Here is a 144,179-nt window from a genome sequence, read left to right as displayed (position 1 = left end):
AGTTGAATCGAGAATCGAAATCGAATCGATTTGGGAGCTTGCAAATCGAAATCGAATTGAATTGGAACACCTGAATCGATACCCAGCCCTAATTTGAATGTTCCGTTTAATTAAGTATTTGAAAATATATAATATTAAATATATAATATTAGTCAAAGTCCATGAACAGTGTAGTCTGCCTTTACACTTAATGCACACATCTATTTTAACATTGAATTTTTTGTCCAGTCCATTGCTATGGTTATTATCGCTATGTCAATGAACACAATTTTGGATTCAATTCCGCATTTAAATGTTACTCATTCCTAAAACTTTGCAGTGTGTTAATAAAACTTTTATTCAGATTGTAAATGTGTTATATACAGATAGCAAACAAAGAGCGCTCCCTTTATAAACAGTGAAGCTGTCAATCATTGAAGCTGTCAATCACTTCAGCGCAAGCTCAGTGAGTGTTGCAATGTTTACATGAGACACGATACATTTCAGTAAGTTGTACTGTTTCTTTCAACATAGCATTTGATGTTCATGCATGTTTTTTCCTGTTATAACTTATAGTATTAAACTGGAAGAAAAGACGCTCTGTGCTGCATGACGCTTAAACTGTTGTCTGAATTTTGTGATGAAATTGACAGAATTTGTAAGCTGAGATTTTGTTTCTTATCAGAAGTAACGGCTCTTTGCTATTATTGGATGGAAGGCACCCTACAAATAATGTTTAGTGTAAGGAAAAACCACAGACCTGGCAACCCTGGCTTAAACAAAGGGTGATTCATAGGGTCAAATAGAGCAGTGATGTAAAGTATCTGAGTAAATGTAATTAGTTACTGTACTTAAGTATCTTTACATTTGCCCCCCAATTCATTTGCAATTGCAATACAATTACACATTGCATTTTGCATGGCACCTAATTTGTTCTGCAGCAGTTTGTTTCAGCTATAAAGAAGCGATATCACCATCTAAGGGCATTGAAGGTACTATATCTTGTGCGTTTTGGCTTTACTCAACCAAACTAGCAGGTTGTTGCTGAATCACAAGTGTTTGATTTAGGAAATTAAGTCATGACTGTAGCCGGTGATGAGGCCGAAACGGCACAGCCAGTGCAAGTAGATTTTGACTATTTAAATAGTCTATAAATGTTTTATTTAACATTTATTTTATTTATCCGCTATATTGACAAGAGCTTTTTGAAGTAAATTGGTTTACTTATTGCCTTTGTGTGCACTTGAGCTTAACTGAGACACGAGTGTTTGTAGATATTTAAGAGGCTGTTGTGTTGTGTCAAATGATGATTTAGATTTAGAAAATAAACATGCGATTCCTCTCCTCACAAATCAACTGTTTCTTGTTGTTTACTAGCATGTCTCTAAGGTGTTGAGGACTAATACATCTTTGAGCCTACATTCAGTTTGATTAAAATACTTAAGTACTGTTAAAATCAGATGCTCAGATAAAAGACTTTTACTGTAGTCGTATTGGAATTGGTAACTTATAACGGAATAATTTTTTACAGTAAGGTATCTGTACTTTTACTCAAGTATGGTTTTCAAGTACTCTTTACACCTCTGAAATAGAGCTTTTTTTAACTGTTAATGTATTGTTGTCGCATTAACTCAATTTCAGTCGCATGTGATTAAGCTAGAGGCAAAAAATAAGGTTATTATATAGTTTCATTGTCTGCTTAGCTTTACGCACCGTTGTTTGGCTGTGAGCGCCCTCGTTGTTTTCTCTCACACATTTAACGTGAGCGAAAAAGAGTATAGTTTTCTAAATTAGAATTAGTGTCCCACAGCGTAGTATGTTTAAATTAACATTCCAACGATACCCAGATGGTCTGGATGCAGGTCTGTGCACATTCTAATGGCTAATCTTGCCCACAATCCAACTACAACCACAAGTAAAACATGAAAGAAAAAAAAAAAAACTACAAACATGGCAGATGTGCGAGACCGATGGTTAAGTAGAAAGGTTTAGATAAAGGGGTTTGAGTGATTAATAATCAGTATCTAACCTCACAAAAATACATTTATTCAATGTTATCACGCCAGTGTTATCATTATATTTCCTCTGCAACAGCATTGCAAACTTTTATAAAAGATACGTTTGGTCAATAACCTTTAAATGCATCTTTCTGCAAACACATGAGGAGAGTTTCCGCATGAAAGACCCATGACTTGCAGATCAACGTGCTACCACATTTCTCTCCGATACGGTAGGATATTAAATTAAATTGAATGTGGAGGATTTTAACTGTGACAAGATGATTGACAGGGCAGTTCATACGGTGACAGGATGCACGTAACTAAGCGACAGAGCTGTCTGTTAAAGACTTAATTATGAGAAAGTAGTATGTCACAAAGCTGTATAACCTTCTGCTACACATTCAAAAGTATGTACTTTTTCCTTCACAAAAACAGTACATACTTTTAGGGCATGGTATAAATAGGCAAATTGGGACATGCAGGAAGGCTTTTTAAACATGCCACATAAAGAAAATTGAAGCGCTAGATCTGGGCTCGCTCAACAGGACTGCCCGATAGGGCTGTGTATCACCAACAATGTCACGATACGATACGCATCACGATACTGAAGTCACGATACAATACGTATCACGATATGGATCAATTTGGAATTAAATTTCTTTTGAGCATTGTTTAGTAACAGTAATATCTGTTTATTGAATAACCAGTGTTAGAACAGTTGTGACAACTGACAAACTATTTTGTTGTTGTCATTAAAAAAAACAATGAATTAAATGAAATAAATAAATTGTCACAAAAAAACTTTGGAAAGGCTTGGTTCAATATTGATTATTTTGGATATACTGTATATAGGTACAATACATGGCAAAATTTGTAATGTAAAACAAATCTCGCGATAAATCTAAAATCTAAAACAAATTTGGGAAAACAACTCTCTTAACTAATGCTGTAAACTATGGGAGTCAGTTGTACTATAATATTAAAGGTAAAAATGAACGGATTTGAACAAACACTTAAATTACACTAAATTAATTTTTTTTCATAATAATAAAGTTATAATATTAACTTGACAAAATGACAATCATATACATATGTTTTTAAATGTAACATTTTAAATGGTGGCTGTCATAAAAAACTTGCCAGATTAATTCAAACATGCATTAAATATTGAAGAACATTACAAATTATAATGAATATAGAATATGGTGCATATATTTAGCAAAATGCTCAACTCTAGAGTCAATTTTTCTAGCTGACTAACGAGTTTATGGACACTGGATATGTTTTTTTCTGAGGTGAATGTTACGTTACATGTCATTGTTTACAAGCTGTTTTACTGACGCCTTTCCGCGTTTGAAACACTGATCGAGTGATTCCATGTGACATGATACGGATTTCAGTAAGTTGTACTCTATCTTTTAACACACGTTCAGATGTTCATTCATGTTTATTTTGCGCTGTAATTGGTATTAAGGCGGAAGAGAAGATCCGTTCACGTGGGCTGCGTGCGGCCGCTTCTCTAGAGCTGAGCTGCGCCAAAGCGATCTCATGCCACAACGCCAAAATAGTATTTATGTTTTTGAATTTCGTAATAAAATGGATGTAATTTGAAATCCGAGACTTTGTTTTAAATCAATAGCAACAAAGCACAAAGAGTATTGCTATTTAATGGATGTGAGGCGCGCTGAAATGTTCCGTTCATTCATTAACTGAAAACCTCTTCTCCATATTGAATGTCTTGCACTGCTGCTCGCGTCGCTTTGATTACATTCAAAAGCACACAGTATCGATACGGCAGCTGCTGTATCGATACACGCATCGTCATGAGTTCATGACGATGTATCGTTGTATCGATATTCTGAGCACAGCCCTACTGCCCGATGCCCAAGAGTTGACAGAACAGAACGGTGTTGCATCGTCATGAAAGTTTATCATTTGCATGTTTTTTTAGCCTTTCCAATTTAAACATCCTGTCATGTCTTCTTGCACTTGAACAGACAATTTCACACAAAACTATTTCAAAATGCCCATCTTGGCGAGCATCCTAGTAAACATATTACAAAAACAATTACATAATATATAAACATTAAATATTTTAATATTTATTATGTGAAAATAATTGATTTATTAAAAAATACAGCTTTCCCACAGTTATGGCATAATTTCTACCAAAAAAAGTTAGTGTACTTGGTTACCATAAACAACCATGTCAGTAAAGAGTAGGGCTTGAGACTAAACAAGAGACATATGATATATGAAGCACAAAAAAAATTTAATCAAATACATTTCTTTTGTAAAAAGAATTTTCCAATTGAGCTGCAATTTTGTTAGATTAAGCAAAGCACATTATTAAAAATAATTGCACTGTGTGTGTATTTATGATTCATAAAGTTCTAGCCATGAAATTAGCCTTTGTAAAAGAAAGGAGTATTTTTTTTTTTAACCTCTTAACAAGCGCCCCATTTTTTAGGAATTCTTTGAAAACGATATACCCAAATGAAAATGTCTGCAGCTCTTAAACCCTATGGTCTATATTCATAAACCTGGTCTTATTTTAAACTAGACACTTGAAATATTGCTACCCAAGAGTCATAATAACTCAAAGTAATATGGGAACAGAGTAATATACATGTAAATATACATGTAAGTGACTCACGTTTTTTGTTTTTTGTTTTCACTTAGGGAAAAAAATATTATAATTTAATGTTAAGAGCCTGAAAATAACTTAAATATAAAACTGAATGTCTAATCATGTCATGATTCAAATATGAGGATGATTCTCTCAGTAATGTAGCTTCTGTGAGCTTTTATGTCAAGAAAAGTCTAGGCGTCATTTCAAAAAGGCCATTTATTTCAGAACATTTGCTATTGTAAAGAGTAGTTTTTCATTCAAATAAATCTGCAATAAACTGCAATATACTACTAATTATAATGGATAAACAGTTACTGAAAAACTAAAGCAACTATTTACAGAGATTACAAAGTGTAAAAAACTAATTTAGCTGATGGGAAGCGTCAGTGAGAGGCTGCGCGCTCTCCATGGCGCAACTGCAGTGGAGCGCGCAGTCTCTCACTGAATACAGCGCACAAACAGTATTCACCAAAGCCTACTTACGCAAACTGCGCAAGATAATGCCTTTTGATTGGTTACTAAGTCCATCAATCAAACCTTTGTTGGAAAGGCATTGGCTGGGCACCGAGTGCCTTTATCCAACGAAAACCATGGGCGCAATGATTGACAGCTCACCAAGCCTGTAAGGCACTTCCTCTATATGATGCATCCCAGAAGAGTCTCTGATTGAAGGAGAGAGACGGGGGAGGGTTTAAAATACGTGGGAGAAGCTATTCTAGCAGGGGGAGTTTGCCAGACACGGAATAGAATCGATATTTCATTGAAAATGGACATGATTGATCACGCTAACTCAAAACTCTCTTGCAAACAACGGAGGATTTTTAGTTTTTTCCCTATTTTTCCGTTGTTTTGGATTAAAAAGTGGGATGCATTTTGAAGAGTGGACTCTTACACAGAGATGTATGCGGGTGTTTATTGGATTCGTCCGATCTGATCTGAACAGGAGATGAAAGATGAGTAACGCTGATATTATGCTAATGTTTACATGGACGGTCCTTTAGCGTTTCATTTAACCCTTTCCTCTCTGGTGTATTTATTGCAAAAACAAGTTCAGAACATGAATCTTGAGTGTTTTAGCTTTCAAATGATGCATAGTTTGTGATAGTTGATTGAATATTTTGTATAAAACAAAAGTAAATAAAAGTACACACCCCCCCACTTCCGTCAACCCCCCCGTCCACGATCCGATGCGGGTTAAGAAGTTAACAAAATATTTAAAATGTCGTTTCCAGAGTCCACTACAAAATACTATTAAACACAAAACATGATTTGATGTGGTGGAAATAATGTCAATAATGTCAATGCCAGACAGAGTAAACCTTTCATCGTTAGTAGACAAATACAATAAAAAAGAGTGCGTTTTAAGAGCCTATGGGGCCAGAAGTTAACAGACGATTCAATAGGCTAAAAACTCAATCTATGCACTACCACTGCTTGTTCCACAAAACCACCACCATTTGGTTTTCAATATGAGTAGGCAAGGCAAGAGAACATCTCTGAAAACTGTTAGCTTTTCAAAAATAAACACAAAAATGGCATTGAGTCCTTGAGGCTGCATTTAGTCCCTTTATTCAGGTTTACAAGATGCTAACCTTGCCTGGAGCATGCTCTGAGGTATCAAACACAAGGATATCTAAAGTACCCACTTTCTTGTGAAAAAAATCTGAGATTTTCACCCTGTCAAGATAAAGGGCAGAGGTAACAAGTCAGTAATCGGAAAGACAAAGGACACCAAGATACAGACGCCTACTAGTCAAACTACAATTAAACTTTGCTTTTAAACACTATAGTTATTTTTTGAAGACTGAATGTAACTATTAACTGGCATTATGCTACCACTACAACAAGGTCAATGAATTGAGTGCATCTAGCAACTACAGTTACCAAAGATAGAAATCATGTTCCCCAGACCTTGACGATGATGGGTTTTTTTTAACTTCACATTTAACGGTCACATTTTTTATGCGTAACCTCACCATAAAATCCATCTTAAGCTGCTAGATGTGTCTTGGACCAGGACGAATCCTAGATACTAGCTGATTTTACCAGCTTAAGGTGGGCAAGCTGGATTTTAGAACATGGACACTCCTCAACCACACAATGACATGCTTGCACCAGTTAAAACAGATTGGACCAACTAATTGGAAACCAGCTCCTAAGCTCAACTTTACAACAACAACAAACTTTTTCTCAGAAAAATAATAAAATCATTGCACCTTTTGACAACTCTTGTACCTGAACCTAAATAAAAATGTTCTCCAAAAATGGAAATTGAAATCTCATCTAATCAGGGTTTGATTAAAATCATAACTAGTCTTAACTCCCCCATACAGAAGTAGGTTCCTAGCCAGCGACTGGCATAGGCCCACTGTCACACCTAGAGACATAGTAAGAAAAAGGAGGGAGAGAGAGAGAGAGAGAGAGATAGGGAGGGAGGAAAGTCTTTTATTGTCTCCCCTGTAGCTCATTAGGCTTCTAGCTGTCCTGGAGGAGCAGCCACCGTTGACAGCGAAAATAAAGAGCGGTTTACAGGGCGCACTGAGAGAAAGGGGAAAAAACAGGCCAACCTTGCCGCTCATTATCTGCAATTCACCTTCAGCCTCAACATTTTTTCTTAATTAAAGACGAATTGAAGTGCAGGGGGAAAACAGTCGACAATAAGCTGCAAAGAATCCAAATTACTTTACAATTGCGAATAATTTGATGAATAAAAGGCAAAGAGAAGGAGAAAAATAATCCTTCTCACTTGCTTGAGATAAGGAGTCACTCCCCTTATTCTATTAAATTTCAAACCTAATAAACATTCATGTCACTACAGCAAAAATACATTATTGAATTTTACTTTTTTTATTTTTTTTTAAGAAAGAAAAAAAAAATCTGAGACACAAAGCAAAGCAACTTTGGCGCTGCTACCACAAGCCGTAAGCTGCAAAAATTTGCCATGGATTTTATTCCGTACTACTGAGCACAGCAGAGCCACCGCCCCAGCGGTTGCGACTCAGTCGGTGTTGTCAGGTAAGCGGGCGAGTGCCCAGCAGATCTAATGCTCTGTAAACGGCGCACAAGAACCACATACTCCCCCTCATCAGACCGACAGGCCGCGAGAGCTTCGAGCCGTGACCTGCAATTGTCCACACAGGAAACCTTCACAAAGCGCACAGCTCTTTCCACGCTTAGGTGGCCGTTAATGCCATGGTGTGGAGTGTCAAAGTCGGCGGATGATGACTACTCCGTATCAGCCGTCATGCAGAAGTGTGTCGCTATCAAAGTCTGCAAAAGTTTGGAAACTTTGAAAAGGGGACTCAACTTTCCAATTAATCTGGCAGTTTGGGGTAGGAAAATGTGAAGAAAAATAAATAATAAATAATGTGACAGGATGATGGGTGTAATTGGTCACACTTAAATGAGCAACCAATAGCTGTGCCAATCAGAACAATTCAAGAACATTCCATTATTACGGAAGCAATCACAACTCATTGGCATGGAATTCCTTTCATTCCAATAAATGGCTATTCAGGTAGCTTCTGTACTTCGCCAGTGGGAGCTGATGGCATATATTTTTGCCATTAATGCCTTGGACGTCCACAGCCGCCCTGGCTACAATCAAGAATTTCTGGAGAGAGGTGATGACACGCTGTAATTTAGTGCTCTTTGTTTCAAACAAGAGACCCCTCGGCCCTTTATAGACAGACAAAATGAGAGCTCCGTCAAAGCTGCCAGCTCGTGTTTCCTTGTCTCCAGTGAAATGAGTTTCAGAGAGGCTTTCATAGAAGTCAGAAAGACGAATGTAATTAGGACGACAGAGCGCGGCAGAAGTTGCATGTCTGCCGATGTTATTAAACATGCCCTGATGTGAATGTACAGCCACCTGTGTATGTGAGAGAGAAAGGGGGAGAGAGAAAGAGACATGTGCTCACCTAATTCAAAGTTATACGTGCAATAAATTTATTGCTCCAAATAAGTTAACATATTAGTCCGCCTCGACCCCAGAGGTCCTTTTCTTTGCAGCAGCGGTTCACAAATCTCATAGGACTAGTGAGAAACAAAATTGTCTTTAGCATCTTCACAGCCTGCAGACAATCTTATAACAAACGCAGGATGTGTCAAGTATATTGCTAATGGTGAGGAGGGCCATTAAAAAAAGGGGGGCAAATCATGATAAAATAGACACTTTAAAAAAAAAAAGAGCAAAGAAAGAGAGACACGCAAAGAACAAAGGAAAGAGAGACACGGTGAATGTCTTATAAAGGGCATTTATGATGGATGAGGCTGTATTTTAAAAGGGCACGCTCATTTCATTGATAATCTTTCATTCTGATCAATATTGTAAAAAAGACCAAATAGGCAAAAATAGACCAAACACGTTTTCCATAAACACACGTTTGCCCTTGTGAGCGTTCTTCAAAAACTTCATTGCAATTAACTTTTGCGGTGTCGTTTTTAAGCGCAGAGGAACTTGTGAATAAAATATGATGTAAAATTGTATTTGTGAGATGAATAATGAAACAGGAGAACTAACATCAGCCCTGACTTGCGGAGGTGTCCAAGGTGTAACAGCTTCTCTTTGTAATCATATATTTCCATACATCTTGTTGATCTAATATTTGCCTCACTTTGACCATCTGATCCGGATGGGAAACGAGGGAAGAGACAATGACATTCTTGTTCTCCGATACTGCTGATTACAAGCAATACCCTGTTACGGAACATCCAATAAATAATTTTTGGCCTGGTTTTCACCAACTCTGCCTCCTAAACGAGAAGTGCTTATTTAAAGAAACGCACGGACGGACAGGTAAAAAATAGAAATATTCTTCAGATTTTTTCCCTTATGATTCAGTGGCTGACAAGATGAGCTATCTCTGCTCTGCTGACATTAGCTTCTGTGTTGGGAAAGGATGCGTGACCAATCATATATCTCTTTCTGTATTGATGGACACTCTCGCTCATATTTGTTGTTTGACATACGGTAAAAAAGGCTGACTTTGACAGAGATAGAATTTTAAGATTACAAAGTAACTCGAAGACATCTTTATGCAATTTTACTCTAAATAAACGTATCTTTTTAAGGATGTTAAGACTTTAAGGATGTTTATCTTATTCGAAAGACAAAAACAAGGATTAAAAAACATTATACAGATTATTTTTTATTTCATTTCAAGTTATACAATTATTAGGTAAAGCAACACCACACAAATACAAAACTATTAAAACTGCTTTTAAAATCCAAACAAAGGGTGTGCATGGAATTGAAATGCGAGGCTCATTTTTGATTCCTTGAATCCGCTGATGCTTATCAGACTTTTGAATGTCCTCTCGTGCCCTCTCCTGGAGCCTGGAGGAACAGACTCTCATCTAATCTGCAAACCAAAGTTCAAACCATGGATGATGTGATCTTATTGCAGAAAAGGTTGTGGGTATTACAACAGATAAAGAGTGTGTACGTCTCTCTGGATGGGTAAAGTTTGCTCTTGTCACCACGATGACTGGAGAAAGGATTTTCAGCACTAGAGACTCAGACACATGACCAGATAGAGGAATGTTACATACACCTCAGCATGTTAACTGCTTTTGTGATAAACTGCGATTGTGGAATTATAACGTGGGAGTTTGTCTACTGTGCACCCACATACAATCAAATGCATACTCAGTGTTGGGAAGGTTACTTTGGAAGTTACCCTACGTAAAATGTAATAAGTAGTGTGACTATTTCATTTACTTTAATTTTCTAACGAATGTTTTCAACTGTTAATCGTTTTCAAACATTTAAACCAGGCAGGGTTAACCTCAACACAGATTACTAAGACTTTCAAAATCCTTCATCACTTGAATTAAGATTATAATTATAAACCACAGCCACCACAAACTCAGACTTTAGCACCTCTTTTTACAAATACAGATTCCTGGATTGTGAAATTTCCAGCACTGCAATTCATTTTTATCACTCCCTATGGTGGCAACTCTCAGACAGGTTGTAGCCTAAAGCTTTCATCGGCAATGTGGATTGATGTAATTGGCAGACACGGTGTGCAGCAAATTCAAACAAGAGAACCAATCAAAGGCATCAGAATAGCATCGCTTTACTAAATGGCCTTTAAATGGCAGGAGGCATTGCGCACATCAAAAACAGGTAAGGCAACAAATTAATAATATTCAACATATCCTATCTTTTTACAGAAAATATTCAGATGCAACTTTGTAATGTGAAATGTTAGCCATTACCTTTGTAAGTAACTGTAATTATTATTTTTTTTAATTCTCAGTAACTGTAACTAAAATGAACACTCACTAATCCTGGCTTTATGACTAGGCCATATGAAAGGAACGGCTCACTGCAGGCATGATTCAAACTCTGCACCTTGAATTAAATTGTGATTTAGGAGTATAATTCCAAAAAGAGGTTCAAAAGAATCCACACCTTAAAATTAAACATTTACATTTAATTTAAAACTTGAAATAAAGTAATTTTAGGATTAGAAAATATGTAAAACAAAATAAACATTATGACAAAGTGAGTGAAAAATAAATATTTAAGACTCTGCCCTATATTTCATGGTCACTTAAGAAATAAATAAATGTGAAATTGGCCATGTTACCTTTTTTTTATTTTTTTTTAACTTTTACTGAAGTACAGGATGCTCTTTGGAACATTCTGAATAACATATCAGGTTTTATACAAACTTGTGGAGTTACTAAGAAATTGCATATTCTGAAATTCATGTTCACGTGTTTAACTCTACCACATTTCATTAGGCTAAAAATCACATTCATTTGTACTGGCCTATTGCTGCACTTCTTATAAGTCAGAATAAAAAAACATGATTCAACAGACACATATTTGCAGTTACACAACAGCTGCCTGTGTACACCAAGAGAACAAATCACTAAAAAGAATTTATTCACCATAAGCCAACCTAATCTGTTTTTTTTTTACAGGCATGAAAATGCCCACTTTAGTTATTTGATAAACAGGCAACTCAATAAATTGGATGACCTGCATGCAAATAGCTGTCAATGACACATCACGGTCTCACAATCAGAGTCGCTTTCGTCTCGGCCTGTTGACCCGCAACACAATCAGCGGCTCGCACACAAGAGGGATGATGTTGTGCTTGTTTACCTCCCTGGTGACAAGTCACTTATTTCCGACATGAAGAGCAAGACGCACCTGTCTGACACCTTATGGGACTGAAGCTGCCCAGGGCCTTCTTGATAAAAAAGGACAAGCAAGTCATTTATAGAAACATCGTTTCATCTCGTCTTCAGTCTCGCACTCCCATTTCTTTTTTTTTTTTAAATGAGCTGTCACATGAACCGCCACTGCATGTGCTCTAACTTTCCCATGCAGCGAAACATCCACAACAAAGAACAAGAAAAAAAACATAATACTAAAACAAAAATAAAACAATGCACCCGAGATACATTTCAACTTCATCGGTGTCACTCGTGGTCGACGGTGATTTCCAACATACCCAATTAGTCTTACTAAATATAGCCCACAGGCTGTGTGTGCGCGCGCGTGTGTGTGTAGAAGCACTTGAGAGTGTGCCATGATGATGGTTACCATTGGGGGAGGTAGTTAGGGAGCGTGTTTGGGAATACACATCTCCTGGACTGCCAACATACTAGAGATTTAGAGCTGGGATAACAAGACAGAGAAGACATGGTCCACGGGCTACAGTCTTCAGCCACTTATTACTACCTACCACAGGCGTCAAAAGGAAGAGTCAAGCAAAAAAATGTCTCTTCGTTCTCACTTATCATAATTATCTGCACTTAAATGTACATTTACAAAGTAACCGTTTTTATTTAACAAGGTCTTGATTCTCCCATGATTATTTGAGCAAATACAGTGAAAGATATGAAAAAGAAAGCAGAAATAAAGCAACAGCAGGATGTAAACTGCATTGATTGAATATTCTGAAATGCTTTAATATTTGTGGCATCCGAATACATGCTGATAGCATGAACATTTAATCTGCATACTTCGTCACCTTCACCTGGGGTGTGTCTGCCTATACGTATTTTATTTTATTACACTCAAATCTGTCTGTACAATAAACATGCAATAAAGCACAGGACTACCGCTCCCCTCTGAACACAATGAGCTGTCTTTAGAGGCGCCACTCATGCATAATGCATATTACACGAGGCCTTTCCCCTGTAGACGGGAGCATGTGGTGGATTTTATGAGAAGTCTGTAAAAACTAGTAAAATACTCTATGGTCATCTTTTGTCAACAGCCCAATTCTGTTTATTTGGCTTGTTTCACACCCGGTGACCTTTGCTGTAATGGGATGATGTTTAATGTTTGTGTCAGCAAAGTTCTTATACAGTGACTTGATGCTTTTAAATTCACCTGAAAAAGCCCTATGGGCTTGATCTGTGGGTCATATCATTTCTGAGGATGCCAGCACAGGCTTTGCAGGCACTCTATTGCAGTTATTTGACCCGTTTCACACAGCAAGCCTATAGGGCATTTTGTCCAAGAAGGCAAGGTAGGCAATGGTGCCTCAAAATTCAGAGGGTGTAAAGAAATCTACAGCACAATAATAAAACAAAACATTATTTGCTTTTCTAATGTAATACTGTTTAACTGTGAGCGCTCAGTAAATTACAAAAAAAATAAATAATAATACTTAGATGCTTAGTGTATTATAGTAGTCATTTTCTAAGCAATTAAATTCCTTAAATTGAATGCATACTAAAATTCATCTTAAGAAACTAATTATTAAAACCAACTAACATCAAAAGTTATATTCCAAAAAACATGTAAACTAATTGAATCCCTTTATCCCAAAAACCATGCAAACATTAAATGTAAATGCAGCATAAATTTATGAGAGTATTTTTTTCTTTCCCAATTTAGTTCCCTTTTCCAAAAACATTTAAACATTAAAGGAGCTGTATGTAGGACTGTGGCCAAAACTGGTACTGCAATCACTTTCAAATTACTGTAGAGCGGTGTATCCCCTCTCCCCCTCCCCTGACTCGAGGTTGCCAGATAGGCTGCAGGATGCAGCAGGAACAGGCTGCTACACGGAGCTTTCAATGGCAAGTGACGAGTCGTACACAGTTAGTTTTTTTTCTTTCTGTTAATTATGTTTATGCTTCAAGAGCGATGTTTTATGAAGTAATTATGAATGGCAAACATTTACTAATGGCGATTAGCCAAATATAATCGTAAATATGAACGCTCGTATGTGACAGTACATTCCCACATGAAAAAATACTATAGTATATTATAGTAAAATTACAGCAAAGCTAAATAACATTAGCAATGGTCATACAGGTCAACTTGCAGCATGTTTTGTCCACTATATATGCGAAGAACGAATGAGGAATAATTTTTACTGAGGTAACGTTAGGCTACTGTCTCAAATACGTTTACACAGTGCTAATAGGCGTGCTAATGTTGTTTTCCTCAGCGTCCCAGCATAATGACAGAGAAAAGGGCTCTGATAATGCATTACTAATGTTAGCAATGACGACTCGCCGTTTTTATTTACCAAACAATTCCTTAACGTTACCTTTTCATTAACGTTACTTTGCACGAACATGCATAACTTTGTTCGACTGTCATGAATATTTGAAATGTCCATTTACATTAAGTACAAGTTAGCCAAACATATGAACCTTACCTGTCCAGGAGAAAATTAGCAACGTTGGCATCAGTCTTCAAATTATTCTCCGTTTTCAGCCGTCTCCATCTTTCAAAGGCATCTCTTATACAAATCCTTGTTTTATTTCGGACACTGTCACAGCGTTTTTCTTATTCATAACGAGGTCGTTTAGGTTTCGTAAAGTTAGACATTGTTTATCCAAAAAGTTTATAGCTGCAGCTGTGTTAACTAGAGCAGAGCTGGCAACCCGAATGCAGAAACACTACTGACTTCGTGATTGGTAGATAGGTGGAGGGTGGCGCTTCAGGCCAAAACACAACATGTCAACATCAACATCAGTTGAGGGCTGCAACTTCACTTTTAAAATGACAATATCTTGGCCGGACAACTGTTGTCAGTGATATAAGTATTTGAAATTAACATGATTTCTTAATGTCTAGTGACATATCAGGGCCATTTTATGATTAAATGAAATACATTTCTTACATACAGTTCCTTTAAATGTAAATAGAGCATTCATTTATATTAGTGTATTTTTAAATTAAATGATTATTGGAAGTGTGATTTTTAAAAGCGAGTACTACAACAAACTTGATTGTCAAGAAATATAACAGTGATTTAATCTTCATCGAAAGGAATCTGGACTCAAAACTCCAGACATATTTAAGCATCGGGCTTTTGAGCATTTATGACTTTATGGAAGTCTTTATTGGGTTACTTCATTTTAAGTTGATGTACTTACTATATTAATAACATTAAATCATGCATAATTAAAAGTAACTAACCCTAAACCAAACCCTAACTTTAATTAATTAATATTATTCAGTACTTATTTGAGTAAGCACAACGTAACTACATCACCTTAAAAAAATTTTTTAACCCTATATTGTAACACAGAGCATTGATAAATAGGTCTATATTTCATTGTAATCTGTTTTCTGCACTACACACAGGGGAAAAAAATAGGCAGAGCACTGACATTCTACTATGCCACTGTAAGCAGTACCCAAGCAGTAAAAAATGTACTCAAAAATAAATTATACCTGTCTTAATACCTTCATGCAGTGAGCTGTTTTTACTTCTGAGAACAATTCAACGGACTTCTTCAAAAACTTAAAGCAAGTCTCTTTCCAGAGGTGAAACACTTTCAAAAGCAGAGCTATGATGCAAGTCTCTGGAGCCTGTTTGTTAAATGCCTGAACAGTGGAGAAAAGATGGCTCTCTCCAGCATCGGTCCATCCTGACGGGCGCTGTGGGAGCAGAGAATGGTGCTGCGGTGCGGATCCGCCAGCACTGCCATAAGACTTGTAAAACAGGTCTGATCAGGCCCCACTCTCCATCTCAACTCTCACGGCTTGACTGGCATGACACGGGAGAAGGCTGCTCAAAGGGTAGAACGTGTGTTCTTGTCAGGCCGTTCCGGTTTTCATGCGAGTATTTCCTAGCAATAAGAGGAAGAGCCGTTGATGTCATGCCCATCGAGTGAATATTCAATCTGCCTTCATCTTCAGTGAAAGGTTTCATGATTTTGCTAAGCTGCCAACTGACAGGCGTGACCGGATTGATCCGTCACGCATGTAGAAACTCAAGATGCAGAGAGCGCACAAGATCAATTGCAGTGAGGGCAAAAAAATTAAGAGAGCAAACGTTGAAGCAGCTCAACACATACATTCCTTTATACAGAAGACTGCAGGTGTGTTTGTAGATGTATGTTTGAAATAACTATATGCTCTGGTTTTAAAACAATTATGAAAAGAAAACGGGACACACAACAATATTGCAATTACAATGCAGAATGAAATGCTACTTTTAAACAGCTACTTGTCTGATATCCATTCTGCCACTGGATAACAAGTGAAATAAATGTGAGCTGCACAAAAGCTCCTGATAATGTCCACCACGGTCAAATCTGACAAATGAACTAATACTAAATGACAGACAAATTACTGCACAATAGGGACATTTAGCAACTCCCATCACAGCTTGTGCGAGTGCAAATTAGCAGGTAAACAAGTGCTATTGGACTCTGCAAATAAGTATTTTTCGATCAACCTCATCATTTTTTTCATGAACAATCAGTTAAAATGGCAATGGCAATCTGCAAATGCCCTTCATGGATGAAACAAGGTGCTATTTTTTTCTCTCAGTCTGTTATTTTGAATTAATTATTGTGAGCTGTATATGACAATAAATGCATAATGGCAATAACTTTAGCAAGGTAACAATATGAACAATTGAATTGTAAAAAGGCAATAAGCATTTACTGGTGCGTGTGGCCGCTATCGAATTTGCTGAATAAAGTGTTCCAACTACAAGCCTTGTTTCAAACTACAGCTTATTCTTCCAACACAAATAGATTTCTGATTGCTGGCCCACTTTCATAATAACTAGATGACATACAGTACAAAAGCTCTAATGCTTATGATGATATAATGCAGTGGAACAAAATAATCCTGAATATGACTGGGCACAGACTATTGATGATTAAACACCACGCAGCATGTGCCAATGAGTTAGTGGACAAATCCTTAACCCCTCGGAAAAACAGGGTGGTAAGCCAACGGTAGCTTTGTGCTGGTGCCGCACCAAAGCCCGGTCCTAAGAGTGAGCAGCAGGGCGCTGAGCTCTCCTCCTGCTCTACTGGCATCAGGGCACACTGGTACATCACGATTCCTGGGTTACGGCCCATCCGAGATGAGCATTTATCTTTGGACAACATTATTGCCTAATTCAAACAACTGCTGCTATGACAGCACCACCGGTAAGATACATTTGGGGTGAGGAAACCTAATAAAAAATTATGAAAGAAAGAATAAATGTATTTATTCAGAGTCATCTCCACATTAGCTGTAGAGGCATCACACGTAGGAATCGGAATTTAACATTGTCATGAGGAATAAATCAGACCTGGTCTGTTCTGTTTAATGGGCATGTCAAGCATTAGCTTACATTACGAATCTGTTTGTAATTGATTTTTGGAATAGAACATGGAACATGCGTAGCAAGTGCAACAATGACAGTATTAAATTCAGACCAATTTGAAGTAGTGAATTATTTTCATGTTATGGTCAATAAGCAATAAATGTAATTCTTTAATATTTTGACTAAAAACTAAAAAGACTTTATATGTACAATATTTTGATGGCTAAATCACCATAACCAACAGTAATTCATGTACAGTCCTGAAAATACATTTTTAGATAAAGATTACTTGAAGTGCGTGTAAGATCACAGTACTTAGTTTAAATGTAAAAATAGGTGAGATGACCATCCACAATTTAAAAAACAACAACACACATGAAATCGTTTGTCAACATATGTTGTCACGTATGCCTTTTTAAAATGTACAAAAGACTGAGTTGAATGACTTTCTGTGTCCTTTTTGCACGTGCCCAAAAATGTGGAATCTTGAAGCAAATTGAATTAACCAAGCACTGTGTATGCCCTTCTGTGTTTCCCGCTGTGAAAATTAACTGCAGAATCAAATGGAAAGTTTCCACGTTCAATTAAAATCAATGTCCCTTTCCTGAAGTTGCGGCTTGCTGGCAAAGTGTCTTTGTGTCCATTAGGGTCTGATTAGTGGAGGCGTCTAATAAGCAATCCCTTCCACTTGCTGCAGAAATTATGAAGCAAATGGTGCAGAAGCGGAGGAAAATGACAAAGCCATACGCATGCATAAGCATGTACATGCACTATACTAACCCTCAAGACACAAAGCAGTAGCACTCTATTCAGAGTAGAGATGACTGCAAATAAAGACGATGGAAACGGAAGCATTTTGTTACACTTATATCAGTAATACAGTTATAGTTATACCGGAGCATTATATCAGCCAGGTAATAAAAACTACAGAAATTTGTAGAGTGACATGTACAAGGGTGAAAGTAAAATAAAACTGCGAAATTAGGCCATGTTAAATTAGTTGTGAAACATCCCTATTTTAGCAGAAGTCCATCACAACTCAATTTTGAAAAATATTCAAGTGCAAAAAGCTGTGAAAAAGGTGGGAGGGCAGAGAATGGGAAGAGGGAAGGAGACCAAAAACTCACTCACTTCCTGAGCAACAACACATTCAGAGGAGGACACTACAGCGTGAATGGAGACTTTGCTCTATATCAGTCATAGCACATGTGTGAACGTGTTTTTGTATTTTTTTTTCCTCAACAAAATGTCTGCTTAATCATAGGAGGCATAATACTAATAACTAAAATAATAGACAAAATTAAGATAAATGATACAAATATCAACAAATTAGCATTTTAAAGTTTTAGAGCTATTGGTCTCTAAGGAAGGAAAACTGATGAAAAGGATTTAAAAGGTCTTCTACACTACAGAATGGATGATGCATTGGTTAAACTACTTGTATCATGAAAGTTTTAGATTACCGTTGTCTTCTGTAAATGACTAAACCATTGTGTCTATGATCAGACATGCCACTGTAACAAAGCAGTTATTTCTATAAATATATTTAATCAATTTATTTAGTTTATTTATCATATATTTATTTATTTAGTGACTGAATATGTGCACCAAAACTGCTGTTTCAAGCTTGCAGCGCTAGAAAAAAAAAAAAAAAAAGACTGTGATTCAGACAGTGAGTATGCTGAACATACAAACATATTAAATGTGTGTAAAAGATATATTTACAAAATTAATTCACATAAGTTCAAGAAGTGCTTATGCATGATTGTATCATATCTGCAAGGCATTAAACATCATCTTTAAAATGTACGTAAATGGACAGTATCATTGAAGAATCGGGCTGCAAACTATTATTGACTTACCACTGATCAATCTACTTTAAATGCAAATTATTCATGATGTGCATTTAACCATATAAAAGGAGAAAACAATCATTAATTATTAAACAGCAGCAACATTACGTGTGTGCTCTTTTTTCTTTTTCAAAAACGGTGGATTCAGTGGAAGTTTTTTTAAGTGATGTAAGTGATTTAAAATTGCCCAAATTTTCCCTGTCACCTTCTAACTTCTGCATTTAACTTAACATAAATGGAACTATAATGGCAAATATAAAGGTAATGTTTCAGCCATATACCTGTACGCAATTGCATCAACAAAATGACAACCTACGTACACCAGGAGATGGCAGCATTGTTTACATTTTTTGAGCCTATGAACAAACAGAACTCCCAGACCAATGCTGACCACCACTGCCTTCACTGGACATAATCTTGTAATGAACACATCTGATCTATGCAATCATACATCCTATCCTGTCTTTTCTCCAGACCACATTTGGATGCTTCACACCATGTAACTGACTACAACAACCACTAATCTTTTCCTGGTTTATTCAAGAAATTGAATCTCTTAACCACCTTTAAATCCACACTGGCCACTTCGCTCAATCTGGATTCTAGATTATTACCATTCGTAGACTTTAATGAGATAATGACAGATGGTTTCCTTCAGGAGCTGAGAACAACTTTGGATTGTTTCTATGTGGGCAAAGGTTTCCTTTTTTTCCTTTTTTTTTCCCTTTTTTTTTAAGTCTCTGTTGCCCTAAGTTAGGTTGATTGTAACAATAACATGATTTACTATGATACTATTCCTAACAGATTGAAACAATGTAAACAGAATTGAAGTGGCTGTTACAGCAGACAGTAAAACAACTTAAGTTAATAGGGTTTTCCCTTTTTAGCCTAATGTTTTTGTGTCATGACATCGGTCTTCTCATGTCAGTTATTTCCTAATGTTTCATCAAATTAAAAGTCCTTTATCATTTATCTTTTACATTTCCAAATGGCAGAGCACATTTGGTGCTCTAAAAGAGCTCAAACATCAGCTGCTTAGGAAAATGTTGTCCACTTGTCACAACTCGGCTTCAATGGAAGAGGCAAGCAAACCGTAAAATGGGCACAAACCTGTCAAACTGCCACGAGTTACAGAGAAATGTGCATCTAGCCGGTTACATAAACCGTTAAGACTAGTCTTACAAGATAGTCAATTTTTATGTCTTTCTTTGTCTTTTTTTAGGTCAGTAACATAAAAATGTAGACTGAAAAGTAAGACTGACCGACTGCCCCTTGACTGACTGCTAGTGGGTCAAACTAGATCTTAAGACACTGTCAACATAGATTGCACAGCATGTCTTAATGCACAGATCCAATCTCTTGACCATATATGATTTTTTTGGCCCACCTGTTTACATTCACTTTAGACATGACTGGTATCGATATCTGTGTTTACATTAATTCCCACCCAAAATGATTGTTGTGATCACTTTACTACATGATAGACCCTCTGGTTTTGAATGGCCGTGATAAAAAATTATTATTTATATAATTCATGTGGCCATGATTATTCGCCAGCATTGACAAGATAACAGATGTTTTGCAGCACAAAATCTGACCGAACAGATTTATAAAGGAAAATAATGGTTATTCAGTAGTGAAGCGGTTTTATTTATAAAACTCACAGGGCAGAGGTTGAAAACCAGCTCCTGAATGTTTCCGTGTGCACGCAATTTCTTTCCTTTATAAAGTTTCCATCTCAATAAAAAAAATCTACGAATGAGTGCATACAGGCACATCTGCTTCATAATACAACATTAAAAAGCTATCTTTGTGGGCAAACGTGTCACCCTCGCCTTGTGGTGGCTTGGAATTCAAGGGGGAATCAGATAACCGCGTATAGATATAGGTCGGATGTCCAGATACCGGAAATGTATCTGATTTAAAACCACATTTGGAAGTGGCTACGCTCAGATGCGGAAAAATCAGATCTCGCACGGATTTTTGTGTTTACATGTGTGCAACAAATTCCAATCTGTGCCAGTGTAAACGCAGCTATAATGGCAATGTTTATGTAACTGGCCCTTGATGCCACCCTAGAAACCCCTGTCACCATAGGAGATCATGAAAAAACTAAATTATGACTGTTTTGGAATAAACAAAAACTAATAATCACCAACATGACATCATGACTTTGCGTAAACATACACGCCACTTTCTAAAGCCAAATGGCGTGTTATCTGTATGCATTTTGAGCTATCCGCGTGTATGTCTACGCCGTGTGATTCCGCGTGTGTACGCCGAAACGAACCATCATCTCCGCGTGTATCTCTACGCCGTGTGATTCCGTGTGAATGCCTACACCGAAACAAACCATTATGTGTGTGTGTGTGTGTCCACAATGTAAATGGATTTATAAACATACTAAATTATGTTTTTTTGAAAATGTAAAAATGCAGAATGTTTCTTGTGATGGGTAGGTTTAGGGGCAGTGTGTGTGTGTGTTTGATGGGTAGGTTAAGGGGTAGGGGCAGTGTAGGGGGATAGAATGAAACAGCGTTGATAAAAACGCTAAAAAACGATTATGTGTCTGATAGCACGCCAAAATGGTATACGAATTGGCGTGTCATACATACGCCATTTCATGAGATCAGTCTGCAATCACAAGTGGATCTCAAGCTAAAAATAAAAACACAATGTTAAATGTTACAGCTTAAAGTTGTAGTTAAATGTGGCTTAACAATTTAAAAAAAACACTAAACACACTGACAGCAGCTCATTTAAAAAATCCTGGTTACTTCACAGCTCTGACAAAAGACATCAAAATATTCTTGTGAGCTCAATAGCTTGCACTTTTAAATTTTTGCATACGAAACTCTGATTTTTCCACTTCAGCTGTCATTGCCCTGAGGTGGATGTCAAGTTTTGCTTACATTATTTGACAGATATGAAAAGCTGCCAAAAGCTGTGTGCGCAACCATAGTTACTTTAAGCATAACAAAATAATTCAAACCACATTCATTGAGTGATAGTTCAAGAAGATCAAATAGCTAGCATCTTATTTACTAGTTGAAGACTTCAATGAAGCTGTATACCTTGATAAGCCTTTCCTTCTATTCTCACAAAGGTCTGGAAAGTATCTCTAAGTGACAGCATCTGATTAATGCTATGCAGTACAGCTGTATTAACCTCTCTGCCTGTATTCAGGATTTACAGACGAATCATTCATCACCTGGCAAATTAGTACCTAGCGGCTGTTATCTTTCAGGGAGGTCTCCAGCATGCCACTGCTTTCCATCGCCTTCAATTTGACTAAAGCCGGATTCACACTATACGATTTTGGCCACAATTTGGCCATCTGAGACAAATGTTGAGAATCCTAAAAGATTGCTCTGAAGGCTAGGCCAAAATCTGAAGTCTATGATCTTTAGTGTTTACCGACAGCCAATTAATGACCATTGCGTTCAAATTCTGGCAGTATCAGAAGATTTGACGTGCAGTCCTGTAGTGTGAATTCTCCTACGACAACGTTAAATCAAAAACCAATAGAAGCGGCGAACCTGATGATGCAATAAGTGAGATAACAATGAACCACCACTTGCTCCACACACATCTTTTTTTTTAAAAGAGAAATCATGATCAAAATTTACGCTAGAGACTGTTATTGTTTGCTAGCCACCATTTCTATCCCATTTAAAATGCACCTCACATCACTGATCGTGTCACAGATAGATGACGTAAAACTCGTCCAGTCTGACATTAATGACAACTGAGATCCTACAGTGTGACATAGCTTACAGAGGGGATCATGTTCTGACAGTCTGACAAACAGTTGTAAAGGACTATTATAAATTGTACAGTGTGAAACCGGCTTAAAGGGTTAGTTCACCAAAAAATAAAAATTAGCCCATTATTTACTCTCCCTTAAGTCATCTTAGGTGTATATGACATTCTTCTTTCAGACGAATAAAATCGGAGTTTTAATAAAAAAGTCCTGGCTAATCCAAGAATTGTAAATGGCAGTGAATTGTTGCCTTGTTTATGAAGTCCATTAAAGTGCATCTATCCATCATATAACTGCTCCACATGGCTCTGGTGGGTTCAGAAGCGAAGTGGCACATTTGTGTAAGAAAAACATCCATATTTAAAACCTTATAGACTAAAATAACTATCTTCGGCCGGAATTCCATAAGCAATTCGACTTACAGCGAAAGAGTAACCCTTGACCCTTGAACCATTGATGTATGCGCATTGACGAACACAGAAGCGCAGAGGATAGAGCAAAACAAAACACCGGTCATGAATTAGTCTAAAACGAGAATTTTTTTAAGAGAAATGGCGGAGGACTTCGAAAAATGAGAAGAGGGGCTTGAGTTTGTTGCCCTATCCGCAAGAGGCGTCAAAGCTTGCGATGCTTCTATCTATCGCGTCAGGGGTTACTCTTTTGCCGTAAGTCAAATTGCGTACAGCTTTCCGCCGGAAGTTAGTTATTTTAGTCTATAAAGTTTTAAATATGGATATATTTTATGGACTTCATAAATGAAGCAACAATTCACTGCCATTATAATGCTTGGATGAGCCACAACATATATAACCATTCACAGAACACTGTTGCATGTCCTAACAAGGCCACATATTAAGGTCTGGGTAGATCAGATGGCAAGCCAACAATCAGTTCTCATTGTACTGGAGAAACGGGCAGGAATCTGAGCGACTTTGACAAGGGCCAAATTGTTATGGCAAGGTGACTGGGTCAGAGTTTCTCTGAAACGAAAAGGCTTGTGGGTTGCTCCCGGTCAGCAGTGGTGAGATTTACCAACAGTGGTCCGAGGAGAGACAAACCTCAAACCAGTGACAGGGTGTTGGGCGCCCACGGCTTATCGATGCAAAAGGGCAACGAAGGTTATCCCATCTGGTCTGAGCCTACATAAGGTCTACTATGAAAAAAGTAACAACATTTTAATGATGGTTAACTTATGGGAGGAATATGTCACAACACACAGTGCAATCCACTCTTCTGTGTATGGGGCTGCATAGACACAGACCAATCAGGAGTGCCTACCCCTGTCCACCATCGAAAGCAACTACAATGGGCACGGAAACATCTGAACTGGACCTTGGAGTAGTGGAAGAAAGTGGTTTGGTCCGATCGATGAGTCCCATTCACTTTTACATCACGTAGACTGCCGTGTATGCGCGTGCCATTTACCTGGAGAAGTGATGGCACCAGGGTGCACTGTGGGATGCCAACTAGCCGGTAGGAAGTATGATACCAGATACCACAGAACACCGTAAGGCATCTTGTAGAGTCCATGCCTCAGCGGATCGGCGATTCAGAAACTGAAAATGTGATTTTCTAATGATAATGTGGGTCCTTTAAATAAATGCCATTTGATATGGCTTGACAAATCCTGCCCACACACTCTAGATCAGTCAGACAAGCAAAAACTGTCTTTAAAACATTGAGCATAATTTTTTTTAACTGTTCTCTCTTGATACTGTCCAGGAAGTGCTTCTGATGATTTGAAAAATTCATGAAGGAGGTTTCCCGGAGGAACTCAATGTGCACTCCAGGGCTCAGTGGCATGGCCACACAAAAAATAAATAAATAAATAAAACCTCACCACAGACCAATGGCCAGTGCCTAGATCTGAGTGCCATTTAGCTCTAAAAAAGTACAATTTCCACTGTTATGTGCTGTCTACACAAGATAGGATAAGTTTTTGTTGGCACTGTTGAACAGGATTGAATGTATGGGAAATGTCATGGTGGTAGCCTAGCTTAAGTAGACTAGACAGCAGTTCATTTGTCAAAATGTGGAGTGAATACCAGTCTCTAATAGTGCTTTAGGGGACCCTGCTGATCTGAGCTCTAATTATGAACAATTCCTTAATGATTATGGGATCGTTCACAGTTTACTTGTTTTTAGTTTTTACAGTTTTTTTTCTATCAAAGAACATGTGAAACGCAATTAATATCATGTAAGAAAAACAATCCATTAAAAAAACCTCAGAGAGGACATAATAGCCCTGGATAAAAAAAACACATCAATCCAGAGAGATTCCATTCTCAGTTCTCAGCGGGTCAGAGCGTTGTCCCCAGAAACAGCAGTGACAGAGACCAGGGCTTTTGAGGCTGCTATCAGTGAGATATCCTCTAATGTGGACCTCACAACCCCATATTGAGACATGTCAACAGCAGAGCACTTATTTAACTTCTGTGGGAAGTGGGAGTCAAGGATGTCTTTTCAGAGATCATTAAGCAGTGGATTGCCATTTATCATTAACCCTCATGTTCTGCTTTTATGTTTCGGTACCGGTAAATTTTACCCAAAACAAAAAACTAAAATTAATAAAATAAAATAAAATGTATAAGTGATCCATGATCCAGAGAATACCATATAGCCTGTAATAATTACAAAAAAATTGTCATGCTTCATATTCATGATACTTCAAACATAAGACATGTAATAAATAATAAATAAATAAAATACAATTTGGAAGATCACTGAAGCATATAACCCAGTGGTTTTCAAACCCTGGGTCACGACGTGACTAGAGTGAGAATTTACTGTGTCATATAATGAACACAGACACTCAAATGTGTTCACGGCAACCCGTCAAAATAAAAGTTCGGTTTAACGTGAAGACATTTTCAGAATGTATTAGGCTACTGTAGTAGCCTATAGTAGATTTAGCTACGTCTCTATGTAATAATAATACATCTCTACTAATAATAATAATAATTATGCCTTGATGGTTGTAAAGAGATTATTTTCTGATTCATATATAATTTTTTATATACCTACATTTATTTGTTGCACTGTAGTTATATTGTAAAACTAAAATACCTTTTTCATTTTGCAGTGTTAGATTTGTGGCTCCATTTGAAGTTATTTTTCGCTTAAGAAAAATAAATAATATTGCTGTCAAATGCATGTCAGATAAGAAAAATACTGCGTAGTTCACTGTATGTATTTGTTCATGTTTTATTAAGGGATAAGTCTGAAGCACACCATAAAATAATTCTAACAATTCATACAGGGCTAGTAGTATAGCTGTACAGATACACACCCAGGTATCGGATCAGTACTCGGTATTGGCTGATACCCTGAGCCCATGTATCGGAATCGGTATCGGGAAGGGAAAAAGGGTATCAGAACATCTCTAGTGTTTGTTATAGCCCCAGGGCCCAACATGTTCTTAATCTGGGCTTCTTAATTGTGGATATATATCAGATACAGTACATGGCAAATTTTCTTGAGGAATTTTTTTTTTAACTAATGCTGTAAATTATACATGGTAGTCAGTTGGTGCATTACTAATATTGAAGGTTAACATTAACTGATTTAAATACAAACATAAAAAAATACACTAATAATAAAGTTATAAAACTAACAATTACATAATCATATTTCTACTCTAATTAGTTTTTTGAAATATAAACATTTAAATGGTGGCAATCATAAAAACTAGACAGATTTATTCAAACGTATTAAATACTAAAGAACATTAAAAATTATAATGAATAGCCTATTTAATGGTGTGTATGTTTATCAAAATGCTCATCTCTAGAGTTCATTTTTTCTAGCTGACTAACAAGTTGGACACTGAATGGTTTTTCTGAGGTAAATGTGACATTACGTGACATTGTTCACAAGCTGTTTTATTGGCGTCTTTCCGGTTGAAACACTGATTGGCTGATGATTAGCAACATGTGACGTGATAAAGATTTCAGTGCATTGTACTAATCTTTTAAAGGTCCTGTTCTTCGTGATCCCATGTTTCAAACTTTAGTTAGTGTGTAATTTTGCTGTTAGAGCATATATAATACCTGTAAAATTATAAAGCTCAAAGTTCAATGCCAAGCGAGATATTTTATTTAACAGAAGTTCCCTTTCAAAGCCTACAGCGAACGGCTGGTTAGGACTACATCCTGGTATTTCCTGCTTTAATTACGTCAGTAGAGCAGTATGTCGACTAACCTCCGCCCACAAGAGTACGCGAAAAAGGGGGCGTGGTCTTGTTGCTCCCGCGTGGAGAATAGGAAGTGTTGCGTTCGGTTGCGTTCGTATAGTTTGTTTGTCGCCATGTTGTCGAGACGCTGTTATTTTCATCCCGGAGTCAAGTCACCTTTGTTTGGCTTTCCCAGGGACGCTGTACTTAGAGATCATTGAGCGCATGCATCCCCGTTATGGTAAGAGGCGTGACCTTTCCGGTAACGTGCGCTCTGCGTGCCCTAAGCTGCAGTCGAATCACAACACGGGAACCGCTGGCACAATCAGAACTCGTTACGTGTTTCTGAAGGAGGGACTTCATAGAACAGGGAAATCTTTCAAGCCGTTTTGAGGACAGTGAAAACAGCAGTATACAGATAAGTAAATTGTATGAAAAATACTGTGTTTTTTTACACGCGAAACATGAACACATGTTATATTGCACACTGTAAACACAATCAAAGCTTCAAAAAAACACGAAAAACGGGACCTTTAACATAGCTTTAGACGTTCATTCATGTTTATTTCATGCTTTAACTGGTATTAACTGGCTTTAAGCGGAGGAGATGATCAGTTCACGTGAGCTGCGCACTGCTGCTTCTTTTGAGCTGAGCTGCGCTGTGATCTGTCACACCACATTAAACAGCGCCAAAACCAAAAGTATTTATTTATTTATTAATTTCGTAATAAAATGGACGTAATTTGAAATCTGAGACTTTGTATCTTATCAAAAGTAACAAAGCACAAAGATTATTGCGATTTATTCGATGGGAGGGGCTCTACATCTGCTGCATAACCTATATAGGTACAATTTTAATCAGCTCAGTCTACATCTATCGTTAAAGGTCAGTTAAGAATTTTCAGCGTACATTAGTCTTTATGATTGAGAAAAAAAATAAACAGCAGCTTATCGGGGGAGCAGGATACTGTAGCCAAACAACTGAAATTTTTCTTGAGAAACAATCAGGTCCAAAGAAAGTAAGAACAGTCATGGTAGGTCATGAGAGTGGTATGACTCCCCAAAGGGTCCTCGAGGAAGCCTCTCCAAATGACTTGTGAGAAATGGCATTCCTGCCCTTTTCCTACCAGACTGTACCCCAGTGCAAAAAAAAGGGGGAAGAAAAGTTGAATTTCACAATAGAGCAAGAAGTCTACAGTTCTGTGTGGGCCAGATCACAACTAAAAAGCTTGACCAATATATACAGAGACTTATCATTACAGCTTAAAGCAGGGGTGTCCAGACTTGATCCTGAAGAGCCACTGCCATGCAGAGTTTACCTCCAACTTGCCTCAACATACCTGCCTGGAAGTGCCTAGTGAGACCTGGTTCAGTTGTGTTTAATTGGGGTTGGAGCTAAACTCTGCAGGACAGTGGCCTTCCAGGAGCAGGTTTGGACACCCCTGGTTTTTTTACCATGTTTAAGTACTTTTTCTTATCTCATCTTAATATGTAGGATGTTTTTGCATAGCAAAACTGACTCAACAACTAGCGTGAAACTATTGGTTTGTTCAAATAATAGAAGACAGTGGAGACTTCAAGAAATTAAAGACATTTTTGCATGTTAGTGTCACATAAATGACACAATTCAGTGACAGCATAGTAAAACAGCCTACTTGAAAATGGTCAATATCTTCGTCATTATAGTCCCACTGAGATTTAAAACCTCAAAGCAGGCTAAGATCAGCACTGAAGAATGTTTCAAAAACAACAAAACACACAAATTCTGAATATGGGGCCGGAAATCCGGTCATCATTTAAAAATCCTAGGCATTTAGGGGTGGAAACTACTTTAGTTTGTTGACCTTGAGTAGCAACAATGCTTTCATTAAACCCTGATTTGAGTTAGAGGGGAAACATTTTGTTTGTTCTGTATTCGAAACAAGTTTTGGATGACTAAGCAGACCTTGCACTCAATCGATAAAGCTTTTTGTAAATAACTATCTCACGTTTTTTTTTATGTCCTGTTATAAACTGCACTCTGTAAGAGATGTGTTTTGTGGACGGTTTATAATGCGAGACAGGACTCTCTCTCTCTCCCTGGCCCATGTCCACAGAGCTGATTTATTTGGACTTCATGCAAAAACGTAAGGATAGGAGTGCAAGTTCTCTACTGGGGGTCTGGCTTGTGTTAGAATAAAGAGGTGAAAGGGGTCCATCGAGGCTGCTGTTGCCATGGAGAGCACTACCGCAGTTTGTCAGATCTGAAAAGGAATCGATGATAGAAATGCTGAAGGATGGGCTGCTAGTCAGTATTCTGCTTTGATCCATGAGAACAGACAAAATTTGACAAAATTGATATTATAATATTCCAACTTGTGGTTGATTTTCAAAGAATTTCTAATGTCAGAAACTATAAAGGTAAAAACATATTTTTTATATTACCTCATTTTTTTTATTACTTCTCTATCACGGAAAACAATCACAGAATCATTTCAAATGTCATTAAAAGTACTACATTTATATAATGTGAGTAGACAATGCCAAATAATTATTAATGGCAAATTCAATGCCAAATTTTTTTTCCCATAGCACCATCTGGTGGGACCCGAACCCAACAGCACTGAGTGCAGAGAAGCCACTGAAAAACAAAAAATGCTACTCCAAGAAAACTACTAAGTTGATTCCCCCCAGGCCCCAGCGAAGAAAAAAAAACTAAAGTGTGTTGCATACAGCACCAAAGAGGTATACAGAAGGACATGACATGGAGTATGTCCTTGCCACAAATAATTATTTTATTCAATTCACAGATCACTCAAACAAAAGGAAATCAATAAAAGTGAGCAATATAACTATCAAGAGGCATAATTTTGCTTGTAAATAGAAAGAACATATTACAGCTGTGGAACATGCCGTGCCTCAGAGGAAAAATAAAACAATCGTCCTGAAACATATGTTCATCAGTTTGTTTACAAACAGCTGTGTCTCATGAACTGTGCCCATGCACAATGACACTAAAGACCAAACAGAACAAAGGCAGTGTTTCAGTAGGCAGTGAACTGTTTCTAGGCACTGACTTATAAAACTTTGTGAATTAAGGACGTTTAATAACCTGTGCTACATGTTTTTGTTTCAATTAATTCAATATGCTTCAGCAAGTTTCAGCCCATGACCTAGTTCACGGTCATTACATGAATATACAACAAAACCATTAACTACGAGGTTATGGGAAAATTAAATAATCTGAACAGGAATTCATTATGTAAAGAATGGTTCACACAAAATGAAAATTGTGTAACTGTTAGGCCTACTCACCCTGTCGCTTCAAACCGATATGATGTTTTCATCAGTGATGTGGGACGAAGGTTAAAGTCAAGCTCCAAAAAATAATCCATACAAGTAAAAAAAACAAAAAACAAAAAAAAAAAAAAACTGTAAAAAAAACACAAAAAAACTGGCTGAAATGTAACTTAATCGTTATTGACTCCACGCGGAGTTTGGCGCGCGCGCGAGCACGCTGTTTGTTTACATAAGCAGTGAGGTCGCGACTGAGGGTGACACACGCAGCAATGCTATTTTGAGGTAGCAAATTAAAGGTAGTGTAACAGAAGCTTTAAAAATGTTATATTTTATATAAAAATATAATTAATTCTAATAATATTCGTGGTGTTCAATTGCATGACATTGGAGGTTAATCTGCATCAAATTGTGTTTTAATGCCCCCTTAGTGGTACTGCAGCAGACGTTTGTTATTTTGTCCATGGTTGCCATAGGTCAGCAGAAAATGTGGTGTAAAAAAGTTTAGTTTAATGAGTTCTTCTAAATTTAAACGTTTGTAGTGATTATTAGTGTGGTGGCGAGATGAAGCCTCGTGAAGCACTGAAGCTTTTCAGCAATGTGGTTCACAAAAAGGTTCATTTCTCGAGGCTTAAGCCCCGTTTCCACCGAAATTACCCAGAACAATTTGTACCAGGAACTTTTTATACAGGAACGTTTTTCCCCCGGACCGTTTCCACCGCGGTCTAAAGTACCGTGAAGATTAGGCAAATTAGTCCGGTGATGTAGGACTGTGCACGGCTGCTCCTCCCAGTCAGCGACGGACAGGAATAATTTGTGTGCTGTCTACAACAATAACAAGTATGGTGGAGATGCAAGCAGCGCTGCTTTTGCTGGTTATGTATTGGTTTACTAAAGCCGCGTTTCCACCGAAATTACCTGGAACTATTTGTACCAGGAACTTTTTCCCCGGAACTTTTTCTCCCCCAGACCTGCTACAATCTGCGTTTCCACCGCGGTCTAAAGTACCGGGGAGATTAGGCAAATTAGTCCGGTGACGTGGGAATGCGCGCGACTGCTCCTTCCAGTCACCGACGGACATGAATCACTTTTGCGCGATACTGTCTGCAACAATAACAAGTGGAGGAGATGCAAGCAGCGCTGCTTTTGCTGGTATACACATTACCAACACTGCTTATTTAAACGTGCACTTTCACCTGGTTTGACCATTTTAATGCAAAATGGGATGATGGGCAATCCAAAATCTGAATTTTGGAATAGCTCAATTCCAAAACAAAATATTTTCTATAAAAGGATAATGAGGTTTCAGTCATTCATGACAGATGTGTGAAAAGTTAATTGAATGAAAACAATAGACTGAATCAAGCAGTTGAAAGATTAGGTACTAGACTGCAAGTATTTAATTTTTTTATCATAATAACATCTCTTAACATTCACAAAAAAAAAAAAAATCACATGACTAGTATTACAATATGCTTCATTAAATGCATAATTTTAGAGACTTCTTCCTCAAATTTGAAATGAAGCAGGACCACACTTATGGCTTCACTTATGTTGTGGTTAAGTTATTATACTACATTCACATAGTTATACATTTAAAAATATAATATTTGGGTTTTCTAGATATGTTTATGTGCATATTCAGAAAGACTTGCGAGCAGCAGCCCTTTTATTTGCTTCCTACACTATATGAATACAATTAGAATGTGGTTTTATAGTTAGAATGTGGAAATTAAAGACACAGTGACATTTTACACATTTGACTTTATTTTAGACAGATTAGTTCTTACAAAATTAAAATAAAAGTGTGCAAAGACAAATAAATTACTAGAACAATAAAATGAAAATATAAAATGTGAAAACAACAATATAAAAAAAAGTGTATTTTTCAGTAACCTGTCCAAGAGCTGTGCCAACACGTACAATATATAAAGTACAAATGTGGTAGTGCAAATGCTTCATTCAAACGGCTGGTCATTGTGGCTACTTCTTGAACGACTGGACAAACTGTCCAAGAACAGACAGAAACCCGCTCTGAAAGTCCCTCTGCTGCTGTCTGCTTTCTTCCGCTTCTGACTGGTGGAATGCCAACTCTCCTCAGCCTGGCTCTCAAGTAACAGCTGAATATATTGGTCACGCTGTTCTTGTCCATGCTGCAGGACGGCCCGGTTAGCATCCTCCATGTCCCTCAGTGCATCAAGAAAGTCACAGTCCCTTTTCCTTTTCTCTAAGTAGAAAAATTGCACAGAAACACATGGAAATTAATACACAAGGCAACCACGAAACAATAGAAACCATCAATTAATTATTTAAAGTGTTTTCACTACAAATAATGAACAATTGTTTGCCCAGCTTGAACAATGCCCAGTGTGCAATTTTTATCATGGGCAATTTAAGTTTACAATTAAAAACAACAAAACTACTCAAAACCATTAAAGATAAACACATCAGTTTTTAAATATATACACATTTTTGTCAGCTTTATACCTCGGCGTGTGTGTGTTTCGGCAGGAGACACGGGACGAGGGCTAACGTACTGGTGACCGCGGGGGAAAACACGCTGGTCTCCGTTGCCTGCAATTCATTGGGGCCACTCGTTACGTCTGGAAAAGCACGTTGAAAAAAGTTACTGCAACGTGTTTAAACACTGCAATGAGTTTAATAGATGATACCAAGATGAGATATTTACCTTCAACCCACTCGGATTCTTGGATGGTTTCCAACAACGCACTAGCCGAGTCTTTCGTTACCGCTGCACCAGAAAAGGACGGTCTGTGTCCCAACAACGCGCCCAGGCGGTCATGCCACTTGTTGATACGCCGGTCGGAACCGCTCCGGTTGTTATGATCCTTTAATTTCTTGTAATCTTGTCTTAATTTCTTCAACTTCCCTCTGCACTGTTTTCCAGTGTGACTGGAACCGAGTCGATATCTTCAGGTATAACTTTTAATTGCGGGTCGCCGTTTCCAGTTCCCGCTGGATGTCCTCCTCCGCATATATGCTCAATAAAGCCTGAACCTCGTCGTTGGTCCATCGGTCAAATTTTTTGTTGAACTCCATTGTTGCAAAGAAAATATTTACTGAACGCAGAACCCACGGAACCCACCTCGCAAAAAAAAAAATGCTGTGAGAGCTCAACCAATCAGCATGTTCAGCGCCCAAGTCCCACCCCCGAAAGTTCGCGAACTTTTAAAAAGTACCACCTCGCAAGCAGGGCCGTTTGGAGGGGGAAATATTTACCCGGAACTTCATTTAGACCCTGGTTCCTGCGGTCGAAACACACGAGTTCCCCCCCAAAGTTCCTAGTTCCAGGGGAAAGTTCCTGCGTTGGAAACGCGGCTTAAAGAGGTCATTAACAAAACAGCGATAAAGAGACGAGCACTGATACTAAAGCGTATTCTGTAAGCTCGTAAAGCTAGATTTAAAATAAGACAACATCAGCTATTACGGACATTGACCGTGTGATGGCTGAGACGAATGCGCGCCATCAGACAGAAAGAGCAAGACTGATATTTACTGAACGCAGAACGAACCTCGCAAAAGACTTTTAAAAATGCCGGTTGAAATAAAATGCTGCGTGAGCTCAACCAATCTGCATGTTCAGCGCCCAAGTCCCACCCCCGAAAGTTCCTGACCTTTGACAAAGTACTACCTCGGGAGCATAGACAGTAAAAGAAATGGACAGAGCGACTCCATAGACTTCAACGGAGATAATTGAAGTCAGATAGAAGCACTCACTTCCTGATGGCTGATGTACTGCACAGCCGCGGACTGAGCTTGACGACGTAGATGTGACGTGAGCAACCTGTCCGACAGTGGCAAGTCTTCTAGTAGTTGTGCAAAGTGAAATCTGAATCACCGAATCTTGCAGAGACAGAGAGGGTGAGCAGGAGCAGCTTTTGATGAATGAAGCAGGATCTGCAAAATCTCTATCTGCGTTTATGCCTCCACATCCCCCCGATTGCCTCATAGACAGTAAAAGATTGCCTACGAGCTTCTCCTCGGGTCTATATGGTAATTTGCTCAACAGCGCGACACCGTCGCGTGGTTATGACGTAATCGTTTGCCTATATTTTACAAAAACAGCTTCAACGGGGCGATAGTGTAGATACAAGGTAATGGAGCCTTTTATACATTGTCGTGTTTGTTTAGAAATAAACAATGGACGAATGGAGTCTTTAAACGCCTCAGATGTAAAGATATTCACTGTCAAAGTGAGGCCAAAATGAATGGGAGTCAATGGGATGCTAACAGCAGGTGATGGCTTGGTTAGCAATGGCTGTGCCTATGGGAGGAATGCTTTCCGGGGGCTGGATTACCCCCTTGCTCGGGAGCATGCCGTTCAAAGGGGGAAATATTTACCCGGAACTTCATTTAGACCCTGGTTCCTGCAGTCGAAACACACAGAGTACCACCCCAAAGTTCCTAGTTCCTGGGGAAAGTTCCTGCGGTGGAAACACGGCTTTATATGCTGCCTTCACGTGCTAATGGAATTATTGTAAATACGAGTTTCCTAGGTAAAAATTGCATATGAACGCCCTCTGATGTTGTGTTTACCACTGGGAAGTTCGGAACTAAATTCCCGAGATGGGCGTGTCGTAAACTTTAAACATGGCGGTGGGGAGAACTACTGCTGTGGCAGGTGTGGTTTTATTAGTTTTTTTCCCCAAAACAGCTAACGTTATATCTTGTCTTGACATTAATGTAGTGCATATTTGCGAGTAAAATCAAAATCATTTGAAGCGTATTGTATGTTTGATACACAGCGAAAATAGCCTGCATTTGACTGCAATTACAGAATCGGCAGAAAGCGGACTATCTGGAATGTGGTTGTTAGTGCATCTGACACTAGATACAATTTTGGTTTTAATAAGATTTTCCCAATAAAGCAAGAATAAACCTGGTGTCCTCCATGATTCCTGTTCATTCCGACAACAAAGCACTTGAATGCAACAAGCTCCTAATCACGACTTCTAAAGTTGCTCACAATACCACCTGGTGATCAAAGAATGTAAAACAAGCAGATACATTACAATGGCCTGATGTGATCTGTGATGTACTGTATTTTGCCCTACCGAAAGCAAATAGAGCGTCTGAAGCGAGTGTTTTCCATGTTAAGTCAATGTAAAGATGTGTTGACGCACGCCTGGAGGTCCTGCGGCACGATAGATGTGTTTAGCGCGGCGCAATGGATGCGATTTCGCCTCATGTAATACTCGAATTGAGCGTCTTGCGATTTTATTTGGTGCTTTTTGTGCATTCATTCACTTAAAGCGAATTCGCGGTCTGACGTGTCAAAAGCGGATGAGAAACCCCACGAAATTTGAAAATACTACTGTTATTGTGTCACAAAATGTAGTTTTAAGACTTTTTCAGGCGAGAGGGTGGTATTGTAAGCAAATGAAGCCTGGAGAAATTAACCTTTTTGTGAACCAGTTGGCTGAACAGCTTCAATGCTTCATGAGGCTTTGAAAGCATAAGATGATCCCACCCTCCCTTCAGAGCGCTCTCCAAAGCCACGCCTCTATCAAAACACAGCAAAGTCTGCAAAGCCTCACGAGACAAGAGACCTTAAAAAACTCACACAGCTCTTATACGTGTATCACTTGACTGCTGCAGATCATTTTGGCATTGATAGTGTTGGCATAGAAACGCATAAATCTGAGGATGTGAACAGCTCCGTGTAGAATATCATGGGTTGCCATCAGTGTTGCCAACTCTTGCGAGACAAATAAGCAACCGCAGCTTCAAAAACAAGCCCAATATTATTATATTATTTATTATCATCAATATTATTTATAATAAATTATTTTTTATCAATAAATGAGCCTGCAACATATTAAACTGAAACCTCTCAGAGTTTGAAAAGCAAAAACAGATGTGATTTTACAAAACTCATCAAATTGCAATAAAGGACACGCGATATCCTCCGATCAGCTGTGAATAGAAGAGGTTTGGAGATGGAAAAAGAGAAAAAGTGACATGAAGGCCAATTATGGTAACCCATAGTCGGAGTTAGTGCACACATATTAGGGGCAGAAAGTAGTGAACACACACACTGCAAACCTTGAAAAAGATAAGCCCTACATCTCAATGTGCACACTATCTGCCCTAAACAGTATTGAAAATTACTAATGTCACATACTATTTAGGATGGATAGTATGCACATTGGGACACAGGCAAGCACTAAGGGAGCGCTGCAAAATAGCCACATATTTATAATAAAATAAATTTGAACCATACCTAATGTTATTATTAGTATACTTGTTTTTTTTATAATAGCCTGTAATTTTAAATACATTACAAAAATATTATTTTAATTAAATTAGGTGCCTCTACTCCCTGTTTCCTCTCCATCTCTGTACATCTCTGCTGGTGGCGTTGTTTGTAAAAATGTATACGTCTATTTAAGTCTACTAACTATCATTACGTGCATTTATTAGTCACATACCTGCACGTTGAACGCGGTTTTTCTTCAATGAAGGAGAGAAGGAGGCGGGAAATAAAAGGATGGATTACTACAGCACTTGCATCAATGCACTTGTATCTTTGCACATCGTTGCTATTAGCTGTGAGAAGCTGTGTGTCAGTCAATGTATTGGACAAAACAGCGACCATAAATGTAAAGAAACTAAGTTGCTTATTATTTTGTCCTAACAAGCAACCACATTTTTTTAAATAAGCCCAAAAAACCGCAACCCGCGACTCGTGATTTTCTAACGCGACTTGCCAAAAAATTAAGCCCAAACTATGGTTGCCATCTCATAATTACAGTTATGACACGGCCTTGGGTCTGTTCTTTGTACGTCGCTTATTACATCTGAGATCAAATGATACATCCAAGATGACATCATCGTGATAATCATGATCTGGCTAATTAGGTCTTCGAACACACCTCTTGTTTATGATTAGTATAGCTGTATTGAGTTGTCTGAGATAATTGCACATTTAAGCGTTGGTATTAAAGGGGATATGTATCGATTGAAGAAACAATGATCCTCAACACTAGCCTGGTCCTACCAGACTCTCATACATTTAATTTGTACAGAGAGTCTGGCCACTCTCCATTGACAAGTGTTAACTTCCTTGAAGGCGGGTACTCTGCTGAAGTTTAAAACTATTGGATCTGCCCAGGGCCAATCTGGATCTGCCATAACCAATCACTAAAGTTTGGTCGTGACGTATGTCATCTCAAACTAGCACACGACATCAACGTCATCGTTCTCAGTCACTCCCTCTGTTCGCTGATTGGATTGGTTAAATTTGACCGGAGAAAACCAGAGAATATACCGCAATCCCAGATAGAGTACTGAAGGAAAATTAAAATTGATTGGAAGTACGTAGGAGGGCGGAGCCAGGCTACCTCAACGCTGCTCACCATGGCCAAAGACCACGCCCAGTTTTTTCCCGCAACAGAACAAAAGCTATTGGTCAAAATTAATGCAGAATTAATTTTTTTTTTTTTTAAAAGCTAGGAGAGAGGGCTGACAAAAAATGGCATAGTAAATTGTCCAATACAACGAAGTACAACATTCTTCCGAGCAGATTTAGTCACTCTTACTCCTCACACCACAGGAAAATCTTATAAGATAATCTGTAGAACCATCAAAATAATCGGAACTTCCTTGGATTGTCGGAAGGGGAGAAATTGGCCCAAAATCACCCTGATTATCTTAGTGTGAACCCAGCATAAGCCATACCTACTGGCATAGTCATGAATGATTGCATGATCTACATGAACAAATATAAAGTGCTTGCAATGGCAAAACCTGGGGTCTTCAGTGGCTTGGAAATACCACAAAACCCCCTTAAAAACTGCTTGAGCGGCAGGTAAACTTTGCGAATGGCACAACAGACAGCCATTTCACCAAGTTCTCTGTATCTCCTAGCCTGACAAGCCAGACCCACATCAAGATGTTGGGTTTGGGAACACACCATTGTCAGGGCTCAATCCGAGGGGCGGGATAAACGGTTGTCTTTCAAATGCCCTCTGCACGCAATAGGATAGCGCTACAGAAGGTGAAGCGGAGCTAGTTGATAGATTAAGCTTTGGCCGTTTCCGGTCGGCAAAACGCCGAACACATCTTCCTTTCTTAAGAATGACTTCAGTGCCGTTCTTTGTTCTTTTCTCAAAGAAAAGCTTAACTCCAGAGTCGCGGCCAAAGCCGATTCGAAAGAGTGCTGTTTGCCAGCTTCTTTGTTTACAAGTAGCAAGCGGAACCGCCGCAACTCTGCCGTCATTATAAGCCCGCCCACCGACTCTATACACAATGTGATTGGCCTGACCAGAGTTTGTTTTTTCCAGCTCGCAAGCCAGCGGAGAGTTGCTAGACTACCCAGGCTGTAAATTAGATTTGCTGCCGCTAGTGTGCGTCTAGATTTCTAGGCTACGTATCTCCAATAGTGTAAAAGAAAGTGCCACTCGCAAAGAATTTAAGGGCAATGCACACAGTTTGTGCTGTGGTTTAAGCCAGACTCCGACGAGTGGAATATTTAATATGTGGTTCCAACAAATTAATGATGTAAATGACACCCTCGCAAGAAAAAAGTATAGTATCGCGCTATGCATCGCATGTTTTGATCTGGACATCGGTGACATATTACAGTGTCGTTTGGCCATGCATGCTCACAGACATGTGAAAATAGTCTCATTTTGAAGAAAACAACCTAACGAACAAACTGATATAGAGTTTGAGGCTAGTAGCTCCACAAGGAGGGTGATCCGAGCAGGAATATGAATCATGTGTTTGCTTGTTCAAAGGAGTCATTTCCATCTTCGTGATTCTTTTGGTAAAAATGTTACGTAACATGTTAGATCGGTGAAATCGGTGTTAGAGTGAGAGCTTTTATTTGATATATGACTATTTTTGGTGAGTTTGTGTGATGTAAATATGAAATGTAATACTATTCATATGATTTCAGACCTTATTATCTTCTTCACTGTAACATAAATGCAAAAGTGATTGTGTTATCAGCAAAGCTGAGGTTCTAAGCTTTCAAACAATACCATATATGTCTAGTTTTGTGTGTGTGTTTGGGGGGGGTGCAGAATTAAAGTGGGGTTTCAGCTTACTCAAATATCTATAATGATAGAAATGTAAAAATAAAAAAAGCAGGTCAAATGTTGACATATCTTATACTAAGATGCTATTATATATGGTTTATACTCTTTATTATATATAGAAATGTTTTCAGAGAGTTTATTATAACTTTCAAAAAGGTCCAGAACAAACATTACTGCCACTCATCAACGGCAGCTGTCACAGTTGCTATGCGACAAAATCTGTCCGCCGTAGACTAGATCGTCCCATTTAACAATGCTCGGTCTGACCTTCATAGCCTTTCGAAGGATGCAGCCTCTGAATTGGGACACAGCTGTTGACAGGCAGGTATAAGACATTGTATCATTGCATTCGGACCGGACTAACATTTTTTGGTCCTGAGACACAGAAGACATATGTTTTAATATTTAGACCACTTCTATTATTGATTGCTATCAGAATGTGAAGAGAGTTTCAACCAGTATAATAAAAAGTGTTCATGAAAAAAAAAGCCTACTCTACCTTTAAAGTGTAGCTGGTATCACCATTGTTCATCTTCATTGTTGTTATTAAATTATATTTAGTATAGCACCTCTATAGTATACTTAATCACAGAATAAGCATTAATAATAATAATAATAACAACAACAAAAAGGTGGAATTTTGTATCTTCTAAATTTCCTTCCCTTTCAGTCGGTCACTACGACGCACGTCGGTATTACCGACGAATTGGGATCACTTTAGAGACCCTATCAGCTTCGAGATTTAGAGAACAGGCCAATGGGCCATTTGCGTGCGAGATTTGCATCTCGCGCTCCGCCCCGCGCCGCGGGTATAAACAGGAAGCGAGAGCATCGCACTGACGTCATTCACTTCGGAGCCGAACGACGTTGATGAAGCAAGCCTGCTTTTCTAAAAGAAAGCCTATCTGCAAGAGAGATGCTCCAGAGAACGAGAAGGACAATCTGTGTTGGCAAAAAGGCACAATCAGCGCGACCGCATGTTCACCGCTGCATCAGCATAACAAACTGCTGTTCTCACAGCAACTGTCGGTTTGGTGAGGGCGTTTGTTTCAGTGAGTGCACCACGTCGACGCGCTGGTCATCTCGCCTTCCGCGTGAGGGTTTGAGTGTTTGAGTGTTCAGCGCGCCGTGTGCCGTCTGGGTGCCGGGTGACAGCGTGGGTTGCCACGGCAGCTCAGCGTGCGTCACTCGGCGCCTACGCATGTTGAGACTGTGTTTGTGGGTGGTCTATGCCCTCTAATGTTCGTCTTGCGCGCTGTTCGTCTTGCCTTTTTCATAAGGGCTTGAGTGTTCAGCGCGCCGTGTGCCGTCTCACGGCCACGCCCACTGTCTCACATGTCTGCTGGTAGCTTACAGATGGGATTGCTGGTCCTTAAAAAAAGGGACCTAGCGTTTCGTTTGGGGCTCTAGCAGAGGACAGATGTCAATCGCTGCATCGGAGAGAGGGCTGTTATGTGTTGAAAATGAAGATGATGCTGAGATTCCCACTATAATAGTGGGCGCTCGTGCTGAATCCGATTCATACTCGACAGCCATGCTTTCCCGGGTGGCTGAGGCATAGTGCAACGCATAAATCGCCTTGCCTGCCCCTTGCCTTTCCCGGATGTGCGTTGGAAGGCTTTTGCATTGTGGAACTATTGGTGCCAAAATAGTGAACACCAATAGGGCCATAATCTGTATAAAGTTTTCCTCTCTCTCACTACCCTCATCGGTGGGGTGGCAGTGCCACTGGCAGGCCACCTCCGCCCTGCTTAGGGCACGAGGGTAGTTCTCAGCCGAGGTTGAGCTGCGCACAGCGCTGGCCCTTGGCTAGACGATGTCCAGAAACACCATTGACCCGGATTTGGTTCGGAACTGTTCTTCCCCCGGAGGAGGGCCGGGTGAAAACCATTAGTAATTCTGTTCCGCCACTGAGGTTAAAAACAGCCAGTGGTACCCAAATATATATATATATATATATATATATATATATATATATATATATATATATATATATATATATATATATATATAGATAGATAGATAGATAGATAGATAGATAGATAGATAGATAGATAGATAGATAGATAGATAGATAGATAGATATACTGTTCTTCTTCTTTATATATATATATATATATATATATATATATATATATATATATATATATATATATATATATATATATATATATATAAAAAGAAGAAGAACAGTTCCAATATTTCTGGGTCTCGGGAGTTCAGGAATGGCAGCGTGTGACGCTACAAGCCTCGCCGCCCTCATTCCCCTCCTCACAAAAGGGCGAGAATGGCAGTGTGTGACGCTACAAGCCTCGCCACTCTCATTCCCCTCTTCTCAGCGGTTTGTGGACGACAGTGCGCGACGCTATGCCTCGCCGCTCTTGTTCCCCGCTGAGGAAGGAGGTGAGGCAGACCGTGTGCAACGCCACAAAGCCTTGCCACGCTCAGCCCCTCCTTCATTTGGAGAGCGCGCTGGGCGGTGTACAACGCTCCCATACCTTGTCAGCCTCTGGTGCCTCTCCAAATCGCCAGCAGGGGGTGCCGGCTGTGGGAACGCACTCAAGCGGCCTTCCCACACTCGCACACCCCCTCAGCGGATGCAGGTCGTGTGTCAGACCCAGACCCCTACACGGACCACTCCCATGTCGTCCTGGGGTCCCTGCATTCCGCCTCGCTGCCCTGCTGCGGGTACGTCTGTGGTACCTATGACCCCACTTGTTCGGTCTCTGGGGGCCTGGCTAGCGCTCCCCAGCCCGTCTCGCTGGGTCATCTGTACCATCAGACTCGGCTTGCGGTTCAGTTCGCCCGGCGTCCGCCCAAGTTCGGGGGCGTTCACTTCACGTCTATTGCGTGGGTGGATGCCCCCGTGCTTCGGGCGGAGATCGCCGTCCTACTGGCGAAGGACGCGATAATGCCGGTCCCTCCAGCCGATATGAAGTCCGGGTTCTACAGCCCGTACTTCATTGTACCCAAGAAAGGCGGCGGATTACGGCCAATCTTGGACCTGCCTTACTTGAACCGTTGCCTCCACAGGATGCCGTTCAGAATGTTAACGCAGAAACGCATCTTCAGGTGCGTCCGTCCCCAGGATTGGTTTGCAGCGATCGACCTGAAGGACGCGTACTTTCATGTCTCGATTCTCCCTCGACACAGACCGTTTCTACGCTTTGCTTTCGACGGACGGGCATGTCAGTACAAAGTCCTGCCCTTCAGGCTGTCCCTGTCGCCCCGTGACTTCACGAAAGTCGCGGAGGCGGCCATTACTCCCATGTGAGAGCGTGGTGTTCGTCTCAACTATCTCGTCGACTGGCTGATTCTTGCCCAGTCGCGGGAGCAGTTGTGCGAACACAGGGACATGGTGCTTCGGCACCTCAGCCGGTTGGGTCTTCGGGTCAACTGGGAGAAGAGCAAACTCTGTCCCGTACAGAGGATCTCTTTTCTCGGGATGGAGATCGACTCGGTCGCCATGACAGCGCGCCTCACCGAGGAGCGCGTCCAGTCGGTGTTGAGCTGCTTGAATACGTTCAAACGCAGTACAGCGGTTCCACTGAAACAATTTCAGAGGCTCCTGGGGCATATGGCAGCAGCAGCCGCAGTAACGCCGCTAGGGCTGCTCCATATGAGACTGCTTCAACACTGGCTACACGACCGAGTCCCGAGATGGGCGTGGCACAGCGGGTCCCTCCGTGTCCAAGTGACGCAGAGATGCCGCCAAACCTTCAGCCCGTGGTCGGACCCTTCATTTCTACGGGCAGGAGTGCCTCTAGAACAAGTGTCCAGGCATTCTGTTGTCTCCACGGATGCCTCATCCACGGGCTGGGGTGCCACGTACAACGGGCTTGCAGTATCGGGTCTGTGGACGGGGCCCCAACTGCAATGGCATATCAATTGCCTGGAGTTGCTGGCAGTTCGTCTTGCTCTCAGCCACCTCAAAGGGTCGCTCAAAGACAAGCACGTTCTGATCCGGACGGACAGCACTGCGGCCGTTGTACGTCATCAAACAGGGTGGTCTACGCTCCCGCCGCATGTCCCACCTCGCCCGCCATCTCCTTCTGTGGAGTCCGAAGTATCTGAGGTCCCTTCGTGCCATCCACATTCCGAGCCCGCTCAATCGTGCGGCCGACGAGCTGTCACGGTTGCCCGTGCTGCCCGGGGAGTGGAGACTCCACCCCCAGGTGGTCCAGCTGATTTGGAGTTGCTTGGGGCCGCACAGATCGATCTGTTTGCCGCCCCGACACGACCCACTGCCAGTGGTACTATTCCCTGACCGGGGGAACCCTCGGCACGGATGCCCTGGCACACAGCTGGCCCCAGGGCCTACGCAAATATGCGTTCCCCCCCCAGTGAGCCTTCTTGCATAGACACAGTACAAGGTCACGGAGGACGAGGAGCAGCTCCTCTTGGTAGCTCCGTACTGGCCCAACAGGACTTAGTTCCCGGAACTAGTGCTCCTCGCGACAGCACCTCCTTGGCCCATTCCTCTGAGGAAGGACCTCCTGACTCAGAGACGCGGCACCCTGTGGCACCCGCGTCCGGACCTCTGGAAACTCCATGTCTGGTCCCTGGACGGGATGCGGAGGTTCTAGGTGACCTACCGCAAGCGGTAGTTGACACCATGACTTCCGCCAGAGCCCCCTCTACGAGACGGCTATATGCGTTGAAGTGGAACCTGTTCGTCGACTGGTGCTCTTCTCACTGAGAAGACCCCCGAAAGTGTTCGGTCAGATCTGTGCTCTCTTTCTTTTCTTCAAGACGGGTTGGAGCGAAAGCTGTCTCCCTCCACCCTCAAGGTGTATGTTGCCGCTATAGCCGCAATCATGACCTGGTTAATGGTGAGTCCTTAGGCAAGCACGATCTGATCGTCAGATTCCTGGGGGGGCGAGGAGATTAAATCCGCCTCGTCCTCCCTTTATACCCTCTTGGGACTTGACTCTGGTGCTGACCGCACTTCAGAGGGCGCCCTTTGAGCCTTTACAGTTAGCGGAGCTTAAGATCTTGTCTCTAAAGACATTACTCCTGATTGCATTGGCCTCAGTTAAGAGGGTAGGGGACCTGCAGGCATTTTCGGTCGACGAATCGTGCCTGGGATTCGGGCCAGGTGACTCTCAGGTAACCCTCAGACCCCGGGCTGGATATGTGCCACGGTTCCCACTACTCCCTTCCGGGACCAAGTGGTGAGCCGGCAAGCGCTGCCTTCGGAGGAGGCAGACCCAGCACTGGCTTTTCTCTGTCCAGTTCGCGCCCTGCGCGTCTATGTTGACAGAACGCAAAGCTTAGGACCTCAGAGCAGCTCTTCGTCTGTTACGGAGGACAGCAGAAGGGAAAGGCTGTCTCCAAGCTGAGGATGGCCCACTGGATAGTGGATGCCATCGTCTTGGCTTATGAAGCCCAAGACGTGCCCCGCCCGCTCGGGTTAAGAGCCCACTCCACTAGGGGTGTTGCTTCTTCCTGGGCGCTGGCTCGTGGCGCCTCGCTGACAGATATTGTAGAGCTGCGGGCTGGGCGACACCAAACACGTTCGCTAGGTTTTATAGCCTACGTGTAGAACCGTTGGCTTCTCGTGTGCTCGCTTCCCATAGTCAGCTTCACTGAAGTGCCCGTTCTAAGTGTCGGCTTGCTGCGCCATTCCCTTCCCCATGGAACGGATACGTGCGCTTATTTTCTCCAGTCGAGTTCCCCAGGATTGGCGAACCCTGTTGAGTCCTCCGCCCCCCTCGGCAGTCGGATGTGGCGGAGCGTCCGACGCCAGGTCTGGCACTTGTATGCATTGGTGGAACTTGTGTCGGACTGGGGTCCGTATGTCGTGACCCCTACGGCGGTCCCATACGTGTATTCTCCACGGTGCAGCTCCCTACGGCGAGCTTGTGTCTTTCCCTTGGCAGAGTTCCTCTGCCGTCTCAGTACGGTGTCGTCCCCCGCCTGCATTAGGCCGGGGCCACCCCTGGGACTTTCGTATGTTGAGCTGCCCACGGCCAGCCCATACGTTTCTTTCCACATGGTAACTCCCTCCGGGCATGATGTGGCTCCCGCAGCGTCCTTCGGGCACGCTTTCCCAGCGTTATCCAATAAGTCTGCTGAATGGGTCTTGCGGAACAGCAGTGTGACCCTCCCTGCGTGAATCTCCCCGCCCGCATCAGAACGGGGTCTGAGGGGCTCTCGCTGGGCGCTGGAAGTGGTAGTAACTGTGGCGTTTTCCATAGGGATCTCAATTCGTCGGTAATACCGACGTACGTGACCAACTGAAAGGGAACGTCTCGGTTACGTATGGTAACCCTCGTTCCCTGAAGGAGGGAACGGAGACGTACGTCCCGTCGCCACAGTTCCTTACCATCACTGCATGGCCGAGTCACTAGTTCGGCTCCTCAGTGAAAAACGTCAGTGCGATGCTCTCGCTTCCTGTTTATACCCGCGGCGCGGGGCGGAGCGCGAGATGCAAATCTCGCACGCCAATGGCCCATTGGCCTGTTCTCTAAATCTCGAAGCTGATAGGGGCTCTCTAAAGTGATCCCAATTCGTCGGTAATACCGACGTACGTTTCCGTTCCCTCCTTCAGGGAACGAGGGTTACCATACGTAACAGAGACGTTTTATGTGCACTAAGGATGAAAGATAATACAGTAACACTCTGAAGATCAAAATAGCAGATGTGAATGCTCAGTGGGGAGAGAATAAATGATGGTGCAGGGAACCAGAAGGTATGGTGGCACATCTTACATTCTATAAATCAACTGACAATTAAAAAAAAAAAAATAATTCCACACAAAATTCTACAAAAGATAAGATAAAGAGAAGTTTCTTTTTTGTGCCGTTTACTTTGAATGTTACATTTACATTTAGTCATTTAGCAGACGCTTTTATCCAAAGCGACTTACAAATGAGAGCAAAAGAAGCAACTAGAACAGTCAAGGGCAACAGTATGCAAGTGCTGTAGCAAGTCTCAGTTAATCTAGCTCAGAACACACAGGACAGTTTTTTTTTTTTTTTTTTTTTATAAATTAGACAGACAGAAAATGAATAGAATGAATGTTGAAATGTATCAATTTCCAAGGGTTTTATTCCCCTTGCTCATATTTCAAGAATCTGTCATATTTATTGGAGAAGACTTGCCGCTTGTGTAATCAAAAAAACAAAACCTGAACCTATCAAAATTGGTTCATTTGACTGAAACATTTGAAAAGACCTTAAATAAACTATTGAGAAGGAATATTAAAAATGTCAGATTAAATTAAGGCAAAAAATTATTCTGCCTTAAAACAGACAGAGGAATTTACTATACAGTAATTGTATCTGCTTATAACAGTGTTTGTTTACACATGTTTTAGTACTCAATTCACAAGGAATTATGCAAAAGCGACCACAAAATCTGAGCTGAACACAAACATACCTCAAAAACATAAAAATATACCTCAAAAACCATCTGTTTTAACACCTTTTTAAAGAGGCAATTCCAGAATTCTATTAAAATAATACATTCCATCAAACAGATCTACATTTTTTTAATATTAAAATCACAGAGCAAAACCACCAGAGGATTCCAGACAAACCTGGAATCTGTAGGGTCAAGAGCCTTAAGCAGACATATAGATATGAAAAAAGCTGACTTTGTATTTGTGTCTCAATCTGTTTTAAATGGTGTGTGACTACAGGAACATTAAATCTCAACCCTCCCCTTGCCTCATTCCCCCTACTTTACTGGAGTAATATAGTCTCTCTACATGAGGCAATATAAAACTCAAATATAGCAGTACCATGCAGTACAAAAATCAAAAGGAATGTTCAGCCTTGTTGGAGCAAAAGCACCACTGACTCTTATGCCAAAAAATATACCTACTTTATGTAAAATGATGCATGCTCTTTGCTAGGATTGACTTTACTGCTGAGTGTTTTCTAAAAACTAAAGAAAATTTGCCACAAGGAACAAACATATTAGCTCAATGCTTGTTAATCCACCCGTTATGTACTACAGATACCTCTTTTTACAATTAAAAATAATGTTCACAACATTAAAACACTTCAAAATGTAACCGTGAACTCAACTGTAGTTGTTACCATAAGTTGCAATTTCTACAGAAACATTTAGTGACCATGGTCATTTCATTTTAAGAATTAAGATGTTTCTGTAATGCAGGACCTGACCTTTAAAAATTACTTTTGTTATTTTTATTTATGCATGGTTAGGTTTTAATATACTTTAAATAAAACCTTTCAGTCATATATATGTATATGTGTGTGGCTAAAATTGCACGTCTACAAATGCCAAACTTAAGACTTATGTATTGAACATAAATGTATTTGTATTTACCAGTTTTACAGCTGAAACTTGATGAAAGTATGCACTGGTGAAGGATTGATGAAGACTCACGCAACAGAATAAGAAGCCTCTGTTACTATTAACCTGGGTCTACCTGGAGCCTGAAGTTTCCGTTCAGTGGCTTCCCGTAAAATCCAGGCCTTGACAGCTTTTCTGTGCAGCATGCTGACTTTGCATCACTACCGATTTATGAGAATTAAAATCTGAAAACCTTTACAGAAGTGTACCTCCTTGCTGTCACCAGGAAGTGATGATAAATCGCTCATCTCTTCCAAAACACCGGAGCAGAGTTAGCAAACAGTTTCTCTTCAGAGGACGTTTACGTTAAAAACATGCACTGCTCCTGCAAGACCTCTGTTGAAAGTTTACACATCTGAGAACAGTGTCACACTATGTCATCATTAAAGTTATGATTTGTAGAGAAAAATAGATCTAACATTAACTTTTACATTGAGCTGAAAGAATTCCATGCTGTAGCCTAATTTAAAGACTGTAATGTGGATAATAACTGTGAATATAGCAGAGGCGGACAGAAGTATTTTTTAATTCTACTCAAGCACATATTTCAAGTTTATGTACTTTATCACAGTTTTGTCCAAAGCTTAATGTCGTACTTTTTTCATAAATAAAAGTTTTTTTTTTACTTTAATACTTAAAGGTGCACTATGTAAATTTTCTCAGTAAAATATCCAAAAACCGCTAGGCCAGTGTTATACAGTTGAGTAGTTACAATATCCCAAATGTTTCCAACTATTTGTAAATCGTGAGAAATTGCTATTTTAACCAAGGAACTGGGATGTGTGAGGGAGTCGCCTGTCGATTGCGTCATATCTGCATTACCCTCGGTTTCCATTTTCCGCAACAACTGTCATAGCAGCCGCCGAGCGAACGCACAGAGTAACGTCATAACTTAATTTTTAACACACTCAGATGTATCTAATATGATAAACAGTGCTGTGTTACCTCATACTCATGACCGGAAAAGCGGAAGTGGCGCCGGCGACTGTGTCATAATAAAAGTCCCGCTGCTTGCGAGGTGTGTGTTGCCTTCATCTTATTAACAATCGCTCCAGCGGCCTTGCTCAGCTCCACAACATTCGGTCCTGCTCTGCTTCATACTACAGTAACGTTAATAACCGCATCCATGAACGTGATTTCTACCCGAGTCCTATCCCGATTCTTTCCTACCGGCTGTGAGGTGAAGACCACATGTCTCAATATTCTACGCTCAAACGTGGCGTCATCAAATCTTAAGGGATCTCTAGTGGATGGAAAAGTTACATAGTGCACCTTTTAATTACATAAAAAATGTAGTACTTTCTTAAGTAAAACTTTGAATTACTTTTGCTTGAGTAAAAGTATACAGGGCTACATTTTTAATGTAAATAAGTATTAAATGATATTCAATATGAAACATAGTGCAGTAAAAAAATCAATATTATGTTTTGGAATGTTGTGAAGTAAAACTTTTCCAAAGAAAAACACTGATAAAGTACATATACTTAAAATTATATAAATATAAATAAAATGACTTCACTGTAAAAAAAAATCAGGTCTCCAATTGAAAATTTTGGCCAAATTGAATTTCTGTGAATTAAATTGCATCAATTCACAGAAATTCAATTTAGGTGTGATCGGTCACTAGAAAATTTTCAATTGGAGACCTGAATTTTTTTTACAGTGTTAGAAAGTAAAAATCCTTCACTACTGTCCGCCTATGGAATATAGGCATGTTGGTATTTTCACTACCCCCAAAATGGTTTTAAGCCAGTTATTTATGTCTTTTGCTGTAGTGTGTCAGTAGGAATATCAGTTTACATTTCCAACCATTCCTTTTGCCATTAATTGTAATAATCCAGTGGGACTTTTGTATGCACAAGGAGTCTGACAACAGCTGGTGTGCTCCACACGGAGATCTGATCTCACCATCATCGAGTCTGTGATTACATGAAGAAACAGAAAAAACTGAGATAGACTAAATCCAGAAGAACTGCGACAACGTCTCCAAGATGCTTGAAGAAACCATCCTGAAAATCTACAGTACTGCGATACCTTTTTGGCACTTGTGTAAAAGTGCTGTAAAGTGAGGATGCTTTCAAAAGTAATGTCATAAATAGATTTTATTTATCAATTAACTAAATCAAATCAATATTTGGTGTGTCTACCCATTGCATTTAAAACAGCTTTAGTCAGTACACTTAGACATAGTTTTTCAGGTAGCTTTGCAGGAAGATTTCTGCAAGTGTTTTGGAGACGTTGCCACAGTTTTAATGGAGTGAGGAGCACACTGGCTGTTGTCAGACTCCTTGTGCATGCAAAAATCTCACTGAATTATTACAATTAATGGCAAAAGGAATGTTTGAAAATGTAAACTGATATTTCCTACTGACACTACAGCAAAAGATATGAATAAGGCTTAAAACATTTTTTGGGGGTGAAATTACTAACGTGCCTAAGACTTTTGCACAGTTTTCTTAAAGACTGCAGCAAATTGGTATTGATCATAATACATTTTAAATTTGACAGTAGCTACAATTTAGTTGCACGTTCAAATAAAATAGAAAATGCACTCCTATATTGCTAATGTACATCCTATGCTCTTCTTTACATTGTATTATCAGTACAATTTCCTGTCATTTTCCAGTGAGTCCATTACATTGCAATTGTGATTTCCAAACTCACAAGTAGGACTTCCCAGGAGGACTTAAACTCAGCTTGATTCTGATATAGCTCATGTACACTCACTGTGCCACTCATGCAGACCCTTTGTAGAATAACATTAATCCTGCAAAAGCTAAATAGACAACCATGAAACAGCAGAGGACCTCTACATATGGTATGCTGCAGAGTAAATAAAAACCAGCCAGCAAGGATGATTTCATTGGTTTGGAATAATAATAGTGTCTCAGCCCTGAACATCTAGATGACTGTCTTCTACGCAACGGATTCAGATCCAAAATAAAATCTAGATAATCCTATTTCACGCATCACACACATATACTGACAATCTAAAATAAAATGATAGACTGAAACAGGAAGCATACCTTATTAAAATTGTATTTTGATGCTTTATATCTCCCTAAAAGACAAAAATTGCCCAAGTGGGGTGATGTATTCCTGTAGTTTACCAAACCATGGTAATGAGGTCATGTTATCATTGAGAGCTATCACAGTAATGAAGAGCACCACGTCTGTTTTGACAGTTACTCATTTTGTTTGACTTTCATATATGCATTTCAGAGATACAAATTCTTTAGATTTCATTAAGTTCATTAGGGGGTCAAATGATGGATCCACTCAGGCAGAGTTGATCCCTAAATACAAGCCAGTGGTTTTGTCAGACCAAGTAACAATGTAATGGCATCACTGTATTAGAATAACATCACAAAACCCATACAGATATGAACATTATTGTTTTAAGAGTTGATAATCCTCATTCTGATCTTCTCTCAAAACAGTTTGATGAAGGAGGAACACTTTATTGCAGACTAATAGCAGATATACAAGTAAAAAGAAGACAAATTGAAGCAGATTAGGCCTCACGCCTCTAGCTGCTCACTGTTTAGTCTTTGCGTGGCTCACATTTACATGCCTGAATTTGGCTATTACATACATGCACCAATCTAAGGCTTGTTATTTGACAAAGACTTATCTGTGTTAATGTGAAATAAACAAGCTCTTCAATGACTGAAAAGCTTGCTTCTCGGCTAACTAAGCAGGTTGAGACATCAGTCTGTGCAGTCCTGAGGACAAGAAAAAAAGCCCGTTTTCTCCTATTAGAGACTGAGGCAAGAATTCCTCATTACTTAACCAAAGCCCTGAAAGACACTGGGTTTGTTTTTTCCCTGCGGATTAGTCCGACAGAACCTGGCAAATGTTCATGGGAAACATACCTCCTTACTCTCTCGCTCTCTCTCTCTCTCTCTCTCTCTCTCTCTCTCTCTCTCTCTCTCTCTCTCTCTCTCTCTCTCTCTCTCTCTCTCTCTCTCTCTCTCTCTCTCTCTCTCTCTTCTCTATCTCTCTCTCTCACTCTCGTCAGCTATAGTCTGAAGGGGTCATTTTCCTAATTCACAAGTGATCTGACCTCAGCCTTTTGAAGAGTAACAGTTGGTTTTGTTGTTTGACTGGCAGGTGCTCTACCAGTTCCCATATGATAATATTCAGTCCATGAAGCCTCAACACAGCAAATGAGTTGCCTACACTCCCACGACATGGATTCGTTGTCCTTAAAACTCATACACCGTCTATGAACATCATATCTACCCCTGATCTGGGAACAAACCCACTTATTATACACATTTGGCTCATGAGGCTTCAAAACACACATGGGTTGGAGGTTATATTAGTTATACTGGGCGACCTTCAGACAAACTGTGGTTTATTAGTGTACATTTCGGTGTACATCATGACCACACAGTAATATGCCAGGCATATCTGTAGTAAAAAGTGAGGTCCTAAAAGACTTTGTTTTAAGGAAATTGATGCCAAAATCATCTAGTCTGTCATCAGTTTTACTGGCATTTCTGTCCTGTAAACTTTTTTTGCTGCTTCAAATAGTTTTCTTTGGCAGCACTGCATTTGATTTCATAAAATATCCCCCTCATATTTCTACACTGCGGTTACACAACTTTTATATGAAGTGAAGGGGAAAAAAATATTTGTAAAAATGAATCACTCTATCAGTGATTTCTGTTATCTGTCCTATTCCAACTTTGTTTCTAAACTGCTGAAACTCTGTTAGTTCCATATTAAGTCAGTTATGGAGACAATTGTTGATTTTGAGTGTCATTTGTCGGGAAAGACATTAGAGAACTATGCTAATTTTGTAAAGGTCAAACTCTAAATACCCATAATACTCTTTTGACTTCACTAAACATTGTAATCTCTCTCTGACCTTGTGCAAATCATCATATGAGTTCTTGACAATGACTAGAAATGTTAATGTTATCAAATTACACACTCACCACTATTTTTTGCCCAAGAGTCTTATCACTCTGACGTCCTGTCAAACTTGTTTCCACTGAGTCATGTTTAAAAGAAGAGGACATTCTCTAGAAAAATCTCTAAAGAGACTGTTATTATTAGTGCAAATAGACATTTCATCCACAGTTCTCTACATACTACTTATGTTGGCTGAGAAGATCAAATCTTTAAACTGAGATCTTAACAATTACTTTTGAAATAAAAAAATATATACAAGAGAAATAAGCATGCACAGTACAAGCTGTAAAAGAGCTAGTTTGAGATGAGGTCATGAATAGCCACCATGGGAACTGCTACATACACTCCTTTTGCATCAGAACTAGTAATGCTTGCTTGATTATATCCTTAAGAAAACAGATTGAATCTGAATATACGTTAACACTGAGATAAATGGCCCACTGTATATGACCAGTGAAGCTTAAAAAGCCAGTTTGGACAAATCTGTCTGTTAGACAGATTACAGATTATCTTTTGTGAAAGTCTGAGGCGTCGTTTCTTCACACACACAATGTGATCTATGTTAGTATATAAACATTTAGGCAAACCTGAGATACAAATATATATTTTTTTCAAATTTGTGAGATAAAATGTAGGCTATCAGTCTTTGTAAAACATCTCCTTGCACCTATTATCATTCATAACAAGATGTAAACAAAGGTGGGAGGCAGTGGTCTCACTTGTGGCCTTGATACACCACATTCAAAGCAAATTCTATCCGAAAAAGAATTCCAAACACATCTCAAGACACCATGAAGGATGTGTGGAAAACCTGTTTAGGACATTTAGTACTAAATGCATTTACTCTGTACCAAGAAATACAATTTGTTTGTGACTTTGCAATTTGTTTGTAGCAGGAGAGGCAATATTTATACAGTCGGTCAGGCTGACGGAGATGTGTGCTCAGTAATTGCTTTTTGTGAATTGTTTAGTGAAGCGGGAGCCATGTTAATCCTCATTCAGAGTTTAACGTAAACTTCTCAAGAAGACTTATTTCCATACGAATGCAAGCAGGCCAGAGGTGGAAGGTCTCGCTCTCTCTCTCTCTCTCTCTCTCTCTCTCTCTCTCTCTCTCTCTCTCTCTCTCTCTCTCTCTCTCTCTCTCTCTCTCTCTCTCTATCTTAGCCTTCTCCATTCTCTCACTCTTTAGCATCTCTCGAATGCCAAAGTGTGTGTGTCAATGTGTGTGTGAGTAGGAATGTTTTTACATGTGTAAAAGATCGCCTTTAAGAGGTCACTTCACTGGTCCCTTACTTTGAAAACCTTTTCAGTGAGGGTAATTTGCTAGGCAAATATGTCAATGAGCCAAGGGTCAAATGCCTCTAGTGCCCGTGACAGGTTTGCACACTTTTTATGAAGTGCTGTCCAGTTGTCAAACATTTCCTAACATATGAGAAGTTGGGGTTTTTCGCCTACCTTTTCTTTTTATCCTAGAACTGGATGTTTTGACCATAAATTACATTAAGTGTGTTTTTGAAAGCAGGATTGGTGGACTTCTCTCAAAATACCCCACAGGGAAGGTAGGGTGAAAGTAACAGGTGTCTTGACTGATTTAACAAGTGTTCATCTATTCATTTTCTTAGATAGTTGCATTCTGCGTTATTCCACCAAAACTTTAGAACTCTGTCAGTATTTCCTCCCTATTTACATTCAAATATCATGCTAGTTCTGAATACCATTACCAATTTTATGTTAAAATGTTATTAATTTTCTGAAATAACAAGGCCACAAAGTTTCAGTATCATTACTCCAGTCTTCAGTGTCACATGATCCTTCAGAAATCATTCTAATATGCTTATTTGGTGCTTAAGAAACATTTCTGATTATTATCAACATTGAAAACAGTTTTTGCAACAATGTAAAATTCTTTATGGTTACATTTAATCATTTAATTCATTCTTGCTGAATAAAAGTATTAATTTCTTACTGACGAAAACATTTGAATGGCTATATGGTGTATAAATGATCTCAGAAAAGTCACTATATAAATGAAAACATCCATCTCATTAATAATAAGAATAAATTTGCTTTCAAATATAAAACAATAATATTGTCGATGAAATAGAACTAACATGGTTTCTGCTGTGGGTAGTTGTTTCTTATTTAAGGCTACTGTCACACACTAGGCCACACACAACATGCTCTTGCATGGCTATTTTCCTTATTTGTTGGTTAATTAATTGTGTCAGCTGTCAACTGTGAAACAAAGAAGCTTTAAAGCCACTCCTTATCTCAGTCACAGCACGTTTCCCTTCTTAATCACTGAAACATGGGCCCTCCAATTGGTTTTCAATTCTATGGGGTCGTTTTTGACATTGAAATATCGACTCAAAAATAGTCCTCCGGCATGATTTATATATGTGAAGATTTGGATGTTTAATCATTTTATTCTTTGAATACATTTAACACAAAATGCAGAAGTATGTATGTTCCCGTAGGCCTTCAATGTCAAAATACTATAATTTATTACAAACAAACCAATGAGGATGCCAAGGAATGCTGAAGACTGCAAGATTAGGCCTACCCCCCGTGACCTCGCCATCTTATCCTCATCGATCTACCCTACCCAACACAGCCGTTTTTTGAAACGTAAGGGACACCATGAATTCCAGCATTAACAGGGTCCAGCGCTTCCCAAAGCAGCAGCTCCAGTCACAGGACTCCCACACCCATTGTTTCCCAGTTCCGGCAGGAGCAATTCCCAGTGTGTGGGAACAAGCTGTGCACACATGAGCAGACAAGAAAACGTGTTAGACAGTGCTGGGTCACTGTGCCATGAGGACCCTCATAAATTCCTATGGTGGTGCCTTTAGTTTTCAGGCCACAGACTGACACAAGTGCGCAGAGTTGGTGGCATATACTCTAAAAAAAAGGCTCGTAATCATAGGGGAACCTTTTTTAGTGCTATAGCACCAATTTTGGTGCTTCAGTGGTTCTTCAGCGGTTCTTCAGAGGTGCTATATAGCACCTTAGTCAAAGAACCGGTGAAGAACCTCTGAAGAACCGCTGAAGAACCTCTGAAGAACCGCTGAAGAACCACTGAAGCACCAAAATTGGTGCTATATAGCACTAAAAAAAGGTTCCCCTATGATTACGAGCCAAGAACCATTTTTGGTGCAATATAGAACCTTTTTTTTTTTAGAGTGTAGAATGAAGTCAGTGGACCTGTTTTTGGACCAGGTGTAATACAGAACTGTGCTAAGTTCATACTATAATAGTATTTTAAGGAACATGATATAAAAGTGCATCTTAAAGGAATCACACACTACAGTAATACATGACAATGAAAATTAAGTTATCTGGCTTTGATCCATGTTCGTTTGGAGCAAACATATAGTATTCTTCTAAACATTGACAAAATTCTCTCTCTTTTTTTTTGCATTTAAAATACACATTTCTCTTCTCATACACAGACTTTTGTCCAATCAAATGCTCTCAAGATCGAAAATGTCCCTCCCTCAATTCCACCTGCAAACGACTAGAAAGAACATCATGATTCATGGCTGTGATGTAACTAAAGCATAAGTGCGATTTCATGTTTCTTTATTTCGTTTTCTTTCTTTCTTTTAATTAATCCGTTTAATGTGCATTTAAAAAGCACTGAAAAAAGAAACAATGTCAGACAAAATCCACAGATCATTTTAAATGGGTAAAAATCATAACTTCTTATAATTAAGGCATTAAACAACTCGTACGCAAAGCTGCATTCATTTAAAAAGAGTTCTGGAGAACAAAGCAGAGAGTTTAAATAAGGACACAGATTCCAGATTACTTGGTATGTGTGGGGCGATTGAGGAGAAAATGGGAACGGATGTAAATGGTCATGTTGAACAAAAGCATCAAACTTATAGTAAGCTTCTGAAAGTCTTTTTTGAGACTAAAACTAAGTATGTCAAAAGTCCCACTGAGGAAATCAAATGCCTTCTAAATAAGATTATATCAGTTGTGGCTAAACTTTTAAAGCAGCACCAGACGCCTGGCTGACGATGTTATAACTTCTACCATGAAGTAATGTGTTTAGTAACGTCAAAGCAAAAGTAACTCCTGTTAATCCTTATAAAACCAGACTGAACTTTGACCTTTTAGAATTAGACCAATCAAAGCATTCAGGGAAGCAGAATGAGACAGATCCTGAGCAAAGTGAAGTCAAATAAGTGGGCAACTGTCAAGACTGAAAAACATTGTGTTTGTGCCGCAAGTAATTTCCATTGATTTGGAAATACTACATCTTCTGTTAATGCAATTGTTTGGCTTTAACAACAACAACAACCACCATCATATTTGTATGGTCATTCATTTGGTGCAATTATTTATCATTATAACTTTTATTTCATAGAAAACAAAGCAGAACTTTTCTCTCAGTTGCCCTGGAAAACATTTGGCCAGCAATTTAAATGTGAATTGTTATTTATTTTCATATTGAAGTATATTGTCATGGCTAATTAGATTATCATTCACAAACCCTTAGCCCCTGAGCCTATTCAAACTAGACCTTTAGTGTTAACACTGAATGCGTTTGACAGTGCATGTGTAGCCTGCTACTTAAACTAGTATTTGAGAAGATCACAAAATGAAATGCAACCATTTGACAGCGGTGAATGGAACACAATGACTCAAGTGGGACTTGCATTCCACAGCATTAGAAGAGCACTCAGTGAACTTGAGGACTGAGACCCCCTATGGAGAAAAACCCTCCAACAGAATTAAAACTTCCCCAAAGAAGCTCACTATATGAGTAGGGTGAATTATGAGTAGGGTGAATTCAGGTAAATTTTTCCACTCTTTGACAGTCATCCCAATTTACCCAGCCCCAATCAAGGTTGCCCAATTAAAGCCACATTATGTAATTTTTCGCCGTCAGAGGTCGCTTACCCACTATCGTAGGGTAACGCAGCGCTGTTTTATCATATTAGATACATCTAAGTGTGTTGAAAGTTATGTTACAGTACTACTCTGTGCGTTTGTTCGGCAGCTATATGAGACTCTTGTAGCACACTGCAGTAAGCTAGATCGATATTAGGCATGGTAAAACATGGTACTCGCGGTAAATTATGAAAACGACTTCACTACAACGAGATTTAAACAATTAGGCCTACTGTTGAGCTATATAACAATAATTAGTTTACTGTAGATTAATGTATCCAAACAGTTGCTCACTTGTCTAATAAAACACATAATATATTAAAGCATCTTTGGTGTTTCCATGGTTTCTACAAAATAGAAATATGGATAGGTGATGCACTGACACCAACCGTGTCCTGGTTAAAATGACTTATTTCTGGATTTAAACATTCTTGGAAACAATTTTTTTTTACATATTGTTGTGTTATTATTATTTAATGTCTGGTTTACCATGCTTATACTTATTATATTGTTTTATATACACTTTAAACTAAATTCAGCGTGCTGAAAGTGAAATACACTTTTCATTGTCAACAAGTCCTAAATTTGTATACTCTCTTTTTTTAAACATTTGAATTTTTAAAGGTCTTAATTTAATAGTAACATGAATGTTATTCATGTTATGTGTATGTTATTTTATCTTGCTTTAGCGTCCATTTTTAAGCTTGTCCATGTTCATTGTAATAGTAGGCCTATAAAACAGGCCGATCTGCACATTCTTCACACAAAAAAAATACGACGGAAAGTAATTGAATGGGTAAGTAAAAACAGTTTTCATGTTGGAACGAACTATTCCTTTACGAACTGCCCTTTCACCTTACACACACACAAAAAACGGCAACTGCAGAGGTTCATTGCAGTGCGCCCGTGCGTGAATTGCTCACAACGTTTGACGTGCTGTAGTCAACACCTGAGAAAGCGCGCGTGCCATGACTCATATTCCTCTCTTGATGTCTCGGAATGTGTCTAACAGCGACTGGAGAGGCAGGCTGGGGAAAACGTAGAGGGGGAGGAGAAGGAGTCAAAGTAACAGCGTGAAATTGCATAAAACATGCCATAGAGAGCTCAGCGCACTTCCACACTGATCTCTCTCCGCACAGAGTGGATGTTCACGGGCGCTTGTGAAGGGACGAGCTCGAACTGCATTCCATGGACCAGTGTCGAAGTGTCTTCTTAAAATGTTGGATGTATACATGGGTATTATTTTAGTTTAAGGACAGAGTTTTCTAGAAACCTGCTGCTGAAAGCTGAAAAAGAGGAACTTTCAACAGACTCTGCTCAGACTTCAGAGAGATTTTTTTTTCTTCTAAAATGCACTTATTTGGAATTTCTGTCCTCTGTCTCGCATTGTTTTATGCAAACCTTGCTTTGGAGTCAAGTCACGACTACTATGATTATGACCAAGATCAAGGAGATGCCATGGTAAGCACCGGCAAGCTCATTTTCAAGTTTTAAAAGTAGAGAAATTGGTTTACTGCATAATTTATTATCAGTTATGATTTGTTGCCCTAAACTCAGCATGAAGGAAACTCATACTAAATAATCTCTTCAGTTATTTTCAAACTTAGTTGCACTGCTTGGAGCTTTGAGATGCAACAACTCAACAGCCAACATCACTGGCACTGGTGACTATGCTTGTACTTAGCCCAAATTCTACAGTTTTAGAACCCGATACATTTATTAAGGTCTTCTTGCAAAAACACATGGAACTTGTATAATCCAAAAAGGCATTTAAATCTCGGAAGCTTGGACAGATCTTTAAAAGCCACTATTTTAACCATTTATGGTGTGATGGTACATTCAATCAACCATGGTGATTTCCTTTGACCATCACTGTTCTCTTTTTATTTCTTTGTGTTTTTGTTTTTATTTATTACAATATAAATTCAACAAATTGTTAAAAGCACCCATTACCCTTGGAATATACCATTTTCATCTATTTATCACATTGAAGTCATTTTGAGAGAACTTCATTCACACATCTAGCCTATGATTGAAGGGAATTCATTTGAGAGCACAATTGTCATAAGAAGTGGAAGCAGGTGTCATTGGGTCAGCAACTTTAGAAGTAGTCTCCCTATTTCTCTCGTTCTTTTGTCTTCCCACTGAGAAAGAAAGAATAGAGAAAGTTGTTCTTTGATCATGTATTTGATGATAAATATACTCAATGGGTGCAATTAATTTGAATATCTCTATTACCTCCGGAGCTCCAATGAGACCTGAAATCAAAAAAGATGTATGTTAATTCTTTGGCTCACACACCCAGCCTGTTTTAAATGACACTGCTATACTTTGACACAACATTCTATCTTTTCGTATACAGCAGCAGAAGAATTTTACTATGCACAGTGTATAAATGATACCATATGCTACGCGTTGCAATGTGGACATCTTGACAAGGTCTTGAAATGCTTCCCATTGGTAATGTGTGACATGGGCCGTACACTAATCACGAGTGCCTAAAATTAGACTTGCTTTGTTTTCACTCTCTCTCTTAAACTCCTTGGGGTTGCTGTGAAATTCGATGGTTATTAAGATTCATTTAGCTGGAATTCACAGAGAGAAGCAAAAGTCAATCGTAAGTACAACAGCAACAACATAAAAAGCTGCTGAATTTCTAATGGTTTATTTTCAGTCCACTTGGGGGATATTTGTCTTGCACTTATGCCATGAAATTGAATAATTGTTCTGTAATTGCACATGTGGCTGTACGCTATATGAAATTATGGGATGGTTGACTTAATAATTCATTGGGCGTCAGTCAGCGCTCGGCTAATATACTGACCTTATTTCTCTCCCTTGGACTTTTCAGTCATGGCCATCTCTCATCTGTTTGGCAAAGCTGTCCTGTAAATCATGAGTAATTGTGATTGTAATTGTAAATCATACGGATTGTACACGTAGAGAGAGTTATTGTCTAGTAAGGCTATCTTTCTGAAGGGGTCACCTGGGAAATGGTGGTGCTTGGTGAGTACACATGAGGTGCTGGGACCCACTGATTTGTAGTTTTAAAGGCTCAGCTGCAGTCTTGACCTCATTTATTGGGACTGATGAACGGTTTTGTCATGTGGCTTTACAAAAACTCCATCATTTTAACTGGGATTTTGACTGCTTTGGGAATGTCTATTTCATATTATTAGCCGCTATGTTGCAAGTCTCTTGAGACACTCTGGTTTAAGTAAGCATTATATTTCAGCCTCTATGAGCGTGTCTTTTAGCTAGTGATGAATGCCTCAGAATAAACCATCCATGATAAAGCACCTCCACCTCCTCTTTTAAAGCATACTTGTTTATTTCTGCCCTTTGGTGATAACCAAGGGATTCCCCAGGGAGCTCTTCGCCAGTTTGAGTGTGTGGTGCACTTCCCAGGTAGGAAATTTAGCACAGGTGGAACAGATTACTCACTTCTGCCTCTCTTATCTTCGCCACTCTACAGCTTGTCCACCTGCCAGATCTGCTCATCCTTTAACTTCAGATTTAGCACACCCACCTTTCACAACTTTAGAGGAGCTTTCATCTGGGGGGTGGGAGGGAGAGTCAGACATTGTGATGACGTAAGCAAGAACACTTCATGTCTTTTGGAAGTTCAGCAGTTCAACCATTCTTTGAATTAGGCAACTTCTGCAAAAGGGGTGTTTCAGAAGCAGTTACTTCTAAGAATATATTTTCCTAGTGCAATGCTGTTGTAAAGGACTGACATGTTTGAAAGGCTTTAAAGTGTTTTTAGGAGTCTATTATGCGTAATGGAAAATGGAGTAAGTGATTTGAAGTGATGTTTAGATAAGTGATGTTAGGGTGTTCACACTTGTAGTTCGGTTTGCTTGGTTTGGACCAAACAACAACAACAACAACAAAAAAACATTTAGTCCTGTTCCGCTTAGCGTTCACAGTGGAATTTTAACACCGAACCTAAAGGCACAGGGACATGTTCACAACCTGTTTGGCTTTTATTACGTATATTTTGTGACGGAACTTACTGAACATCCAAAACAATTCTGTGTGCTGGGCTAAATGTGCTCATTGTATGTGCGTAGCTTACATAATGGTATTTTGACCAGCTGAGAACTTGTGAAGAGCTTATAAAATGTGTAAAGGAGTCAAAACAGCGGCAGGAATTCCTCCATCACACACACAAACGAAGATCTGCTACGAGGAAACGTGGTTCTGATGCCTGTACTGAACTGTGATGGGCAACATCTATGATGAGAAAAAAAACAGGTATTCTTGTGCATTCTGTCCTTTTTAGGGTCGCATCTTGTGACCTCATGTCCCGTTTTTTGGTTTGTTTACATGCCTTTGGTCCGTGTTGCATTCATATATCATTCGAAGCACACCAAGTTCGCTTGGAAGTGGACCGAGACCCATCTTTTCAGGGGTCTCGGTCCGCTTGTTTGGTGCGCACCAGGGTTCAAACTTATTTAAATGATCCGCACTAACAGAGCGATTGACCAGAGTTTGTTTTAATTTAACCAAACATGCCAAGCGTGAACACACCCTTAATGGTTAGTTCTTGGTTCTCTTTAAAAAAGCTGGAGTGGCAACAGTTACTGTAAATCTAAAAGGGTTTTTATAATTTGTGTTTTGGTTTTCATTGCCAAAAAATTTCTCTCTTTAATCTGTGGTGATTGCATGTTTAATTTGAGTAGCTGTCTCTTTCTTTTTGCGCTGTCTATAAACTGGCTGTAGATCTCAGTCCCCTTCAGCAGAGGAATTCAGCCCTGACTGTGGCCCAGCAGTGTGCCTGAAGCAGCTGGGGGACAGATTTTTTCGTGTTTTGCACTTTTTTTTCAGATTCGAGACCGCTTTTGCAATTTCCTCTGCAAAGAGAAGCACTGGAATGTGTTACAGCAGAAAATACCAGATAACTAAAAATGAATAAACTTTTTAATTTATTTAAAAATAAATTTCTTCTAGAAACCTTATTATAGCCAATGTGTGGGCCACTCAGTGAGTGTAAACTGGAGACAAGTAGTAGACTGTAAAGGCCTGTGCACACCGGACGAATATCGCCAGCGTTTTTCGTGACGTTTTTCGGCGCGTCTTGAGTGTTCACACCCAAGCGATTTTCACTGCCGATGCGCCGAGTGAACGTGCACATTCAGTAGATAGCGCTCCCGGTACACAAGGTGGTGCTGCGGCACTTTACGCTTCTGACACTCGCTTGTCACACAGAAGAAGAAGAGAGACAGTATTTACGTGCTTGCCAAAACCACAGATATATTATGTCTATGGCCAAAATCATTCACACACTTTTTTCTAACTGGCAGGCAGCATTATCAGCTCATTTTCTTCTTTGTCTACTTACTACTTCTTCTTCGGATCAATGTGTGCTCGGCAAGACTGTTCTGTCCTTGAGCGCCACCAAGTTGTGTTTTAATGTCACTTCAGCAGCTCCAGGCACGTGAACAAAAGCGCTGATCTCATTGGTCGGCCAGTTTTTAACGCGCTGCGTCAAAATAAAAAAACGAACCCGAGGCGTTTTTTTTTAAATCACGCTTTTACGCCTGGCGTTTTACGCGTCGGTGTGCACACTCACATTGGCGCCCATTGTTTAGTCATGAGGCGTTAAACGTCGGCGATTAAACGCGCGCGAAAATCGTCCCGGTGTGAACAGACCTTTAGGCAGTATTTCCCAACTTTTTTTTGTCTTGTGTACCCCCAGAGCCCCATCAGTAAGCATCAGTAAGCCTTAAGTACTCCTTCATTGACACTAAATCAGAAGTTTCTTGTTACACCTTATACAGGATATAATTTAACTTTATCATTAATGTTGTAAAATTGGTCACCTTCAGACTGATTTCATTTAAGCTAAAACATGAAGTTAATGTAAAAAAAACCTGCCATTCGTCTCCCTTTAATGAAATGCCTGAGCTTGTTTGACTGTTAAGTGAGCAATCATGCAGAAACGTTCCCTAAGACTAAATGGAAGATTTGTTTATAATTCAAATTTAGATGTGAAATTTGACAAAAATAAAGTAATTAGTGCTTTTTGAAATGCCACAAAAGCAGGATTTTTCAACCATGAGTGGATATGCAATCATTTTTACAGATCTTAATGAGAAGTCAAGACTTGCAGTGTAGCAAAGACTTACAGATTAGACTTACAAAGGAAATGGAAATCTTTCTAACCCCCTGGAATCACTGCTCTAAAGGATAAAACTGGTTTTGTGAAGTGACCCGTTCATTTAGTCAGAGTGAGACAGCAAAAGGAACAGGTTGTTCACATGTAGGCTGAGGCCAGAATTATCATTACAGTACTATGTGACATAATTTTTATTTGCTTATTTTTTTTTATTATAGTGTCAATTTATACAGTACATACCTCATTCAATATTCCCTACACTAGTCCACTAATATAGTTCACTTGAGGTCAGGAATGAAAATGTGTGAGTGAATTCGGACACTTGAGTGCGCCGGTAGGGCTGCAGCTTTTGCATAGTTTGTGCTTACTGTTTAATAGTCATTTGATATCAGTTAAAAAGGAATTTATACCTGTATGATTTTACGCTGTATCCACATTGGACCAGCGGTGTGGAAAATGGATGGATGGTTCAGCTGTGGGTGCCATCTTCTGATCAGACGCGGGAATTAATTTGGTGTGCGACTCTCACAGTGCATTATGGGTATTCTTTAGCTGTTGAGACTTCATCGATTGTACACTCATTATTGTGGTGCATTGTGGGATTGAATATGTGCACTCGATGACGTCCACTATGGTTTCGGACACCACTACAAATGGCTCTCCTCTTAAATAATGCCCTATATATTGGGGGCGAATTCGTACACGGTCATAAAAACCGACACTAAAAAGCACAATGGGTTATCAATTTTGGAAATGGAGTCAAGAGAGTAGTCCATTAGTATACAGATTAGTTTATTATACTACATGAAGCAAATGTGTGGAGTCCTTAATTATTTTGCATTGTTTTGTAAGTCACAATTAATATTGATAGGTTCACCCAAAAATGAAAACTCTGTCAGTAATTACTCGTTCCAAACATGCGAGACTTTCAATAATCTTCGGAACAAATGTGAAGATCTTTTTTGATGAAATCTGAGAGCTTTCTGTCCCTCCGTTGAAAGCTATGCAACTACCTATTTGACGCTTCAAAAAGTTCATAAAGAGATCGGAAAATTAATCCATATGAATTGAGCGGTTTAGTCCAAATTTTCTGAAAAGACACAATTGCTTTATATGATGAACAGATTGAATTTGGACTTTTATTCACATTTGAACATTCATCAACTCGCTCATTAGTTGAGGTAAATGGAAGCTCAAGCATGTTCGCTTGACGTGCGAGAACCAATGAGGTTCATTCTCGTGTTATGAAGCACGTTTGAGCTTTGTTTTGCTGATCAATGTTTATATGTGAAAAAAGCCTAAATAAAATCTGTTCATCATATAAAGCTATATTGTCTCTTCAGAAGATTTGGACTAAACTACTGTGGAGCAGAGACTGTGTAGCTAGAAAAAGAGCATTTTGTAATTTCAGCTACCTGCTTGTGTGTCTCACACAGAAAAGAAATTCATACAGGTTTTGGAGCGACATTAGGGTGAGTAAATGATGATAGTGTATTCATTTTTAGACAAACTAATCTTTTAAAGCTTTCTTAAGGCTTTAGAAGAGATGTGCGAATCCACATGCCAAGACCTATGACTACTCGCTGAGTGGATGCTACTTAAACCTTAATGTCGCTCTTGACAGTTTCTGTCCTGGCAGGATATTTGCTTCATATAATACTTTAAGTATGCCAAAACAAGAACCCCTCCTGCCCCCACTGTATCTGTGTAGCTTTTTTAAAATGTGTCTACAGGGAGTTTCATTGGGATTTCATGTAGAGCTCTATTATGTTTTGGAGAGCTCAAGAATTGGGTTACAGAACATTAGACCTAATATCCCTGTGGTCTTATTGAGTAGTGGGCAACCCTCCAGGCTAATAGCTTTATTGCACCACAGAAACCTTAACCAAGTACGCGTCAGAAGTGCACAGTAATTGCATCCTGACACACACCCGCCTCGACACGTGAAACGGATCAGACTAAGAAAGCAAGTCTTTCTAAAAAAGGAAGAGAGGTTCTTATGGGACTCAATCTCTAGATTATTTCTAAAAGTCAACATGAAATCAAAATGGCACATTGGTCTTATTGTGCATGATTCATCAGTGCATGTTGCTTCCAATTTTCCTAAAACATATTGTTTGCCTTCATAATCTTTTATCAGAATGCAATGACTTGCTCTGCCTCTGAAATGACTTTCCATTTTGGCTGAAATTCAGAGCCAAATGAATGTGAAAACTGATATCAATTCAATAAAAAAAAAAAGTTGTTTTCAGTTCTAGCATTGTCGTAGTTAGCAATGGCGCAAAACAAAGTGTAAACACTGTAATGCAACCCGAGGCAATGTGGAGCTTATTAGCTGTTTATACTGCAAATTGGACTTGGAAAGCATTGTTTCTGAATGTACTGATTCAGACATCGACAGCGCTCTCTGTTGTTACGTGCTCTTTGTTGTATCCAATGCTGCTTGGTCTTTTTAATGGATCTAGCAGAAACTAGCCTAAAGACTGGAAAAATGATTTCCATGCAGATGGTCTGGTCTCAAGAGCGCATTCATATATGCATTAGTGTGTGTACTGAATCCAGTGGTTGGTTTAGAATCATATGTGAGGCCGTAATATAGAATTAATGAGTTTCAAAGTGTAGTCCTCTACCTTGGGGTGCATCTCAATTGCTTTAGGGAAACGTGACAGATTAGGATTGTTTGTCTGAAATGTGGGAGGCTTGGATGTTGAAGAGGGTCTCAGTTACTCTTCAGACTTGTGGCCAGACTTTTTCTCCAAGGGATTGGAGAACCCCTAGGTCAAAAGCTCAAAGCTCGCAGTCAGTTCTAGGGTTTCTAGGAGATCATTAGGGGTTAATGATATTTCAGATCCTCTTCCTCTCCTCCTGAGTGTTAGCAAACGTAGACCCAGACATGCCCCCAGCAGACTTCAACGACATCATTCAAGTTCAGTGAGCACAGCACCGTTCGCAAGCCTGCTCTCTGGAGTCCAATATTGAGGATGAAAGGTATGTCTGGAACAGATGCAACATGTGTTCTTGTGCACATGCACCACAGCTATAGTGTTCACGATGGGGCCATGTTCCACCTGAGTTAAATGAGCATGTGTGATGCTCTATGATGATGTCTGTAATACTCCCCAGTGACAGTATTTTTTTTTTTTCCTTGTGTTGAAAGTAGAAATTAGTACAAGAATGACTTTGACTTTGCCTTTTATTTACTTGAAAATATAACCTATTGTAAGTGTGGTTAAACATAAATCTGGTTAAGCACTATTATGATTATAATCTCTTGTACTGTCTGGTCCTCTCTTCACAACTGCATAACTGCCCATTATAGATAATAAACCACACGTGACTGCTTGAGAGGCCTTTGTACCATTAAAATGGCTCATTTTATTTTATTTCTAAATGGTTAGCTTAGCAATTAAATACTTTTATCTGTGTAAGAAAACAGAAATCATGAAATTGTTGATTTTGTCATCGAAACATTAAATATATCAAACAATGCTTGATTACGTAATCTGCAACAAGATAGGTATCTTTACCTAAGGAGTATATGAAATCTTGTGAACTCTTAAATCATGAAGTTGTGAAGGATGACGTTCTGATTACGTTTTAGTGTAGGAGTATGGGGTGACTGTAATGGAAATGGAACTTTATAAACCTGGCCTAAATATGAAGCCTTTTGACTCAGACTAAAGGAATTCATTCGGTGAGTGCGCCTTCCAGAAACGTCATCCAAAATAGCTCCGGATGCTGGTATCAGCTAAGAGGATAAACTCTAACCTCATTGCCAAAAAAGGATCTAGTTGTTTGTGTCATTGTGTCAGTTTTGTGGTTTGCTTCAGGAAACACTATGCCATCAAGAGTGTTACTTCAGGGTGTCTGAAATGAGCCTTCTATCTAATGATGCACATTTTATAGTTGGCATCAAACTTGTTGACTCACATTTGAACTTTAAAATAATGGTAGTCATGATGACATCATCGTCATTCTCGGGATCCCGTGCGTGTGTGGCATCCAAAATCCTTTGATTTTGTTAAGGTGGAGATGACATCCTGTCCTATGTGTTAAACCCAGCTGCTTACTATTGTGGTTAATTCAATGAGACATACTTTCTAGCATGGGGAAGTATTTTTTATTGGTTAACAGCACAATGTGGTCCATGTCTGGCCACTGATGTTGTATGCATCTATCATCAGGTCATCATTTCACTACATCCCATGAATCACGTTCTTCTGGGCCAAATGCAATCTTGTATTCAGGCCATTCTCCCTTCAACTTGATTAATCAGATGTACTGTTCATTTTATTTCCTTAAAAAATGTCAAACCTTGTTTCTTTAAAGGGATAGTTCACCCTAAATTAGTGGCACAGTTTACCCAGTGAAAGCACACAAGTTGTGAGAAATCAAGATTAATAAAAAAAATTTTTTTAAATCTAAAGCTGCAAGTTGTTGAATGCAATGTGAATTTGATCTTTATATGAAATTAAATTGAACATATTTGATATTGAGTCTGACAGGTAAATGTGGATGAAATATAATTTAGTAAATATTAATAATATTAATAATGTAGTATTTTTATTATTATGCATTGAAATTGATGTTTCTTTTTTAATGCTAGAATAAAGTTATCCCTAATATTATGAATTGGATCACAAGGGTAAAACAATGAATGCATTTTTGGGTCAAGTGCTCTCAGATTTCATGGTTCCCATTTGTATCGTTCTCCCATCAGTGTCTTTTTTTAGTTGCCACTAAAACATAAAAATAGGGCATTGTATCAGTATTTGTACACTTACCAAATCTGAGGTTTGGGCCTGACTCACGTGTGAATATGTCTGTGTTCTGAGCACCACACATCATTTTCTCAGTCTCCATTGTTTCTGGTAGGAAACAGACCAGTGTGTTATCTCAGGAATCACTGTAAACAAAGGCATGGAAGAGGCCACATACAATAGTCTTGTTCATACTCTTTTTGTGGTATTTGGGTTTCCTGAATAAACAGCAGGGAGTCAATGCAGAAGCGGTCATTTCCTACAAGGATTATATTTTTCCTCTTTCCACGATTAGAGATATTTTTCTTGGTGTACGGCAAAACTGAATATTTGCAGGTAACAATATGGGTTTAGAATCTTTTTCAGCTACTGTGTCAAAGGTTTTGTGATAACATTTGAAACTATGCAGTCTTAAAGTCATATTTCACATAAATGGTTACACTTTTATTGTTGAGGGTGGTATTCTGGCACAGCGAAATGTCCTGTATCATGAAAAATGGCCTTCAAGCATAGCCACGGGAACATATTTTGTCAGGGAGGTGCTGATGGCCAGGGCTTGATTTTGCGGGGTTGTGCCAAAGTGGAGGCTTTTAAATGAAATCGTAATATTAAACAACCCAATCAACACTTACAGATGAACATACAAATGAATGAGGACAGAATCATGTGAGAACGCTCAGAACTCATGATTAAATAAATGTTAAAAACACTGCACTACATGGCGGCATCACAAAGATCTGCATCTTGCCTTTTGATACTCAAATCAAATGTAGCTCAAGTTAATATAAGTTCAACTTTTAAAAAACGTGTTTCTAGACCTTTTACTATTTTTCGTTCCACTGACCTGTGTATTTAACAGCAAAAACGTGTTCTGTGTGAACTGGCCCTAAGTGTCAAATGAGTTCTGTTGGTCCTCAACAAGCATAGTCACATTACTCACACCATCAGATTTTGAAATGGCCTATATTATTTTTTTAGTCAGAAAACCATATTTGACAGCATATAAAAGTGAAATAATCTTTAGAGTAATTTTATGAATAAAGGTGGAAAATGAAAAGAAAATATTTTAAGTTGTGTAATCTAAAAGGTGCAGTGTGTAATATTTATCAGGATCCATTGACAGAAATGCAATATACTATACATAACTTTGTTTTCAGTGGTGTATAAAGACCTTACATAATGTACTTTTATTTTTTTATTACCTTAGAATGAGCCATTTCTATACATACACCGCAGGTCCCCTTATGGTGAAGTCGCCATTTGCGCCGCCATGTTTCTACAGTAGCCCTAAACGAACAAATTGCTCTACAGAGCGCTAGATGCCACTAAAATTTACACAGTGCACCTTTAAATTCCATGTAGTGAAACAGCTGTCGGCAGGGGTGCTGCAGCACCCTTAGCACTCCTAGTTCCAGTGGCCATGCCTTCAAGTTTATACTTTCAAAAAATTGTCAAACTATAAAGCTCTTGTTTGTTCTGAGGATCTCCTTTGATAGCAAGATAAGTAGGGAGGCCTAGAAAAGCATTGCTTGTACTTATCTGGCCCCAAAAAACATATTTTATGTAAATAATACGGTTTACAGAAATGCAAGAGTAAGAGAAAGCTCATTCCCTACCATTTGAGATAATAAATTGTCTGCTGTAAACTTGGTGATTTGCCAAATGAGATTTTGATAAAACAAAATTATGTTTATTCACCAGTCAAATGTGATACAGACTGGCTGGGCCAGTACCAAAGACTGGCCTTCTGGAAAGTGGAATTCTGTTGAGGCTCAATTCAAGTTGTGTTTTTCTCATTTCTTTAACACCTCTACAAGAGGGGGAGGGTGCTTTTTTTATCGACAGCCATGATCAGCTATGTGGGTAAACTGGGCATGTTTCCTGGAATGTCCCAGACAGCAGTATCATTTTCCATCAGGGACTTCAGGCTGTTTCAGACGCTGTTGGTGTTTTCACACTTCTTGCAAACGTTCATTCCACTGAGGATTGCGGGGAGGTCAAGACTTTGGGGCTTTGATTGCGTGTGCTGGGGTGTCTCTTGCTGCAGACAGACATGGCTACGTCTTCACAGGCAACCTTGGATCCCACCCATCAGCTTACTGAGTGAGCAATACTGTCAGTTGACTGGGTTGAGACCATTGTGTTCTGACCAATCCATCCATTAAAGCATGATTCGCATGTCTCAGTTACACTCTTAACATTCACACATTTTGAAATGGGAAACCTTTACCTATATCTGTTGATTGATTGTGTAACATTCATTTTAAAACCCCATCTGATGAGTAAATAGTGATTTGTAGTGCTAGTGTGATTAAATACAACATAAAAGGCTGCTGGCATACAGTTAGCCATTTTAACTGTCTAGTGATAAGAACATAAGAAATGGAAATCACGTGTCAAATTTATAATCACTGATTGGATCTCCAAATTTTAATTCAGTGAGTAGTCACAAACCATATTTTCTAAGCCAATGAGAGATTGAACATGCAATAAAAAATTACATAAAGTCAATTGATATTTCTCTTATTCACCCCCCTCCCAAAAATAAAATAAAAATAATTCTGTCATCATTTACTCATGTCTTTCGGAAAAACGGTATGACTTTCTTTGAAACATAAAAGAAGATTATTTAAAAAAAAAAATTTTTTTTTTGTCCATACACAATGGGTAACCAAAACTGAATTTTCATTTTTGTGTGATCTATCCTGTTAAGTGTTACTTAAATATAGCTCTCTTAAAGGGTTACTTATATAGTTCTCACCCTATACGTATAAACCTTACGTGTGACTTTCTTTCCTCTGCAGAATGTAAAAGATATTTTGAACAATTTTGGTAACCAAATCTACAATGGAAGTCAATGGGAACCAAAACTATACCAGACAGCTTCGGTTTCCATTGACTTCCATTGTAATTTCTGTCCATACAGTGGAAGTCAGTCGGAACCAAAACTGTTTGGTCACCAACATTCTTTAAAATATCTTATGTTCCTCAGAAGAAAGATAGTCAAAGGAATGACATGAGGAATATGATGACAGAATTGTCATTTTTGGGTGGAATGACATGAGGAATATGATGACAGAATTGTCATTTTTGGGTGGACTATCCTTTTAAGCAAGAGTAATTTTTTTTATTTTTCAGGTATGTGGTATTTCCAAGAAGTCTCATAAATTGTGTCATTCCCTAAGAAAAAGTTTGTGACAAAATAAATATGACGCATGTAACTGAAGAATTATTTGTATCAGCATAAGCTGACAGGCTGCTTTTCCCCAGTTTTATTCTGTTTCTCTGTGTCTTATCAGGAGCATTCAGAGCCAGACCTGGTGGAGCAGTTACGTTCAGCGGGTAGCGTGGATGAACTTATGAGGATAGTTTACCCCAGCTACTGGAGCATGCTGAAGTGTCGTTCCAAGGCGGGACCGCGCTTACCTCACAGAGAATACAGCTCCACAGAAACAAGGTCGGAGGAGGCCTCCTTTGCGGCTGCTTTCATCAATCTTGATATTATTAAAAGTGAGTGACTATTAATTTAAGACCGGCATAGATTGTGCTGGCAGTGTTTTTTGTCATTATTGTCTTACAGCCAAGAATTTATGCTTTTTGACAGTCCTGACACAAAGTTTCTTTAGGATGCCAAGAATGTGTCAGAAACTGATCTGCAATAATTGCAGTGTATACAAATCCATGTATTCCACTGCCGGCCTTTTTTTAATGTGCCTCTTCTTCCTGTCTCGCTGCGCTTCCTCCAGGTATTGAGACAGAGTGGAGAAAGACCCTGTGCATGCCACGCCAAGTTTGTTTAGATGTGGGGAAAGAGTTTGGGGCAGCTACAAACACCTTCTATAAACCACCCTGCGTGTCTGTCTACAGATGTGGGGGCTGCTGTAACAGTGAGGAGCTTCAGTGCGTGAACATCAGCACTTCATACATCAGCAAGACGGTGAGTGACTCTTTCAGCATGTGAAAAATCTGTTTGTGTGAAGCTTTGTATTGTTACAATGTCTGTAATATACTGTATGTAAATGAACAAGGGTTACTCATTCTCCATGTTACTTGGACCGAGAAATTCATGTTTATTTGTCAGCCAAAGTCATCCGACTGACTTTTGACAGCTTCAGGACTTTCATGAAAACTACAGATTATACTTCTGCATTTTTGTATCACCGCCCACAGACAGTCGGAAGAGGGTTATTAACAAAACAGTTATTGTAAGGGTAGGTTTATCACTGAAAATTGTATCAAACGTTGTCTACTCTTAACAGTATTTGGCGCTATGACACTATGGCAGTAACTTTCTTACCTGTACCATGGTCATCCATTTTAAAATGTTGACTGCAAATACAGATGCTTTTCAGATTTTCCATTGCGGTGTCCTCTCTGTATTTACGATTTGCTGGATCTTCCACTGGGAACTGAAAGTAACTTACTCCCACTAAGCGTTTACTCTTTGAATTGCACCCGGAAAGAATACAAGCTGACACCATTATCACTAAAAGTTTGCCAAGAGGTATGTCCTACTAAAGCAAGGTGGTATTTGACTGGTAGGCGTATGCATAGCAGATTGGTGGGAGTGGCCTTGGACGGCAACATGCCCAGTGCATTCTGGGTGTTGAAATTGTCCTACCTATTTGGCAGAAGGGAAGACGGCAGCCTTTTTCCTATAGTCAGGTAGCATCGATTTCAATTTATTTAGCTGTTCTGCTGAATAGGCTCCCAAGCTTTATTGAAAGTCCATTTTGCCAGCGGTGAAATACTACTTTAATACGAACACTAGGGAATGCAGGAATGACTTCAAAATTAATCAAAAATTATGTTGAATGATAAATATTCATTTGAATGAATATCAAAAACACAAGAATAAAGACATATAGAGGATATATTGTTAATTTATGAAAACTATAATTTAAATGCAGTTATTTCTAAAAACGTCTCGGTTACGTATGGTAACCCTCGTTCCCTGAAGGAGGGAACGGAGACGTACGTTGGACGTACCGACGAATTGGGATCACTTCTGGGAGCCCCTATCAGCTTCGAGCTATCTAGAACCGGCCAATGAACAATTGGCGTGCGAGATTTGCATCTCGCGCTCCGCCCCGCACTGCGGGTATAAACAGGAAGCGAGAGCGAATGTACGCTGTTTTTCACTGAGGAGCCAAACGTAGTGGCTCAACCTGCAGTGATGGTACAGCAACTGTGGCGACGGGACGTACTTCTCCGTTCCCTCCTTCAGGGAACGAGGGTTACCATACGTAACCGAGACGTTCCCATTCAGTCGGTCACGTTCGACGTACGTCGGACGTACCGACGAATTGGGATCCCTTATGGAAAACGCCATAGTTACTACCACTTCCAGCGCCCAGCGATGAGCCCCTCAGACCCCGATCTGATGCGGGCGGGAATTCACGCAGGGAGAGTCAAAGCTGCTGTTCCGCAAGACCCATTCAGCTGACTGTATTGGATAACGCTGGGAAGCGTGCCTGTGAAGGCAGCTGCGGAAGCCACATCATGCCCAGAGGGAGTTAACATGTGGAGAATACACGTATGGGCTGACCGTGGGCAGCACAACATACGGAAGTCCCAGGGGCGGCCCCGGCCAATTAGTGGAGGGGGAACAACACGTTCCTGGAATGGCAGAGGACACTCTGCCGAGGGAAAGACACGGGCTCGCCGTAGGCAGCCGTACCGTGGAAGAAACACATATGGGACCGCCGTGGGGGTCACTACATATGGAACCCAGCCTAACACAAGTTCCACCAATGCATACTAGTGTTAGACCTGGCGTTGAACGCTCCGCCACGTCCGACTGCCGCGGGTTGCGGAGGACTCAACAGGGTTCGCCGTTCCGGGGAACTCGACTGGAGCAGAATAAGCGCACGCATCCATCTACCATAGGGGAGGGAATGGCGCAGCAAGCCGACACTAGAACAGGCATTTCGGTGTTACTGACTATGGGAAGTGAGCACACAGGAAGATACCGGCTCTACACGGAGGCTATAGAATCTAGCGAACGTGTTAGGTGTCGCCCAGCCCGCAGCTCTACAAATATCTGTCAGCGAGGCGCCACGAGCCAGCGCCCAGGAAGAGGCAACACCCCTAGTAGAGTGGGCTCTTAACCCGAGCGGGCAGGGCACGTCTTGGGACTGATAAGCCAAGACGATGGCATCCACTATCCAGTGGGCCATCCTCTGCTTGGAGACAGCCTTTCCCTTCTGCTGTCCTCCGTAACAGACGAAGAGCTGCTCTGAGGTCCTGAAGCTTTACGTTCTGTCCACGTAAGTCCGGAGAGCACGGACGGGACAGAGAAAAGCTAGGGCTGGGTCTGCCTCCTCCGAAGGCAGCGCTTGCAGGCTCACCACTTGGTCCCGGAAGGGAGTAGTGGGAACCTTAGGCACGTATCCAGGCCGGGGTCTCATGTTCACATGAGAGTTACCGGGCCCGAATTACAGGCACGATTCGTCGACCGAAAATGCCTGCAGGTCCCCTACCCTCTTGATGGAGGCCAACGCAATCAGGAGTATAGTCTTTAACGACAGGATTTTCAACTCAGCTGACTGCAGAGGCTCAAAGGGTTCTCTCTGTAGTGCAGTAAGCACCAGAGCTAAGTCCCAAGAGGGTATAGAGGGAGGATGAGGCGGATTTAATCTCCTCGCTCCCCTAAGGAACCTGACGATCAGATCGTGCTTAACTAGAGATTTTCCATCTACTAGCTCATGGTTAGCGGCGATAGCGGCAACATAGACTTTGAGGGTGGAGGGAGACAGCCTTCGCTCCAACCCATCTTGTAGAAAGGTAAGCACAGATGCGATCGCACATCTTCGGGGGTCTTCTCGGCGAGAAGAGCACCAATCGACGAACAGGTTCCACTTCAACGCATAGAGGCGCCTCGTAGAGGGGGCTCTAGCGGAAGTGATGGTGTCAACTACCGCTTGCGGTAGGTCACCTAGAACCTCCGCGTCCCGTCCAGGGACCAGACATGGAGTTTCCAGAGGTCTGGACGCGGGTGCCATAGGGTGCCCCGTCTCTGAGTCAGGAGGTCCTGTCTCAGAGGAATGGGCCAGGGAGGTGCTGTCGCAAGGAGCACTAGTTCCGGGAACCAGGTCCGGTTGGGCCAATACGGAGCAACCAACAGGACCTGCTCCTTGTCCTCCCTGACTTTGCACAGTGTCTGCGCAAGAAGGCTCACTGGGGGAAACGCATACTTGCGTTCTTCCCGGGGCCAGCTGTGGGCCAGGGCATCCGACCCGAGGTTCCCCTGGGTCAAGGAATAAAACCACTGACAGTGGGTCGTCTCTGGGGAGGCAAACAGGACTACCTGTGCGGCCCCGAAACGACTCCAGATTAGCTGGACCGCCTGGGGATGGAGTCGCCATTCTCCCGGAAGTACCTGCTGACGTGACAGCTCGTCGGCCGCACGATTGAGCAGGGCCGGAATGTGAACAGCACGAAGCGACCTCAGATGCTTCTGACTCCATAAGAGGAGATGGCGGGCGAGTTGCGACATGCGACGGGAGCGTAGACCACCTTGTTTGTTGATGTACACTACGGCCGCAGTGTTGTCCGTCCGGACCAGAACGTGCTTGCCTCTGAGCGGCACTTTGAAGCGGCTGAGTGCAAGACGAACTGCTAACAACTCGAGGCAATTGATATGCCATTGCAGTTGAGGCCCCGTCCACAGACCCGAAACTGCAAACCCGTTGTACGTGGCACCCCAACCCGTGGATGAGGCATCCGTGGAGACAACGGAGTGCCTGGACACTTGTTCTAGGGGAACTCCCGCCCGGAGAAACAAAGGGTCCGACCACGGGCCGAAGGTTTGGCGGCATCTCGGAGTCACGGAGGGAGCCGCTGTGCCACGCCCATCTCGGGACTCGATCGTGTAGCCAGCGTTGAAGCGGTCTCATATGAAGCAATCCGAGCGGTGTTACTGCGGCTGCGGATGCCATATGCCCCAGGAGCCTCTGAAAATGTTTCAGTGGTACCGCTGTCCTGCCTTTGAACGAATTCAAGCAGTTCAACACTGACTGGACGCGCTCCTCGGTGAGGCGCGCTGTCATGGCGATCGAGTCTATCTCCATACCGAGAAAAGAGATCCTCTGCGTGGGGCAGAGTTTGCTCTTCTCCCAGTTGACCCGAAGTCCCAACTGGCTGAGGTGGCTGAGCACCTTGTCCCTGTGTTCGCACAACTGCTCTCGCGACTTGGCAAGAATCAGCCAGTCGTCGAGGTAGTTGAGGATGCGAACACCATGCTCTCTCATGGGAGCAATGGCCGCCTCCGCAACCTTCGTAAAGACGCGGGGCGACAGGGACAGGCCAAAGGGTAAGACGCGGTACTGATATGCCCGTCCCTTGAACGCGAAGCGCAGAAAGGGCCGGTGTCGAGGGAGAATCGAGACATGAAAGTACGCGTCCTTCAGGTCGATCGCTGCAAACCAATCTCGGGGACGGATGCACCTGAAGATGCGCTTCTGCGTTAACATCGTGAACGGCAGCCTGTGAAGGGACCGGTTCAGGAATCGCAGGTCCAAGATCGGTCGTAACCCGCCGCCTTTCTTGGGTACAATGAAGTACGGGCTGTAGAATCCGGACCTCATATTGGCTTGAGGGACCGGCTCTATCGCGTCCTTCGCCAGTAGGACAGCGATCTCCGCCCTGAGCACGGGGGTGTTCGCCTCCACTACAGTCGTGAAGTGAACGCCCCTGAACTTGGGGGGACGCCGGGCGAACTGAATCGCATAGCCGAGTCTGATGGTACGGATGAGCCACCGAGACGGGCTGGGAAGCGCTAGCCAGGCTCCCAGACTCCGAGCAAGGGGGACCATCGGCACCACAGACGTACCCGCAGCGGGGCAGCGAGGCGGAACGCAGGGATCCGGCTCGGACGGCATGGGAGCGGCCCGAAGCGGGATCTGAGTGTGCTGTGCAACACTTACCTGCATCCGCGGAGGGGACGTGCGAGTGTGGGGAGGCCGCTTGTGTGCGTCCCGACAGCCGGCGTCCCCTGCTGGCGAAGGGAGAGGGACTTGAGGGTGGCGAGGCATGGGAGCGTTGACCACCGCCAAGCGCGCTCTCTTGGCACCCAGAGATATTGGAAACTGCTCTTTTATTGAAGTTTTGGGTGGAACAGAAAAACAAAAGATTCTCCCCCGGCCCTCCTCCGGGGGAGGGAGTGGTGCTGCAGCCATCTCCCTCAGAGCAATTTCCTCCATCTCTGGGCGGCCCGTTACAGGGTCGCTTGCGACGGCGCTTGCCACCTGGCTTGGCAGCGGCCTGAGCGGCCTGGACGTCCTTCCCACGGCCGGGCCTACGCCAGACGGCCGGTGTTAGGCTGCTGCGGGGCTTTGGCGGGGGCGGAGGCGGCGGCGGGTGGACGTCCTCGGCGACGAGTAGCCGGAGGCGCTGCCGCCGGCGGCGGTGTAGGGGCAGCAGCGGGCCGCCGGGGCAGGATGTGCTTGATCGCCTCCGTCTGCTTCTGGGCGGCCGAGAACTGCTGGGCAAAGCTCTCGACCGCGTCGCCAAATAACCCAGCTGACGAGATGGGGGAGTCCAGGAACCGATTTTTATCGGTCTCCCTCATATCAGCCAGGTTAAGCCAGAGATGCCGTTCCTGGACCACAAGTGTGGACATCGCCTGACCAATGGAACGGGCGGTGACTTTCGTCGCCCGGAGGGCGAGGTCCGTCGCCGTCCGGAGCTCCCGGAGGAGCTCTGGGTCAGGCCTACCCTCGTGCATGTCAAGGAGTGCTTGGGCCTGGTGGACCTGAAGCAGCGCCATGCCATGCAAGGCGGACGCAGCCTGTCCGCAGGCCTTGTAAGCCTTCCCGGTCAGACCGGAAGAGAACTTACAGGCCCAGGACGGGAGACGTGGGTCACCGCGCCAGTTGGAGGCGGTCACCGGACACAGTTGCATCGCGACGGCGCGCTCCACTGGCGGGATCCCCACGTAACCCTTGGCTGGCCCGCCTCCGAGGGTAGTGAGGGGGGAGGAGTCACTCGGCCGGTTTCTGGCAGAAAAAGGTGCCGTCCACGACCTTGTGAGCTCCTCATGCACCTCCGGGAAGAAAGGTGTCGGGGCGGGACGCTGAGAACCAGCACGAGCCGCCCCGAGGAACCAATCATCCAACCTAGAGGGTTCGGGACACGGTGGAGGGTTCCACACGAGCCCAACCCATTCGGCAGCCCGGGCAAGCATAGTAGTCATCTCGGGGTCCGGGGCAGCCGTTGCCACTCTCCCAGAGGGAGGCAGTACAGCTGACCCTTCATCCTCCGAGGACTGAAACTCCCCCTCCGATGCAGCGATCGACATCTGCTCGTCTACCGGAGCTCCGAAAGACACCACTTGTCTCCCGTGGGAGGGTCCAGCAGTCTCTCTCGGGAGCTCTACCGGCTGCGGAACCGAGGGAATAGGGGCCTGCGGAGTTTCACTCGGCGGGTTTGCCCTAAACGTGATCCTCAGATCACCCTGGCCATCCAAAGAAGCAGGTCCACCCGGGTTAGGGGTAGACCTGGTTCGTGGGATGGGTAAGGGGACTCCCCCAGCCCGGAGGTAGGAGAGTCTCGATCTTAGTTCCGCAATGGTCATGTTCCCGCAGTGGGAACATGAGTCATCCACAAACGCCGCCTCAGCGTGCTGTTTGCCCAAACACGTGAGACAGCGATTGTGACCGTCAGTAGGCGCCAGGGAACGACCGCATCCAGAAATGCACGGGTGGAATGTCATCTTGAAAAAGACGCAGCGTCACCCGTGTACTCTTTTGTGAGGAAACGCTCTGTGCTGAAGCACTCGGGGGAAACGCGACAGCGCACGGGATTGTTGTGCAGCCCGTGCCTGTACTCAATACAGGAAAACGCCCAAACCAGACCAACAGAAATTTGTTGCTGTGAAAACAGCAGTTTTCTCTGTAGCACAGAGGCAGCTGATGAGCTTTCCGCGGTCCCGCTGGAATGTGCCGTCTCTCCAACACGCGTTTCTCCTCTTCTCCGGTTCTTCAAAACTCTTTCTTTGTCTTGCTGATAGCAGCGAACTCAATTTGAGTGGTCTTCGTTCTGCCGTTTGGCTCCGAAGTGAATGACAGCGTGCATTCGCTCTCGCTTCCTGTTTATACCCGCAGTGCGGGGTGGAGTGCGAGATGCAAATCTCGCACGCCAATTGTTCATTGGCCGGTTCTAGATAGCTCGAAGCTGATAGGGGCTCCCAGAAGTGATCCCAATTCGTCGGTACGTCCGACGTACGTCGAACGTGACCGACTGAATGGGAACTGGATTTTCATTTAAATTTGAATACAGATGCAGATTATTTTTTCATTGCATCAAATATAGATACATATGCAGGTATATATTTTGCTGCATACTCCTAACCAGTGGTTAAAGTGGCATTTGGCATGTGGGGGAACAAATTTTGTTTAGGTGCAACAGGGAAAAATGACTCCTCGTGGGACCACATATCGAGTATCGTGGTATAGCAATACTTTTCGGGACAAGAGTGTCACTGTGGCACCAAGTATCACAATACTTATTTACTTGATATTTTAATGGTTTTATTTTGGTCTATCTACATCTACACTGATATGATGACGATACTATGTTAAAATTGCTGAGCACCAAAACTGATTAAAATGTAACACACCAAAATGGCTGAAGACATGACTACAACAGAAATAAATCACAACCTAGATTGACCTATTCCAAAGGCAATGTCAAAATGCAGAATCAAAAGTTTTGCTGTATTATAAAACATAAGAAACAATAACAACAATGTATGATGGTCCAAATATTGTGGCTATTCTCAAATCCAGTCAAAATACCTCTCATATTGACTGGTACTGTGACTTGATTTGTCCTTTTAACTCCACTGCAACCAGGCCCGGATTAAGAACATGTAGGGCCCTGGGGCTATAACAAACCCAAGGGCTCCCATAGTAGCCGATCTTGGTGCCACAACGTTTTCTACCAGAGAAACAAAATTGTCAAAGTACAGAAACACAATGAGTATACTGTCTGAATATTAAATTTTAATATTAAGTAGGTAATACATTATATACAACCCCAAACCCCAAATCAGAAAAAGTTGGGACAGTATGGAAAACGCAAAAAAAAAGAAAAAAAAAGAAGTGATTTCTAAATTTACTTTGACTTGTATTTCATTGCAGACAATATGAACACAAAATATTTCATGTTTTGTCTGGTCAACTTCATGTCATTTGTAAATATGCATCCTTTCCTGTCATTCAGACCTGCAACACATTTCAAAAAAATTTGGGACAGTAAAGCATTTAACACATTGTAATGTTGCCATTCCTTTTCACAACACTTAAAAGACGTTTAGGGACTGAAGACACCAAGTTACGAAGTGTTTCAGGTGTAATTTTGTCCCATTCTTCCTGCAAACAAGTCTTAAGGTGGGCAACAGTACGGGGTCTTCGTTGTCACATTTTGCGCTTCAAAATGCGCCACACATTCTCTATTGGAGACAGGTTGGGACTGCAGGCAGGCCAGTCAAGTACCCATACCCTCTTCCTCCGCAGCCAGGACTTTGCAATGTGTACAGAATGTGGTTTTGCATTGTCTTGTTGAAATATGCATGGACGTCCCTGGAAAAAATGTCTTCTTGAAGGCAGCATATTATGCTCCAAAATCTCTATGTACTTTTCAGCATTAATGGTGCCTTCACAGAAGTCCAAGTTACCTTTACCAAGGGCACTGACACAACCCCATACCATGACAGACCCTGGCTTTTGGACTTGTTGCTGGTAACAGTCTGGATGATCCTTTTCTTCTTTGGTCTGGAGCACACGGCGTCCATTCCTCCCAAAAAATACCTGAAATACTGAATCATCTGACCACAGTACACGTTTCCACTGTGTGATGGTCCATCCCAGATGCCTCCGAGCCCAGAAAAGTCGACGGCGCTTCTTGACACTGTTAACATAGGGCTTCCTTTTGGCACAGTACAGTTTTAACTGGCATTTGTGGATGTAACTACGTATTGTGGTACTTGACAAAGGTTTGCCAAAGTAGTCCTGAGCCCATGTGGTGATATTGCTTATAGATGAATGACGATTCTTGATGCAGTGCCGCCTGAGGGATCGGAGATCACGGTTGTTCAACTTAGGCTTGCGCCCTTGTCCTTTACGCACTGAAATTCCTCGAGATTCCTTGAATCTTTTAATTATGTTATGCACTGTTGAATGTGAAATATCCAAATCTCTTCCTATCTTTCTTTGAGGAACATTGTTTTTAAACATTTAAATAATTTTCTTACGTATTTGTTGGCAAACTGGCGATCCTCTGCCCATCTTTGCTCCTAAAGGATTAGACCTTTCTTGGATGCTGCTTTTGTACCAAATCATAATTACAATCACCTGTTGACATCACCTGTTTCAAATCACATCATTATTTAACCATTTTACCTCATTACTGTCACAGATGCATCAGCGTCAGACCTCTACACTCCGCCCATCCGCTCCGCTTCACCCGAGTTCTGATTCATCGCACCTGTGTTCATCACCTGTCCCTAATTCCCCATCACTGCACTTCCTGTTATAAGCACCTTCAGTTCCTACAGTCATTGTCAGGTCTCGTCGATACTACATCGCCATACTGACTCACTCACTCGATCCTTACCTTCAGAAGACTTACCTGTGTTCCTTCATCCGACGATCCTTCCTCAACCAGCCTGCCTTCTTCAGATCACCAGCCTTGAACTTTCACCATCCCGACTTCCATCCTGCATCAGATAAGAGACTCATTCAGAACACTTCATCAGTTACCGCTCCAGTTTATCTCATCACTTCTTCCTGTCTGCCGTGACCATTATATGTTTGTGTTAAATAAATATCCTTTCAACTTACCTGTTTGTGTCATTCAGCAACCCTGACAGAAGACCTGACCAAACATGCACGAACCATCTGGTCACGGCGACGGAGAAGCTTCCACGCCGATCTTCACCACTGGATCCTCACCTGTCACTTCATCTCCCGCCATCAATTCTTCTTCGTCTGCCTCTGTCAGTCCCATGGCCCGGCCAGCGCCCTTCTCTGGCGAGGAGGGGGAGTGCAGCGGATTTCTCCTGCAGTGCGAGCTGTTCATGGAGATGAACGCATCACAATTCGCCTCAGAGAGATCTAAGGTAGCTTTCTTCATTTCCCTTCTCACTGGAAGAGCATTGCTTTGGGCACAATCGCTTTGGGAAGCGAAAGGAGCTGTGACTGAGACCCTGAACAACTTTATTAGTCACTTCCGGGTTGTATTTTCTCCAGTCGCTAATGCTTTATCAGTTCATGATCAATTATTTCATCTACGACAAGGCAAGTCATCTGTTTCTTCATATGCCCTTCAGTTTCGAACCCTAGCAGCCTCTAGTGGATGGAATGAGCCGGCTTTAATCACCGCCTACCGGCAAGGGTTAGATCATGAGATCCGGTTACAACTCACCATTCATGATGATGCCATTGGTTTGGAAAGTCTCATTCAGCGTTCCATCAGAGTGGACCAACGCCGCACTGCCTGTCTGCTCGCTCAACCTGCACTGCCTCCTCCTCGTCCTTCCACCACAGTCAACCCTCTAACACCAGAACCCATGGACATCAGTTCTGCACATTTATCAGCAGTTGAACGCCAGAGACGTATCTCTAACAACCTGTGTTTATCCCGTGGACCCCGCTGACGAGAACATCTACCAGGTCCAGGGCATTCTCGATTCCCGACGACGGGGCAATCAACTGGAGTACCTCGTGGACTGGGAGGGTTTTGGACCTGAGGAGAGATGCTGGGTTCATCGTGATGACATACTAGACCCTATGCTCCTACAGGACTTTCACTCATCTCATCCCAATCGTCCGGCGCCGAGAGGTCGAGGTCGGCCCCGTCGTCGGGTCTTTCGGCCCTCAGGAGCTGGCCGTGGAGGAGGGGGTACTGTCACAGATGCATCAGCGTCAGACCTCTACACTCCGCCCATCCGCTCCGCTTCACCCGAGTTCTGATTCATCGCACCTGTGTTCATCACCTGTCCCTAATTCCCCATCACTGCACTTCCTGTTATAAGCACCTTCAGTTCCTACAGTCATTGTCAGGTCTCGTCGATACTACATCGCCATACTGACTCACTCACTCGATCCTTACCTTCAGAAGACTTACCTGTGTTCCTTCATCCGACGATCCTTCCTCAACCAGCCTGCCTTCTTCAGATCACCAGCCTTGAACTTTCACCATCCCGACTTCCATCCTGCATCAGATAAGAGACTCATTCAGAACACTTCATCAGTTACCGCTCCAGTTTATCTCATCACTTCTTCCTGTCTGCCGTGACCATTATATGTTTGTGTTAAATAAATATCCTTTCAACTTACCTGTTTGTGTCATTCAGCAACCCTGACAATTACTAGCCCTAAATTGCTCCTGTCCCAACTTTTTTTGAAATGTGTTGCAGGTCTGAATGACAGGAAAGGATGCATATTTACAAATGACATGAAGTTGACCAGACAAAACATGAAATATTTTGTGTTCATATTGTCTGCAATGAAATACAAGTCAAAGTAAATTTAGAAATCACTTCTTTTTTTTTTTATTTGCATTTTCCATACTGTCCCAACTTTTTCTGATTTGGGGTTGTACATATTCCAGGCTGCAACACATTAACAGCATAAATGCATTAACTCCAGATATGAGGTCAAAGCAAACAGTATTCCAGAAACAGCAACAACTTTTGAGCATGCAACTGCCTTAAAGAGTTTTAAAACCAGTGAGGTCCAAAATGTGAGCCATTTAGGGGGGTTCGGGGGGCATGGGGTTTAGTTTAACTACTTACATCTCGCTCCGTTTACTGAAGCGATTCGTGCTCAGCAGCCCGCCTACTTTAATTTGATTGGTCATTTCAAATATTTTGACATTGACGAGTGGTGACAGGCCACAGCTCAGATGAGATGTCCTTGCAGCACTAAAGTAGTGTAATACTCTATTAGTAAATTATTTCACAACATTTATTATATACACCTCTGGAAAATACAGAGGTCGAGATCCTCAGTGACCTCATAGCTGGCGACGGCCATGATTACAGTCGTGTAGGCAGACTATAGTTTACCTTCAGTTCACTTCATTCGTTGGAGCTATTCAGTCTGGTTCAAATAGTTTTGCCACAGAGGCTTTACTGTACACATGATGTTGTGCTTGTATTCAAATGGATAAAGCGACTGCCTGGCGCTCGTAATCACTTCAATAGATCGGCTAAAGCGCCGAACGAGTTTGTCAGCGCTGTGTGTGAGATGACCCCTTTGCTCTCGCGCTTTGACTGCTGGATCTATTTATTTATTCATTTATCTGATGTGCCGGAACGCAGTTCCGGACCATTCCGGCCCACTTTAACCCCTGTTCCTAACTAACACCTTGGGCCCTATTTTAATGATCTGAAACGCAAGTGTCAACGCGCGAAGCGCAAGTAACTTTGTGGGCGGGTCTCGGCGCTGTTGCTATTTTCCTTGCGGGATAAATGGCTCTTGCGCCCGGCGCAAATCTAAAATGGGTTGGTCTGAAGTAGCTTCATTATTCATAGGTGTGGTTTGGGCGTAACGTGAATAAACCAATCAGAGCGTCATCCAACATTCCCTTTAAAAGCAGGTGCGCAAGTTCCATTATGGATTGCTATTATTATGGCGTATTTACCAGGCGCACGCCAGGAGCGGTTCACAGCCGAGGAGACTGATGTTCTAGTAAGAGCAGTGAAAGACAGAGAAGTGAAGTTGTAATGTTGTACATTATGGTAAAGGTGATTTCACAGTCTTTTTTTTTTCAGTCTTTCAGTTTTTTCAGTTTTTCAGTCGATTTTTTTTCCTGGTTCTTGACGGACAAACCAATTTGTCAGATGTCCTTATATACATATATGTCTTGCCACTATTGGGCAAACAGGTCTTATCCTTAATTATTACAATTAGCCTGAATCATTTGTAAGCTAGATTTATGCCTATTTTTTCACATCTTCGTGGCACACCACAATGATTTCCGTCATCTCATGTGTTAATATTTTTTTAGTGTAACAATTTATGATTTGCAAAAATAACTGTTGCATCTGTGTAGGTTACATGAGCAAAGTGTATGCGCGTTGTGCACGCTATACATTATGGTCAAGCATGCGCCCTTAAAATAGCATAATGAACAACGCGCAACGCGCCACTGACTTTAGACTAGGTTTTTTCTGGTCAGTGGCGCAATTGTTTAATGGAACAGCAAAATAGCACCAGGGATTGTTTGCGCCGGAACACGCCTCCTTTTTTGCGCTGAACCGCCCAGGCAGCGCAAGTTCATTCACTAGTTTAGCGACGTGATTCTGTGGAGGGAAAAGCGCGCTTTGCGCGGGTGCAAAATAGGAATGACACATTCGTCGGTGTACAAAGTCAATTGCGCTGGGTGCAAGATAGGGCCCCTTATATTTAAGTCCAATCTTAAAATCCTCAAAATATTATTTACTGCTTTAAATAAAAGTGTCTGCTTTTGTTTTAAAGCCAACTCCCCAGTGCAGAGAGAACTGATCTGTTAAGCTTTGATTTAGAGAGTTTTGGATGAGGGAGGGGTTTGGTTGGGAGGTCATGGCTGTGAATTATTTGCAAGAAGGCCTCCTTTAATTGCCCACTTATTTTGGGTGGGCTGACCTTAGCAGGCAATGGGTTCTCCTCTTGTGATTTAAACCATGACGCCCTCCCACCAGTTGAGCATCTGAGCAGGTCAAGGTCTCCATGTCCACGCTACTGCACCAGAGACGTAACACTCCCATTCTGGGCACAAAGCCTGAATAGCAGATGCAATGTGAAGATGTTTCAAACATTTTTAGTAAGATTTGGTTTCATTGACGAAATTAATGGGTCAAGAGTAAAATATGCATCAGACGAACATGGTTGCATTTTGAATTAATGATATTTGTATTGATTAGATATTGAGCACAATATAATGTAATGACAACAAGTCTTAAAGAGTGAAATATCAAGTTTACAAGGAAACCTGTTAGCTAAAAAAAAAAAACATTAAATGGACTTCTGGTTTCGTCTGACCCTTGTCTCACCTGCACATACATAATACTCAGGCCTAGTAGAATGTTAATACTGCAGTAAAGTAATTTTATCATCAAGACTCGTGGGATGACAGATTTACAGAGTGATCAAGTGAAGCTTTTGGGATCACTTGTCCTGGTAAAAGCAGTTAACAACTAAATAATGGAGTTCTGTAAACATCAAAGACAGATGGTATTCACAAGCTTTTGACCCTATTCCATTTAACTAGTTCAATCTTCTGTGCTAATGAGAGCTGGGTTGGTCGTCTTTTCATTGTTCTTGATTATAATTAGGTGTTAATGGCCCTTTTAAGATTCATCAATCCATTGGATCCATTCTGGATATATGCCAGTCTGAAACAGTACATTTTCACATATTTTGAATGCTAAAGCAGTTATCTTTAGATGTACTTTAGCTATGCAATTAGAAAGTGGCTATATGGTGCTTCTGTGTACCTAAGACGCATAAAAGAAGATGAGTCCAAGGAGAGGCAGAAAATAATCTCTGCCAAGTGAAGTGAGCCAACCATGTCGGGATCGGGATGAGACTGGAATATACCATAATTCTCTTCCTCATCAGACATAATTCATTTATGTGTGCTTTGAGAGTGATTTGTTAATCCAACAGAAGCTGTATTGGGAGGTTTAACATTCCAGAATGTTTGGAAGCTTGTTTGTTTGCTTATCCTGCTGAAAGAATTTGCTGCCTTGGTTCATGAAGGTTTCTTTAGCAGCCACTATTCATGTCAAAGAGATTGCACTGGAAGAGTAGAAATGAGATTTCATGAGTAGATAAGGCAATACAGACTAAAAAATTTAATTTATGTCATCTATGACTCAGCCTCATGCCGTTCCTGTAGGCCTGAATGACTTTCTTTCCGTGTTCTTTTCCATGCAATTACAATTACGTCCACAGAAGCTTTAACGCTTCAAAATCATCATAAAAGTATCCTAAAGGTGGTGAGTTACCACTCACAGCTCACTGAAGGGAAAGTTTATCAGTGCTAACTTCGATTGGTTTTGAAATTCACTGATGCTATTTTATACCATCAGAACACTTGGAATATAGCACACGTCACATGGTGCTTCAAAGCCCATTCTTCAGAAATTCTCCTTTTATGTTCCACAGTGGAAAGAAAGTCATATGCATTTGGAGCAACATAAGGGTGAGTAAATTAGGACAGAATTTTAATTTCTGGGTGAACTGTCCCATTAAGGATTTCATTGAATCATGTAGATTAGTCCGATCCAATTATGCTTTTAGGGAATTTGTTTTTTGAAAGCACACCTTCTTTCCTAATGTTCTCAATCTAATGGACAGTTGAAAAAATCATTCTCATAAAAAAATCAACAATGATACTCATTGTCATTTATGACATAAAAATAAGACTAAATGTACTTGGCCATTTTAGCAGCCCATTCCCGTTACAACCCCTTATAATTGCACATTTAACATAAATTCCTTGGAATGTTTCCCCATAGCTGGAGGAAGTTTTGATTTATTGGTCTAACAGTATTTGCCTGCCTTGCAAATTATTTTGCACGAGTTCCTCATTTCCCATTTCCCCTTACCAGTTTGTTTGATCAGACTGTAGTTGTGGTTGTGTCTGTACACTGATTTCACAGAAAGGCTGTGCAATCACAGTTGCACAACTCCTTTAGACATAAATCCATTCATTAATCTTGATTTAGATATAATTGACTGCCCACAATTAATTTTGACATCTAGCAAACTCCTTAAAGTATAAGTAACCTTTCATGCGGTCTCACCTCTTATGTCAGTTAGTCTGATTTTATTGAAAATGTGACCTTTCTTCTATTTTCATTCTGCAGTTGTTTGAAATCACAGTTCCTATCAAGCAAGGGACCAAGCCAGTCACCATAAGCTTCGCCAACCACACTTCCTGCAGCTGTTTGTCAAAACTGGATGTGTACCGACAGCGGCACTCGATCATACGAAGGGCCCTACCAGAGTAAGTGCTCACACTTCAAATCTCCCTAAGCACTATTTTTGAAGTGTGTCAACCCAAATGTTTCTTGGCAAGGGTTTTAACATGTTAAATATTTAAGATTACAGTATTCTCTTATTTCTCTTTTCTTTTGAATGTTTGAGAGGTTAGAATAGAATGTCAGTGTTAGACTGACACTGTGTCTACACAGGGCTCGACTGTTGTCACGTTGCATCATGCCGCAACATCTTGAGGCTGTCTACACTGAATGTGACAAACCATAGTTCCAAATCCATTTGTACTTTTGTCAGAAGTAGCGCAAGGTAATGGAGTTAAGTTAGAACTAGAACAGGGAATCCGTTTATTGTCGCATCCATGTGCTGACAGTATCACTGATTATAATGGATTTAAAGGCCTGTGCACACTGGGAAGGTTATTGCGTGTGCTTATCGCCAGCGTTTTTCGAGACATTTTTTGGCGCGTGTGTTCACACCCAATCGATTTTCACTGGCGATGCGCAGAGTGAACGTGCAAATTCAGTAGATGGCGCTCCTGGTACACAAGTTGGTGCTGCGCCCCTTTATGCTTCAGACACTCGGTTGTCACACAGAAGAAGAAGAGAGACAGTATTGTGCTCATAGATATCCATAATAAAGGCTAGATGTCTCGTCCGCGCTGCTGGCCAATGGAGGTCGACGTCCGCACCTGGCGGCCATCTTGTCACAGGCAGCTCGCTCACTCGTAACATTGTTTTCATGGGTGCTTGCACTTTTTAAATAACCATAACTTGCTAAATTTTCAAAGTTTGGTTTGTTATAAACGTCAGAGATGTAGTTGACACTGCATACTTATGAAAAAATTATTCATAATTTGTTCAAGCATCCATAATTATAGCCACGTTAATAACGTTTGTAAGAAACCAAACCATTTGTAAATCCGTCAAGATTTCAGTGAGATAAGAGTATTTGTGTTCATGCAGATCACTCGCCTTACATCAGGTACCCCAGAGCCCTGCCTGTGACAAGATGGCCACCGGTGATGACGTTAGAGACTCCGCCGTAAGACATCTAGCCTTTATTATGGATTTCTATGATTGTGCTTGCCAAAACCATTCACACACTTTTTGCTAAATGACAAGCAGCATTAGCAGCTCATCTTCTTTGTCTACTTACTTCCTCTCCGTCGTATCAATGTGTGCTCGGCAAGACCGTCTTGTGCTTGAGCGCCACCAAGTCGTGTTTTACTGTAACTTCAGCAACTCCAGGCATGTGAACAAAAGCGCCGATCTCATTGGTCGGCCAGTTTTTAACGCACCGCGTCAAAACAAAACATTTTTTTTTTGAAAGGTGCTTTTATGCCTGCCGTTTTACACATCGGTGTGCACACTAACATTGGTACCCTTTGTTTAGGCACGAGGCGTTAAACAACAACGATAAATGCACGCAAAAATCGTCCCGGTGTGAACAGGCCTTAAGAGTGACATTTTGAATATCATTATAAAACTGCAGAGTTTTCCTTTGAAGGCTGGGCACATTTTAGCTATGTTCCAGCACCTAAATAGGCAGCTCCTACACATCATGGAACCTCATAAGTGATCCATTTGGAACTCTCTAGGTAGCAATGCTGCACACCACATAAGAGACTAAACAAAATTGGGTAACACTTTATTTTAAAGTATCCTTGTTACACATAGTTACTATAGTAATAATAACTATAAATGATGCATAAAGTACATGTAATGAATTAATATTACTCAGTAATTAAATGCATATAATTACACTGAAACAAGGACACCTTAAAATAAAGTTGCTTTTGCAGAATGCTGCTAAAGGTGTGGTCACTTTACCATTGTTCACCAATTTTTTACATTTTTATTTCAGTAGAAATCCACGCAATAGGGAATTTTGTACAAGGGAGGAAAAAACAGGTTCAAGCTGATTATGTGGTTTCCCAGTGTTGATCAAAAGAAAGCTGCTTGATTTTAAAGTAGCTTCTGAATGAGCTGTGCGTCATATATCTTTACACTATTGACATAGACTCTGGGCCAAAGTTGCACTAATGTGACTGAGCCTTTATGAGCTAATAATCTATGACACCCCAATGAAGGTTTATTAGCTGCAAGCACCAATTTGTGTTTTTTTTCTGCTTGTTTTGAATGCCTAAGCCATAATAAATAAAGGCTTTTTATATTTTTCATAAACCCGAGTGCCTTGGCTTGATATCTTTTATGAGTTGGATTATCGCTGCACCCAAAGAGCACTGGGATACGGATTCTACACCCCACGCAGCACTTTTTTTGCATTTCTTGTTTTATGAGCTAATAATATAATTGATATCAAAACAAACACATCAGCACATACAAATAGAGTAAAATAATACATTTATAATCCCATTGAACGCTTTTTATTTATTAACTCTTATCTATCGGGTTTTTGAATTAAAACATTTTATTTACAAAAATAGTATGATAGGGTAACTTATATAAGAGATGAAGTATCATCACTCCAAGATTTTCAAGATATTGACTTTATATTGTATACCAAATGTGCTTTGGCCCTGCGCAGCATCTCATCAGCAGATATGTGGCTACACTAATGTGTGTATTTTGGATGTAACTGCACACGCAATGACGTACAGTAGCTCATCAAACTGATTTTCATATTGGCGGTGTGGTGTGGCCACCCATTGTTAAGGCTGACAGAGAACTTCCTGTTCATCTGTTGTTGTAGGAATTTTATCAGGAAAATCCCAGTAGAGAATCCTAATGAACTTACCGTGCAGTGTACAGACTTGATTAACTAATCAGCACTGAAAAGTGAGCTACAAAACAATTTTTTTTGCCTAATAGCAGAAATCCTACATATGTTATTTGTAAGAAAATGTTTAATTTTTTATTTTTTATTAATTTGAGGCCGGTGGTACCTGTCAACAGAGGTGGTAAGTAATGAAGTAAAAATACTTTGTTACTTTACTTAAGTATTTTTTTCGGGGATCTGTACTTTACTTGAGTATGTTTTATTTGCATCTACTTTCACTCTTACTCCACTACAATATTAAAGACAAAGTTTACTTTTTACTCCAATACATTTCCCCATGCCCGCTCCAAGTATTTATTACACTTGCTTTCCAAACCAACAAAAAACGTGGGTGCAGGAGAGAATCAAGCTAGTAAGATGGTTCTCCCTGCATGCTGTCAACCGGTCATGGATGATCCAGTCAGGGCTATACTTGGAAAAGCTGACTAGGTTTGCCACACTAACGTTAGCTCAGTGTTTCCCAAACTTTTTTCTTTCGCGGCACACTATGAAAGCATCGGTAACACTTTACAATACGTGTGCACTAATTTGCATTAATTCATGCTTAACTAATACACAGATAATCAAGAGTTAATGTATGACTCATGAAGAACTAAATAATTTATTAATGATTAATGCATCAGCAACTAATGAACATTATATATGATTAATATAGGTTAAGTAATACATTAATTAAATATGACTTTGTATTAATTCCCTAATAACATATTATATTAACTAATAAATGTAAATTAATCTGTTAACTATCACAATGGGTCAAAGCCATGTATTTCAACTTCCAGTTGTCTGCTTTAATTAATCATTAGATAACAATTTGCAAAGGTTTCATTATGTCATGACTTCACTTGTTGAGGCACATGACTATTAACTAATTGTTAAGTAATATGTCATTGTGGTTATGGCTTTTTAATTCATTTTAAATGAGTTAATAGTATCTTCCACATCTTCTGTTTGATGCAGCTAATGTTATGGAGCATGTCTATTTTAAGTTCAACCCCCTATACTGTGTTAAGTTGCTTCATTGTCTCTTATGATTGCAAATCTAACAAATTCTTAATTGCAGTATCTAATCTTATCATTTGTTCAATTAAAGCATTGCATATCACTCCCAAAACAATTGATCTGCTTAATTATTGATATTTACAGTTAATTTTAATATTTACTTTTTACTTTCGGTACTTGAGTACGTTTTAATTTGGATACTTTTGTACTTTTACTCAAGTGATGTTTAAATGAAGGACTTTCTACTTTTATTGGAGTCATTTTTTATTTAGGTATATATACTTTTACTCGAGTATAACTTTTGAGTACTTTTACCACCCCTGCCTGTCAATGCTGGTAGTATTGTTTGATTCCAGATATTTTTGACTCAATAAATCTCTTTTAATATATTGTAAGATGCTTTGGGTCAAAGCATTAGCTAAAAAATAAGAAAACTGTTAATAGAACTTGCATTTTATGCATTATACAATGCATATTAATTACAATATGGATGAAGAACTAGATATTCAGAATTAACAATTTTAGGGTTACGACATAGGTTGCAATGACCCCCTGACTCATACTGCATGTACATTTTAAAAGGCTTGCAATAGTTCAGCAGGGCTGAGAGAGTATTTATTGCTTTCTTAAACTCAATCCAAAATATTGCCTACTGTGGATCACAATGCATCATTTTAAGCATATTGAAATGCTTAATTTGATACACAGAGCAACACTGGTGGCCTTGAGTTTTAACCGCCAGAGATAAAGAGTTATAAGCCTAAACATTAAGCATAAACCCAATTTTCGAATACCTTCGCCTCTTCCCTTGCCGTCACAGTGAAGGATAGAGGAGTCATTCTAATGAGAATAGAGCCACACAGCAAGAACCGTGAACTTATAAAGACAAATCAACTGTGAAACTATCTTCAAATTTCTTGCTGCATAAGCCCGAATGTTCAGCTGAGCTGAAGTTTTCTGTAATGTGGCTTAACATATTTAGCATGTTTATATTATGCAATACTTCACATATACATTCAGTTCAGAATTTCATCAAACACGTACACTGATCAGGCATAACATTATGACATAACATTATCCTGCTGAAAGAGGCCACAGCCACCAGGGAATACCGTTTCCATGAAAGGATGTACATGGTCTGCAACAATGCTTAAGTAGGTGGTACGTGTCAAAGTAACATCCACATGGATGGCAGGACCCAAGGTTTCCCAGCAGAACATTGCCCAAAGCATCACACTTTGATCGGACCACACGGGCCAGCCTTTGGTCCCCATGTGCATCAATGAGCCTTGGCCGCCCATGACCATGTCGCTGGTTCACCACTGTTCCTTCCTTGGAGCACTTTTGATAGATACTGACCACTGCAGACCGGGAACACCCCACAAGAGCTGCAGTTTTGGAGATGCTCTGACCCAGTCGTATAGCTATCACTATTTGGCCCTTGTCAAACTCGCTCAAATCTTTACGCTTGCCTATTTTTCCTGCTTCTAACACATCAGCTTTGAGGACACAGTGTTCACTTGCTGCCAAATATATATTGCTATTATTATGGCGTATTTACCAGGCTCACGCCAGGAGCGGTTCACAGCCGAGGAGACTGATGTGCTTGTAAGAGCAGTGAAAGACAGAGAAGTTGTGTTGTATGGGGATGGGAGAAACCCACCCAAAATAGCGTCGGTTAAACAGGCGTGGGAGGAAATAGCCACAATTGTTTCATCAGCTGGCATCCACAGGACGTCGCACCAGTGCCGCAAGCACTACAATGACATCAGAAGACGGGGAAAGTCCAAGCTTGCCAGCATCAATCAGGCACGCCGTGTAACGGGAGGTGGATCTGCCTCTACTCAGGACCTGACGCCAGCAGAGGATATCGCTGCGTCCACCCTCACCGATTTTTTTTCCTGGTTCTTGACGGACAAACCAATTTGTTAGATGTCCTTATATACATATATGTCTTGCCAGAAGTTGCCACTATTGGGCAAACAGGTCTCCTTAATTATTAGACTACAATTAGCCTGAATAATTTGTAAGCTAGATTTATGCCTATTTTTTCACATCTTCGTGGCACACCACAATGATTTCCGTCATCTCATGTGTTAATATTTTTTAGTGTAACAATTTATGATTTGCAAAAATAACTGTTGCATCTGTGTAGATTACATGAGCAAAGTGTATGCGCGTTGTGCACGCGATACATTATGGTCAAGCATGCGCCCTTAAAATAGCCTAATGAACAACGCGCAACGCGCCACTGACTTTAGACTAAGTTTTTTCTGGTCAGTGGCGCAATTGTTTAATGGAACAGCAAAATAGCACCAGGGATTGTTTGCGCCGGAACACGCCTCCTTTTTTGCGCTGAACCGCCCAGGTAGCGCAAGTTCATTCACTAGTTTAGCGACGTGCTTCTGTGGAGGGAACAGCGCGCTTTGCGCACATGTGTACAAAGTCTATTGCGCTGGGTGCAAGATAGGGCCCAATAAGTGTTAATCAGTTCACCTGTCAGTGGCATTAATGTTATGCCTGATCGGTGTATTTACATTATTCATAACTGATTGTATATGAACTGATCATTTAAGCATTATATGCATATCTAACTGCTATTTTAATAGGATTTCCTTTAAATCCTTGAGTAAATGTGCACAATATGCCAGTGGCATATTTTGAGCTAAGAGAGCTTCCTAGATTTTGGGAAACCCAGTTTTAGACCATGAAATGCGAGTTCCAATTACACACTACTAAACTATCACTTTTTTCCTTTTGCAATGACACTGTAGATTGTGTGTCATTGTGGTTACTGGCATGGCTGAGCTGTGGTGTCATGTTTTTGCATGCCAGTAACCACAATGTAGCTCGACCTCCAGTGTGTTTTTGCATAAACATTACAGGTGTTGATCGCATAAAACATCCTGTAAATGGCTTGCAAAATACTGTCTTGAATAGAATGGGAACCCTGAGTCTGTTTTCTATCCTTCAACATTTCTTAGAATGAAGCACAGCCCCTGTTTTCAATCCTGTGTTGTTCCCTTGCATACTTTGTGTAAATGTTTATCATTTTATCCCCTCACAGAACGAAGGATTAGCCTATTTGCCTGTTCGTGACAGAAGTCGACGTGCTACACAGTGACTCACTGGCACGCATACTCAGAGGAAAGGAGAGAAAAAGAGTGAAAAAGACTCGTTAATAATGTACGCTTTGTGTGCAAAAACAGCGCCTGCTCTTTCTGTGTGGAGGAGACGTATCGATCCCACATGTGTGGCATTGGAAGCCAGTACGTTACGCCATTGCTTAGAGATCTGTTTGCAAACAGGAGGGAAGCACACATACAGTGCAGTGCCGCCGTTGAAACATTTGATGACTTTGTTTAATAAAACACTCCCTGTCAGATGGAACGAGAAAGGCATTATGTCAGTAATGAAATATGAACTAGTCAACAACTTTTACTTGTTGTCTTTTAATAGTGGTTAGTCATTTGCATTGTGTATTCTATTTGGTGCTGTATAGTGCATTCAAGGCAAAATGCATTGCTAGGACTGTTATACCAGTTGAGCTACAGTAACCTCATGATAACAAACTAACTTCATGGTGTTTACAGATGTCTCCAGAATTTCAAGCATTTTGGTTGAAATTCACCAACACCAAACTGCTTTCATAAATCAGCGTTAAAGAGATAGTTCACCTAAAATGGAAAATTCTGTCATCACATACTCAACCTCAAGTGAGGACGTACCGACGAATTGGGATCACTTCTGGGAGCCCCTATCAGCTTCGAGCTATCTAGAACCGGCCAATGAACAATTGGCGTGCGAGATTTGCATCTCGCGCCCCGCCCCGTGCCGCGGGTATAAACAGGAAGCGAGAGCGAATGCACACTGTCATTCACTTCGGAGCCAAACGGCAGATGAAGACGACTCTCATTCATTTAAATGAGTATATCGCTGCTATCAGCAAGAGAAAAAAGAACCGGAGATTCCAGGAGACGCGTGTTGGAGAGACGGCACACTTCAGCGGGATCCACGCTGACTCATCGGCTGCCTCTGCAAGCAGAGAAAAACTGCTGTTATTACAGCAACAGCAAATCTGTTGGTCTGGTTGTGCGTGTTTTCCTGCTGAGTACAGGCACGGGCTGCACACAATCCCGTGCGCTGTTGCGTTTCCCCCTGAGTGCTTCAGCACAGAGCGTTTCCTCACAAAAAGAGCTTCACGGGTGACGTGCCGTCTTTTTCAAGATGTCTTACCACCCGTGCGTTTCTGGATGCGGTCGTTCCCTTTCCCCTGCTGACGGTCACAATCGCTGTCTCACGGCTGAGGCGGCGTTTGTGGATAGTTCATGTTCCCACTGCGGGAACATGACTATCTCGGAGCTAAGATCGAGACTCTTCTACCTCCGGGCTGGGGGAGTCCCCTTACCCATCCCACAAACTAGGTCTACCCCTAACCCGGGTGGACCTGCTTCTTTGGATGGCCAGGGTGATCTAAGGATTACGTTTAGGGCAAACCCGCCGAGAGATCCTCCGCAGGCCCCTAATCCCTCAGCTCCGCAGCCGGTAGAGCCTCCAAGAGAACCCGCTGGACCCTCCCACGGGAAACCAGTGGTGACTTTTGGAGCTCCAGCAGACGAACAGATGTCGATCGCTGCATCGGAGGGGGAGTTTCAGTCCTCGGGGGATGAAGGGTCAGTTGTACTGCCTCCCTCTGGGAGAGTGGCAACAGCTGCCCCGGACCCTGAGATGGCTGCTATGCTTGCCCGGGCCGCCGAAAGGGTTGGGCTCGAGTGGAACCCTCCACCGTGTCCCGAACCCTCTAGGTTGGACGATTGGTTCCTCGGGGTGGGTCGCGCTGGTTCTCAGCGTCCCTCCCCGACACCTTTCTTCCCGGAGGTGCATGAGGAGCTCACGAGGTCGTGGACGGCACCTTTTTCTGCCAAAAACCGTCTGAGTGACTCCTCCCCCCTCACTACCCTCGACGGCGGGCCAGCCAAGGGTTACGCGGGGATCCCGCCAGTGGAGCGCGCCGTCGCGATGCAACTGTGTCCGGCGACCGCCTCTAACTGGCGCGGTGACCCACGTCTCCCCTCCCGGGCCTGTAAGTTCTCTTCCGGTCTGACTGGGAAGGCTTACAAGGCTTGCGGACAGGCTGCGTCCGCCTTGCATGGCATGGCATTGCTTCAGGTCCACCAGGCCCAAGCACTCCTTGACATGCACGAGGGTAGGCCTGACCCAGAGCTCCTCCGGGAGCTCCGGACGGTGACGGACCTCGCCCTCCGGGCGACGAAAGTCACCGCCCGTGCCATCGGTCAGGCGATGTCCACACTTGTGGTCCAGGAGCGGCATCTCTGGCTTAACCTGGCTGATATGAGGGAGACCGATAAATATCGGTTCCTGGACTCCCCCATTTCGTCAGCTGGGTTATTCGGCGACGCGGTTGAGAGCTTCGACCAACAGTTCTCGGCCGCCCAGAAGCAGACGGAGGCGATAAAGCACATCCTGCCCCGGCGGCCCGCTGCTGCCTCCGCCCCCGCCAAGGCACCGCAGCAGCCTTCCACCAGCCGACGGCGTGGGGCCGGCCGTGGGAAGGATGTCCAGCCCGCTCAGGCCGCTGCCAAGCCAGGTGGCAAGCGTCGTCGCAAGCAACCCTGAGACGGGCCGCCCAGAGATGGAGGAAACTGCTCTGAGGGAGATGGCTGCAGCACCACTCCTTCCCCCGGAGGAGGGCCGGGGGAAAATCTTTTGTTTTTCTGTTCCGCCGCTGGCCCCAGTGCCAGCGGCACCCAAAACATCAATAAAAGAGCAGTTTCCAATATCTCTGGGTGCCAAGAGAGCGTGCTTGGCGGTGGTCGACGCTCCCATGCCTCGCCACCCTCAAGTACCTCTCCCTTCGCCAGCAGGGGACGCCGGCTGTCGGGACGCACACAAGTCCCCTCCGCGGATGCAGGTAAGTATTGCCTCCGTACCATCAGACTCGGCTATGCGATTCAGTTCGCACGGCGTCCCCCCAAGTTCAGGGGCGTTCACTTCACGACTGTAGTGGAGGCGAACGCCCCCGTGCTCAGGGCGGAGATCGCTGTCCTACTGGCGAAGGACGCGATAGAGCCGGTCCCTCAAGCCGATATGAGGTCCGGGTTCTACAGCCCGTACTTCATTGTACCCAAGAAAGGCGGCGGGTTACGACCGATCTTGGACCTGCGATTCCTGAACCGGTCCCTTCACAGGCTGCCGTTCATGATGTTAACGCAGAAGCGCATCTTCAGGTGCATCCGTCCCCGAGATTGGTTTGCAGCGATCGACCTGAAGGACGCGCACTTTCATGTCTCAATTCTCCCTCGACACCGGCCCTTTCTGTGCTTCGCGTTCGAGGGACGGGCATATCAGTACCGCGTCTTACACTTCGGCCTGTCCCTGTCGCCCCGCGTCTTTACGAAGGTTGCGGAGGCGGCCATTGCTCCCATGAGAGAGCATGGTGTTCGCATCCTCAACTACCTCGACGACTGGCTGATTCTTGCCCAGTCGCGAGCGCAGTTGTGCGAACACAGGGACAAGGTGCTCAGTCACCTCAGCCAGTTGGGACTTCGGGTCAACTGGGAGAAGAGCAAACTCTTTTTGGGAAAAAGAGGATCTCTTTTCTCGGTATGGAGATAGACTCGGTCGCCATGACAGCGCGCCTCACAGAGGAGCGCGTCCAGTCAGTGTTGAACTGCTTGAATTCGTTCAAAGGCAGGACGGCGGTACCACTGAAACATTTTCAGAGGCTCCTGGGGCATATGGCATCCGCAGCCGCAGTAACGTCGCTCGGATTGCTTCATATGAGACCGCTTCAACGCTGGCTACACGATCGAGTCCCGAGATGGGCGTGGCACAGCGGTTCCCTCCGCGTCCAAGTGACTCCGAGGTGCCGCCAAACCTTCGGCCCGTGGTCGGACCCTCTGTTTCTCCGGGCGGGAGTTCCCCTAGAACAAGTGTCCAGGCACTCCGTTGTCTCCACGGATGCCTCATCCACGGGTTGGGGTGCCACGTACAACGGGCTTGCAGTTTCGGGTCTGTGGACGGGGCCTCAACTGCAATGGCATATCAATTGCCTCGAGTTGTTAGCAGTTCGTCTTGCACTCAGCCGCTTCAAAGTGCCGCTCAGAGGCAAGCACGTTCTGGTCCGGACGGACAACACTGCGGCCGTAGCATACATCAACAAACAGGGTGGTCTACGCTCCCGTCGCATGTCGCAACTCGCCCGCCATCTCCTCTTATGGAGTCAGAAGCATCTGAGGTCGCTTCGTGCCGTTCACATTCCGGGCCAGCTCAATCGTGCGGGCGACGAGCTGTCAGCAGGTGCTTCCGGGAGAATGGCGACTCCATCCCCAGGCGGTCCAGCTAATCTGGAGTCGTTTCGGGGCCGCACAGGTAGACCTGTTTGCCTCCCCAGAGACGACCCACTGTCAGTGGTTTTATTCCTTGACCGAGGGGATCCTCGGGTCGGATGCCCTGGCCCACAGCTGGCCCCGGGAAGAACGCAAGTATGCGTTTCCCCCAGTGAGCCTTCTTGCGCAGACACTGTGCAAAGTCAGGGAGGACGAGGAGCAGGTCCTGTTGGTCTCTCCGTATTGGCCCAACCGGACTTGGTTCCCGGAACTAGTGCTCCTTGCGACAGCACCTCCCTGACCCATTCCTCTGAGGCAGGACCTCCTGACTCAGAGACGGGGTACCCTATGGCACCCGCGTCCGGACCTTTGGAAACTCCATGTCTGGTCCCTGGACGGGACGCGGAGGTTCTAGGTGACCTACCGCAAGCGGTAGTTGACACCATCACTTCCGCTAGAGCCCCCTCTACGAGGCGCCTCTATGCGTTGAAGTGGAACCTGTTCGTCGATTGGTGCTCTTCTCGCCCAGAAGACCCCCGGAGATGTTCGATCGCATCTGTGCTTACCTTTCTACAGGATGGGTTGGAGCGAAGGCTGTCTCCCTCCACCCTCAAAGTCTATGTCGCCGCTATCGCCGCTAATCATGAGCTCGTAGATGGAAAATCTCTAGGTAAGCATCTGATCGTCAGGTTCCTTAGGGGAGCGAGGAGATTAAATCCACTTCGTCCTCCCTCCATACCCTCTTGGGACTTAACTCTGGTGCTAACTGCACTACAAAGAGAACCCTTTGAGCCTCTGCAGTCAGCTGAGTTGAAAGTTCTGTCATTAAAGACAATACTCCTGACTGCGTTGGCCTCCATCAAGAGGGTAGGGGACCTGCAGGCATTTTCGGTCGACGAATTGTGCCTGGAGTTCGGGCCCGGTAACTCTCATGTGATCATGAGACCCCGGCCTGGATATGTGCCCAAGGTTCCCACTACTCCCTTCCGGGACCAAGTGGTGAGCCTGCAAGCGCTGCCTTCGGAGGAGGCAGACCCAGCCCTAGCTTTTCTCTGTCCCGTCCGTGCTCTCCAGACTTACGTGGATAGAACGCAAAGCTTCAGGACCTCAGAGCAGCTCTTCGTCTGTTACGGAGGACAGCAGAAGGGAAAGGCTGTCTCCAAGCAGAGGATGGCCCACTGGATAGTGGATGTCATCGTCTTGGCTTATGAGTCCCAAGGCGTGCCCTGCCCGCTCGGGTTAAGAGCCCACTCCACTAGGGGTGTTGCCTCTTCCTGGGCGCTGGGTCGTGGCACCTCGCTGACAGATATTTGTAGAGCTGCGGGCTGGGCAACACCTAACATGTTCGCTAGATTCTATAGCCTCCGTGTAGAGCCGGTTTCTTCCTGTGTGCTCACTTCCCATAGTCAGTAACACCGAAGTGCCCGTTCTAGTGTCGGCTTGCTGCGCCATTCCCTCCCCTATGGTAGACGGATGCGTGCGCTTATTCTGCTTAAGTCGAGTTCCCCGGATCGGCGAACCCTGTTGAGTCCTCCGCAACCCGCGGCAGTTGGACGTGGCGGAGCGTTCGACGCCAGGTCTAACACTCGTATGCATTGGTGGAACTTGTGTTAGGCTGGGTTCCATATGTAGTGACCCCCACGGCGGTCCCATATGTGTATTCTTCCACGGTACGGCTCCCTACGGCAAGCCCGTGTCTTTCCCTCGGCAGAGTGTCCTCTGCCGTACCAGGTACGTGTTGTCCCCCTCCACGAATTGGCCGGGGCCACCCCTGGGACTTCCGTATGTTGTGCTGCCCACGGCCAGCCCATATGTGTATTCTCCACATGTTAACTCCCTCTGGGCATGATGTGGTTCCGCAGCTGCCTTCACTGGCACACTTTCCCAGCGTTATCCAATACAGTTAGCTGAATGGGTCTTGCGGAACAGCAGCTTGGACTCTCCCTGCGTGAACTTTCCCGCCCGCATCAGATCGGGGTCTGAGGGGCTCATCGCTGGGCGCTGGAAGTGGTAGTAACTATGGCGTTTTCCATAGGGGATCCCAATTTGTCGGTACGTCCGACGTACGTCGAACGTGACCGACTGAATGGGAACGTCTCGGTTACGTATGGTAACCCTCGTTCCCTGAAGGAGGGAACGGAGACGTACGTCCCGTCGCCACAGTTGCTGTACCATCACTGCAGGTTGAGCCATTACGTTTGGCTCCTCAGTGAAAAACAGCGTGCATTCGCTCTCCTGTTTATACCCGCGGCGCGGGGCGGGGCGCGAGATGCAAATCTTGCACGCCAATTGTTCATTGGCCGGTTCTAGATAGCTTGAAGCTGATAGGGGCTCCCAGAAGTGATCCCAATTCGTCGGTACGTCCGACGTACGTCTCCGTTCCCTCCTTCAGCGAACGAGGGTTACCATACGTAACCGAGACGTTTTAAACCCACAAGATCTTCAAAATGCAAATGAAGATTTTTTTCCAATTAAACTGGAGAGATTTTTGCCCTCCTTTGAAAGTCCATTTCACCAAAACATTGTCGCTTAAAAAAGTTCACAAAGACATTTAAAGTAATCCATTGAATCCAAGTCTTCTGAAGAGACACAGTCACTTTATATAATGAACATATTTAATTTGGGGTTTTATTCACATATAAACATTGATCAATGCACATACACAGAGCACATCAAACATAGAAACGGAAGCTCAAACATACTCACTTGACTTGCGAGAACAAACCTTATTGGTTCTCGCACATCAACCAAGCACGTTTGATCCATTCCGTTTTACCATATCTGATGTGCCTGTGTATGAGATGAACATAGGGAATGAGGGAATGGCATGATGGTGACTAATTGATGACAGGATTTTCATTTTTGGGTGAACTAAACCTTTAATTATTGTTTGCATGTCAAATCAAACCCTGTTAAATGTTAAAAAGCAACTCACGAGTCCCTCAGTGATGAATTGGAGAAAATAACTGTTTATTGTTATGTGTTTCAGCGCTGTTTTTTCTTAAGCCATCCCCTGTCAAAGTGATTTGCGGTAGGGGGAGTGAAAAGGAAAGAGGCATCATCCCCCCACAAGGTCCTGCGCAGCCAGGCCTTGCTTAAGAAAAAGCAGATGTGTTCCTAGGGCGACCTGCACTGTGGAAGTGTGTTATATGTTGTTTTGGTTTCCTGGACACACTGAGGCTTCATCTCCTCATTCCTCTCGTGCTTTCACGCAAGTGGGGACAGCATAACGTCTGCGCATGCGAGGATGCTGTTTTTTTTATAGACGGAGAGTTCAGCTTTACCTTCAGCTGACATAATTTGCTGTGTGTTTGTCTCTTACACTGTTTGATTGTTTACAGCTGTAAAGGTCAATACCCATGTTGGGGACTTGCTGTCTTGCGTATTGGTCTGTGTTTCATAGTGTGCTTTCTGAGTTTGTTCTTGAATAAGATACGTTTCTGACTCCAAGGCCAGATTAATTCAAGATCACTCCAGGTCAGCTTTGAATGCTTTTAGCTTGATTCTAATCTTATATTTGGAAAAATCCTGCTCAAACTTGTGCCATCTGATAAAGGCAAGGGCAGTCTGTGCCGCCAGGTGAGTTAACGCAGGGTGGTCCGCTTCAAGCACCCGGCTTTGGACCTCAAGGTGTTAATAAAGTCTCGCTGCTCCCGCTGTTTGTTGTGAAGGAGAAAACGTGCATGTTTAACCTCAGATGTGTGGTCTAGAGTGTAACGTAGCATATAAACACTATTGGTGTTATCAACGCTTGTGCAATGAAATTGCAGAGGGCTGGTAGTGATTATCAACAGTTGGCTCGTTGTTGCATTTCACTTTCTCTCTCTCTGTATTGTTTTGGAGGTGATGACTCACTAAGTTAGATAAGTAGAGACTCTCCAGGAAGAGAAACATTCAGACATCAAACTGTTACCTAATAACTTTTGACCCCCAATTGCTCTTTACATGCCAATATGTCTGTGTGTTTGTCATTAGTTCATCACCATTTTACTATTGTTTTTCCACTCTATCTTGTAAACTACTTGTACAACAACTTCTCTAGTAGTGGCATCTGGTGGGTCTTAAAATAGAGGAGGCACACAAAATTTCAGCCCTCAGACACCCTGCTTTGAAATGGCCTTTTGGTCACTTTTAGACAGAAAATTGACAGAAAATGACACGCATGCAAAACAATATAAATATAATTTCACTCACCTAGCCTATTACTTGAAGCAAAAATCCACCATTCAGTCCTTTAAATGTCTGTGTTAAAAAAGCATGTTTTACCGTTTAGTGAAGCTGATTGCTGTAGCCTAAATCTTAGCTTAGCCTATAGGCGTGGGGTCTTCCTTCATTTTTAATTTGTAGCTGTTGTTCGAATGGTAGTTTGATACATTTGTTTGTGGTCAAATATTTAATATCTCTACTCTCCACACATTTTTGGTACATTATCGGTAGCAGTTCAATGATTTTCGATTATTGGATGATATACCAAGTGAGGCTAGCCTCCTCTGCAATGTTTATTTTCTAAACACTCATAATCGCTGAAAGTGAAATTCCTGATTGTGATTGGCTAATTGTTTGTTTGTTTTTTATCAAAGAAGGCACAAGTCTCCGGCTATGGATCTCCTCAGATTCGGCACATTTGGCATTTGGGGAAGAGCGGGGTTGTTACACTTGTTACAGTTGAAATTACAAACAATGAATACACATTCTGAGCATGATATGAATAACTGAGAATTTTATTAACATTTAAATTCGCCTTCTCCCATTTTAACCTCAAAATTTCAGGGAGGCTGTGCCTCCATTGCCTCCCCTGACGAGCCGCTACTGTTCTCTAAAAAATAACTTAAAAGACAAAGAATGAATGAATACAGAGTTATTGTTTATACATAGCCATTTAGGAAGGAACTGTGAAACACCTTCCCATTATTCCATTATTCTATACCATGATGTAATGTTTATAGTATACAACTTAAATTCATGTTGTCTACCTTCTATATTGTAGAAGGGCTCTTGCAAAGTTGACCACTCCATTGATACAAAGGAAGTTATTTAGTTTTGACACAGTGTAACCTGACTCAACTGTAGGCTGTTTACAGTTGCCAAGCAAGCAATGTAACATCTTGGCGCATTCATTTAGATGTATTCAACTGATTTAATGATGTGTTTCGGCCATATTAAGGCTTAAAGATTACTGTTTTGAATTGGTTTTTAGTTCAAGTGTTGCATTCAAGTCATTAGGATTCAAAAACTGACTTCGTTTGTTGTGAATCATCTTATTTTGTGTGTTATATCCAAGTGCATAAAAATATAAAATTTTACAATATTAAATTCACTGGAGTATCAAAAATACTAATTTTTACACCATGGTTATGTAACGTGAAACATTGTTTGTTTAAAGGAGGATTTTCCAGCAAAAATAATCTATATCTTAATGGCTATACCTTTATAAAATTACCTACCCACCACCATCTGGTTTATAATGTTGAAAATATCTTGCCACTGATTTCAATCTCTTGCACAGTTTGTATTACTGGATCGTTTAGCAGTCCATTATTTTAGGTATGATAAGTAGTGTTTTCAGCATGAGAAATAGAGTGAAGAGGTTGTGAAATATGTTTGTTTGAACAACTGACTTTGATTTTGGCATTTTAACATGATTCAAAGTGCAGGCCGACTATCCCTTGTAGCGTAGTTTACATTAACATATGGAAAATGGATATTTATCACCTCTTTAGCCTTTTAAATGTAAATCAGTTGAGCTGCAGAACTCTTGAGACAGCCCCCAGCAATGAACGAATCAGATCTGTGTAACAAACAACATATGGGCTTTATTGACCAGGCTGTTGAATTAGTGTAGAGGTGGGAATGCGGATTTGTTTCAATGCGGTCTAGGGACGTGTACGAGTGTTGTCGTACTAGAAACATGCTCTCTAAGTTATCCTAGCTTATATATTATCTTCCTGACACCTTGCTAGACTAAATGGACTCGTCTGTTTTGCGTTACGCAAGGTGCAAGTGCACCACCTCGCGTGGACCATATCATAAGTCCTTTTTATCCCCCCCTCTCTGTTCTCAGGAATGTGTTGTCTTATGCCACTGAGCATATGGTAATTGAAAACACATTGAGAACCTTGTACATGTGTAGTTTACCACTGAACCATTACAGGGCTAGTCGGCAATTTGCTTTATTTCACGGTTCTGATATTCAACAACCTGTTTCTCTTTTTTTAAGTAAACAACTCACAACGCTAATCATGCCGACATCTGTTTGAATAGCGTGCATGGTATGTTGGAAGTTTAGAATGCACACTGGATTGATATGTAATGGTGTTATGATGTGCTGTGTCATAAAGCTTGTTGTTCTGTCATCAGGTACATAAGCACATATACTGTGCTTAGTAGGATGCAATTTCAACATTTGTGTCAGTTACGTCTACTGCTTTTGTTGCCATAAACAAGCTTATTTCACGATTTCACACTTACATATAATTTAGAGGGAGTACATTTAAATGCGTATTTGGTGTGCTGTCTGGGGGGGAGGGCTTCGAGCTCGGAATTTGGCCCGAACCCAGAGTACATTGTGAGATGGTCACAAGAGGCTAGTTTTCAGTTTTCCATTATTTGTTCTCTTTCCACACGAATTAATTAATTACTGATAGATCAGTCAATATTGGATATTTAATTGTACAAGCTCATTTCCCTTATTTTGACATTTTAGACAACATTGTCTTTTAATTTAATAATTTTATAGCACTGTTAAATATTTTAATAATTATAAGTCTCAAAATGAATATGTATTTTTTTCATACTGTATATTTTAGTGCTGTGATGCCAAAATTCACCTAACATTTAAGATAATCAAAATTACTTTTTTGTTTTATGCAGACAGCATTGTGTAGAAATGTAACATTGGCCATAAATTGTTATAAGCCATAATAATTTTTTTTATATCGGCGCGTCCCCAATAATGGTTATTTTCTGTGTTGATATTTACATCATTACTATAACAACTGAGGCATACACACTGCATATTGACTAAACAAACAGATCAGATTTCAAAAGTGTAGACTGATCAGATTTGAAACCCAAATCAGATTAGTGTGCAGTGTGAATAAACCCTTATTGACATGCAGTTCTACAAGGGTAATACATCACCCATGCTGTCTAGATGGAAAAGCAGTGATTTCATGGACAGCCAGACAGGAGGGATGATCTATGCATGAGAATGTCCTTTTCTGGACCTGATCCAGCCTTGGGTCATGCTAACTGGTCCTGACCTCTCACCTTTTAGCCAAGGGAGGTTAATGATAGTGGACCTGTAACTGGAGCTGTTACATCCGAGTCAGTTCTCAGCAGGGTGTAAGACTGAACACACACACACACACACACACACACACACACACACACACACACACACACACACACACACACACACACACACACACACTTGCACACAGACACGCATATCTTCTAGTGCAAGGGTTGAGGGCAGACCGTGAGGTCTCGTGTCTCTCTGATCTAGAGAGGAAACCCACATCTGAGCCTGGTGTTTTGCTGGATAAATCTGAGCCCAAATCTGCCTGGGGACCTGACATTACGCCTGAGCCACTTAAACTCACGAAAACAGAGAGAAGAGAGAGAGTGGTTATGGAAAGGGGAGGGAGAGAAGGAGGTGACAAAGTAATAAATAGAGTGGGCTTGAAAATACAGAAAAGAATGGCCCGACCTGATTGTTCACATCCACATTTTTTCTTTTTCAGGAAAATGTTTTTTTGCTCTCTGAGGACTGGTCCATGATTGGTATTTCCTCAGGTTAGACTTGGAGAGAGGAGGGTCTGTAGGTCTAAATTTGACTTTGGCTAAGTTCAAAGTTGACCCACAATACAGCTACATCTGGTTGTGCGCACAGTTCAGTTCTTCACCTCCTCTCAAAATATGGACAGTTTCAGTAATATCAGTCAGCAGCATACTTAGTGTCTTTTATATTTAGTTAAGTAAAAATATTTGTCTTAAGCAATTGTGGATATTGATTATGATTTTTAAACTGAAACTAGTATTGCATTATATTTATCACATCTTCCACTGAATGTAACCTTAACCTTTTGTGTGCTTCTATCTTAAATCTGTCCAACTCAATGAATTTAGTCATGTAATTTACATAAAAATGACAGCTGACATGTCAAAGATGCAAAAATTCAAAGCTTTAGGCTATAACCAAAACAAGTGTTAGTTATTCCTTATTTCTCCTGTACAGAAGATATTTTAAATATAAAGTAAAGCCATTGTAAACGCATCATTCTTTGTTTGTAGTTTTTTTATTTTGACCATCTTCTCTTCATAGTGAGCCACTACATTACATTTTTTTAGTGGATGGAGTCTTTCTAGGGGTCAGGAAAAGCATTGCTCTTGGCCTTTCAGTTTCATTGGACTGTGTGGATTGTGGCCGTTTTACTACAGAGTATTACTGTTGCTTCAGTTTTTGATATGTTAATAATGAATACAAAATATTGCATGCTACATTCTATGTTTTATGGCTTGACTCCCAACGTTGATAGTCAAATAATCTACACATGGAGTCGTGATTAAAAATAAATCTGTTTAGGTCCCACAGTGTGGAAGTTTATAGATGCCTTACAGCTATGGATATATGTAAATGTATTACAGATGTTTATAACCATATGCATATACACTGATTACTCTCCATGCAAATGGAAAAGATGCCTTGAAATTCAAAGGCTTTAGAAATGACCTCACAGTTTAATAGAACAGGACTCTCCTCGATAGGTTTCTCCATATCATTTTTCTTGCCTGCAGGAAATTTCAAATCCCAGACGATTTGCACTCCACACTTAATGGAAAAGCAAAGCAACGTTTCACACCAGTGTTGATCCACTCTTAGCTTAGCACTCACTTTCCAATTTTGTAGATTCACATCACTTCAAAAAAGAGAAGCCAGAGAAAAGTTTATCTTGGGGGACGCCTATGATTTCACTGCCCAGTAGCTGCAGCCTGGACTTAAAATCTGAGGCAATGAGAAGATAGATGGATAATGGAGCAGACAAGAAGATGGGCTTGACCGAGTCTGTGACTTCAGTTTGGATCCTCCTAGGAGGATCAGTATTTATTTATGTTTAAAAGAAAAAGCTTGATGTAAAATATATTTTGCAAGCAATGCCAAACGAAAGTCACATACTCCATATTCTTAAAAATGTAAGAAATCACATTGCAGATTGCAGAAATGATTTGCAATACATAGTGTATTACGCAAGTGTGAGAGAATTACAATAGCTATTTTGGGACCCAAGTATCGGAAAGTCTTGAAACATCAGATTGCTGGCAAATCCCACCCCTACATGCAGTAGATCTATGACTTGACATGGCAGTGAAAGATATCATGTGAGAGTCCTTCAACCATGTCTTGTTATTGATATTGCACTGGGTTTCATGAAAATGTCCTGTTGGGAATAATGGCTTGTTCGCTTGTTTCCAATGCGTTAGCAATTTCATGTAGATGGCAAAATGGCACAATCCATATGAACACTCGTGGCAAAAATATGTTTCAATGAAAAACATTAACATAGAACAGTGATTAAACTGACTTGGAACTACCTGTGCATTAAGCGGTTTTATTGCACACCTTCCAGCCAATCAGAATCGAGTATTCAGACAGATCATGTTATAAGTTTTATTTATTACTTATGAACTGAAGACATTACATTTTGAAATAACTATTATATTTAGAGTTCTATTATATTTATTATATAGCTATTATATTTAGAGTATTGCAGTATTTTGGCATCTGAATAAGCTATTTGAAAGAATCTAACCAGTTCTGTTCATAATTTAAAGATTGTGTGCTTCTACTTCAGTTGAAAATGACTGCCATGCCAACTACACCATGTGCTACTGGTTAGCAGGACAGCAAGGAACTCTGATAGCATCGCTCCCTCTTTCCTTCTGTCTTAAATAGCTCTGACTCTTCCATCATATTGATAGACTGCCAGAGTCATGCCAAACCAAGAACACCGTATAAAATGTTTTGGGGTTTTTTTCTTCAGAAAACGAAAGCTCTTTTGAGGTGTGTTTAGTTTAGAAATGAAGTGAGTGTTAAGACACACACCCAGTGATCAAAAGAGATGCGTCCATGAAATAGAATTTGTGAGTTATAATAGTTAACTCAACATCTACATTTTTTTGTTTAGGCGAGTCAGTGCTTGTTAAATTGAAACCTGTTATTTTGCCTTTTATTGTGGATTTTTTTTTTTAAATCCCACGCTACCGTCTGTCTCCTTGCTAATCACTTATTTCCTCCACAGATGTCATGTGGCAAATAAAACATGCCCAAAAAATCACAGCTGGAGTAATCGCTTATGCAGATGTGTGCCGCTGCCCGACACCATTCTTTCAAAACCACATTCTGGTAAGTGCTAATGGACGCTTACAGCCTTACATTGCTGTGTTTTGCATTTGTGTCTAAATGTTACTGTAAGAAAGACAAACAAACCAACTGAAAGAGGGACCCAAAAAGGACCAAACTTATGACAGAATTGATGTTGACTTTATGCCGTATCGCACCATCGTCACTGCAAAAATACACTCACCAGCCACTTTCTTAGGTACACCTGTTCAACTGCTTGTTAACGCAAATTTCTAATCAGCCAATCAAATGACATGCTGAAGTTCAAACTGAGCATCAGAATGGGGAGGAAAAGGTGATTTAAGTTACTTAGAACGTTGCATAGTTGTTGGTGCCAGATGGGCTGGTATGAGTATTTCAGAAACTGTTAATCTGCTGAGATTTTCATGCACAACCATCTCTAGGGTTTACCGATAATGGTTCGGAAAAGAGAAAATATTCAGTGAGCGGCAGTTCTGTGGGCGAAAATGGCTTGTTTATGCCAGAGGTCATGGAGAATGGCCACACTAGTTTGAGCTGATTGAAAGGCAACAGTAACTCAGATAACCACTTGTTACAACTGAGGTATTCAGAAGAGCGTCTCTGAACACACAACACATCAAGCCTTGAAGCAGATGGGCTACAGCAGCAGAAGATCACATCGAGTGCGACTCCTGTCTGCTAAGAAAGAACAGGAAACTGAGGCTACAATTCGCACAGGCTCACCAAAATTGGACTATGGAAGATTGGAAAAAGGTTGCCCGATCTGATGAGTCTCGATTTCTGCTGCAATATTTAGATGGTAGGGTCAGAATTTGGTGTAAACAACATGAAAACATGGATCCATCCTGCCTTGGATCAATGGTTCAGGCTGCTGCTGGTGGTGGTGTAATGGTGTGGGGGATAATTTCTTGTCCCCTTTGTACCAACAATGTGGTTGTTTAAATGCCACAGCCTACCTGAGTATTGTTGCTGACCATGTCCATCCCCTTATGTGTAATCCCTGTTCACAGTGTACCAATATTCTAATGGCTGCTTTCAGCACGATATTTACTATTTGCTCTGCTTTTATGTGTACTACAGCACTTTGGTCGGCCAGAGGCCGTTTTTAAATGTGCTCTTTAAATAAACTGAACTGAACTGATATCGTCACAAAGCTCAAATCATCTCAAACTGGTTTCTTGAACATGACAGTGAGTTCACTACTCAAATGGCCCCCACAGTCACCAGAGCTCAATTCAATAGAGCACCTTTGGGATGTGGTGGAACAGGAGATTTGCATCATAGATGTGCAGTTGACAAATCTGCAGCAACTGCGTGATATCATATCATGTCAACATGGACCAAAATCTCTGAGGAATGTTTCCAGCACCTTGTTGAATCTATGCCACAAAGAATTAAGGCAGTTCTGGAGGCAAAAGTGGGTCTAACCCGGTACTAAGGTATACCTAATAAAGTGGCTGGTGAGTGTATATCCTTTTACAAGAAAAAAAGTTTGTATAATTATCATATTGAGGATTTGGCTAGTTGATTTGTGTCTGTATTCTCAAATGTCATGACTTGCGCTGAAATTATTTGAAGCATTTAAGTATGTTCAATTTTTGTTCTTCCTGAGCAAAACCTATTTCTATTGGGCAAATCCCAAGCATACCAGACCACTTCAGTGTTCACTGTGGCATTCTTTACAAACAAATTGTATATATGTAGCATGTAAACCAGCTTATTTATCACATTTCTTTTCTTAATTAATTATTAATCAATGTATTCATTCATTCAAATAAATAAATAAATGTGTATGTATGTATTAATATGTATTCATATGTAATGTATTCATTTAAACAAAAACATCAATGAATGAACAAACAAACAAATGAATGAATGAATGAATGAATATGCAGTTTTTGGAATGGTGCTAGTGCCATTATATAATATAGGAAATAGTTTGTCATGAAGGCAGATCACAATCACAGAGTAAACCTCTTAATTGTTTCCAGAAAATCAAAACATCAGCTATCAACACCCTTGACTATGTGTCAACAAAACAAGGCCTACAAAAACACGGTTGAGTTTCTGTAGAACGTAAAACTGCCATAATAGCTGCTTTTGCCTTTGTAGCAATCATTTAAACCAAACAAAAACATCCCCAGTATCCAAAGTATGCTCAGTTATAATGAAATTATTTCTCATTCTCACCCTTCTAATCGATCTCAAACCAGAGTTCTAGTTCTAGTGGAGCAGGATGTATTTCAGGTTCATTGCAATGGTTGTGACATACTTGTCTTCTTCACTCTTAGTAAATGTGACAGGTCAAATCCGAGGTGAATATAGCAGTCGGCTGGTTTATGCACACAGCATAAGAATGCATAAGCTATGCAGTCAGAAGACCCTAAGGCTAACAAGTAGTCCCGAGTCTTAAGAGGAGCAGATCGTTTTTTAAAATAGACATAAATATATACTGCATGTGTGAGTGCAAACCGCTGCACACATATTGGGGCACTATATTAAATTTGAAAAGACAGGTTGATTTGGTGTAGAAGGTTATGTTGCTATAGCATGCTGGCCAACTTTGTTGACTGTCATAGTGAAGTGCAATAATAGATTTGCATTCAGCTCCACTTTAGCGGTTGGGGAGTGAAACACAGGTGAAATGAATCTTTGCTAAAGCAGACACACTAAGAGGAATGTGTCGGGATTGTTTTTCTTTTTGCTCTCTTCATGGAAATGTCCCACATCACCTTTTACTTGGCTCAGTCCTTGACAGAAAAGCTTTATAGTACACCCTGCTAGCACATTATCTTGCAGGTCAGATTACTTTAACTACTAATAGCTAAGCACTACAGATTTACCACTTTCCAGCTGTGTAATTTCATATGTTCAAACATATAAATGCTTACTTCAAATGTAACAAGATCTTCCTCAACTGCAGTGGCAGGTTAAGTAAGAGGAACTGATGCTATACTGATATAAAGTGTAGGGGTCATTTTGTCTCCAGTAGTACTCCAGTCTTCAGTAGAGAGAGAGAGAGTACTTCCATCTCCTCCATCTCCTCCCAAAGTCTGTTCTGTATGTGTTTTGAGCCACATAAACATAGCTGAAATGCTTTAGAGGAGTCGTGTGGCTTGACCAGGACAGAGCACCATTGCAAAAACACTTTGGTGCTTGTGAAGCAGCCTTTTGCAGAATACAATATTTTATTTTGTGTATGTACATTTACACTTTTATTTGTGTGGTTTGAATAGATCTGTTTTTCAAAACTGCGAATGTTAAACTTGAATGTTAAAGTGCCATTGATCAATAAATAAGAGTGTCCAAGATAAGGAATATCTAGTACACACACTTATACTAAGACTTTAGAAATGTAACTCTGGTAATACGTTTTTCAAGATCATATGAAACTTTTCAACAAATGTTAATTAAAAAACAAAGAAAACGCAACTTGTTAATCATGCAAGAGGAGTATTCGAGTAATAGGCCTACTATGAATTTCCGTTTTTGTATTTTTGAATACATTAATAGGTCCAGACAAAATGAGTGCCTTGCATTGATTGCATCTTGTCCAATGAATCCAAAATATATCCAACCTCATTTAGCCAACCTCATAATACCCTAAAAGTGTTTCAGAACAACTGTCTAAATCCAACACCTGCAAAAATGTGCTCTCTGTGCTATTTTAAACAATATGAATGCTGACTTGAATCTCAAGTATGGTAAATGAGGTAAACCCCATATCTCTCAAAGGGAATACATTCTATGAAATCATATATGTGAGTTGAATCCACAGTGACATAAAAAATCCCTCGTGTTGTGAAAAGTTTTTAAAATGTGGTCACTGCAACAAAACCAGACCAGTATGGTACCTTTCCAGTGAAAACCAAATAGTTTTTATTTACCGTAAGTTAGCAGTTTCCCAAGAGAAATGTCTTGAAACAGCAAACCACACTACAAAAATACCATTGACATGTCATGAATTTGACAACATAAATGGTAAAATGACATAACATTTTGTCTATTTTGCAAGATTCCCTGCACATGTGGAACAACAACATGCTAACAAAAAAGCTTATTAGGCAGTTTATACGCTCTTTCCACATAAGCTTGATTCGATCTAATGTGGCCACTATGTGTTTAATTATTACCAAACACAAACACTAGTGACAGGAATTCACTCTCTCTCGTTAGTTAAGTTTATAGGCCATTTTGTATACTCCAAAACAAAGAAAGGAATACACTGTGGCAGAGTTGAATTAGCCACTGGATTTGTTTTCATCAAGTTGTAAAGAAAAACATCTGTTTAGGCCTTTGGGGGTAGCATAAGGAATGCTGGGTAGAAACACTGTATTGCTAAACAGTTTATCATGTCTGACAAATGTGCATGCTGGACATTGTTCTTTACTTGCGTAATGTTCTGGGAATTGGCCAGGCATTCCATAGCATTGACCAAAGATTTCCTCACAAATGTATAAATAAGTTGTAATGTAAAATAAGAAATACCAAGTTCTGTCATGAAACTCTAGATGGCGCAGACTGCAGTGACCTTATTGCAACTGATGATATTTACATTGTTAACTACATGGCACAAGCTGATTGGTTCATGTTGCATCTGCAGCCAATGGACTTGCTGCTCAACATTTAAATAGTTGTTTAGCTTTCACTATATTCAGAGTTTCTCCGACACCCTCCACCTTCCCCCGCTCCACCTGTATAGATCTGCCATGGGTTATTTTATAGGCAGTGGCTATTTTCACTAAGTGAAAATAGTGATATATTCTATTTACACCTTGTAAAAGTGGCAGTTCTTATATGTGTAAATATGTGTAAATAGTAATTAGATTTGGAAGATACATACTATTTACCCCTCAGTATTGTTGTACATTAACAGGATGCAATAATAACATAGTGTAAATGATTATATTTATTAAAATTATTAAAAGGATGCCGCCTTAATGGGAGCCCTCCCTACACCGCCTAACCCTACCTAATAAATATTTTATTATTATTATTAAACATTTCGTTAGGCATTTTTCCACTTTTAGAAAATTTTCTTCATTTTTATTGAAAGTAAATGCCTTTCCAATGTGATATGTGATGGGAAAAGGGAGAAGAGCGAGCTCGACAAAAGGTGGATTTGAAACCGGGTTGATCGCGTGAAAACCAGGTTCTATGAGCCTTACGCTCTTCTGACTACGCCACTGTAGACGTTGAAATATGCGTGTCTTTTTTAATCTTGTGTGGCCCAACCAGGCATTGTTGGGCAGAGCTAGTGTGAATAGCACTTGCCAACAAGTCACACTATTTGCACTTGGTGTAAATAGACACTCCGAATTGTATATATGCTATTTGAGCTGAAGCAGTATGTCACGTCTAACATGCTCAACAGCAGCGTATCTGTAAATGCATTGGCAGTAGCAGGTTCCTTTGTTTGCTTTGAAGCAGAAACAATAATCAACAGCAGCAGCAGCATAGCAGACCTTTTCTGCGAAGACCAAATACATTAACATTGTCATATCCATTACCAAGCTAAAAATCTTCTGAGTTGTCATGATAGAACTTCTTCTATTTCTCTTCTCTCTATCTGCAGACATTGAGCAGGAGTTTTGCAGCCCCGACAAAGAGCTGGATGAGGAGACCTGTCAGTGTGTATGCCGAAAAGAGCTGAGAACAGCAGGCTGTGGACCACTCCGCTACCTGGACAAGAACACCTGTCAGTGTGCGTGTAAAGCGCAGCCCTCCTCTTGCGGACCTCAGCAGAGCTTCAACAAGGACACCTGCCAGTGCACCTGCGCCAAGGTGTGTCCTAAGAGTCACCCTCTCAACCGCACAAAATGTGTGTGTGAATGCACAGAGTCTCCTAACAAGTGCTTCTTAAAAGGGAGTCGGTTCCACCCACCCACATGCAGGTGAGAAAAGTTTTCTGTTATTTATCAAATGTAAAATGATTGCCTTTTCAGATACTGACAAAGTTGTCATACCAATCTGCCATTGGACCCCAAACTCACACCATTAGTTGAGCCCATGTTTCTGTGTTGCTGGTTCTCCCTAAAGGCTGACGGCAAAGTTCTTTTCCGTTCTTCGCTTAGGGGTAAAAAGAAGTTTAAAAAACCTTTGCAGAAATATACTGTTAGCAAACATTCTGGTGTCACCTAAGCTGAGATCGGCGTTTAGATGAATATGTAAATATGTGCTGCACATTTCCTCTACACAAAAAAAATGACAGCAGATAAGAGAACCAGGGCTCTGAACCGGTTCAAGAAACGAAAACCGGAAACGAACGAAATTTTGAGAGTAACAAAAACGAAAACGAAATCAAAATCAATTTGAATCGTTCTGAACAGAAACGTTAATTTGAAATGACCATTAACCGGTTAATAACGTTATTTTATCGTTCTCTTTAATATTTTAATTTGGCAGTGACCAATCATGAATTGAGTAGTACGGCATGTGACATTGACTTATCAAGCGTGAGTGAAATGCCCGCGCAGCAGTCATCTATGAATCTACCGGTACGCAAGTCAGTGTAGAGCGCGCATTTTCATGCCTCAAGTACATTTCTTTCCCCGCTGAGGTCTACAATGAATGTGCAGGTATTGGAGGACATTATTTTCAAACGTTTAAATAAGCAGTACGGACTTTAAGCTCAAATAGACTGATTTAGGCTAGTTTATGGATTCCGTTTAAGCCTATCCAAGTAGGCTCCTAGCATCTATCAAACATTTTTCCTATAGTCTTTCAGATTGCCAATACAGGACAGGTCAATGTTTTCTATATAGACGGTTGATGCTTCGTATTAAATGGTATGTTATATTGCATTAAATGATCAAGCTTTATTAGCTGACTGAATTTGATTATGGGATGCAAGGACGTGTTGCGCAGTGTTTGCTTTGAAATTAGCAGTTGACGGTGCATTAAAAGAGCAATGGTTATCCAGTTTATTTATTCTTTATTCATGCAATTTTTAAAACAAGTCATGTTGAAAAAAAGTTATGTACAAAGAATGTTATCACTCTTCTGAAAAGAATTAGGCATAAGAGGGCCACTTTCGATTGTCTAACGCTCCATTAAAACAGGTCCGCTGTTTATGCTTTGTAATTAATGCATGTATTTCTGGTTTTAAAAATGTTATGAAATAAATATTAAAGTTTAATTACCATGCGTATTATTATTATTGAGTGAAAAATAAGTCTATTTATACATATTTGTTTAATTAAAGTATAAGCTAAATTAAAATAACGTTATTATGTGAACCGATTGATATTTTTTTTCCGTTTTTAAGCCCTGAAGAGAACATCTGTTCATGTTTTTACTTGCGCCTGACCTCGACGGACTGAACATAAAAAAAGAACTGGCGAATATTTCCACTTCATAGAAAGGCGGAGCCTCAAGGTGATGATAAACGGGGGCAACTTTTTTGAGCAATGTTGCTGAACGATATTGCTTGGGCATTTTCCCCTTGAGAATTGGCAACACATTTCTATCTGGATACTTTAGATTGGTTGTGGGCCCTGTGCCTCACCTGGTTGCCCTTTGATGGCAACATTGTTCAGCAACATTGCTCAAAAAGTTGCCCCGTGTATCATCACCTTCAGAGCCGCACCCACCTATTACGTAATTACCTAGGACCAATGGTAGTTCAAAGGTGTTTACCAACCGGAGCAAACTTTTCTGTAAAGTTCTCTTTTGAAAGTTGTTTTGAATTCCTCAAATGAACTCCACACAAACTTAGTTTTGGCCTGATTTTGTTCGAAATGACATCACACCTGTGTGATGTCATTTTGAAACCTTTCCTCGATTATGCTTGAAGTATATCAGAGCTTTAAAAGCATTTGTGTTTGTCCATAATTATGACATCCTAGCCTAGAAATCTAGACGCACACCATAGCGGCAGCAAATATAATTTGCAGCCAGGGTGTCTAGCAACTCTCCGTTGGCTTGCGAGCTGGAAAAAACAAACTCTGGTCAGGCCAATCACATCGTGTATAGAGTCGGTGGGCGGGCTTATAATGACGGCAGAGTTGCCGCGGTTCCGCATGCTACTTGAAAACAAAGAAGCTTGCTAACAGCGGTCTTTCGAATCGGCAGAGTTGCGACAGTTCCGTGTGAATTCCCTGCTAACAAAGAACGGCACAGAACACATCTTCCTTTTTTAAGAATGACTTCAGAGTTTTGCCGACCGGATACGGCAAAAGTTTAATCTATCAACTAGCTCTGTGTTCCCAGACCCAACATCTTGATGTGGGTCTGGCTTGTCAGGCTAGTGACATCCATGATTAACTGAAGATTAATTACGTCAGGATGTGTAAAGATAAATATGAAATATTGTTATCATGTGATATGCTATAAACCCAAATAACAAAAATGTTGATGGATTTAATGTATGTACAGAAGATACTTTGCAGAATTAAGTGTAATAAAGGCATTTCATCACAATAGTCACCCCTGCATGAAACTGCCACACTTTGCTACATGAATTATGATGACAGGGCAGCCATTATATTTCTTTTTAGTTTTAGTAATCAGTTTGATATTTAAATAATTTCACATCATTATTTGACAAGATCTGCAAAACAAAACAAAAAATATAATTTTATTAAATGATTTAACACAGTACAAAGCAGGGAGGAAAATAATTGCTTGTCACTTGGTTTAAACCAGTTCCAAGATAAATAACTAAACGTTTAGTATAACATGATTTTTCATGCTCTTTCCCTCTCTGACCTGTGTAACTGATATAAAAATTCAGCATTTTTTATTAATTGTAGTTTCCCAACCCCGAGGCCCTGTACCATTACCTCATTTAAGTTGATTTATGCTGTATATGTGAGAGCAGGAATCAAATGTCTATTGTCAGGGCCTAAAGGTTGTGGGGTAGCGCTTTACAATAAGGTCACGTTTAATAACATTAATTAATGCATTAGCTAACATGAACTAACAACAAGTAATGTATTTTTCTGTGGTTTTAACTTTGTTGTTCATTGTTTGTTCACGTTAGTTCACAGTTCACATTATATTTTGTTAAATGTTTAAATTAACATGAACTAAGATTATTAAATTATGTAGAAATATCGTTCATCGTTAGTTCACGTTAATGTAGTTTACAAATGAAACCTTTTTGTAAAATGTTACCATTTGTGGAAATGTTTTAGGAATGTTTATTATTCCATATTGTCTTACAATGCAGTTTATTTTTTCGCTTTAGCCTTTTTTGCCAAGTATTTGCAGGATATTTGCTTCAATTTCATACTTTTATTATTTGTCAGTTTTATTATCTTATCAATTATCTTATACTTGAATCAAATAATTCAAGTAATTCTGTGACTGTTGTTGATTTTTATTATTTTAATAACCTTTACAAAACATTACTGCTGTGCTTATACAGTGATGATATCAGATAGTAATACCATTTTTTCCCATTTCTTATTGTTAGTTGTTTCTCGCCGCCATGTAACGTGGACCCCAGGAAAAGGAGATGTAAGGATAATGAGTATTTCAGTGTGCAACTGTGTCACTGTATACCCACATACTTGGGGACACTGAACTAAATACAACCAACAGTGCAGGTAGCGCTGAATGCTTACGGACACGCTGGCATTTGGAGCAGTGCTAATGTTCGGCTGCTGCTTATCTGACTCACATGTGTTAGTCATGTGGACTAGCGTGGAGCAAATGGGAGAACAGAAATGTCCACATTCAACCCCACATATCAAGCATGTGGTGAGCTATTAAGAACTGAGAGAGATTCCCTAAGGCTGGAGCCATGTTGTTTCATTGTTTTAATTGAATTGTCTGTTCGTTATTTGTCAGATAATGATTATATAATTTATTGCCATGAAATGTTTTGAATCTCCCTTGTTCATAGCATTCATTTCAAAACTCTGCAAAGAAAAAAAACCACTGTGATCAATATTTTTGTATCATGTTAAGTCCCATAAAATAAAGTATAAAGTTGTATTATATATTGTTAACTTATTTATAAGCTAGACTATCTTATTGAAATAATACTGCACATGATTCAAATGTATTCAGTTTTGACTACCAAATATATGCACCTATCATTCCAGATAAATTCTATCAAACTGACAGTTCAAGCCGGCAAAGAAAGGTTTTGTGCTGGAAGCATTGCTTGTTGACAATCTAAGTCGCCTACAACATCAGAGACTCTGAACAGGGAAATACAGCATGATATTACCAGGAAAAAAACCTGGATATGGACCATTAACAGCAGAAAACTGGTGCTACATGTATGCAGTTCCATAAGAGTTACATGAGTGACAATGTACACTTGGATGAATGGATTCCACTTGCGTCACATCCTACTTGCATCCCTAAGTAGAAGCAGTATAAAGTGAGCAAGTGGTGTGTGGAACGACCTCTAAGTTTGGAGATCAGTGGTCTTTTAGGACTTTTAACCTCGATGGATTTGTAAATAGGAGCAATGTGATTGGCCCAACTTCACTTGATATCGGCCCACTGTTTCAGCTTGACACTGTAAATATAATAAATCACCTCTGCTTCCATCCCAGTCCTTGTGTCTGTGTCTGCCAAAAGTGTTTTTTTTTTCTTCTTCACCGTTTCTCATTCCATTGAAACCCCCTGTAGATCCATAATGAAAAAATAATCTTCAGCCATCGGATGGGAACGATCAGAAACGAGCTCTGGAGCTAAATCTAGCACGTCTTTTGTTTTCTAGCATATTCAGCCTCTTTCCCATGTGTTTTAACCCCAGTACAGACGTTGTCTAAATGCATACACATCTCTGCTTCTTTTCTGCAGGGCTCTTCAGATCTAGTCGCATCACTTTTGGATCTGGACTGTTACCCCTTCCTTTTTTAACATTGCATACTCTGACATGCTATATCATGGACTTAATGCTGTACAATTGTGCACCATTTATCTTAAACGAGGGTTTCCCTGTAACCTGGTTTGCAACAGATTGTACCATAGCCATCTGCATCCGCTGCACAATCCCAGGAGAGACCTGATAAAAATAACATGTGTGGACTCGCAGCGAATCACCATGAAATAACCAGAAACAGCCATCCGGTCAGTGGATATGAGTATTTGAGAATGGGGGGGAAAGCCATGTCTAGCCTAATTTTCCCCTCTGCATTGGCTTACTTACCTAGTTCGTAGTGGTGAATGAAGATGAGGTTTACCTTTCAACATGTAGCTGACATCGGGTTTTGGTCTGGTGCTTGTATATTCCAATGAACTAGAAACGAAAACAAGTACGGACATGTAAATAAATGAGTGGTTTGTTCTGTTCATTTAAAGGACTAGAGTTTCAGACGTCCCAGCTAGCATGTTTATACAATGTAAACAAAAATAAGCGGTGACCGAAACGCAGCACAACAATTAATTTACGGAGAAACGTAAACTTGATTACGCATAGAAAAAACTTGTGGTAGCCAGAACATGTCAATAAGCAGAACTATGTTACGCTGCTAAAGAAATATCTGTCCCTGTGTGTGGTCCTGGGAACCTCAGCTAGTGGTCATCAAATAAATCCTCAAGTCCATAAAAGCTATAATTTCTGCCTGTATTTTTCACCTGAATGGGCTCCAGTATCATGCACCTGGCATCGGTTAGGTATCTGCTGCATTGCTAGGCTTTTTATTGCAGTTGAGATTACTCTCTACATTATGTGCTGTTCTATCACAAACTGGATGCTATGTAACTTAAGTCACCTGTGCATGATTTCAATATGGATTCAGATGTACAAAATTAAGTTGCAATGGGTTAGGGGTTTAGTATTACCTTCATTTACATTATCCACACATCACACCAACAGGTCTGCATTAAATGCATGTACTTTTAGGGGAAATGCATGAGTGTTTGTTTTCATAGCTGATTGTAGAATCTGTTTGTGGCATTACTGAGGTGCTGGCAATCAACCTGCCCTGTCCTCAGGCATTTGTCTGACTTTCTAGCCTGTGCATTTATTATTTCAAGCACTCACAAAGCTCCAGTTGTCAAGTTTATATTCAGTATACTTTAATTTGGGGGGAAAAAGTGAATAAAGAGTCATGTTTATATTCTTATGATGTGGATGGTGTATGAGTGAAAGAGAAAGTTTATTTTGTTTTGCACTATTACAAGAATAATAATTAAGATCATTATATAGAATGAATGTGTAGGTATCAAAAATATTTATTTTACTTTGAAACGTTACTTTTTGGGTATAATCTTTATTGAACGTCACTGTAAACCGTAACGCTCAAATTAATGAATTGGTTTGAGTAGAGCCAACTCAAATTAGCTCAATCAAATTAACTTTTATGACTATTTAGAACTTTCCTTTTCTTTTGAGTTCCCAAAATTTACACATTTTATGTAATCTGAATTGTTTGTTTTGAGTTTTATGAACTTGTTTCTTTTAATTAATACAAACTTAAATTTAACTGAAATTAACTGATTTCTATTTCCCATGGCATGTTTTGCCATGACTCAAAAGGGAGAGTAAATGCTAAAGTGTTACATAATGTTTTTTTGTGCAAGATTATTGTTAAAACCCTCTGGGGCTCTTCGGTCATTTCTGACCCGAATTTTTTTTTTTTTTTTTAATGTTAAAAATCGTAGCTTCATCGGAATGGTACGAAACTTGGTGACTTTATCGGTACTTGGTATATGAACACAAAAAAAATTGGGGACAGGATTTGAAAAGTCTAAGTGGTCGTAAAAAAAATAGTCACACTCAGGGTCTTCGGGTAAAAAATGACCCCCATAGGAAATGAATGGGAAATTGGCAAAAATATGAAAATACAGAGTTTTTTTTGTGCGTACAATCTTCAAATCAGCCACGATGCCGAAAAAAAGCACACAACAGTGAAGGGGTGAATCTCTAAAACATCAAGAGTGCAAAACAAACAAATACACTCACACACACACACACACACACACACACACACACTTATACACACAAAAACACATGCACACACAAAGGAACGTGTGTCATTGCAAAAGCTAATTTTGTGAAAAGTGTGAAATAAAACCAATTATTCATCAATGTAAGAAATAAAGCGCACAGCAATGAAAGCATGTGACTGTACTATAAGCCATCAAGGTTGCAAAATAGACACACTCAGTACAGACAGACATATACACACACACAGACACAGACACACAAACACACACACACACACGCACGCACGCACGCACGCAAGCACACGCACACGCACACGCACACGCACACGCACACGCACACGCACACGCACACGCACACGCACACGCACACGCACACACACACACACACACACACACACACACACACACACACACACACACACACACAGAGTAAGATTTCCATTTACTGTTTGATAATTATTTTTGCTTTTTATTAAACTTTTACATAATTGCTGTTGCCAATTTTAAAAAAGAGTTACTGTTTATTGAATTGTATAAACAATTATTTCAATGAAAATTGTTATTATAAAAGGTTAATAAAAAAAATGTTGTGACTGAAAGAATTGCATTTTTATTAAGTTACAATTAAAACAATGGGTAACAATGGGTTTCCATTTGTTCTCTTTCTAATTCAATGTTCAGGTTTGACTGTTTATATAAAGTAAAACTGGCACTTCAAATTACCATTGAAACCAACCAAACAAACAAAAAACTTGACAAAAATAGTCTTTGAGAATCTCTTATTATATATTAAAATCCACAACCTGAAAAAAAAGGCAAATATGTGCAAAAACAACTAGAATTCACAAGCCTTTCTACAGAGAGCTGTAAATCCATCTAACGGTTAAAATATGATATTGCATGATAATAATGCTCACTGCTTCCACCAGATGGCACCAATCTGATTTCAAAAATTGTTTTCTATAGGTCTAGTCTCTACTTTAACCTGAAATATAGCATTAATAAACATTTTTTTAAAATTATATATATATAAAAATTTTCTATTATATTCAATGGGAAAAAATTTATCATAATTATTGCATAAATATTCATTATTATCATAAAATTATCTCAAAACACAAAAAATAGAAAGAAAAAATATTATTGAAGGGAAATACATTTAATTAATTTTACTGAAAAAATTATAATAATTGATTTCAGGGGTCGGGTCATTTTTGACCCGAAGGTCCTGAGTGTGACTGGAAAACGAAGAACCCCAGAGGGTTAAGTGGAAGATTTAGTAGTGTTTCATGTTTAGAAGAGTTTCTAGTGACGAGTGGAGCATGAGCTTATAGTTTGAAAACATGTTAAGCATGTTAAATGTTTTATATTGCTGTAGACTACTCATTCAGCAAGTGCTATGCTAATGCTATCAAAGCATTGTGTTACCAATTAGCAAGGTAGCATTTATTGAATTAGCTAGTTAAAGCTAGCCAAGTTGATAATTTTAATTTGAATGTATGAATTAGCTTACTCAAATATTTGAAGTTAAGAGCAATTAAAATGTATTAGTACAAAATAAAGTTCTGCTTACTTAAACTTTACATTTCTTAATTTAAAACAATTTATGTAGCTCAATTGTTTTGAGTTTTGCCAACTCGAATATGTTAGAATATGTTCTTTACACAAAACATATATGCACATTCAATTTATGGTTATTAAAAGTAAAAACAAATTCCTGGAATGTTAGTCAATTGTATTCCTCATATGTAGATCTGCTAAATGAATAAATGTAAATGTAGAAGTGTTCCAAAAATGTAATCAAAAGGAAACCATACACTAATATTCGAGGAACGTTCTGTATTTGCTTGGTTTGTTCTTCAAATGATTGAGACATGGAATGACTCCCTCTCAGTGTCCCTGACAGACCCAAGAGCTAATACACAGAGGCAGAATGTGGAATGACTGACTGATTGGCCCGGAAAACAGACCCCATTTCTTTCTCTTCTCTCAGAGGCCATAAATCATGGATATTTCAGACTGAGAGGTCACAGTTTTTGGCCTCTTTGCTGCTTTTATGGATCCGGCAGAACTGGGAGTCATGGTTGTCCTGCTGTCACTCAAAGTTGTATGTTAGTTAGTTTAGTCATATGAAACAGTGCATGTTACAGTACATTAAGGCTGGTCAACCTGACCTACAGGATGCAAGACCCTCCATAGCACCTCACCCTCTTCCTGCACAGCTAGTCGAGCCAGAGCGCCCCCTCCTACATTTTCCTCCTGGCCTGAAACCACCAAACCGCCACAATAAACACACAAGTGTAAGAAGGTAAACACCTCCCGACCACTCCTCCACTGAGAGATTAAGACTTCCTCTAAATTACACTAGCTCTTTCATGAAAGGAGGACGTCGCCTTATTTCCCACGTCTCCGCCTTTCAGCAAATCAATCAGTCACAGGCCTACTCCAACACACGGTATCCCACACAAGTCTCAGGATGATGGCTGGGGCCCGTGTCAGAAGAGGTCTAAATGTTCATCTCTTGAAAATGATGGCAGCTTCAGGGTGCTGAAAAATGAACTGTCTATATTAAACAGCAGCCAGCTTCATCTCCTCGGCGAGTCAGTCCGGCATGAATTCCGCTGAGGCCTTGCTGTGAGAGAGGCCAGAATAAGGATCAGTGTGCCCTGATGGGCCTGTTTTTTTTTAGCGTGTGGGAAAAGGAAACCATTAAGTGATTATGAAAAATTAATCGAAAGGGCAAGAAAGAGAGGATGTGGATATTGGCAAGTTGGGAGGGTGTTTTCCTTTCAACAATTTAAGCCACCCTATTTACGTCTGTGAAGAAAAAGCCAGGGGTCAACAGACGCCCTGCTTATAGACACAGACTTCTCAGAATCCATCACAGTACTCTCTCTATAGTATATGTCATTTAAACTTAAACATGACATTCCTTCTTTTTGTAGAGCCTTAAATAGTTATAATTTATCAAGATAAGCTTTCAAAGCGGATGCCATTTCAAGCCATTAGGTCTGTGATACTTTGGAAAATATGGCCCAGAATAAACAACTTGTGCATTAGGATCCAGCAGATATATTAAGCTTTTAGCAGATATGGATTTGTTCACATTCACTTTTTTAGCACGTCTTTAGCATGACTAAATATGGAACAAAAAAAAGAAATAAAAGCACATTTCACACTGGTGGTCTAACCCAATCCAATCATCAGATTGCAGTCAAAATAAAAACAACGATTTTGGACAGAAATATCAGTGACCAGTTCAGCCTGCAACAAGATCTACAATACGATATTTTGACAATCAGAGGTAAAGTCAATTTCAAATTGATCTAATTTCACACTTTGATAGCCGAAGCCTCAATTTGGTGTCATCTTATTTTTACAGTCATGCCGTTTATTTTCCTTGGCTGCATTAGGATGTTTTAGTTTGATCAATTTTTAATTTAACAACATTTGCACTCCCATGGATAAAGACTGAGTAACATTTGAGAAAATAAATTCTCTTTTCGCTGAGAATAGCTGACTTATTAATGGTTATTATTATTTAATATTATCTTATAATTGGTTCAAGCAGTGTAGTTCTAATTTACAGATATGCTATCTGGTTGATTCCATTCCCTTTTCTGGAGGTGTTTGTAAAAAATTATGACATGTATTTTTCAGTATAGAGTTTTTCGCTGGTTCAGGCAGGCTTGCAGTTGGTGGAAATAACATATTTAGTCAATACAAACCACAGTTCCAGCACTGTCACGGCTTCAGTGTATTTGTTCATGAGCTCACTAGATCTGCTGAAACTTGAGACAAAGATGATATTGACCATGTGGATTCAAAACACATTTTAATATTCACAAAAACAATCATTTAATTAAAAGTTCATGTCAGAGAATCATTTCCCATATTAGATGTAATTTTATGATGTTAATACTTTGTTTATCTTTTGTCCTATTCAATATGAAAATGACCAGATGTCACATTGTGTGATAGAAATGGTATCAGATTCACTCTTGATTGTGATCAGCCTCAAATAAAAGTAAATAGACCTTTTGTACAATGAAAGTATTTAATGCCATTTTAAAGGTCAAAAGCAAAGACAGTGTGTTTACATGATCATCCACAATGCAAAATCTATTATACAATCAGACATTCTGCATCATCTCAGTAGAATTATCTGGAGCCTTTATGAAAATGATCCATTGTTTCTGATAATTTCCATCTGTTCTCAGCCACCAGCGTATTTGACTATGTGTGCTACTTGGAACAAATGTCAAATAGGACCAGTTGAATGCACTGCTTTTACAAGTAAGAATTCTTCAAGCCATAAATACAAAGAGAAAGCTGCACCCTTACTTCTGGAATTGCTTTGTGTCATCTGGGAATTGTTTGATTATATTAGGCGTTTTCTGTCTATTTGGTTGGAGACTAACTTTTTGAAGTTTTTTTTCTCACAAGTCGCTTACACAAACAAGTGGAGATTTACCATTGCTCTCCACTGAGGTTCACAACTATATTGGAATCTACAATGGTTGTTAAAACTTTGAGAATGAGCTAAGTCACAGGCAGGATCTATAAATGTATGGCTTCAGGCTGTTCGGGGCTACTATAGCATGCAAATGTAAATGGCACAATCCAGATGTAGTTCATGAATGTCTGAATCCATCTGAAACAGCCTGTGGTGCCCAACAACACCCACACACAAATACACAGACTTGCTTTTCACACTTTCAACTTTATTACTCTTGAAGAAAGCCCTTTTGCAACACATTTTCACAACCAAGCTCCATGTGGGAGACAAGCCCCTGTGTGGCTTCAAGAAACAAAACTAGCCAAGAGGAGAGGTTTATTGAAAGCATTGTTTTTTGCGTTAACCCAGATCACCTCAGCCCACCTGTTTTATCCTAAAGCCAGGTAGCAAAAAGCCCATTACTCATAATCAGATTTTGGCGATCAATGATGATCTATTCGTTTATTCAAAATATAAAAATATACAATCATAATGCATATAATGACTTGAATGCACCTCTTTTATGATATTTTTAACTTCTGAATTAAAATGTTTTTTTTTTTTTTTGGCAGGGCATAAAGTAAAAAAAATGTCAGGGTGATAAAACTGTCTTGATATTATCACGGGAAAAAAAGTGGAAAAAACCTTAAAAAATACATTCTTGAAAAGAAAACTGTATTAAGTGGTTTGGCCTAATATTTTGTTCCCTTTCGTTCAGTCACTACGACGTACGTTAGTGACTAACGAATGGGGGTTTCGCCTAGAAGCCAATTACCTTCAAGGTGTTTAACAGCGCCCAATGGCGTGCCAATGCCATGGGCATGCGGAATTTGCATGCGTAACTCCGCCCCACCGCGTGGGTATATGAGGAAGTACGCTGGCAACATCGCATTATGTTTCTGCTTTGGAGCCAAGAGAAACTCTTAACTCCTTCAAGCCTACAACTGAGTCTTTGTCAAGCCTTCGAGACGAACAGCTTTCCAGAGGCGTTGGATCTACGGCGCGCTCCAGTGATCGCATACTGCCTGCCTGCTGATCTGCGCAGTGGTCCGTCTGACAGCTGGTGTGTGGTCCCTGGGCACTTCGGCGTCTCTGCGAAGCTTTCCTCTCATAAAAGAGCTTACACGTGGCACGTCCTTTTCAGGATGTCTCGCCCGTGTACTTCTGGGTGTGGCCGGTCGCTGAATTCTTCTGATGGGCACGATCTCTGCTTGGTATGCTTGGGCGTTCAGCATGCTCAAGCAGCGTTCGTGGATGAGTCATGTTCCCACTGCGGGAACATGACCATCGCGGTCCTGCGGTCAAGACTCAAGGATCTTCGTAATGAAGTGAGAGTCCCCTCAACCACACCCCGATCTACCGTGCCCCCCGTGGCCGGTACTTCGGCTGGTGGTCAGGGTGACCTGAGGGTTACGGTGTGGAACAAAGCCCCGACGCTCATGCCTCGGGCCACACCTCCCTCTAGCGTTCCGCAACCCGTGAGCATTCAGGCTGAAATCGCGGGGCCAGCTCCGGCTCCCCCGCGCATTTCGTTTGGCGCTCCAGAGGATGATGCTATGTCGGTCACCGCATCACAAGGTGGGCTCGAGTCCTCTGAGGATGATGACTCGGCTGTGCTGTCGTCTTCGGGCGCGCAAGCATTGCCCGAGTCGGACCCAGAGCTGACAGCCATGCTGTCTTGGGCAGCCGCGAGTCTAGGGATAGAGTGGAACCCTCCGCCCTGTCCCGAACGCTCGCGGCTCGATGATTGGTTTTTGGGGGCCCGCGCTGACTCACGTCAGTCCCCGCCCTCAATACCTTTCTTTCCCGAGCTGCATGAGGAGATTGCCCGGTCCTGGAAGTCCCCGTTGTCTTCCCGTGACCGGTCTACAGTCTCCTCCGCCTTCTCCATCCTTGATGGGGCCGCGGCCAAAGGGTACACTGGGGTCCCCCAGGTTGAACGTTCTGTTGCGATGCAACTGTGTCCTCAGAGCGCTTCGACCTGGCGAGGCGACCCTAAGCACCCCTCCAAAGCCTGTCGATTCACATCAACCTTGGTGGCGAAATCGCACAGAGCTGCGGGGCAGGCTGCCGCCTCTTTGCATGCCATGGCGATCCTACAGGTCTACCAGGCCAGGATCCTCAGGGACACGCACGAGGGTGGAGTTGATCCGGGTCTCTTAAATGAGCTGCGTGCCGCCACCGACCTCGCTCTCCGGGCGACGAAGGTGACCGCACGCTCCCTGGGTCAAGTGATGTCCACAAATGTGGTCCAGGAGCGACATTTGTGGCTAAACCTGGCCTATATGCGGGACACCGAGCGAACACGCTTCCTCGATGCCCCCATATCCCAGGCTGGCCTCTTCGGCGGAGCGGTTGAAAACTTCGCCCAACAGTTTTCAACCGCCCAGAAGCAGACTGAGGCTCTCAAACATGTACTGCCCCGGCGGCCAGCTGCTGCTTCCACCCAGCCGCCGGCACAGTCGCCTCAGCCTGCTCGCCACCGAGGACGCCCTCCTAAGGCTCCCGCCCCTCCCACCCGGTCCAAGCAGCAGCCTTCACCCGGGCCGGGTCGCGGAGGAAGCCGTAGGAAGGCGTCCAAGTCCCCTCAGGCCGCCCCGCGCCCCGCTAAACGCCAGGCCAAGCGGCGCTCCTGAGACGGACGGCTCAGGGATGGGAAATTCTTTCGAGGAGATGGTAGCAGGACCACTCCTTCCCCCGGTGGAGGGCCGGGGGAGAATCCTTTGTTTAGCTGCTGGCCCCCGGGTCAGCAGCACCCTAATCTGGTCAAAGAAAGAATTAACACTCCCATCCCTGAGCCCCCAGAGATCGGTGATGTTACTGCGCGCCACCCACGGGTCCCGCCACTCGCATCCCACTCTGTCGCCAGCCTCCTGGCAGAGCAGACCCCAGTGGAACGTGCGTCCTTCCCTGGTCTCCTCTGTCAGGACGCAGCAGTTAACCGCACCCCCACACCGGGATGCCCAACAGCCTCCCTTGTCCGGGTCGGTAACGCTGCATCGCTGCCCCACACCGGGTACGCCTGTAGTCCGAATGACCCCGCTGGTGCAGTTCCTGGGAGCCTGGCTTCAGATTCCAGGGCTGTCCTGCTGGGTCGCGAAGACAGTCAGGCGCGGCTACGCGATTCAGTTCGCGCAGGTTCCTCCCTGTTTCCGGGGAGTCCGCTTTACTATGGTCGGGGCCAATGCCCCTGTCATGCGAGCGGAGGTTGCCACCCTACTGGCGAAGGGTGCGATCGAACCTGTCCCTCCAGCCGAGATGAAGTCCGGGTTTTACAGCCCCTACTTCATTGTACCCAAAAAGACCGGTGGGTTGAGACCAATCCTGGACCTGCGCATCTTGAACCGTTACCTTCACAAGTTTCTGTTCAAGATGTTGACAGCGAAACGCCTTTTCGAATGCGTTCGTCCCGGCGATTGGTTTGCAGCGATCGACCTGAAGGACGCCTACTTTCATGTCTCCATCCTACCTCGACACAGACCGTTCCTACGGTTTGCTTTCGAGGGGCGGGCATACCAGTACGCGGTCCTCCCATTCGGGCTATCTCTGTCCCCTCGCATCTTTACGAAGATTGCCGAGGCAGCCCTTGCGCCCCTACGGCAGCACGGGGTTCGCATCCTGAACTACCTCGACGACTGGCTCATACTGAGTCACTCTCGAGAGCAGGTTTGCGAACACAGATATCTGGTTCTCCACCACTTAGCTTGTCTTGGCCTTCGGGTCAACTGGGAGAAGAGCAAACTTTGCCCCGTGCAGAGGATCTCTTTTCTCGGTATGGAGATCGACTCGGTCGCCATGTGCGCGCAGCTTACGAGCGAGCGCGCGCAGTCTCTGCTGACTTGCCTCCGTCAAATCGAGAGCAAGAGTGCGGTTCCACTGAAACATTTTCAGAGGCTCCTGGAGCATATGGCATCTGCAGCCGCGGTAACGCTGCTCGGATTGCTACATATGAGACCGCTTCAGCACTGGCTTCGCGATCGAGTCCCGAGATGGGCATGGCGGTCTGGCACGCTCCGGGTCCAAATAACCCGGGCCTGCTTACAGACACTCACTCCGTGGTCGAACCTCAGTTTTCTACGGGCCGGCGTGTCCTTAGAACGAGTTTCCAGGCATGTTGTTGTATCAACGGATGCCTCCTCCACGGGCTGGGGTGCCATGTGCAATGGACAAGCAGCCGCGGGCTCCTGGACAGGACCCCAGCACCTTCTGCATGTCAATTGCCTCGAGTTGCTGGCAGTACGGTTCGCCCTGCACCGCTTCCGAGCGTTGCTGAGGGGTCAACACGTACTTGTCCGGACAGACAACACGGCCACAGTAGCGTACATCAACCACCAGGGCGGTCTACGCTCCCGCCGTATGTCTCAACTCGCCCGCCATCTCGTTTTATGGAGTCAGAAGCACCTGAGGTCCCTTCGTGCTATCCACATCCCGGGAGACCTGAACCGTGCAGCCAACGAGCTCTCACGGATTCAGCCACTTCCTGGAGAATGGAGACTCCATCCCCAGACGGTCCAGCTGATTTGGGAACAGTTCGGTGATGCACAGGTAGATCTGTTTGCCTCCCAAGACTCTTCCCACTGCAGCCTGTACTATTCCCTGACCGAGGGCACGCTCGGCACGGATGCAGTGGCGCACAGCTGGCCCCAGGGCCTACGCTTATATGCGTTTCCCCCAGTGAGCCTTCTCGCACGGGTACTGTGCAAGATCAGGGAGGACAAGGAGCAGGTCATGTTGGTCGCCCCGTATTGGCACGGCCAGACCTGGTTCTCAGAACTGCTACTCCTTGCGACAGCCCCTCCCTGGCCTATCCCTCTGAGACCGGACCTCCTCTCTCAGAGACGGGGCACCCTATGGCACCCGCGTCCAGCGCTCTGGAAGCTCCACGTGTGGCTTCTGGAAAGGACGCGGCAGGTTTGAGTGGCCTGCCACCTACGGTGGCCGCCACCATCACTTCCGCTAGGGCAGAGTCTACATGACACCTCTATGCGTTGAAGTAGAACCTCTTCGTCACCTGGTGCTCTTCCCGCCAAGAAGACCCCTGGAATTGCCCGATCGGGTCCGTGCTTGAGTTTCTCCAAGAGGGGCTGGAGCGAAGGCTGTCTCCCTCCACCCTGAAAGTGTATGTGGCTGCAATATCTGCCCATCACAACCTCTTGGGAGACAAAAAGGTAAGTCAGCACGATCTGATCATCAGGTTCCTGAGGGGGGCGAGGAGACTGAATCCTCCTCGCTCTCCTCTCGTTCCCTCTTGGGACCTCTCAGTAGTTCTAAGTGCTCTGCAGAGGCCTCCCTTTGAGCCTTTGCGGTCGGTTGACATTAAGTTCCTGTCGATGAAGACGGCTCTGCTGACCGCATTGGCCTCTCTTAAGAGGGTCGGGGACCTGCAGGCTTTTTCAGTTGACGAAGCGTGCCTTGAGTTCGGGCCGGCTAACTCTCACGTGACCTTGAGACCCCGGCCTGGATATGTGCCCAAGGTTCCTACCACTCCCTTCAGAGATCAGGTAGTGAACCTGCAAGCGCTGCCTTTGGAGGAGGCAGACCCAGCCTTGGCATTGCTCTGTCCAGTACGTGCTCTCCGCGCTTACGTAGACATGACGCAGTGTTTCAGGACCTCAGACCAGCTATTTGTTTGTTATGGTGGAGAGCGGAAGGGAAGAGCTCTCTCAAAGCAGAGGTTGTCTCACTGGATTGTGGACACCATTGTTTTGGCTTACCAGCAGCAAGGTCGACCATGTCCCCTTGGTGTGAGGGCACACTCCACCCGGAGTGTGGCCTCCTCTTGGGCTCTAGCGCATGGCGCCTCGCTAACAGACATCTGCAGAGCTGCAGGCTGGGCGACACCCAACACATTCGCCAGATTCTACAATCTCCGAGTGGAGCCAGTGTCCGACTATATACTCGCCCCCCCGAGGGGCCGGTAATGGACCAGGCTCTGGTGTCTTCGCTTGCTCGCCACTCCACTCCATGGACTGGATACGTGCGATATTCTCCTCAGGTGAGCTCCCCGAGAGCCCTGAGCTCCTCTAGCACTGTCGACGCCGACATCAGTTCAGTCTGCCCTTTCGAGCCCAGACCCTCATGTCCGGCCAGGTGCCCCGTGTGCATGGTTCCCTCCGGCGACCCCCACACGAGTATTTCCACCGTAAGCCTCCTCAGTGAGCAGGTGTCTTTCCCTTGGCAAGCCCCTGCCACCCCTAGGGTTAAAAATCCACCTTCGGCTGGTACCCTAGAGTTTCCCATATGCAGCCCACAGCGGGTCATATGTGTACTCTCTAAGTCCTCCCCACGGGTAGGCATCTTTGGCATTCCCTCACTGGGATATGCTTCCCAGTGTACCTTGGTAATCCTGTGATAAGTGGGAGTCCTACGGCCTTAAGTGGCGGGATCTCACACTTACGCAGGGCACTGGACGACAGCTGAGTGGCGCGGTTATATTGGAACCCCCATTCGTTAGTCACTAACGTACGTCGTAGTGACTGAACGAAAGGGAACGTCTCGGTTACGTATGTAACCCTCGTTCCCTGAGGAGGGAACGGAGACGTACGTTCCTCAGCCACATCAGCTGTGCTGCTGGAACGCGGAGTTCAGATCTTGGCTCTGCAGCAGATACATAATGCGATGTTGCCAGCGTACTTCCTTATATACCCACGCGGTGGGGCGGAGTTACGCATGCAAATTCCGCATGCCCATGGCATTGGCACGCCATTGGGCGCTGTTAAACACCTCGAAGGTAATTGGCTTCTAGGCGAAACCCCCATTCGTTAGTCACTAACGTACGTCTCCGTTCCCTCCTCAGGGAACGAGGGTTACATACGTAACCGAGACGTTATTATTTATTAGAATATTGTTCTTGATATTAATGATTTGTTATTTTTAATGTATAATAATACAAATATATTCTTAATAAAAACTGATTTAAAAAAGTCTTTGGAAAATATTAATTTAGGATCTAAACAGTCATTTCGAAGGTGTAAATAAATATATAGCCTACTATTTCTATTTACACTGAACAAAATTATAAACTGGGGGAACCAGTCAGTATCTGGTGTCACCACCATTTTCCTCACGCAGTGCACCACATCTCCTTCGCATAGAGTTGATCAGGTTGTTCATTGTTGCCTGTGGAATGTTGGTTCACTCCTCTTCAATGGCTGTGCGAAGTTGCTGGATATTGGCAGGAACTGGAACACGCTGTCGTATACGCTGATCCAGAGCATCCCAAACATGCTCAATGGGTGACATGTCAATGCAAGAACTGGGATGTTTTCAGCTTCCAGGAATTGTGTACAGATCCTTGCAACATGGGGCCGTGCATTATCATGCTACAACATGAGGTGATGGTCGTGGATGAATGGCACAACGATGGGCCTCAGGATCTCGTCACGGTATCTCTGTACATTCAAAATGCCATCAATAAAATGCAGCTGTGTTTGTTGTCCATAACATACACCTGCCCATACCATAACCCCACCACCACCATGGGCCACTCGATCCATGACGTTGACATCAGCAAACTACAACTCACTCACACAGTACCACACACGCTGTCTTCCATCTGCACTGTAGAGTGTAAACCTGGATTCATCCGTGAAGAGAACACCTCTACAAAGTGCCAGACGGCATCGAATGTGAGCATTTGCCCACTCAAGTCAGTTACAGCGACATACTGCAGTCAGGTCGAGACCCCAATGGGACGACGAGCATCCAGATGAGCTTCCCTGAGACGGTTTCTGACCGTTTGTGCAGAAATTCTTTGGTTATGCAAACCGATTGTTGCAGCAGTTGTCCGGGTGGCTGGTCTCAGACGATCTTGGAGGTGAAGATGTTGGATGTGGAGGTCCTGGGCTGGTGTGGTTACACGTGTACTGCCGTTGTGAGGCCGGTTGGATGGACTGCCAAATTCTCTGAAACGCCTTTGGAGACGGCTTATGGTAGAGGAATCAACATTCAATTCACGGGCAACAGCTCTGGTGGACATTCCTGCAGTCAGCATGCAAATTTGCACGCTCCCTCAAAACTTATGACATCTGTGGCATTGTGCGGTGGAATAAAACTACACATTTTAGAGTGGCCTTTTATTGTGGCCAGCCTAAGGCACACCTGTGCAATAATCATGCTGTCTAATCAGCCTTTTGATATGCCCCCTGTGAGGTGGATGGATTATCTCGGCAAAGGAGAAGTGCTCACTAACACAGATTTAGACAGATTTGTGAACAATATTTGAGAGAAATAGGCCTTCTGTGTACATAGAAAAACCCTTAGATCTTTCATCTCATGAAAAATGGGGGGCAAAAACAAAAGTGTTGCGTTTATAATTTTGTTCAGTGTATTTGATGGTTACACCACATTACATTTTTAATAAGAGCCATTAGCCTGACTCTTAAACCTTATTTTGAAAATTATATTTTTTCCAAAGCCATAAGAAATCGAAATTAATACAAAGAGTCAATTTCTAAGAATGCAGCACGTTTTAAACTAGATTTTTAAAAGATTTTTCCTTTTCTTTAACATTTTCACTCTTATTTTTCAGGTAAGTGAAACACTAAGGGCCCTATTTTAAGACAGCACATGGTCTGAAGCGCATGGCACAGGTGCACTTAGTGCATGTCTGATTGGCTATTTACAAGGCGGCATTTGCAAGCAGAAAGACTGAACACTTCACCAGAGAGAAATCCTTTTATTTTTAATATTTAAAAATGTTTTTGTGCTGCTGCGCCTCCCTGTGTGTGTCATTTTCTTGGTCAAACGCAATCGTTTTCAGTTGCCTCTAAATAGCAACGCACCAACAATGGACAGACCTCGTTTTCAGACCAGCACACCCATGGGCGAACAGATGGGTGATAGTGCATTTGCTTTTTAAACAACATGGCGCAGGAAGTGAAAATGATAACTGCGTCGGGGTGAAACTAGCAAAAACACTTGCGTTGCACCTGGCGTCGCATTGCGCAGGGTGTATGATAGGGCCCTATGTGTCAATGTGACACGCATATTGTGTTTCAGTTTAGTTTGATTGTGTTTTGGTTCTTTTTCCATGTGCTTATTAGTTTCCATAGTTCCTTATTTACGCACCTGTTATGTTTTACGATTATTATTCAGTCTGTGTATTTAGGCATTCAGTTCATTCAGTTCTTTGTTCGGTCTCATTTACGTTTCTCGTTGTTGTTTTAGTGTGGATTTCCTGAGTGATCTTCAAGTTTATTAAATACTATTTCTTCGAATTTTCTTGTGCTGTGCGCTTTACAGCGACACAGAACTGTTACAGTCAGATTCCTCAAATGGTATTAGATCTGTTGCCAATGACCTCAGAGGACACAGATCACTGCTATTGCAAAGCAGGGAAACCTTTGTTGTGTTGTCAAAGCACATAAGTAATGTTGTCTATGTAATATTTCAGCTCTAACCAAATGCGGGGATATGTTTTCTTACCGAATTCAAGAGGGGATAATGTTTTTTAAACCACATATTCATCAAGCAGCTCAGGGGATTTTAGATTTATAGTGAACATCACCTTATGTGAAGACATGACAAAACTGAAACTGTCTTTGAAAGTTTTAAAAAATAGGCTGAGCCACACTGGCCATAATGATCTTAAGTGTCAACATCAATTTATGTTTTAGTTCAATCAAAGTCTAGTAGTACAGCACTGAAAGTACATACTAAAATTAAATCCAGCCTCTAAGGTGAAATGAAAATTCCTCTCTCGTATTTCGTCCTTTTCCAGGCAATCATTTTTTATCTTACAATTTTGTTATTACCTTGACATTCTTCCAAACACTGTTGCTTAAAGTTCATTTTCATAATTTCAGGATTTCGTTTAAGCGAAACACTTTCTTTGCGCAAAAACAGATTGTTGTCAGCTTGTCTCCTAGATACCTTAAGACAATAACAAGTGTCTTGACTGAGTCCAAGAAACTCTTTCAAGGATGGCCAATATCCTCAGAGGAGGGAAGGAAACTGTGTCAATTGCCCTGCTTTCCAGATTGTCAGATATTCTTCATGCCACTGCGACCAGTTCACACCATATATTACATCAGAGTGCCCATTATTTACTATCATGCACTCTTCCTGCTATAGAAATTGTAGATGACTTATGACCTTTTTAAGGGGCGAGGCAGGAGCCACTGAGAATCCCATTATATGTGTTAGTTTGTGTTTCACTAGATGGGTGTGTGCTGAATTGGGCGTACAACAATGAAAGAAGGGAGAGAAGTGTGTGAAATCAAAGCCCTCATAGTGTAAGAGTTGTGCAAATACATTATGCCTACATCTTTTTGTCTTTGTGTATGGTTTAAGCATATGATTTATGTTACATGTGCATGTAGTTGAACTGGTTATTTCTGTCCTAATGGTTTGTCTGCCCTCTAGTGGGTGGAAATGTTTTATGTGTCTTGTTATGAACAGATTTCTCACGCCTGTGGATCGGATGAGCATGGAGCCTCCTCGCTACATCAAGGCAGTGGGACTTGTGCGGCGGTCTAGTTGCGTTCAGTGTTTCACTGTTCTGTTTTGATTTGTTTTTCCGTTTTCCCCCATTTTGTGTTAAGATTATTGTTTGTAAATAAAACCCCTATTGGATCGAGCCTTCTGTGTTGACCCTCTTTTATGTTTATGTTTGTAATATGACATATTACTTCCGACAAAATTCTCAAATGCGCATACTATGGGCTGTATCCCATAAGACCACAAGAAAGTGGGAAGTGATGCAACTGATGCTGGTAGGTCACATGGCAACATGATGAATGTTGTATGTCAGGATTACATTTACACTACACAGATTCATACTATAGACCATGCTTATTCACATACAGTACTTATTCAAAATAACTACCCACTAAGAATATGTGATTTTGGATGCAGCCAGTCAAAAAAAACGTTGAAAGAATGATTCAATGACTCACTCATAAAGCTAGTTCCTGACAGTGGCGGTGTTACGGAACGTAACACTCAGGACACAAAGAGGAATAGTCAGTGGTGTAAAGTAACGAATTACAAATACTCTCGTTACTGTAATTGAGTAGTTTTTAGAGTGAAAATTATAATGTTGATTTTACACTCATTACAAGTGCATATTTTAATGTAATGTGTTCTCATGGCGATTTAAAATTGTAGTCCATGTATATAGCAAATAACTTTCATAAAACATCAGATTTATATTTAAATCAGGTTTATGTTTTTATTTAAGCAAAAATAATCAGTGGTGAAAATTGTGAGTTAATCGATTCTGATTTCTGAAGTGTAGCCTATTCTTTTAACAGAGAAAACATCCATTGAAATGAAAGCAGTACAATGAATGCATCTTGAAAAGAAAGAACTGCTTTTTTAACATAAAATTGTTAATGTACAACGCTTTGCAACCTTTTTTAATTAACCGCAAGAAAACCTCTACAGACTGGTTGTCATAAATGTTACCAGATTATTGGTTGCTTTCTCAAATATTACATGGCTGTATTTTTAGTGCTTGCAGTCAAAAATAAAACTTGGAGAAATATTGAAATACTGTTGATCTCATGTTTTTTTGTTCTTACTGAGAATCATCCATAAAAGAGTAAACTACATTTTTAATTTGCAGGGTATAAGGTGGAATAACATTCATAGCATAAAACTCACTACTCACTACTCTTGAGTACTTTTACAAGGGCCACTTTTTACTCCTACTTTGAGTAGTATTTAGGACAGGTACTTTTACTCTACTTGCACTACATTTTTTGACAAGTAACAGTACTTTTACTTGAGTATGCTTTTTCAGTACTCTTTCCACCACTGGTAATAGTTAACAGTTTATTTAGTCAGCACGGAGAATCAAGCAGTTCAACAGGTGAGTGAACACTCAATAGGGAGTTTGAATGTAATAAAATGTCTCTTCTTACAGGTGCAGAGACTCATGAGACTCAGAACCAGGTTGTATGCACACACCTCATTATTTAACAGATTATCATAGAGAATGAAGGTAACACTTGGATGGAGGTAAACAAAGGGGAATGAGATTCAGGAGAAATCGCTGGAGAATCAGATAAGTAGTCTGTGTAGCACCAACGAGACCGGACAAATGACTGAGATGAGGTGTGTGATTAAATGGGAGTGCTGATGAAGGTGCAGACGAGGCGCAGGTGTGTGTGATAATGAAGTGCATGCAGGTGAGAGTTAAGGAGGATGCTGGGAAGTGAAGTGCAGAAGTTACAGGTGACCATGTGACTGTAACAGTACTCTCCCCTCCCCGAAAGCGCATCCTCGCGCCATACACTGGAGTGGGAGGGCGGCACCCTAGAGGCTGACCAGGAGAGGTCCAGGCAGGACGGAAAGGGTGGCGTTGGAAGCCCAGGAGACCATGGAGGCGCAGACCATTCAGGGGACCAGGGCGGTGACGGCCATTCAGGTAGCCATGGAGACTCCGGCAGTTCAGGGAGCCATGGAGACTCCGGCAGTTCAGGGAGCCATGGAAACTCCGGCAGTTCAGGGAGCCATGGAGACTCCGGCAGTTCAGGGAGCCATGGCGGCTCAGGCAGTTCAGGGAGCCATGGCGGCTCAGGCAGTTCAGGGAGCCAAAGCAGCGCGGGTGGCCCAGGAGGCCAGGGCGGCACAGGAACGACCTCCTCGGCTGCGTCACTGCACTCTGGACATGGACAGGAGACGTCACTGGACTCTCGACAGGAACAGGAGACTCAGGTGTAGAAGCCATCTTAGGACAGGAGTTTGGACTGATGATAAATTCCTATTAATGGACAGAATGACTGGAACAGACAATAGTCCTTTTCACACAGCAATACCGTTATATTACTGTAAAATTACCAGAATTACTTTACTGGTAAATACACAAATATGGTGTTTACACAAGCAATGGCGTTCTGACTTTTTACCAGTAAGAGATCGTTCACACATCAGCAGCAAAATACCGGTACATTTTTGCTGCTGGCATAAAACATGATCAAACAGAATGTGTGTTTGCTCTTAAAAACACGAGATGCGCGCAGTAGTATGCAATTGCAGACACTGATGAACGGAAAAGAAGGCACGGTCAGCTCTGAGTAATCACGTCATCTTCAAAAGTCTATATGATTGACCCAAAGCAGACTTCTTACGTCATCGCATTCTGACCTCGTACGCACAAATACAGGTAATCTTCATTCCATGTTCACACAGAGCACATTACCGGTAATTTACTGGTAATGTTACAACTTCCCTTACCGGTAAATAGCTGGAACCAATTTACCGGTATTTTTGAAAAGGTCTTGTTCACACATGATCTGTTTCCGATCATTTACCAGTAAAGACTGTATGTGTGAAAGGGGCTAATGACAATGCCAGATTCAAGGACCGGAGGTAATCATTGTATTTATATATATATATATATATATATAGAAATTACTCAATATTTTCTATTAAAAATGCCAGATTCAGTCTGACACTGCAGCAACATGAGTTTTGGCATTTTCATGTAGGAAACTAAAGGTTTGAGTTTAGCAAATAGCATCGTTCTCCTGAGACGCTGCTGAAGCACAATAAGTACATTTAATACGTAAAGTCTTCTGAAGCTTGTTGGAGTCTTAGCAAGGAAAACAGACACCTTTGAACTCCGGTGATTCAGATAGCCCTGCTCCTTAAATGTGTTTTCCTGAAGATCCTTTGCACTCCATACTCTCCCCTTAAGACAAACAAGCACATACACTGAACAACTGTGTCTGGAAAGGAAATATCGAGTGATTGTTGTTGAGACGGACCATTTTCGTTTCAGAGAAGAAGGCAAAACAAAAATCGCCAATAGACAACTGGCCAAAACGTTGTATAGAGAAACACGGATAATACTAAAAGTGGAATTTTCAGGAAGACCACACAATAATCTATTCTAAGCAAGGAATTTGTTATTTAATTTACAATGTCTATACCTGCATGCTTTTAAATTAAATGTCAAATGAATCAGACAAGTGGAATGTGTAGCACAGAGGCTAGAAAAACATGCATTGATTAAACAAACCACAACAGTGCATCAGTGTGGCATGAATCTCTGTCTCTCTAGGAAATGGCACAAAGCAGAATTCCTTAAATGCCACAGACGGACATCAGCCCACAATAATAGCAAACATTACAATGAATTACATTGGGAATTAGAGGAAAAGCTTATGGAGACAAAGCACAATTCACACAAACAGCATCTGCGGCATTCTGTTTGAAGGACTTCTACACAATGCATCCCTGCGCTCCAGCAGTGCTGCCCGCCACCTGACTTCAGAACAGGAATGAATGGTCATGGAATCGGTTAATAATTCCTGTTTACGCAGTCCACTTCTATAAATACATGAACTGTGTTTTTTGAATTGTGAATAGTCTATGTTGGAAAGAAAGTGATAGGATTTAGAGGAGTGGGAGAGCAAGAAAATTATGAAAAACTTAGCAAGTATTTTTTGTAATTAAGTCCACCAAAAGTTTTCGCTGCCATTTAATTAGTGGGATCTTTTATAAATGACATTATTTTAGCCGCCTTAACTCCATAAGAAATGAATTTCTGGGTGATTTGTCAACAGAACAATTTTTCATGTTTCATTTATAAGCCAGAGGACCTGCGTTTCATGGAAAACAAACAATAACCCCCATCTAAACATTTCAAAAGTACAATTGGTTCAAATTAATTGGTGTAGTTTCATACTTTTGGTTTTTCATTTCTCTAGAACAGCAAACTATTTGATTGTCAGAAGATTGTTAAAAAAAAAAGTCAATTTATTTAACAATCAAAGCTTAACCCCAACGTGAATCATCATAAACGCAATATTTGTAAATTCTGCCGTTATCTGCCAGCTCAGCCTTGTGCTATGCCAAACTTGAATTTCTTTTCTTTTTTTCATGGAACAAAAACAGAGAAAAGGCTGATAATGAAAGTGACTAGGGGTTGTCATGCTTCAAAATAACGAAAAGCATCAAAGAAGCAGTTCTTGTGTGCTCTATTTCATGCCTTCTGAAGCCATTTGATAGTTTTCTTGTGTATATTGAATCACAGTTTTTCAATTTACAAGCCCTGTGATCGTCCTCATTGTTAGCCCCCCTCTTTGATCTATTGGTGTCATGCTTAGCATTTTAAGAGACAGGGAGAAGTTCCAGCTATGTGATCATCTGGTTTTGTTGTAGTATAAAATCCCTCTTATTCACCACAATCACCTCATTTTAAACCTTGGTTTGTGTCTTATTTAAGTGAAAATGTCCAGAACATTTTCCTTTGGTCCAAATAGCTCACACAAACGAGGGTGAATTTCCTCTTATTATTCACTCTGTGTGCAATATAGCAGAACAACTTAAACTGCTAAAATTATTTATATATAATAGGCTATGTTGAGAAATTTAATTTTGAGTGCAAATATTTGGCCTATTTCCTTTTACATGCTCTTACTCAATGAGAAACCTTGAGAACCTGTTTCTTGATACAAGGTTGCCCTCACACATGCAGGAATGAGATGTACAATGGGTTACTTCTCTTTCTTTCTTTCTTTCTTTCTTTCTTTCTTTCTTTCTTTCTTTCTTTCTTTCTTTCTTTCTTTCTTTCTTTCTTTCTTTCTTTCTTTCTTTCTTTCTTTCTTTCTTTCCACCATCTGGACACAAAATAAAATAAAATAAAATAAAATAAATAAAACACTTAATTTTAGATCAGCAAGAAATAAAGTAAATCGTATTTTAAATTTAGTGGACTACTTTTAAAGGAACATGCCACTATTTTTGAAAATAGGCTAATTTTCCAACTCCCCTGGAGGTAAACTGTTGAGTTTTACCGTTTTCGAATCCATTCAGCCGATTTTTTGGGTCTGGCAGTGGCACTTTTAGCATAGCTTAGCATAGATCATTGAGTCTGATTAGACCGTTAGCATCTCGCTCAAAAAAATGACCAAAGAGTTTCTATATTTTTCCTATTTAAAACTTGACTCTTCTGTAGTTACATCCTGTACTAAAACCGACAGAAAATGAAAAGTTGCGATTTTCTAGGCTGATAATAGCTGATAATAAGAACTACTCTCATTCCCGTACCAAGGCAGGTAAAGCAGGCGCAACGATATTACGCAGCGCCTGAAAATAGGTTAACTTCCGTCAACATAACCAACGTGACAACCTAATCTTCAGTGTATTCCGGTTCAAATAGATACGGTTCAGGATCTGCACCAAAGAAAATATCTTCTGAATCGTCTCTCAGAAATGTCTCCATGGTTACAAGGCACCCTCCTTGTGCAAGCAGGTTGTCACGTTGGATATGTTGACGGAAGTTATAGCCTATATTTTCAGGCTCTTAGTACACAATGTAACTACAGAAGAATCAAGATTTAAATAGGAAAAATATCGAAACTTTTTGGTCATTTTTTTTGAGCGAGATGCTAACGGTCTAATCAGATTCAATGATCTATGCTAAGCTATGGTAAAAATGCTACCGCCAGACCCAGAGATCGACTGAATGGATTGGAAAACTGTAAAACTCAACTGTTTAACTCTAGGGGAGTTGGGAAATGAGCCTATTTTAAAAAATAGTGGCATGTTCCTTTAACCAAACTTAAAAATAATAAATAATGAATATATATTTGTAGTTATGTACATGTAGCTATTACAACATAGCGGTAGGCCTAATTGCTATTGGACACACACGTAATTACAGAAGCAAATGCCATTTTCCAAAACTATATGCCAGTTGTCAAGTAGCCAACCATATTCTCAAAATCGAGTTTAATACGTGTTAGTTTGTCAATACGGCTTTCAATCATTACATTGCACAGTATTCCATTTCGTGCACATTTTCATTCTATTTCTTGGTATTTCAGAAAGCTGTTGTGTGACTGATATATTTGAGACAATTAAGATAGCAGAGTAGGCCTAGCATTTGCATTGTGCTAACTGATGAGAGATGTTTTTCCACATTAGCTCACTGAGTTTTGTCCAAGTGATTTTAGATTAGGAGAACTGAGTTCACAAATGACAAAGTTATCAAGCATGGAGCATAATGTGTTAACAGTTTTGCAG

The 144,179-nt window shown here is 41.5% G+C and overlaps 1 protein-coding gene across 2 annotated transcripts; it reads left to right on the top strand.

The window, feature by feature from the left end:
• The first annotated feature begins 58,301 nt into the window (after window positions 1-58,301).
• vegfc (vascular endothelial growth factor c) lies at window positions 58,302-120,360 on the top strand. 2 transcript variants are annotated; one of them, XM_079811472.1, is made up of 7 exons: window positions 58,302-58,898; window positions 71,618-71,828; window positions 72,065-72,255; window positions 88,180-88,319; window positions 109,764-109,867; window positions 115,422-115,740; window positions 119,265-120,360. In XM_079811472.1, the coding sequence occupies exons 1-7, from the start codon at window positions 58,788-58,790 to the stop codon at window positions 119,377-119,379; spliced, it is 1,191 nt and encodes a 396-aa protein (XP_079667598.1). In that variant the 5' UTR covers window positions 58,302-58,787; the 3' UTR covers window positions 119,380-120,360. The 2 variants fall into 2 exon arrangements, with proteins under 2 accessions (XP_079667598.1, XP_079667599.1); XM_079811473.1 differs by having other exon boundaries at window positions 58,494-58,898; window positions 71,618-71,775; window positions 72,186-72,255.
• Window positions 120,361-144,179: the final 23,819 nt, after the last annotated feature.

The sequence above is a fragment of the Gobio gobio genome, assembly GCF_949357685.1.
Source record: "Gobio gobio genome assembly, chromosome: 3".
Taxonomy (NCBI): Eukaryota; Metazoa; Chordata; class Actinopteri; order Cypriniformes; family Gobionidae; genus Gobio; species Gobio gobio.
This window is presented reverse-complemented; position numbering and strand designations above follow the sequence as displayed.

Excerpts from the sequence above, each read along its gene's own strand:
- vegfc (XM_079811472.1), top strand. The coding sequence starts at position 58,788 with ATGCACTTATTTGGAATTTCTGTCCTCTGTCTCGCATTGTTTTATGCA. Across the intron at positions 71,829-72,064 it reads CAATCTTGATATTATTAAAA|GTATTGAGACAGAGTGGAGA; the intron begins GTGAGTGACTAT and ends CGCTTCCTCCAG. Across the intron at positions 115,741-119,264 it reads TTCCACCCACCCACATGCAG|TTGTTTCTCGCCGCCATGTA; the intron begins GTGAGAAAAGTT and ends TCTTATTGTTAG.